At 38.0% G+C, this 144,179-nt stretch overlaps 6 protein-coding genes across 9 annotated transcripts in view; 2 read left to right on the forward strand and 4 right to left on the reverse strand.

Moving 5' to 3' along the window:
• Nucleotides 1-1,675: 1,675 nt before the first annotated feature.
• Nucleotides 1,676-14,398, reverse strand: LOC135717268 (phospholipase A1-like). The gene is made up of 7 exons (XM_065239264.1): nucleotides 13,928-14,398; nucleotides 13,209-13,381; nucleotides 2,669-2,792; nucleotides 2,355-2,600; nucleotides 2,112-2,294; nucleotides 1,851-2,049; nucleotides 1,676-1,790 (listed from the first exon to the last, which is right to left on the reverse strand). Exons 1-7 carry the CDS (start codon nucleotides 13,986-13,988, stop codon nucleotides 1,700-1,702), a joined length of 1,077 nt encoding a protein of 358 aa, XP_065095336.1. The 5' UTR covers nucleotides 13,989-14,398; the 3' UTR covers nucleotides 1,676-1,699.
• Nucleotides 14,399-24,432: 10,034 nt separating this feature from the next.
• On the reverse strand, nucleotides 24,433-49,874 carry LOC135717274 (phospholipase A1-like). Its single transcript, XM_065239275.1, has 8 exons — nucleotides 49,780-49,874; nucleotides 49,423-49,534; nucleotides 32,888-33,033; nucleotides 25,462-25,577; nucleotides 25,227-25,353; nucleotides 24,812-25,003; nucleotides 24,554-24,749; nucleotides 24,433-24,490 (listed from the first exon to the last, which is right to left on the reverse strand). The coding sequence occupies exons 1-8, from the start codon at nucleotides 49,823-49,825 to the stop codon at nucleotides 24,433-24,435; spliced, it is 993 nt and encodes a 330-aa protein (XP_065095347.1). The 5' UTR covers nucleotides 49,826-49,874.
• A 10,698-nt stretch (nucleotides 49,875-60,572) lies between these two features.
• LOC135717273 (endothelial lipase) lies at nucleotides 60,573-98,594 on the reverse strand. 3 transcript variants are annotated; one of them, XM_065239271.1, is made up of 7 exons: nucleotides 98,388-98,594; nucleotides 62,127-62,193; nucleotides 61,807-62,056; nucleotides 61,590-61,747; nucleotides 61,305-61,522; nucleotides 60,817-60,982; nucleotides 60,573-60,725 (listed from the first exon to the last, which is right to left on the reverse strand). In XM_065239271.1, the coding sequence occupies exons 1-7, from the start codon at nucleotides 98,440-98,442 to the stop codon at nucleotides 60,647-60,649; spliced, it is 993 nt and encodes a 330-aa protein (XP_065095343.1). In that variant the 5' UTR covers nucleotides 98,443-98,594; the 3' UTR covers nucleotides 60,573-60,646. The 3 variants fall into 3 exon arrangements, with proteins under 3 accessions (XP_065095343.1, XP_065095345.1, XP_065095346.1); XM_065239273.1 differs by lacking the exon at nucleotides 98,388-98,594 and adding an exon at nucleotides 80,421-80,615; XM_065239274.1 differs by lacking the exon at nucleotides 98,388-98,594 and adding an exon at nucleotides 69,084-69,120.
• Nucleotides 98,595-121,665: 23,071 nt separating this feature from the next.
• Nucleotides 121,666-125,072, reverse strand: Pp2A-29B (Protein phosphatase PP2A regulatory subunit A). 2 transcript variants are annotated; one of them, XM_065239263.1, is made up of 6 exons: nucleotides 124,919-125,072; nucleotides 124,595-124,699; nucleotides 123,613-124,260; nucleotides 122,783-123,548; nucleotides 122,444-122,713; nucleotides 121,666-122,361 (listed from the first exon to the last, which is right to left on the reverse strand). In XM_065239263.1, the coding sequence occupies exons 2-6, from the start codon at nucleotides 124,685-124,687 to the stop codon at nucleotides 122,354-122,356; spliced, it is 1,785 nt and encodes a 594-aa protein (XP_065095335.1). In that variant the 5' UTR covers nucleotides 124,688-124,699; nucleotides 124,919-125,072; the 3' UTR covers nucleotides 121,666-122,353. The 2 variants fall into 2 exon arrangements, with proteins under 2 accessions (XP_065095335.1, XP_065095334.1); XM_065239262.1 differs by having other exon boundaries at nucleotides 124,595-124,704.
• A 6,612-nt stretch (nucleotides 125,073-131,684) lies between these two features.
• LOC135717250 (uncharacterized) lies at nucleotides 131,685-132,828 on the forward strand. Its single transcript, XM_065239243.1, has 2 exons — nucleotides 131,685-131,780; nucleotides 131,842-132,828. Exons 1-2 carry the CDS (start codon nucleotides 131,773-131,775, stop codon nucleotides 132,722-132,724), a joined length of 891 nt encoding a protein of 296 aa, XP_065095315.1. The 5' UTR covers nucleotides 131,685-131,772; the 3' UTR covers nucleotides 132,725-132,828.
• Nucleotides 132,829-143,118: 10,290 nt separating this feature from the next.
• The window catches only part of LOC135717251 (uncharacterized), a 1,143-nt gene continuing 82 nt past the window's right edge, over nucleotides 143,119-144,179 (forward strand). The window contains exons 1-2 of the mRNA XM_065239244.1: nucleotides 143,119-143,578; nucleotides 143,797-144,179. The exon at nucleotides 143,797-144,179 is cut by the window's right edge and continues 82 nt beyond it. Of these exons, the coding sequence (XP_065095316.1) occupies nucleotides 143,176-143,578; nucleotides 143,797-144,179 (786 nt within the window). The 5' untranslated portion in view covers nucleotides 143,119-143,175. The remainder of the gene's footprint in view (nucleotides 143,579-143,796) is intronic.

A 144,179-nucleotide genomic window follows, 5' to 3' on the forward strand; every position in this document is an offset into this window, starting at 1 on the left:
TTTTATATGTCATACACAAACTATTGCAAGTCTGGTTTCTAATGCCATTCGAATAGAGTTAAGGGCTTGTTTGTAGCTTTCATCGAAATAATTTGAAAAATTGTTCAACAAGAACTGTCTCACAGTTGGATACTTTCCCCTACTTATGGGAACACGAAAGTTACTGTCAAAACAAGTTTTGTTGTATACCTTTGTGATAGCTTTCAAAAACTCATCGGAATGTTTTTAAAATACTTTAGTTACATTTTCTGACGCTAAGGTGTACTTGTTGGTTTAAAATCGTGTCGCCGATAAAACGGAAGAGTAGACCATATTGTTGATCAGTGCTGAAATTTGTCATTTTCATTGACAGACTTTCACGCAATATTGATAAAATTGTTTTGTCATTGACAGACTTTATCCTCCGTCAAAATCTCATTCGCTTTTCGTCAATGACAAAAAATCACCTGGTAACGAAAATTGTGTGTAATTTCGTACATTATGTGTCACATTATTGTTATCCAAGCAGTTCAGGACGTAGATGCTTGTTCACTTTAACGACTCCATGTATTTGTGTTGCTCAAGCCATTTAACTTTGTTACAAATTTAGTTAATACAACAAATCTACACATGCTCGTCACTAATAGCATTGTCATTGACAATTATTGTCATGGTTTACCTTGACGATGACTGTTAGCTCAAATGAGTGACCAAAGCAGAAATGTCAATGTTACCGTGTATTGTTAAGATTTTGCAGCACTCTTCATATCTAGATATTAAAGGGACTATCCAGATATGGAGAGATAGAGATATAGAACAAGAAAAGCCTACAAGACCGTTTGAAGGGATCGAGATAAACATCGACGTATAGAAAATAGTGATCACATATCGCGATTTAGAACATCGAGATATAAAACATCGGCGTTCATCTTTAAGTGAAATTTCATCAAGTTTTCACAGTTTTTAGTCGGACCGCAACCTTCTTCTTCTTCTTATTCTTCTTATTTTTCTTCTTCTTCTTCTTTTAGTCTTTCAACGCTCTTTTTGCGAACATTTTTTCGGTTCTCAACTTAACGAGCACTAAAGTATTTCCACAGCTATTAATAGCAGCTATGGAAACGTAATATTAAACGATGAAATGCTACATAAACTTTGGAAAAAATGCTCCTTTACTGCGTAGCTACTCAGAATTACTTTTCTTCCCCGTTTTTTTTAGTCAGAGAAGTGGAGCCATGGGAAAGCGTTCAGAATGATCTTCTTAAAGTAGCATACAAGCACCATTTTATCGTTTTTAATTGAGAGCTTAGCCTAACTTTTCTTTAAAACTTCATAAATTGTGCAATCATCAACTAAAATTTGGATGTTTTTCAGTTTAAACAATCGTAATAAACGTTCTATGACGTAGAGTTGAAATATGTGCCTTACAAAAAAAAACAAAATGCACCAAAATCGATATTCGTATCTAAAATTTAATAGTATGAGATTAAGTATATAATTAGACATTTTACGAATTTATTTTCTCTTTATTAGTAATTGAAAGTTAATACAATAAATAACTTTAGCACCATTATTTATTAAGTCAATACAAACATTGTTTATCATTTCTCGTATAGGATTTAAAAATCTATTTGTGGCTACTTAGCAGCCGTTTATAATATTAATACTTCGACTACAAACTAACCGGTTGAGTCACTGGGCCAAGTGAACTGAGCAAGTGCGTTTAGATGCAGCACCGCTTATCTCCTGGCATTGTGGAATCCGATGGACAGAACGGAGGACTAGAATCTTTGATGCAGTACGATCCAACAGCACTGAAATGATTGACAAACATCAACGCACGTTTTGAAGCGATAATGCTACAAGCATCATACCTGGGAGGCGTTTTCTGTCCCATCGGAATGGCATAACCTATCGCGTATCCGAAGCGACTTCTTGCTTGTCTTCCCGATGACGGCAGTAACACATTGGTGGGACACCTTCGGTGGCACGGTTCCGCCATTGGTTCCATACCATCATAAACGGATTGTGCCAGATAGCAGACTGCCCAAATGTGACTGCACAAGTTGATGTCTGAAACGGAGTATAGAGTTAATGCAACGAGAATTTGTTATCAATAATTACAAACGGTTAACTTGAGCTGTTGCCACAATAGGGCTGCCGACGACCACCGTTGATGCAGAAATCAATATGTCCAACTCTTCCTCCTTCTCCATAGTGACCTGCATTGGTGTGAATCACCTGAACTGACTTGGCATCCCCGCTGTCTAATCTGTTCATGTTTCCTGGTTTGACAAGTGGTCTTGCAGGGTCCAGGGCTAGAATGGAACAATGAAATAGGAAATACTATCGACAATAGTTGAAGGTACTCTAATTACCTATAATACGTTCCAGCCGGAAGTTTAGATGGTTTGCCATCAGCCCGCAGATGTGTGCACCTAGCGAATGTCCCACGCAGGTCGTCTTCTCAGCTGGAAGTCCCAACGATCGAAGCTTCATAAAAGTCTGAGCCAGGCAAGAAGCAATCGGTCGAATGTTGTACACCGCAGCAACGTAGCAAGGAGGCTGACCCAGTGCTCCCCAATCGACCAGAAACACATTGTACCCTCCGTGGTTGATGTAAGCTGGAACGAAAGGAAAACGTCACCTCAGATTAATACCGGCGTCAACCTCGTTAGTTTGGCTGTAGTACCATCCCGCAAAACCGCAATCGGTAGGGTGTCGTCTCCACCGGCGTAACCATGAACTAGAATGATGTTCTCCTTCGACGGCTCCCATTCGGTATCGTTCAGCCAATCCGGGTGATTCATTTTAAACTATGAATTGAGATAGTGTCATTATACCTATTCGAGTCTAGATTAATTTATTCAGTTTCATATATTTGGAGCTATGAAGACATCTATTTGATCTCATTACAATTAATTTACTAGCTTGATATCAAACGTTCATAGTAACGAACTGGGGATTAGAGTAGTGGCAATGAGCCCGGTTAGTGGGGCAAACGCGTGCTTGAAAACATGCAAATTGCACGCATGGGGTGCCAATCGCAATGATATGGCTAAAAATACACAAGTTGTAATATAAATAGCATACAATGATTGGTTTGACGTGATAGGGTTGGTCATATTTCACCCAGTGAGTGATGATGATGTGTGTGGTTAAGTATATCTTGAGATACTTCTTCAATGACATAATGTATAGCTTGTCGTCAATGAACTACATATGTTTCATTGACATTCATAAGCCCGGTTTTGCACATCTCAACCTTGCCCGGAGACTATCAAACCGCAGTTAAAATTCCACACCATCAAGTGGCGCCAACTATTGTGCAAGGAAGGCACACACTATCGACCGTTGGTCGGATCCCTCACAGTGGGCCCTACAAATTTGCAGCCACGAGACGGTCTGGCGGCTTACGCTGCGCTGTATTTGAGCGAGACATGCTATGGTGAGGACGGCAATTATCGGTGGAGAAGGCGAAGCCTCGATCGATCGTGGATCAAACCCGCTTACCGGCTTATGAAAAATTATTACTTTTAGTTGGTTGGTGTGGATGTGAAGACACGAAAAAAAACTTGTTCTTAGAAAACGGTGGTAGAATCGCTCCGTTGACATTGGAGCGGCTGGTCCTGTTGTGCTGCTTAGAAGTTGTTCGTTTAGGTACCGACTGTTGTTTGAAAGGGTTTAGGTGCAGTGCTTCATAGCGTTGTTGTCACTTAGTAACAAGGTGATGAAAGCTCAAGGATCAAGGCCAATCGCAATTATCGGTCAATGATCAATACTGGTTTGGAGATAATAATACTATTACTCTAGGGTGGTACCCGTGAGCTCAAATTTTACGTTGAAGAAATGTACTGCTTTTATTAGATGATGGAGTCCATGGATTTTATCGAAAACAAAAATACGGAGAGTTTCACAAGAATGTTTATAGGTTACAAAAACAGCTAAAAATATCGGAAAAACACTAAAGCATTCTGAATTGTGTAGCTTCTGCTTCATTTGCATGTGTAAATAATTTGGTGCTCGTCTGAAGCTATTAAAACTATTACACGCTTTTATTGGTATAGTTACGTACTGATGATATATTTCTAATAAGGTTTATGTATTATGGAGCAAAGATAAACCGATATTAATTTTTATCATTACTTTTGTACGTTTTTATGAGGGTAAGCGTGACAGTTATAGCACTAGTACTCCAGTTTTCTGCCCAAGGACCTAAGTAACTCAAATTTAAACCAAATGTCCATGGTTTTATTTGTGTGTTTATTGAAATATGTATCTGCTAAACTTGCATTGAAATAAATGTGGTAATGATTAAAAGTAAAAGTTGGAAATTAAAGATAAACACTGAGAATGTATTGTCATGTTCGGTAATTTTTGACCGAAATCTTAACAGCTGAACGTTTGATAAAACTTGTTTGCTTAAAAATAATTTAAAAACAAATTCAGTCATGTTCAAATGATCAAATCTTGTAATTGCAGTGGAGATTTCGTTTTAAAGTTGCTTAAAAACAATTACATTGAGTTTACCAAATTTTACCGTGGTGACGGCATCTTCTTTTCACGGCAAAACATCGAAACAAAATCACTTTCTTTTTAATATTTTAAAGCTTATGTTTACTTTAAAGTTCATCCAAAGTGTTATATTTTCAGAATTTTTTTCAATCTTTTACTAACATTTTTAAGCTTTATTTTGACAAACAAGTTTTATTATTTTTTATTGTCGGGCAAGCAGCCGATTTGATCGGTCGCATTTGTATATTAGTAACAGGACACACACACACATTTAACTGAATTATTGTTTTATCTCGAGTTGTTGGTGCAATGGTACTTGATATAAAAAAAAATATTTGCTACCCATTATGACCTCCATTGTTCATGATCCATATTTCGGTTGGTGTGATGAGCCAGGTTTTTTTCAAAGTGTTTTTATGTTACTTCATACGCGAAGTTAACGATTTTCAGAGTTGGTTGGAAATGCTAACATGAAGCTTTAATGTGATGATTTATTAGCTAGAGAATGATCTTTAGAAGAGGGTAGGTGGATAGTTCCGTTAGAGTACGGCAGTATAAAAATTGAATAGAAGTTGAAAATGAGCGAAGGGCCATTAATGCGACAGTTTTTAAAGATAGACGCACATTTTTGCCTAACCCGTACGATGTACGCGGAGACTTGAAGTATGTCTCCAAGTCTACAGGCAAAAATGTGCGTCTATCTTTAAAAACTGTCGCATTAATGGCCCTTCGCTCATTTTCAACTTCTATTCAATTTTTATACTGCCGTACTCTAACGGAACTATCCACCTACCCTCTTCTAAAGATCATTCTCTAGCTAATAAATCATCACATTAAAGCTTCATGTTAGCATTTCCAACCTACCCAGGTTTTTTGTTCGATCGAACGTAACGTTTCTTTTTTTCATGGAGTTTTTTTTTCTACAATCGGCTGATGATCTGGTCAAACCCAGGTCCAGGATACCATTTCTAGTTCTTCAGCGGGTTCACTAAGATATAAGAAGTCCTGAGCTGCATCTCATTATATCTAGTTTTAGGTCGCTGGTTTTTGCCGCTGACAAGCTGTTCCGAAGCCATGCAGAACCTCCATCGACACCTCATCATTCGTCCCATCATTCGTCGCATCATTCGTCCCATCATTCGTTCCATCATTGGTCCCATCATTCGTCCCATCATTCGTCCCATCATTCGTCCCATCATTCGTCGCATCATTCGTCCCATCATTCGTCCCATCATTCGTCCCATCATTCGTCCCATCATTCGTCTCATCATTCGTCCCATCATTCGTCCCATCATTCATCCCATCATTCGTCCCATCATTCATCCCATCATTCGTCCCATCCAGGGCTCTACATTTTCGAAGCTCTAAAATGAACTCGTGTTTTGTTTCTCTCATACATACGTGTTCGACGCTTCCTTTCTATAACGCCTAGCTAGACTATCAGCAAGAAACGAAAATAAAAAAGCAGGACGCTTAGAAGGAAAGGCTGGCTGTGGAACTTCTCGTCGTTGCTTTGCTCATCGCTTTCAATGTAACTAATGTCGATTTTCTAGTTAAACGAACCTCATTATGGCTTTCAATCCCCTTTCACGAACACTCTATCACCGCTCTTTCAATTTGTTTAAAATGCGTTATGTCCCGTTTTTGATCATTTTTTTTAGATAAATATATGGATGGAAGATAAATTAAAAATATTACGTGTAATCTTCACGTAGTTTCTCGTGAGAAATGCTTTAAATGTGTTATTTCATTTTCCGTCATATATCTCATGAAACCTCTGTTGATGTGTTTCATGAAAGAGAAAACTATCAAAGTCGAGCGCTCTTTCGCTCATCCGTTTCACCCAAGCTTGACAGGAAGACCAATGGAGCGACGGGAGAAAGAGAGACAAGCGATTGAACATTTGTTTGTGCACGCCGACTGAGGTTCTAGAATGCTGCGAAGCTGTTCGACTTTAACAAAAAAAAGAAAGCCAGCAGTCTCTTCGTCGCATCGATTTGGTCGATTGAAGCTGATATTGTGACGCCCTGGTCCCATCATTTGTCCCATCATTCGTCCCATCATTCGTCCCATCATTCGTCCCATCATTCGTCCCATCATTCGTCCCATCATTCGTCCCATCATTCGTCCCATCATTCGTTCCATCATTCGTCCCATCATTCGTCCTCATTCGCACATCATTCGTCCCATCATTCGTCCCATCATTCGTCCCATCATTCGTCCCATCATTCGTCCCATCATTCCTCCCATCATTCCTCCCATCATTCCTCCCATCAATCATCCCATCATTCGTCCCATAATTCGTCCCATCATTCGTCCCATCATTCGTCCCATCAACTACATCCGAAGATCTTTATCTCAAATCGAGGGAAGACGTTCCATGCAAGTTCTACCCAGAGCCAGACTAGATCATGTTGGTCTTCGTCAAGCGGACTGTCTTCAATTTGGACTTCTATATCAACACATGTTGGCTAAACTTGGTGAGTTCGTTCCTTTTTGTATTTTTTTATCTTTTCAAACCGGTAACGGTGGTAGATTACCTTTTCGTGGTGCGTTACTGGTGTGCGATCTACCACCGAACTCTTGTCATGACAACTGCAAACTAAGGTTCAGTAGTCAAAGGAACACATTTTAGTCCTTGTTACTTTTTATGCTTTATTAATAGTGATAAGACTGGGGTAGTAACCATCCCCGTTATGAATTTTTATATGGTATATTCCAAATCAAAAATATTGTTTATGTTCATAGAGTATTTATAATCTTTTCCTCTTGGTTCTTCTACTTTTCCTTTCCTTTTCCTTTTCCTTTCCTTTTCCTTTCCTTTTCCTTTCCTTTTCCTTTCCTTTTCCTTTCCTTTTCCTTTCCTTTTCCTTTCCTTTTCCTTTCCTTTTCCTTTCCTTTTCCTTTCCTTTCCTTTCCTTTTCCTTTCCTTTTCCTTTCCTTTTCCTTTCCTTTTCCTTTCCTTTTCCTTTCCTTTTCCTTTCCTTTTCCTTTCCTTTTCCTTTCCTTTTCCTTTCCTTTTCCTTTCCTTTTCCTTTCCTTTTCCTTTCCTTTTCCTTTCCTTTTCCTTTCCTTTTCCTTTCCTTTTCCTTTCCTTTTCCTTTCCTTTTCCTTTCCTTTTCCTTTCCTTTTCCTTTCCTTTTCCTTTCCTTTTCCTTTCCGTTTCCTTTCCTTTTCCTTTCCTTTTCCTTTCCTTTTCCTTTCCTTTTCCTTTCCTTTTCCTTTCCTTTTCCTTTCCTTTTCCATTCCTTTTCCTTTCCTTTTCCTTTCCTTTTCCTTTCCTTTTCCTTTCCTTTTACTTTCCTTTTCCTTTCCTTTTCCTTTCCTTTTCCTTTCCTTTTCCTTTCCTTTTCATTTCCTTTTCCTTTCCTTTTCCTATCCTTTTCCTTTCCTTCTCCTTAAGGAAATAAGAAAAAATGCACAAATTTATTGTGCGGCTATTGGGATCGGCTAAAGGAAACATTTGTAGAAAGAGCTTTGTTGAGCTAAATATTTTTTTAGCATTAAATGGAGTAGATGGATTAAAAGTTCATTTTTGAGTGTACGAGTTTTGGTCCCACCATTATCGTGTTTGAACATGTTTGACAGAGTTTATTGACCGGCTATTTTGAGAATTTTGAATTGATAGTTTTTATGTTATATATTTCTGGATAAAAGTAATGCAAAGGTGGTGCAGTTCGAATTCATTGGAAATCTATCATAGATTAATTTGGTGAGCTCGGTCCAATAAAAAATTATTCTAATATATCCATTAACATTGTTATTTATTTCCTTCTGCTACTTGGCGGGATATCACCGATCGCACGTGATCTATTGTTCGGTTGGTGGAGTTGGGTAGTAAGAATTTAATTAATTTTGAAGCGTAATTCAGTTTTTGGGGTGAAACATTATGCGCTCATTGCATTTAGTTAATTGTCCTCAAAAAAAAAAATCTGCGCGGTTGGTGCTTTTTAAAAGCGTATAACCTCAAACTCAGTTGCCAAAATATAACAAATAACTACGTTATTACATCAAACTGATTGGGGTGAGTATATGTGATGCAGGTATCACCGTTGAATGGAAAAAAAAACTTGGCCAATTTCTTTTGTTCGGTAAGTTATTTGCTACCACTGTACCGAACGTACGAGCAACTTTGGTTCTTACGGTCATCTAGGAAAGAGGGTACTAAAGACCGAGAACATCTCTGCATCTCTACGCCTGTTACTGAGGGAAAATTGTTTGTCAGTAAAGGCGGAGAATGATTAGGTCTTGATCTAGAATCAATTGTGCTTGATCGATGGTTTAAATCACCCTGAATCCTACTATATACAATTTATTCGAACTTTAAATTCATTAAAATTAGAGAAAATTTGCCCAAGATTTGCAAATATCACACCTCTTCCAAGGATCCTGAAAAGATTTCAAATTTTGTGAGCATGGAGTGATAAAATTAAAAACATGCAAATTGCAATTTTCTAAATCTTGAATCTAGAATCTTGAACTTGATCAAAGCTAAATATTATATTTTTTTCTCTGTATTTTTTTACGTAGGACTACGTCTGTGATTTTTATATGGGGGGTACACTTTGTGGAAACCAAAAATGGAACATGTAACGAAGTTATGAACGGTTTTCAAACGTTAATTACTCTGCTGCCCCTGGACCAATTTTAATTATTTTATCACCAATCGATAAGAAATATTTCTACGCATCAATAACAATGCTTCTGACCGTTTATTTTCAACAATAAACTATTGAAATATGGTTTATGTCAAGCATTGCCCAAAACCGGCGAAATAACTAACAAATCCACCAATTACGTACATGCATATGCTGTTTCAGATAATCGTTTCTAGACGAAACATGTCGATGTAGGATTTCTGCTTCCCCAACAGAGTCATCAGAGAGTCGTTAGTAGACGAAACAAGACGAAGTGGCATTCACCTCCGATCTTCGGGCGTGTGCGAATAGGGACACTCATCACCATATTCAGCACCACATGCCCCCAACGACCACACAAAATGTTCTCCAGAGTTGTAATCTTGTAACCAAACTTGGAAATAGGGTTGAAAGTGATTTTGTTCGATTCTCTTCATCAACTTTCTGTTTCGTTAATAACTCGACGGCAAACACATTCATTGATACGTTTGTTGTTCTGGAGGATAGAAGAGCATGGCAGAAATAGTGCGAAATAGGTTAGTGAAGCCATGATCATCAAAAGAGGAAATCGATGAAGAGAATTGACTTTTATCCCTTTGTTTCTAAAACCATTAATTCAGTCGTAGTAATTGCAATGAAAACTTGCATCGCACTGCTCTTGGTTCTTGGGTTACACTTGTTGGTCGCAACTCTGCTGTACGACGTTTTCGAAAGACCACCAAAAAACATGAAATTACACTTTTTCTAGGGATGCCTAAGACTCCAATTATTCGATTAACGATTATTCGTAAAGATTTTTCCAGCTATTCGATTAAATATTTATCGAATTTTCAATTATTCGAGCGCGTAGCCCCTGTCCAGCAGCAGACGGGCCGAGACTCTTGCGAGTGCCCAATCATTGAACCGAAGAATATGGGATTGTCCGGTCCGAATTTGCTGATCTAGCTGCCTACACGTCATCATCATCTTCCAAAGGCTTTAAGCCTTTTCAGGGCAATCATAGTCATACTAAAGAGTATAAGCAGAGAGAACCCCGGTCAAATTCCTATTCCTACACATAACACAAGTTCCTGCTGCAGTTAACAAATAACATTTATTTTATAAGACCACGTAGTCCTACGTCACCATTGCGTACAACCCCATAGGGATGTCTCTTGCAGTTTTTTCTTGAATTGTTTTCCGTGCGGAGGCAGCTCCCACACCTGGACCCTACCTATCAGCCCATCAACTCATGAACCGGGAACCAACGGCTTTACTTTCCTTCCGAATGAAGGTGTGATCAGAAATGTTATGCACCAGAACATCCCGGCGACGCTCACTGGGATTGAACCCAGGCCTGCTGGGTGAGAGATTATCACGCTTACCACTACACCACCGGCGCCGCTCTTTTTTTCTGTAGATACTACGAAAATTATAAAATGTCTCAGACCCTTGTTTTTGTGTTTCGTCTCTTCAAAAATAATCATTAAAAATATTGTTAAGAATTGTCGTCAGGAATTTCTTTTAATTTTAAAATATTACAAAAATTTGCAAAATGAGTCAAACCCGAAAACATTGCTTTTTTATCTCTCAAACCAGTATTTTTTTATATTTTTACGTGTCTGACTCGGAGCATGATTCAGAATATTTTTCAGATTGTAATTGAACAAGAATTAAAAGTAAATGGTGTCATTTTTATCATTGCCATTTCTTAAATTATTGTTTTATAGTTAGTAATTTATCGACAAAGTTTCATTTTCAACATTGAATACATACTTTGACTATATGTTTAGTATTACTTATGCGTGAAGTCAACGATTTACATAGTTGAAGATGCTAATTTCAAATAACAGACTGTAGTGGTAATTTTTATACGATAGATGGAGTAGATGAAAGCATAGAGTTGATAGTTCCGTTAGAGTACGGCAGTGTGCAATTTTCACATTGCCGTACTCTAACGGAAATATCAACTCTATGCTTTCATCTACTCCATCTATCGTATAAAAATTACCACTACAGTCTGTTATTTGAAATTAGCATCTTCAACTATTGAATACATAGTTTGTTGAATTTTGAAAATCATTTTATTCCAATTAAGTGCATATTTTAGGTATCGATTTAGATAAAAGAATACAGCTTCATCCGTAGATTGGTCAGCTCCCGAGCTGAATCAGTTATAGATATGATTTTAATTCATATTTTATGTGCTTAAACGTTGTCATCTGTATCATAAATTTAATTCAAAAGTTTTTGTTCATTAAATAGTGCTTTATATTCGAAAATAGGTACATACATTGACTTTACGTGAATCTGGCGCAAAGTTATGAGTCAAGCTCCCATTTAATTTGTTTTTAAATAATTCAATAAATAAATTAATATTATTAAATTACTGAACCACCCTAGTAAATAATCACGTAACGAACCGAATGCCAAGTGATGGTTAAATTCTATGTACACATAGTGTATACAATGTTTCTGAGCGTAAACATAGCTTAACACAAAAATATTTGTACGATTTTTGCTTCATCAAAGTATTTATTACAAGTAATTTCGAAATTAAAAATAAATGAACCACCCTATGGAAGTATTTCAAACCGTAGTGCCGGATGCACATAACATACCTGTTAAGTTGGTTCAAAATATCGATTTTACACCACCAAGCTCCATCGATTCCAAATCGGGTCCTGATCATTCTCTTAAAATTTGAGCTCATTTTAATGCCCTTTGAAGTTTATATGGGAATTAATATGGTAAAAGTGATCTTTTTGTTCTCACTGTTCTAGCCCTTCTTCATAATGATTTACGAGTATGCTTGCTATACTTTTTACGAGAAATTTTATCAGCTACAACTTTGCTATTATACTTCAATTAGTTATTAATTGATTTCGAAGCCGATAACATTCTGATATGATTAATCAACTGATTTATGGGCAGCACTGCATCTTCCACTTGCTTCTTCTCGCCAAGTACACCAATGTTGCCTGCTGAGTAGTTGATGGAGCATGCCAGAAGAACATCATCTTCGTAATCAATTAGTAACTAATTATCCTGATGTTCAATTGAAATGTGATCTTGAGCAAAGTTGTAACTGGAAAAATTTAACATTTGTACAGATAGCAAACTATTCTGTATGTCATAACGGAGATGGGCTAGATTGATGCGAACAAAAAGTTCAACTTTTCGCATAGTAATTCCAATATAAACTACAAAAGCCTATTGCAGTATGAGTTCGCATCCAAATGAACTAAAATTTAAGGGAAAACTATCAGGACTAGATATGAAATCGATTGAGCTTGATGGAACAAAACTGATTTTTTGAACCACCCTAGTATCTGTGTTACTCTTGTGGAAATATAATATTTAATTTTCTGAAGTGTTTTTAGATGCATTCAGTGAAAACTAATGATGTTTGAGTTTATTTTGAACTTTCAAATATTAAATGGACCACCCTAATGAAAAAATAAGGGAACCACCTTAGTAATGTATCACGCATTAGATGCTAGCGATGGGTTTAAATGATACACAAGTAGATTTGAAATAGTTGTGCATAGTTTTAGAAGCCAATTCATCAATGTTCCTTTTCCAGCCTACGACTAACGAAACAAAGTCCCTAAAAGTTGATTTTTAACAAATCAAAATTTTCGTGAAAATACCAGATCTCGACGTTTCATGCATTTTAAAGTCATTTCACCAGTGATGGAAAAGTTCTCGAAAACTCACTATGATTCGCGAACTTTTCCCTTGGTGAACTTCGTGAAATATCGCGAACTTTTCCAACACTGCATTTCACATCAAAAAAAATTTTCGAATTCCAAAATTTCATGTGATCTTTCGGTTTTCAAAAATCTTAAACTTGGACGATTTTACGCCATCCCAAAATCATGTCTAATTGAGCCCAAATTTTGCACAGGGTTATTTTTCGAGGCAATACACATTTTGTATATGGTCAGTTTTTGGAAATTCAAGATAACCATTTTCATTGACATCCTAGCCTATATATAAAAAATATATCACGCTTGTTCCTTTAGAGCATTTCAGGATATATTTATAAAGTGTCCGAAATATGTATCAGAACGGAAGGTAAGAATCGATCAAACTCACCAGAAACTTATCCTTCACGATACCGGACGTGTACAGGATGGTCTTGATGGCCGGATCCGGACAGCGGTCTTCGCCATTTCCCCGTTTCCATATGCAGTCCTCCTTGGTGGTGTTGTAGGATCCCGGGTCCCCGAGGTAGAGCGCTTGGGTCAGCAGCAGCTGGGCCTGCGCATCTATAAAATGATCTTGCGGTTTGTAAAGTACACTAGATCGGATCACATGCGTTTAAATGTACAATCGTGTTCCCACTGACTGTAGGGCAAGAGAGACAGAAATAAAGAAAAACGGCAAAGAGAGAATGTGCCTCAAATTGATGAAAATAGAGCTGGTGAATAGAGACAATAAGTGGGAAAATGGAAATTTTAGGGTGGTCAAAAGTATATGCATGTGCGTTGTTGTAAGCAATGTGTTATCGAAGGAATAGGAATAAACAAGAATCGCAAAAGAGAAGCAGTTGGTTAGTAGCCGGTTGAAAATGGAAATGTCAGTGGAATTATGTTGTACTGGAGTCCGTTTTCGTTTATTGGTCAAGCCGATTCGATTCGATGGCTTCGATGGAAGGTCGACTGAGCAAGACGGTTCTATGAGCATGTCGTCGGTTGCATGGAATGACGGATGACGATGTTGACTCGAAGCTCGATGAGTGGTGGGCCACGTCTTGATGAACAGCTGAGTTTGGACAATCTCTCTTCAAAAGATTTCACAAATTTTACACTTACAAATCACGAAACTGCCACACATGAACACTGAAGTCAGAACGATTTTCATCATTATCAACATTTTGCCACACAGGTTTCCGATTTCTTTTCGCTTAAAGCACTTGAACTTGAGTCTAATTAGTTGTCAGCGCGGTAGGGAAATCCTTACGCTTTGAGTACCCCTCAAGTAGGTTTGAAAATTACACTTTTATGTTTCAATTGCCACTCTTTATTGCACTGCCAATGCTCACTCCGAATGAATTAATCTATGCGCGGGAAATTATTACGATCTTTTTCCACTTGACTTTGAATTCGCAACAGCTCTTGAAAACGCACCGATTCGGAATGAACAGCCTTCGCAGGTTTTCCAGTTACTGCACTTTGCTGGTCTGATGGGCCAGATTGGACTGACTCACAGCACTATACCTTGCGTACTTCGCACACAGCATTCGCCAATATACTATTCCACCTGAACCGAGGGCTCTCCTGCTATAACCGACTGGTTGTGATTCGTTGGTTAGTTGACTGGGTATGGTCAGCAGCTATACGTCCGCTTTCGAGCACCGATCGATCGGTGGGCCGGCAGGTGGCTGTTTGTGCATGCTGCACATGCGGATGGGAATGAATAATTTTTAGGTTCATTCATAATGTCATGACACTTTAATGAATGTGCGCGCCCGGTTTATGAGAGTGTTCAAGAATGGAAAAAGAAGCACACCATCACCCTTGGGGCACCGGAGACGGCGATGGACATGCGGAAAACCGTTATGCAAAAGTGGGTCATCGATTGTTTCGACGGTGATGATTTGCGGCTTGTGTTCTAAATGTCAAAACACAAAGGAGGCCTTCGTGTAAAAGTTCATCCCTGGTGTGCGGTGGTTGAACTTTGTAGACATGAGGGAAGTACAATGAAGATTTTATTTTATTTTTTATGTTAATTTGTGATTTTTGTGCTTCAAATCCTAAAATTACAAACTGAAGGAATATTTCCATTGGATAACTCAGAATTTTTCAATTGGCTTTAATTTTCACTTGAGTATTGAAATGTGATTTAAGAACAGTAAATGATGGCTTCAGCAATACGTTAACATATTATCGCTAGGAGGATAAATAATGTCCTAGAGTGTTTAAATTTTGGTCAAACGATGCAATGAAAAATGATGCAAAAAATTAACGTTCGTGGACTTAAGTGGATTCTAGGATAAGGTGTTAGGAAAGCCAACATTTACCATACATAATCAGGTTGGAGCTAAACATGTTATACTACTTCAATAGTGAGCAATAAGTAATGGTAGAAAATGTCTCTATTTTTTTTTTATAATTTGTGATATCAAATGAACAGAATTGAAATTGAAAGACCTATAATCTTTAAAATAAATTTGAACTCTCGAAAAATTTGCTGGATTTTCGTTAAATGTCCGCAATATCATAATCGTTTTAAGTCCCTGAACATTTATGATTTGTTCTTGTCCGAGATCTTGCAAAAATATCTCCCACAATACCCACAATTCATTTTAAGTTCTTTTTTTTTTCTTGTGTTGGGGACATAATACCACCGCGACCATAACTTTGATCTATTGTGGTGTATCCTCTTTTGATTTTGCCGTAACGCAATGGCAAGATGCTATTTATATGAGCAACCACCACTACTGTTGTTGGCAATTATCTCAAACAGGTAATGCATTCCTTATGAAATGCATAACTTGATTGGGAGAAGCAGCCCAAATTTCCCAGGGTTCCATAAGCCCCTTATCTAGATATATACGTCGTTTGTGAAATAGTGCAACGCAGTCACACAGCAAATGTTTAGAGCTCTCACTCTCTAGTTTACAAAAACGGCATCTGTCTTCATCAACTTTTCCGATAAGTTTAAGGTGATATTTACTAGGACAGTGTCCTGTAATCAAACCAGTATATGTACTCAAATCGTGTTTCGATAAGGTCAGCAGTTTTTGTGTGTGCAAAGCGTTGGGCTCTATGAAACGTTTTGATTGCCGGGCATTTAAGGTATTATTCCAGGTGCACTGTACCTTTATTCTTTCCCAGTTATTGAACTCCATTTTAAGAGCACAAAAAGATAATCCTAAAAATGGTTCAGGTCCAATAAATTGCATTGATGATCCCACTTTAGCCAATTGATCAGCTTTTTCGTTCCCTTCGATTCCGCAATGACCAGGAACCCAGTATAGGTTAACCTTATTACAGTAGGACAAATGCTGCAATAGCTTAGTGCATTTCCAAACCAGTTTTGAAGTGCAAGTTTTGGACTTTAGAGCATTCAACACTTCTTGGCTATCTGAACAAATACATATGTTTGCATTTTTATAATTTCTTTTTAAGCAAATCGTGGCACATTCTAGGATGGCATATATTTCAGCTTGAAATACTGTTGGCCATTTTCCCATCGGCAAATTTTCCGCGAACTATAATAACAATGTCGTCAGCAACTTCAAATCCTTGATGCTTTAACTTTAAAAGAAGATCATCAACTACCAGAGACCACAGAAGTGGAGAAAGAAGTCCTCCTTGAGGACAGCCTTTTACAGCTGTTACTTTTACTAGTGCATCTAAAAGATTAGTTGATATTTCTCTTTTGGATAGCATCTCCACAATCCATTTAATTATGTTTTCATTAAAGCCACGATTTCTCATGGCGTTTATCATTGACGAAAAAGACGCATTGTCAAATGCACCTTCAATATCCAGAAACGCTGCTAATAGAATTTCCTTTGCTGTGAAGGTTTTTTCTATTTTAGTAACTAGCATATGAAGAGCTGTTATGGTGGATTTGCCTGACTGATAGGCAAATTGGGCTCTACATAGTGGGTTACCATGAAGAACATCTGATTTGACATATTCATCTATAAGTTTTTCTATTAACTTCAAAAATATTCATGAAAGACTTATTGGTCTAAATGATTTCGGTGAAGTTTTGTCTTTTTTGTTTGCCTTAGGTATGAACACCACCCGGACTTGCCTCCATATTTTTGGTATGTACCCTAGAAGAAAGCTCGATTTGAAGAGCTTGATTAAAATAGGAATTATTAAAGTTTTGCACTTTTGGATATGTGCTGGAAAAATTCCATCTACACCTGGGGATTTGAATGGGCTGAAAGAGTCTATTGCCCATTTAATTCTAGAGTCTGTAAATAGAATGTTTGCTAGATTGACAGCCTCCTTGTTGAACACTACTAGTTCACAAGAGTTATTCATTCTAGTAGTACCATTTTGTTCTTCACATCTTAGAGATGTATCTTGTATGCAGTCAGTAGTAGGACTAGACCCTGGAAAATGAGAATGCATCATCATTTCCAAAGTTTCTGTTGCATTTATAGTAAAAGAGCCATCAGCTTTTTTAAGAGCTCCCAGGCCGTTAGAATGGTCCTTTGAGAGAATTTTATGAAGCCTTGCAGCTTCAGGAGTGCTTTCTATGTTTTCACACATGTGCCTCCAGTCTTTTCGCTTGGATCTTTTTATTTCTCTGTTATACTCACTTAGAGCCTCTTTATACTGAGACCAGTTTGCTGTGCATTTGGCAGAATTGAATAGTTTCCTAACCCTTTTCCTTAGTTTTTCTAATCTATCATTCCACCATGGCACATTTCTGTTAGTCGTGCGCACCTTTGCAGGGCAACTAATATTATAAGCCTGATTTATATTGCTTATTAGGCAATAAGCAGCTTTTTCTAGCTTAGAAATTGAATCAAAATCCTGTAAAATAGGCTCATTTTGACTCTGAAGACTGAAGCTGTATAGCTCCCAATTTGTTTTACGAGGATCTCTGTAAGTTTCCTTTAATACATCATTGACCGTGAATTCAAACATAATTTGCATATGATCAGATAAAGAAATTTCATCCGATACATGCCAATTTACTATACGATCTGAGATTGTTGGACTGCAAAGTGTTAGATCCAACACCTCTTCCCTTATTGAATTAATGAATGTTGGCGAATTACCCTTATTACATATATCAATATTTCGCTGAGAAATGAAATCAAAAAGTGACTCACCCCTTTTGTTGATCCCCGAACTACTCCATATCGTATGATGGGCGTTGGCATCACATCCGATGATAAAGGCTTTATTTTGCCTTCTGCAGTATGAGACAAAGGCTGCAACATCAAGAGGAGGTACATCATCAACGTCGCCAGGAAAATAAGCGGATGCAATGAAAATCTCCGTTTTTCCTTTCGTAGTTGGCACCTCTAACAAAATTCCAGCAATATCTCTGTTGATAAGTTCTGTAATAGGTGTAATTTTAGCATTACTGTTCACCAGAATTGCAGCTCTTGGTACAAGCTGAGTATTGGCATAGATTAACTTACACGATTGTGTAGGCATTCCTAAAATCCTACTGTGATATGTCCAAGGCTCTTGAAGAAGCGCTACGTCCAGTTTGCCTTTGATGAATGTCTTACATAGAATTGCGGAAGCTGCCTTTGCATGATGAAGGTTTTCTTGTATAAATTTGATACTTGTTCCGGTCATTTCTATTTCTGTGAGCTACTATTTTTACCATGTTAAGTTACACAACCTTAAAAAAATAATTCAAACCACATAATACTGATGTGATTCTAAGGATCGGAATCTTACAAACAGAGATCTTGAGAATTTTTCCAAGGTATGAGGCGAATTGCCGAAATCTTTTAAATTTACATGGGCCAAAATATTTTTATAGCTCAGTAAGTTTTTTTTTTCAAACCAAGGATCTTGAAAATTTCCCAACACTGATAAAAATTCAAAGATTATTTTTATGTGTCCCACACATAAATTTTTGGCAATGTGATAAACAAATGATATTTATGTGTCGGACACATAGTTCTTATGTGTACGCATAAAATTCATGTGTAACCACACATACTATTCATTTGACTCATAAACCTCATGTGTACTTCTGAGTGGATTCTGATTATGTGTGGTCACATGAAAATCATGTGGAATTTTACATGAAAATTCGCCAATAAAAATTTGTTGTTGAATTTTATGAATGTAGGTTTCTGTTAGGGATTTCGATTTTTTTTTATCTAAATCTTGGTCACGAATATTTTAATTAACATGTGTGATGATTTTGAACGGTGACATAAATACCTGTTCAAATTTATTTTAACATTGTATGCATTGATAATCAATTTTAAAGAGCGTCCAGATTTTTGGACTATGTGTCTGGATTCCAATGTATTACGGTAATACATATCTGAAGACAACCAGCAACTTATTCGTATTCCTTGATAAAAGTTAAAATGCCTTAAGAACGCAGTACAATTTGTGTGATTCTAATACTTTAACATTCCGAAGCTAAAAACAGTGTAAGCGTTCGTTTCAGTGTGCACCTTTTTCAACAGCACAAAAGTACACGGAGAAAAAAATTTGAGTTATCTTTACTTCATATTGAGTTCAGCCTCTCACTTGCACTCTTTATTGTAGTCAAAAAAGGAACGAGAGATTCGACCCAACGATATTGTTCAGCCCAATAAGTTACTTCTCAAATTAACGTGAATTAAACTTAATTTTGGGTAGAATATACTTAAGAGTTGGTATTTTTTTTTGCTGGAAACTACTATAGGGAAAAGTACTTAATGTTGGGTAGTTTTTCATCTCCGTTTAAGGGATTAGCCAAATAAGCCTATAGTACCGAACACAGCTGTAGAAACTCACTCAAATTTTAGTTCCGATTATGACGTTTACTCATATTCGAGTAATCTGATAAATTTCCACTAAAACATAGATCAAAACACACGGGAAAACTTTCCGAGATATTTGGTTTATGTTTCCAAGGGAAGTCGAAGAAAAACTTCCATGGCATGTTGCAAGTAGCTTCTGCGAAAATTTGAAAGAAATATCCGGTGGAAATAGGAAGCAAACTGGAATGGGAATTAAAAGCGATAACAGCTGCAAGGAACTTCCGCGGCAAGTTGGAATAAAGTTCCGGGAAACGACGGAATATACCTGGAAGAAATTTTAAAAACATCCAAGCGGAAGTCAGAAGTTTTTTTTTAAGGAAGTGATTAAATTTCCGGGGGATGCTGATTGAAACTTCCTAGGTATGTCAGAAAATCCGACGGAGGTCTGAAAAAACTTTTGGGAATAGTCGGAAATCCAAGAAAAGTTCCGGAAGAACTCGAAAGGCAGTTCCAGGGGAAGTCAGAAAAACCGTCCAAGGGAAGTGATAAGAAACTTCCGGGAGAATTCGGTTACAACTTCCTGGAAATCAGAAGCAAGATATTCCTAGAGAGATACTTCCTGTACTAATTGGACATTTGAAACCTTCATGATTTTTCATTTGGATGGATCTGGGCACTCTGGTCTCAAGCGATTTTATGTTGCAAGCAAGGAATCAAAAATATCTCCAAATGACAAAATGACAAGCGATCAACGAACCGAATGATAACGCTAAGTCAGATGTGGAAAGCAATAATGATAATCTTTTTCCTTCTTTTTCATCACAAGCAGCCCGTGCGAATCAACTCACTCGGGGTGGTAGGAGGAAACGAGCAAATTGTTGGCAAGCTGCTTCACGAAGTAAAGCCAAAGATGATACACGTGTGTTAATGGGATTTTTTTTGTTATGTCTTTTCTCGCTTCAAATCAGGCTATGTCCTCATCCGTGTATATTGCAACAAAGCAGGCAAGCAATGTATCATTATCGTTCTACCACTCCGATCTAGTTATGTTGCAGAGCGAGATTGTCATGGTAGTCGTAGCAACCGATTTTGTCTGTATCGTTGATTGCTTTATGTGTTTGGATTCGCTGGTTGCAAGTCAATGGAAAACTGCTTGAAACTAAATCTTCGTCAGTTGAATTCTGTTAAAATCTCTGAGTCATGAGGCCATCAAGTTTGTTTACATTCCTGTTTCTCCAGAGTATGTTTTGTTAGAATTAAAACGCTATTTTTTATGGTTTGCAAATTGGTGTTGGTGTCTGCTGTTGAGCTTTCAATTAATAATAGCTTTGTTCAATACGAGCTCAAAACAGATCGTAATAACCTACGAGTTCGTTTTGGCATTCATTCAGCTGTTCCGAGCTACTCCGAGTTGCTTATACAGTCAATCCATAGTAAAACGATATAGTGGTTCTCAGAAATTCAGAAAAAATAGGATGTCCATTTCCATGTTAGGGAGGTCAAAAAAATAATTTTTTTTTTCAAAAATTACGTTTTTCAAAAATTTATAACTTTTGAACCATTGCACAGTGGTTCCCCTTAGAACAAAAGTTGGCCAAAACCTCAAAATTGCTGTAAATAGACAAAAAAAAACAGTTGAAATAGATGTTTTTTAGCTGTACGAAGAAAACTTGACAATCAAGACGTCACAAAAAGGAGTATAGTAGAACAAAAACCAATGCATTGGGCCAATTTCAATGATCAAAATATCAAATAAAAGTTATTAAAAATGCTTTTTTTAATAATTAGGGCAGAGAACTACTTCGGCCTAATAGCCCATTTTGGGCCTATGGAGCAGAAAACTTCAAATAAATCCATGAATTCGGAGCTTACAAGTAAATTATCCGTTTGGTACGATACTTTAGTTAATAAGCTACGGAACAAAGTCAATGAAAATGCGTGATATGAAGACTTGCACCCATTATTCCCAAAAACAAAAGAAGCACTCCGACCGAATCAATTTTTATCTTCATCTGATAGGCCGAAGTGAATTCATTGGCGTTTCAATTGCTTTTCAATGCGTTAGGCCGAGTTTAGAATCCGTAGGCCGAGTTTGGCGTCAAGAAGCAGTGTTAGACTTTTAACAATATCTCAACGATTGGTTTTTCTTTATCAAATTTTACGGACATACGGAAAGGTAAATAAATTTGGAAGCCATCAGTAATAATAACATTCCGTTTGTTGCTATACTGCGCTAGATTAAGAAAGACTAAGTGCGGGTTGTGCTTAATAGGCCGAAAATGGGGTAGTTAACCCTACAATGATTTTAAAAATTGTGTTTTTTTATTGAAAACCATTGCTACCGAAGCGTACAAAGCCAAGACAAAGAAGAATCCCTTTTACGAAAATCATGTTTGGTCCAAAGTTGGTGCTTCATCAAACGCAAACAAATGTTCAACGTTTGTTTAAGTTTCTTGAAAGCTCAGCTTTGGTCCCCATGTAGCGTATTTTTCTACATGGCTGGTCACCCTAAAATACTACGTCATTTATGCATCTTCCATTTTTGGTTTTTATCAATTATTTTAAAATATTTCGGGATGAAGATAACTTTCCAAGTAACCACGAAGTCAGCTAATAGCCCAATAAGGACCCTTTTTGCAATATAGGGCTTCCAAGTTTTAGTCAGCCTTATATCAGCTATATATTGCAAAAAGGGCTGTTTTCGGGCATGTTGGTTACTTGGGCTTTTAGAAATTTATTGCTCAGAACCATAACCATTAGTGGGAATGACACTGATGAAGACTGTACATTGTAAAGAAATACGTATCGGTCATAGATACAAAATACTAAGTGCAATTAACTGCAAAATTATCATTTTTTTAATTCGCCATCAACTCAATTCATAACTTACACAGTAACTTTTATTTGTTGAATTTGGCACACAGTATAAATATAAATAGTTAATCCATATCCGATTACACCAATGCTGCACGCATCTCGATCAAATATTTAAGGCTGTTGAAGCATGCCAAATGAATATTTCATCAGATGAATTATTTGTCCTCTATCTCTCATTTAGGAGAAATCAATCGGTGCGTTTGATCCGGATGTTATTCCACGTGACATCAATCAAGATTATGCTAAATACAAAGCAAATCGTACGGCGAAACATCCTTTTCACTTTAAGATCACGAACAACGAAACGCATATACTTACGAGATGTTTTTAACAACCAGCAGGAGAAAAGAGGCAAAAATCCGCTACCATTCACTACGGAGCGCCAAACGGTGTCGTCGTGCGTCCGAGTGTGGTCATGATTTGAATATCAACTAGCCTCGGTTCGATTCTGGGCAAACCCGTCTGGCACCTAGTTGAATGTGAAACGAGCACACCGAGAGAAAATCGCTTCTTTTTAATTTACACGATAAACATTAATAAGTAATATTTCAAGCAATGCTGGTGAAGGGCTGAGTCATTTACAACGTTGCTTACAACGTTGTTTCACTCGCACGTGGATTAGGGCTTGTTCGATCGATCGATCGATCGAACGGATGGATGGCCGGTTGATCGATGAAGACCGACGTGCTAGATAATGTGACGGTTGACCGTTAGTTTAGTTTGCAATTTTGTATTTGTGTGAAATCAATATCCAAGACGATCAACAGAAGGATGATGAGCTGAAAATAGTTTGAAAATCATTAAATTTATCATCCGTGAGCAGAGTAAACTTTTGAGACCGCAAGCAGGTGTGATCAAGCAACAAAATCAACGGATTTGAACAATATCGTTGGTAGTGCGAGAAGTAGTTGCAACAATGGGCCACCGGAATGGTTGGTTAACGGAGGTGGTGCGTAGAAATATTTGTCGGTTTGTTTCAATTATTTTATTATGGCACTGCAACCGCTATGTTGTGTCGTGATTCAATGTCAATATGCGCACACGTATGGCCGAAGTTGCTGCATAATCATGCGTCGTAGGGGTCTATTAAAGCAGTACTGATTCCATTTTTACGGCTTGGGAAGCGACGCATGCATCGGCAAAGTTGAATCATATGAAACATCAGATTTTTTTTCCAGTACAAGAAGAATTTCAATTGATTGCGTTTGTTAAGAGCCCATTGTTGCATTTCTATGTAGTTTTCGTGGGAGTGGGAGTTATTTTCTAGCCATATCATCCAGTGCAGATTTCATGAGTGATAGTCATCAGCTAAACAAGTTTGCAGTTGGTTGTAAAATATTTGTTCAGAGAACAATTTACCAACTTGCTTATATAGTTTTCCTTGTTGGGAAGGGAAGTAAAGCTGTTGGTCCCCGGTTCATGAGTTGATGGATCAATATGTAACTACTTTTACACGAGACGTAATCCATATTGGACGTAATTCATGGAACGTAAACAAACATTTCATGTAAAATTAAGTGATCTCAAACCGAAACATCAGCTAGTCGGCAAAGAGAACGTTTGATTGAATTGATTTTCACGTTTCTTCCAACTGATTCTTATGTCAAAAGGCCCACTTACATGTGTCGGTCTCAGTGTGTGTGTAACACCACATACTATTAATTTGACTCATAAATTTCATGTGTGCTTCTGGAGGGATTCTGTTTTTGTGTGGTCACAAGAAAATCATGTGGAATTTCTCATGGAAATTCGTCAATAAAAATGTGTGGAACTTTATTAGTGTATGAATGTTATAAAATTTTACGTCGTGTCGGAAAATTCATGTTAATATACAATTGACTGTGTGATTTTCAGTTTTGTGCATAATTTCAACTGTTTAAGTTTATTTCTATCAGTTTCAATAATAAATTAGACGCAACGAAAGATTTTCTTGGAAACTTGTTTTTTTTTTATTCTTTAAAATACCTATAGCCTATTTATATCACATTTATACATTTGTATTTACAGAATGATAACACAATGCTTTCAGTTGAAAGGACAATTCATCGCTTGCTCCATGTGAACACAGAATCCTCCAGTGGCCCTGAAATCAACGTGCAATTCGAATGACAAAAACTCAACTCAACACAATGCGATCGCTACTCACTCGTCTGGCGTGTCCTGTCCTATGTGGTAATATTTCATCCTACCCCGTATTCGACTGGAGTATCGTAAAGGTGCAAACGGTATCCGATTGTTGCGCACACAAGCCGTCGGGCAATCGAAAGCCATCGTTCGTGAACCGGAAAATACTGCATTGGCTAGGTAGCATACACTTAGGAAGTGGCTGCATCGGGCACGCTCTATTCGAACATTGAAGAATTTTTGAATGATCATTCCTCGTTATCGATCACATCATACTTACTAATGGAATTGCCCGTACAGTACGGCTGGGTCTGGCCACCGTTGATGCAAAAATCTATCGTTCCGGTAAACGAGCTCTGCCCGAGGAAGCCCGCATTGGTGTGAATAATCTGCACCACCTTGGCATCGTCTTTGGTCAGGCGGAACCGATTCGATGCGTGCTTCTCTATCAGCGGCCGTGCTGGATCTAAACCTGGTGATTGTGAGCATAATTCGCGAAAACAAAGTCAACGGTTAAACAAACTATGCTGTGTCTCTGCTTATGTGCAATTAAGTTACTTATTGTCACAACGGAAATACAAAACGGTACAATCACGATCCACGAGCTGTCAATCAAACATAATTCCTTCACAAGGAAACTCGTCGTAGTTCGATGTAACCCCGCAAAGCGCAAACCCACCGTCGTCTCTACCTACCTATTATTTTGTACTGGCGTTTGGTTAAATGATGGGACATCATGCCGCAGATGTGGGCACCGAGTGAATGACCCACGCACGTGATCTGCTTGCTGAGGCTCCCAGTGAAGGTAATAAAAGAATACAGCTGTGAAAATGCATCTTTTTAGCAAACAATTGATATCAATTGAACCATGTGTTAACAATACTGCCACCCGTGTTAGGAGATATGGAAATTCATAAAAAGCATAATTACCTGGGCCGTACATTGCGAGACTAGCTTCGTGTTGGAGAGTGACGACAGGTAGCACGGGTACTGCGAGATCCGCTCCCAATCCACGGCGAACACGTTGTACTTGCGAGAGAGGTAAGCTTATGGGGTGAATTTTGTTGTGCGAGAGCGAAACGAAATGAATGAGCATTTGTTAGGTTTTTTGGGTGAATTTAGTCGAAGGTGTAGGAGAGCTTTCGAGAGCTTTTAAGGCTGTATGTTTGTAGGCCCTTCTGGGGCTGGTACGTTGTTTATAACTCGATAAAGTTGGACACCATGCAACTATGCACCATCATGGTTAGTTGTCTTTATTAAAGAGGCGTTCTGCAGTCCGCATTTGATTTGCTCACGGACTAACAATCCATCATCCGAGAAAAATTCTAGTAAACTTTCCCGGCTTAATGCCAAGAAGGAAAAGATTCCCCCTATTGTGATAACCACTTCCGATTTCCATGCTCTTCGCATGGAACTTTTGAATCGTGAAAGTTAACCCAACTAACAATTTTAGCTGCAGATAAGCTTATACAGCCAAAATTTGCCTTCTGCAGCTAATTTTTGCTTGTATAAGCTGATCGGCAGCTAAAATTGTTTGTTGGGAAGTTTTCACTACAAATTGGACGTCGGGGTGAATGTCGTGTATTGGCTGAAACCTTGGACGGCTTTAAATGTCTTCTCAAGTATCTTACTGAGAAGAAGCACAATTTTTTTACTTACGACACCAAAACTGAACGTGTGTTCAAGGTTGTCATGAAAGGACTGCCCAGTGGTGAATCCCTGGATCAGATCAAAGATGACCTGGCAAAATTACTTGGAGTTGTGCCACTCCAAGTAATCAAAATGAAAATGAAATCCCGTCCTGGCGATTCGCGCAACGGGATTTCTAATGATTTTTATTTAGTTCACTTCAAGTCTAGTGAACTAAACAACCTTAAGGCCTTAGAAAAAGCTAGCGACTAAAATATATACGTACCCTAATTAACAAAGCACAAGCAATAAAAAATCTCAAATTGGCCACTAAATACTACAGGGGTGCACCAATAAACAAAAAACAAGTTGCAATAGAAATGAAGAAAAAGGCAATAAACAAATAAAAAGCTTCTTTTAATAATTTGAATGTGAGCGGTAAAAATGGCAAAAAGGGCAATAGTAAATACAATACGCTCAATTAAATAAGGATGAATCTCCACTAAATTAGGAAATTTGAGCACTAAATAACTCACTTTCGTCACCTGCAGTTGAAGATATTTTCCCATAAAAGTGGCAAAATGAGCAATGTCATATTGAATAACCGCAATAAATAAATCTAAAATGTCCCACACAAAGCGCACAGTTATCACTGTTTTAATCCAATTATGCTGTAAAATCGTGATTATTTCCCCAAGAAAAAAATGAAAATATCTTTTAAAAACTGAAAAAGTGCCAGGAACCAGGAGATAAATGTATGCTTGAACATGAGGATGAGCCATCGTAAAATATGAATCGTTCTTAAAGAAAAGAAAATAATTCATGCAGGAAAGTAAAAATGAGCAATTAAAAACGAACACTGCGCAATATAAAATCAAACAAAATTCCAATGATATTCAGGAAATATTCCTTTAAATTGAAAGTTTATGAGCCAATAACCCATATCAATTTCCATATGGTATTTTCAAGACAGCGATAAGTAGTGATACTGTGTCTTGGCTAACAACGTCGATGTCGATAAAGAAGATTAACGAATGTGGGTCTCATTGAAAAAGGTACCATTAAACAAAATCAAAAGAGCACTAAAAACAGCTGTTTGAGCAATATATACGTCCCAAAAGAGCACTAGAAAATGCCATTTGAGCAATATAAAGGTAAAAAAAAAGACACAAAAAGCACAATGAATGTCCAAGGGAAAATTTCAAAAACGCTCAACAAAAAATAAGAAATGAGCAAGAAACGTATAAAATTAGCACTCTGAAAAATAAATTGAGCATTTTATAGGCCATGAAGGCCACTAAGAACGAAAACAATATCTTTTGAAAACCTGCAAATCTTCATCGAACCATAGACAAACAGACATAACACTCGCATCTTGTACATCGAACACGCATTTAACGGTCAATTTAAATATGTGTTAGTTGATAACACCTCCGCCGGTGGCGCCCATAGTTAATTTCCTTGCGTTTGACGTTTAAACATGTACAAGATGTACAAGATGCGAGTGTTATGTCTGTTTGTCTATGGTTCGATGAAGATTTGCAGGTTTTCAAAAGATATTGTTTTCGTTCTTAGTGACCTTCATGGCCTATAAAATGCTCAATTTATTTTTCAGAGTGCTAATTTTATACGTTTCTTGCTCATTTCTTATTTTTTGTTGAGCGTTTTTGAAATTTTCCCTGGGACATTCATTGTGCTTTTTGTGTTTTTTTTACCTTTATATTGCTCAAATGGCATTTTCTAGTGCTCTTTTGTGACGTATATATTGCTCAAACAGATGTTTTTAGTGCTCTTTTGATTTTGTTTAATGGTACCTTTTTCAATGAGACCCACATTCGTTAATCTTCTTTATCAGCAACGACTTTGTTAGCCAAGACACAGTATCACTACTTATCGCTGTCTTGAAAATACCATATGGAAATTGATATGGGTTATTGGCTCATAAACTTTCAATTTAAAGGAATATTTCCTGAATATCATTGGAATTTTGTTTGATTTTATATTGCGCAGTGTTCGTTTTTAATTGCTCATTTTTACTTTCCTGCATGAATTATTTTCTTTTCTTTAAGAACGATTCATATTTTACGATGGCTCATCCTCATGTTCAAGCATACATTTATCTCCTGGTTCCTGGCACTTTTTCAGTTTTTAAAAGATATTTTCATTTTTTTCTTGGGGAAATAATCACGATTTTACAGCATAATTGGATTAAAACAGTGATAACTGTGCGCTTTGTGTGGGACATTTTAGATTTATTTATTGCGGTTATTCAATATGACATTGCTCATTTTGCCACTTTTATGGGAAAATATCTTCAACTGCAGGTGACGAAAGTGAGTTATTTAGTGCTCAAATTTCCTAATTTAGTGGAGATTCATCCTTATTTAATTGAGCGTATTGTGTTTACTATTGCCCTTTTTGCCATTTTTACCGCTCACATTCAAATTATTAAAAGAAGCTTTTTATTTGTTTATTGCCTTTTTCTTCATTTCTATTCCAACTTGTTTTTTGTTTATTGGTGCACCCCTGTAGTATTAAGTGGCCAATTTGAGATTTTTCATTGCTCATTTCGCTTTTTTTATTGATGATTAATTGTGCTGCCAAAAGCTAGCCTTATGCTCCATGTCCTAGTGAAGTGGGAATACTTCAGGAAGACTGGAGGAAATTTCCAAAACCTCTCCCAGTGCCGTAAGTGCCAGGGATGGGGTCACGGCACTAAAAATTGCTACATGGCTGCTAAATGCATGAATTGTGGTGATTCCTCTCACGCAAAGGACGACTGTCATGTGAAGGAAGATCCTAAGAAATTTAAATGTTCAAATTGTGGTGAAAATCACAAATCCAATTTTTGGGAATGCAAGATTCGCAAAACGATCCTTCAATCTCGTTCTAAGCTATAGGTAGGAAACGCTCCACGTTTCCGACCAGGTACAAATTCTTCTGCTGTTAACAACGGTCAGCGAGGAACAAATTCTACATTCGTACCCGTAGGTACAAATATCACCCCTGCTTCAAATTTTTCATCTATACCTATTCCCTCGCTGCTAACAATGTTCAGTGAGTTAATGTAGCTACCTATGCTGCTATTGCACCGGGTAGAAATCAAAATACTAACCAACGTTCTAATGGAAATTTTGACTTAGGAAGCATTACTGCCCCTAATATGGAATTTTTACAGAAATCATTATTTGATATGATTTCCGATATGCTTAAATCTAACTCCATATTTGATGCTATTCAAACTGGAGTAAAATTTGCAAACAATATTGTCATGACTTTAAAATTCAGTAATGGATTTTAAAGCATTAAATATTTTAAATTGGAATGCAGGATCTCTTAAAAATAATGAAGACGAGCTATTTAACTTTTTGAGAGTTCATAACGTGCATATTGCCGTTATAACTGAAACGTTCCTGAAACCTGACCATAAGGTTAAGAAGGACGCAAATTATTTCATTTATAAAAATGATCGTTTTTGAAACTTTGGGTGTTTCTGTTGAAACAAAATTTGGACAACTTACGTTTATAGCTGCCTATTTGCCATTCCAATGCGTAGGCCAGCAAAAGAATTTTCTCAAGGGTGACCTTCAGAAACTTACCCGTCATAGGTCTAAATTCTTTATTATTGGTGATTTTAATGCAAAACACCGCTCATGGAATAATGCTCAAAGCAATTCCAATGGTAATATTCTGTTTGATGATTGTTATGCAGGTTATTACACTATTCAATATCCAAACAGCCCAACATGCTTTTCTTCTGCAAGAAATCCCTCCACTATTGATTTGGTCTTAACTGATTCATGTCAACTTTGTAGCCAATTGGTTACCCATACTGACTTCGGTTCTGATCACCTTCCATAACTTTTAAAATATCCCAAGAAATAATTTTTAATCCCAACAGCTCGACTTTCAATTACCATAGAGCTGATTGGGAGCAGCATCGAACATTTATGGAATATAACTTCGATCCAAACATTCCTTTGCAAGCCAAAGATGAAATTAATTATGCTCTTGAATTTCTGACTACTTCTATAGTTGAAGCAAGAGCTGCCTCAGTACCAAAATGCGAGGTTAAATTAGATACAATTATAATAGACGACGATCTTCAGCTCTTGATCCGTCTTAAAAATGTCCGTAGGAGACAATATCAAAGAACACGCGATCCTGCCATGAAAGTTACCTGACGGAATATGCAAAAACAAATTAAAAAGCGATTCTCTGCAATGAGGAACAAAACTTTTGAAAATAATGTCTCTAAGTTAGACCCGAGTTCCAAACCCTTTTGGAAACTCACAAAAATTTTGAAAAAACCTCATAAACCTATTCCAGCGCAGCGAAGGTGGTAAAATTTTGATCACAAATTTGGAAAAAGCTCAGAAACTTGCTAAGCAATTCGAGAGTTCCCATAATTTCAGTTTGGGTCTTACTAGTCCTATTGAGAATCAGGTTGCTCGGGATTATCAGAATATTTTTTATCGGGAAAATATTTTTGATGATTCCTGGGGGACTGATTTGGACGAAGTAAGGTCTATAACTAAAAAGTTTCAAAATATGAAAGCTCCAGGTGATGATGGAATTTTCTATATCCTCATCAAAAAACTCCCAGAGAGTATCTTGTCTTTCTTGGTAAAATTATTTAACAGATGTTTCCATTTGGCATACTTTCCTGATAAATGGAAAAATGCAAAAGTTGTTCCAATTTTGAAGCCGGATAACAATCCAGCTGAAGCTTCTAGCTACCGTCCAATAAGTTTGCTTTCTTCAATAATAAACTTTTTGAAAAGATAATTTCAAATAGAATGATGCTTCACGAACTCAATTTTTGCAGATGAGCAGTTTGGATTTCGCCATGGGCATTCAACTACTCATCAACTCTTAAGAGTTACCAATTTAATTCGTTCAAACAAATCTGAAGGCCACTCAACTGGAGTTGCTCTTTTAGACATAGAAAAAGCATTCGACAGTGTTTGGCTTAAAGTTTTGATTGCTAAATTGAAAAAGTTTAATTTTCCACTCTATATTATGAAATTGGTTTAAAAATTATTTAACTGACAGAACTCTGCAGGTAAATTATCAAAATTCCAAATCTAATCGACTACCTGTTAGAGCAGGAGTTCCTCAGGATAGCATTCTTGGACCTATATTGTATAATATTTTCACTTCGGACCTCCCTAATTTGCCTCAGGGTTGCCACAAATCTTTGTTCGCTGATGACACAGGCATTTCTGCTAAAGGATGAAGTCTTCGTGTTATTTGCAGCAGACTGCAGAAAAGTTTAGATATTTTCTCTTCTTATTTACAAAAATGGAAGATTTCTCCCAACGCTTCCAAAACTCAACTTATAATATTTCCACATAAGCCTAGAGCTTCGTTGTTGAAACCTAGTAGTAGTCACATAGTCACTATGAACGGAGTTCCAATTTCCTGGTCAAACCAAGTGAAATATCTTGGATTAATACTTGACCAAAAATTAACTTTTAAAGATCACATTGAGGGCATTCAAGCCAAATGTAACAAATATATAAAATGTTTGTATCCTCTTATAAACAGGGAATCCAAACTTTGCCTGACGAATAAACTTTTAATATTTAAACAAGTTTTTAGACCGGCCATGCTTTACGCTGTGCCACTACAAGGAAAAAAGCACTTCAAAGAATTCAGAACTAAGTTCTGAAGATGATTTTGAAGTTGCCTCCCTGGTACAGTACTACCGAAGTACATAGAATTTCGAATGTTGAGACTTTAGAACAAATGTCCAACAAAATAATTAGTAATTTCAGGCAAAAAAGGTAGCAATCCTCAATTGCAACGATTAATTCCCTTTATACTTAGATAAGATTTAGCTTTAGTTTTTAGTTTTAAGATTTCAATTGTTATACTGACATACAAGTTTAAAAAACCTTTTTAAAATACTGAATTGCAAAGACAGGAACAATTTAAAAACACTTAGATATATATCATAACAATCAAGGCTGGTAAGTTACTGTAGTAACTGGAGCACCGAGGTTAAAATGAAATGTAATTTATTTTGAATTTTAAACAAATAAAGAGCTAAAAAAAATCAAATGCTCCTTGAACAGTGAACGCTGCTAGTGACATTTCTTTTGATTCAAAAGATTTGCAAGTGTTACTTGGGATACTAATGCAAAAATGGTACAGGCAGGCACAAATACAGTTACAGTTCTTAATTCAGAGTACTATCTGAATTGAGAACTGTGGAAATGCTCAAATAACACCAACTTAATGATTAAATGACGTAGCATTTTAAAGGGAGGAGGCCATGTTATGTGTCTGCTCCCTTAGTGCATATATCCACTTCATGAGCCCTATTTTTACAAAAAAAATATAATAACGGTAACCCATTTATTTAATTGTTACTCTTTAAGTGGGTAAAGTTAGGCAAAACTATAAACGACATCTTTAGGTTTACATCTTTTAATTAAAATGCCCATAATTACCTACAAACCTGCTTGGTCAGGAGCATTAAGCTATTGAAAATGAGCTATAGACAAGTGGAAAGCAGCAATATTTTTCACCAGTAAATCACACCGGTATTTTTGTATTACAAATAAATCAATAATCGGGATAATGCCCCCAATGTTGGGCTCATACATAAATTTAGAAGGAAATGTTGCCAAACCTATGGTTTCCCAAGTTCACATCATAACCGCATGCAAGCTAGAATGCTATCAGACTTTATAACCCCACACCTGTGTGTATGACTTACCGTCCTTCAGAAACATGATATGCCGGCTGGTTTGCGTTCCGTTGAAACCGTGAATGATTATGACCGTCTCTCGGTGTGGTCTGAATCCGGCTTTGAAAAACGTCTTTGGTCGGTTCATGTCCACAACCCGGCCTCGCTTCACGGTGCTGCAAAGGAAAACAGATAAACAAAACCACTTGTCACTCACTTTGGTTGTTTTTCCATTGGGCATTCGGCAAGCAACGACAGCGCGCGCGTTTGCGAGAAATCGTTCGATCCAATTATGATGTGATACACATTGAGCAATGACAATGAAACAGCTAAATGGGATGGAAGAACCATTATAACACACCCACAACAGCCGTTACAACGACTAAACATAATGATTACCAGCAAAGTAAGCCCGGAGAGAAATGTTTTCACAGCTCGTTCCCGAGATAATGGATCTTATTCAATGCGATTAATATGGTATGTCGATGATTTCATATTACATGGCGTCCTTCCGCGACATTCTATCACTCACAAAGGCTTCATGTAACCATGACTTTTGATTTCATACGACAAGCGGTGACAATCGCACAAGATTTATTGGATTATTGTTTTACTTGTTTTTCTACAACCTTGCATGAAATGAAAATTTTTCCCATCGCCGTCGCCGTCGTCGTCGACCCGGTGAATCGAATCGAAAACAAAACTTTTCCTGTTTGTTTTTCCATCGTCAGCTTAGGTTCGCGGATTAGTTCAAAGGTGTATTACTAGCTAAAGACAAAACGGGACCCATACGGTCGGTTGAACATCTTTTATTCATTTCTTGCTTCTGGTGACTGTTTGGCCACATTGACGAGCAAGAGTTTCGCTGGGGATTGAAAGTGAAACCCTCGGTCGCGGTATTCCCGACCAAATCTCACATGTCACCTAGGCACTGCAACGGTGGCAAAAGGGTAAGTTTGTGCAAATTCGTTATAACGATACACGCGTGTTGCATCGATGCAGAGCGCAGCCGGTGATGGCATCGTACTCGGAAGACACGATCTTGCCATCCCGTCGTCCGCGTCTCGTGTTGTCGTCGGCGGAATGTTTTAATGAACATATTCGTTAAACAGTAAGCAATTCGAGGAGCGAGAAGACAGCATTTTCACAGTAGCTTCTTGGGACGTTGAACTGTTTGGAACGATACTGAAGAAATTTTCTCTGAGATACTTATTTCAAGCTGAACATTGTATTAGGTCCTAAGTAACGATTCTCTTCATCGACTTTCCCGTTCGTTAATAACTTGAGCACATAGCCGTTTTTTTGTTGTGTGTTGTCGTATCAGATGCTAGATAAACGCTTCTTTTACCGATCTGTGTGCTAAAAATACCTGGGAATGTCTTTATATGGTCGTGGGGATGCAAAGTGAAAGTCGACGAAGAGAATCTGTCAATGTTACTTAGGACCTAATGCAATGTTCAGATTGATTTGTCTTCATCCTGTTTTTTCATGATTATGTCATCACGTTTTGTGTGTTTTGAGAGACCCTCTGTTTTTTTTTATTTTAAACGAGATTCGAACTATATCAATTGATTTTAATGTAGATGAAGCATGGAAGTAATCAATCAAAATTACAAAACCTTCAGCTCAGGACTAGTTTGGGACTTTTTTTATTTTTAAATATTTTTTTTCTATAAAAATTGCAATTAGATAAAATCTACGAAATGTTGTTAATGATGTAGTCATAGAAAATGGTCTGATTTTTATAACAAAAAATGCGATGAATCAATACAAACTCTATAAGTAATATAATCTTCCATTTCTCGGTTGAATGTACAAAGTTTTATTGAAATCTGGTGCTGAGAACTTCACAGACGTTTTGAGATTAAATTCATCAAATTGGAATTGATCGAATTTTAGTAAATTTATGATAACGCCAATATTTTTAGCCCACATTTCTTGAAATCATACGAATTTTTTTTTGTTCGAACAACCACTCGGGGTTACGCCTACCGGTCGCATGTGTAGTGTCTCGGTTTATTACCTTTTGTTGTCGCCGCAGTATGAAAAATTCAAAATGGTTGAAATGAAGGTTACAATTGAATTTGACTTTCCCAATAGAAGTGCGGAGCCCACATACCAAGGGAATAAGTACTTAAAATGATACTCAAGTACTCATTCCCTTGAAGCTTCACGCTAAGGGGGTTAGATTTCAATAATCTTCAGTGGGAATGACACATTAGGGTGCGGTTTATTTTCAAAAGTTCATGAAACCTAAAAATCGTTCCGAATTTCTTGGAAAGAGATGTCCTTGAGTGTTACCGTCTGGGTAACACGCGTTTGCAGTGCTATAAAGAACGAGACAGCAATCCACTATTATACTGCTGTTCGGTACGCTCAAGCCTGAGAACCATGAAAGTTTGTAATCAGTAATGATTGAACTAATGTTTGCTTAGAATTAATGAACATAAACTCCAGTATGAACGGTCGAATTAAATACAGAAACACGCCAACTGTTATACACCTACACTTAGCATACATAAAACAACACCCACCACCCGGATCATGGAGGAGAAAGGAAATTTGGAATGGGACTAATGGATCAAGAAGGAAAGGACATTTTGGGAAAAGGGAAATATATGGTCTGCTACCGGTCCGAAGAATAGAACTAGTGCATTTCCACGCCAACCTTTGAGTTAATAAGTTCACCAAGTTGAAGAACAAAGTTTATAACTTCACATAGTGAATAAATAGTGAACAGTCGAATACGTATCCTTTGAAACCGTAGAAACAGGTAGCAAACTATAAAACGGACTCCGGTAGCATAACCTTAAATAGACCCTTTTCCTACTGCCCACGTGCCCGCAGGACCCATTGAGTTTTACCTCACAGCCGTGTGTAAATCAGCCCGAGATCGCACCGGGCCAGATAGTGCTCGATCGACCGACTACACGTGTCAACGAGTCGAAGTTCAGCCTTGGTAGGGAACCAAGTACCGCGAGGAGTTCGCAGCGACAGGACCCCGTGCCATCCTACACTGATACCACTGTCCGTGGCAACCGTGCCATTCATCGCATTCATAGCCGCCCCGTTCGATTTCCCGCAGCAGAGATCCCCGTGCCGGTCGGCCCTTACACACATACGCATACACCCAGAAATTGTAAGTAAGGTTGTTGTAAGGTTTTGGTAAATAAAACTCAACTTGTGAAAGAGTAGGTGACCGTGTTTGAACTTGCTGATCAGTGTCCCATATTTGTCCGGAGTCGACCTTGAGAGCTCCGTCTCTCAAACTCGAGCTAGTCACCGCAAAAGAGGCTGGTGGATAGCCTACCCCGTCTGGTCCCCGTGGCTTTAGACCAGGGACCTGGGGCATTGTAGTAATAGAAAGAGAGAGCCCTCAGAGAATAAAATGAGCATGAAGCAAAACTATGTAGATTTAGATGTGGTGTAAACGTCTTGATGGTGGATTTATGGCTTTTACTAAAATCATTGTGACCTCAACCTCTACTAAAATCATTGTAGGTGTATCATTTTTCAACCAACTTTAGATCTGTTTGCACTATTCTCTTTATAGCTAAAAAAATGTTTATAGAATAAAATATCTGTCTAATTCTGCACCGAGTATGATTTTAACGTGATTTAACCCACAAATAACAATTAAACTGCCCTTACTTGTCATTTTTTGACTAAATTCATATCTTGTAGTACCAATTTAAAGAAATTATGTGTAAATTGTATTGACATAAAGTATTTTGTAAATGGAATATTAATAAAAAATGTTCAAGGGAGTAACAAATTTGGATTATTGAAATCGTTATAAAGACAATAAAGTGTACTAAAAACATTTAGAACAAAACATACCTTTAATATAAAATCAAGAGCCACATGTGAAAAGGGCATACAAGCTTTTTTAAACAAGCTTTTTTAGGCCCTTTTCTCACCAATCGAGGGTCGCCACGCAAACCAACAACATTATCGGGAAGGTAAATAGAAGAAGTATTTAGTACACATAATTATTAGGGTGGGTCATCATGATTATTTTTTCAGAACAATGTTTTTTGGGTCTCATTTGGAGTCCCAAACAACTGTGAAAATTTTTAAGACGATTGATTGTAAAACGGCATTTTTTTTCCTCTGTTCGAGACCTAACACTCTGCGACCAGTAAATTGATCTATTGTAGTATATCCCGTGTCCTTAGTTTAGTGCATGTCGTATTACTCCATCACTATTGAGAAATGATGAAGTATTATTCGATTTTTTTACAGTTGCCACTCTTGCATTTATCGCAAGGATCCGAATCTAATTGAAAGGTTCCGCTATTTATAACCTTCGGAGTGTTGAACCACCCTCCAAAGGCGCGCCCCTTTGTCAGTCAAAATTAGATTCCTAAGCAACAAAATTAAGGAATGACACCGATAATGACCATGCATCAGAACCCTAGTCTTAACCACTTCAAACTAGGGAACAACGAATAGAAGATTAGGAATCACATAGATGAAGACAACTAACTCATTTTTTTCCTTGTTTCAAGATCATCCTCGGTAGACAAAGCCGAGTCTTGTCACTATAAACAAGGCATAAAAAGTAACAAGGACTAAGATGTGTTCCTTGGATTACTGAAAAATCCTGTTCGTCTAGTTTGAAGTAGCAAGGACTAGGAATCGGTGGTAGATCTTACATCCCATAACGTACCACGAAAAGGTGATCTACCCACGCTACGGGGCAACACCGGCAAACAGCTTTCCGCATTGCATTTGAAATTTACAGTTGTGTTCGATAAAATAGCACCGCATGCTGATTGTCATACAAAATGGTCAACTTTGACATGATGTAACTTTGTTAACTTATGATTAATTGAGCTGAAACGTTCGCCAAAGAACTACAAATATGTTCAATATTACGATTACAAAATATTAAATTTTTGGAAACACCTGCCCGAAAGTGAGACACCAGGTAAAATTGATCAAAATAATTCAAAAACGATTCAATGCGGATAGCCTGTTGTGTGGAAAATTGGGGTGTGTTATCATGGGCGATGAAACATACGTCAAATTTGACTACAATACGCTTCCGGAAGACCAATACTACACAGTCCGTGATCGTCAAGAAGTTGACGATGCCAATAAGTCAATTTTTCCGAAAAATGTGGTAAGAAGTCCATGGTTTGACAAGCGATATGTGCGTGTGGCAAGTTGTCAAAGCCATTTGTGGCGAAGGAAACGATGAACACTGAAATTTTCGTTCGGGAGTGTTTGAATTGGCGACTGCGGCCCATGATCCGTCGACATGATGGCCCAGTACTGCTTTGGTCCGATTTGCCGGCAATGCACTATTCGAAAGACACGGTACCTTGATACAAAGCAAACAATGCTGCGAAAAGAGATGAATCCTCCGAATTGCGCGCTCAAATAAAACTTTTAGGGGCCCTTTCAAAGGGATATCTACTGAAACACAGAAGAATTTGAAAAAGACTGGACGAAAGTGGCCAAAATTATTGCCAAGGAATCTGTGCTGAAGCTCATGGGCAGCGTCAGATCAAAAGTTCGCTCCTTTGCATACGATTAAAGGAACTGCGGATTATTTTAAATATAAATAAATAAAAAAATATAAATTTGAGTTCATTAACATAACGATATTTTATTACAATAATAAACTGTTCTTATACTTTCTGGGACACTCTATAAAAAAAAATACAAATACACAAACCATATTGAGCTTTTGCTTGCAATAGTCCCAGTCTAAAAATGCATCTTAATAAACCAAAGGTTCTGTCTGAGATCCACGATGAAAGCAAATCGTAAATAATAAACCAAAAATTAAATACATCTTACAACAACAGAATGCTTAGAAAGCATCGCGACTATAAACGCTAGCTGGTGCGAGATCAACGGACTCTAGCGAAATCTACTTCATAGCCATACCATGCCCTTGATGATCATGATATTTGGTTAAAGCACCGCGTTCAAGTAGCTCACAGTAATATTCCTGACCCAAAAATTACCTAATCGGTCTTTTGGCATAGCACCTTTCTTCTTATTCCAATTAACTGTTTGACGTAATCATAACGCCCCAACAAAATTGGCGCATGCACAAAAAATTGTTTGTTTACAGCTATCCGCATATTCCAAAATCAAAATTTGCAGACGGTTTAAGATCACTTATCCGCTCTAACATTAATCAATCACCGCTCATAATTATTTTGTTTTCGCAATTTTGCGTATCATTGATTTCCTCACTTCTCTTTTACTGCAACTACGAACATACGGTGTGGCAAAATTGTTTCTCTTCCGCTGGGTAAAGGGATACTTCACAGAGTATCAAAAATCAAAAGCATCATTCCGTTCTCTTCTATCAACACTAGGGGTCGACCGGGCAAGATGGCCACCCAGATGTGGACATCATTGTTATACGTAATAAAATGCAATTAATTCATTTAAAAAAAAAAAAAAATTTTTTTTAAAATTAATTAAAAACTCCGAGGCAAAATGAGCGTTTCTGCGGGTTTTAATATTTCTTAGTTTGAAGGAAAAAACAATAATGAGCATTATTTGAATGTTGTAACAATCGAAACATAAAAATGTTGATTAATTATTGCAAATTCATAAGAGAGTATTTCTTTCGGTTGGCATATTTCCATCAATTTCTTAGTAGTTATTGTATATTTTTAAATCATTTTTGGAACGTTGCATCTTGAGATCATTTGATTTTTATGCAAACCCTTCTCATCTTACCCCGGATGGCGATCTTGCCCCGTCCACCTCTAATTATGTAACCGATGATCAACGTCCCATATTATCCACCTTTACCCGCCTCTATATTCATCGATTTCATTCCATTTAATTTACCTCTCCGATTCTACTTTGCAACGATTTTCGCGGTGAATTTCCAGCACTACGCCAAGCAACCAGTTGAATAGACATGATGAATAGCGAGCCAGTTGCGAAAAAGAGACGAACCTGCGTTCAATGCACGATGCAGCCAACGCATCGTGGTGCAGTGCAACGCGGAGCAGGAAAATTCACTTTCAACCAACTCGACATTGATCTTGAAATTGAAATTGGTTCGGTAGTAACTGCACCGCCGTCGTGTGATGATGATGATGGCGGTGGAGGGGGTGGTGGTTGTTGTTGTTTTCCAACGTGTCGTATCGTTGCACTTAATCGGCTGGTCGTGTGAGCTTCACTTCAATGACATTGGAGGTATACCTACCTACATTGTAGGTCCTACAATCATTTCCATATAAAGTCTATCAAATGTGGCGCAAGTCTGGAGGACGGAGGTGAATTACGCCACATAATGGGTGGTGTTTAGAAAGCATCTAGATAGTTTCCCACTTTTGTCACACCATACTCTGTTAACTGGAGCTTGAATGGATTCTGTCGTGGTTGCCATTGAGCGGAAAGTGCGGGGGCCATGATGGAAAACACACGATAGCACGCTGCCAAGGAAAGTGACGACCGTAGGTGAGAGTGGGCTCCAGGGAATAACGGGTTTCGGATGTGTATTTCTGGTTTTATAAGAAAGACATTATGCACCGTGGAAATCTGGTTGTACGGAGGGTGTAGGATAAAAAACGAGTTGGTTTGTTGGAGTAAAAAGAAAAGTTGATTAGATAGAAAAATGCAGCATTCACAGTTTGGTTTCAGTTTGCGGCATATTGTGGGTCATTGGGCTACGCTAAATGTTTGGTGGAATTGCAGGTGGTTTGGATGCAAAAAAAAAACTTGCATTGCTGGTGGCAGTGAAAAGAAATTTCAAGGAATGGGGCGACTTGTTGGTTCAGTCACATTTGATGGACAATTTTTATTGGAATTGAAAAGCTGATACCGGCTTTGCTGCTTTTCAAAGCTGCCCGGAAATAAAATGGGGGCCTTAAGTGATGATGTACAAGACAAAAAGTACATGAAGAGGGTAAGAAGGACAGGAGGAGAAGGGGTAAGACGTACAGTTGGTTGTTTGGCGGTTACACTATTGGGTTATTGATTTTATTTATTCGCAGCCACTTTTAATTTCATTCAAGTTTTCCAGTTCTTCAGTGAAAATACCCCTACGTTTTATATTTATTCGGTAAGTTGCAATGGAATCTTCGGTCGAGTATTATTACAATTCGCTGAAGAAGTCTGCACATTGTAGACAAAATACACGTATCTGTCAAGTTGCTAAGCAACAGTTGTTTTGTTCTTTTAATTCTATTAATTAATTCTTTTCATCATGCAAGACCAAACCTACACGGAGAAAAAATACTACCCAAAATTTGAGTTCTTTTTACTTAATATTGACTGCAGCCTTTCACTTGCACTCGTTATTGTTGTCAAAAAAGGAACGAGAGATTCGACCCAACGATATAGTTCAACCCAATAAGTTACTTTTGAGTAAATTGCATATTCTCAAATTTACGTGAATTAAACTTAATTTTGTGTAGAATATACTTAAGAGTAGGTAATTTTTTTGCTGGTGTTAAATGGAAACTACTATATGCGATTTACTCAAATTTGGGTTATTGGGCTGAACCCCGGAAATGAGGGAAAAGTACTTAATTTTGGGTGGTTTTTCATCTCCGTGTATAATAACAATCTTCTGCCAAAAAGGAGGGTTGCTGAAGCCGCCACCATTGATCTGCAGTTTTCATACTATATTGACGACGTGACGACACGTATGCGTTATGCCGCACAAGGCAGTATTGTCCGTAGCTAAGAATAGACTACTTTTCTAAAGACCTCTGTTATTGATTATTTATCAACTGAAACAAAAAAATATTTATTATGTTGATAAACATAACCTTCCACTGAGAATATATTAAGAATTAAAAAAAAAAATCTTTAAGGTGATTCCCTGTAGCGTCCTTTTTTGTGTTATACTTCACAATTTCACATGTAAAAATAATAAGGTTTCTGTGAATGTACTTAGCTGATACTACTACTTGTTGTTTGCTGCGGAGAATCAAGCAATGTCTGAAATTTTCAGATTTATAAACCTCGTAGATCTTGAGTTGTGTGGTCTTGAAATTAAGAGGTGTGATGGAAAAATGGACTCTATAAGGAAACAACTTAAATAATGTGATTTCCTATCCCTACAGAAAATCGTGGATATCTCAGCGAGATTCAAACATAGAATCTTCCCAGACAACCAGAAGTTGTATAACAATGTGCAGACAGTATAGTAAATTGCTACAGTTTAAGTCAAAATCGCATTATGTTTAAGTTAAATCGTATAGAATGCAAATTTACGGCCTATATGCGATGATTCATTTTTCCGTCGTACTGTATCACAAATCAAATCGGATTACATCGTAAGACTTTTCAAAGTGAATTTGTTGTTAAAGATTAAATCGTGTATGTTAAATCTACTCGTTTAAAATTAAATTAAAATTTGCCCGTATATGGCCTCCACTTTTGTACGTATAAGCCATTACTTTGCATTATATACGATTACTATGTTTGTATACAGGTTTGTATATCACAGAAACAACTTTGAATATATGTGCATTCTGGTTGTCTGGGTTACTGCCCATAACCGCAAGTCAGTTGCATCTGTTAAAAACTGGAAATGAGAAAACGCGGTTCTAAAATTTTACAAGTTTTCTCATTTTACACTTATTTCAGAGGGATAATTTTGAAAATAAACGTGCATTGTGATAGAATGAATAGCTCTATTAGTAAAAAATATTTGATACAATATCGTGAAATTTTTATTTCATGACCAAAACCTGAGTGGGACTGACTTGCGATTACATTTAAGATCAATGAGAAAAATAACCGCAAGTCAGTCACAATGGCCTTAATTACGAGTGTCATTTCACGGTGAAATCGAAGTGAAGTGACCATTTGTCACTCACTGTGAAGGGATTGCCGTGTAAATCAAATAAGAATCACTTCACCGTGAGTGATAAGGTGCCACTTCACCGTGAAGTGACATCGCTAGTAAGGGCCCATGTCATTACGATGCTGCATTAGTTTAGCACAGTATTGAACTGTAGAAGGATACCACAGTCCCATAGAATTTTATTTAATATTTTTGGAATTGTTCCGCTGGGTCCGGAGCTACGGACGGAATATATTCTGGCGAGTCTTGAGACCAGAAATTATAAAAGAAACGTGCGATAAATCAATTGATATCATATTCACATCAATTCGAAAAAATACCAATAAGAGCCATGATGAGTAGCCAGCACCATGACGACCACACCCGGAAGTGGTAAACCCCTTATAAATCAAAATTCATCATGCAACACATCAAATCACATGTGAATTCAAGGCCGTAACCAGTGTTGGGAAAATATCAAAAAAATCAAATCTCAACTAAGAACAAGATCACTCTTGATTTTCGTAGACAAAAATAAACATGCATACAACTGCGGTTGATATTGCAAGCTTTGATATCACAGCTCGGAATATCAAGCTAACATATCTCACCAGCTGCAAATCTCACCAAACTGTGGAGAGATTGAGTTTCACGATTTTTGCTCTAAACCCGAACACAACCGAATCATCCATAACGGCTGGGAGCATTCACTTCGTGTCTGCCATCGGTGAAGAGAAAAACGTGATAGCATTATTATACTTTCTCTTTCTAAGAAAGCGAGGTGCGATGGAATCTTGTTTGCGTCGATGCAACTCTCAACTTCAACTTTACACGTTCTGAATAGTCTCGCAATTTCAAAGGAGCTTGTAAAATCAATATCAAGCATGATATTTTGCTCCAATATCACGCGTGATATTGAGAGTGTATGAGAGAGGAACAATTTCAATTTGCTAATGATCATGCCATCACTGGCCGTAACCAGTGATATTGTATTGAGGATCGTAAGAACTATATTGGCCACATCCGGAAATGTTCCGGTAACCCTACACATTACGAAAAATTCATGTAAATTTCCGTGCGCTGAGACCGACACATGCAAGCGGCCCAAATGACATAAGAATCAGTTGAAAGAAACGAGAAAATCAATTCAAGCAAGCGTACTTTTCATCGAGTTGCGTATGCTTCGGTTTAGGAACACTTAATTTTACATGACATGTTTGTTTACGTTCCATAATTTACGTCAAATATGGATAAAGTCTCGTGTAAAAATACACACTTAGAGGGGAAGTGGACAGAATCTGTCTTGAGTCAAATCTCATAATACGATATGTTGTCTAACATTCTTAATTCTATAGAAGCAAGCCTAAGAAAATAGTTGTGACGTTGTTTTATAGTTTATTTAATGAAATCATTTTTTTTTTTCCATAATTGGACTGACTGACGGTAGCTTTTCGCTGCACGGTTCGAAAAATTCATGTAAATTTCTGCGAGATATTAACACGCACATAATATTAACGCTAGATTTGGCATAAATTTACGCGATATTTCGTATAAATTTAAGCGCAATATTGCACAAAATAGCAATATTGCATGCAAGCTTGTGAACGGTTTCGCTGTTTATGCCAAGTATAGCTCAAAATTAATCGAAGGAAGATATTACGCGATTGAGAAATCCAACTTAAACTCCTGCGCGGTGGCAGGAATAAGCACTAACCGACGGTGATAAGTCTGTGACAGCCCTTGACAATTTCATTGATTGTTTGCAAAATTGTTTAATTTCAATGTAATTTCATGCAAATTTCTTGTCAGCATGGATGAACCTTGTACAAAATGCATAACATTATTTTGTAATGCATTGTTCCTAAATAAAAAGCTACTTCAAGACAGTTAAATTACAGAAAACATGTTAAGGTTTGAAATCATCTGCCGATTATACAGCAGACAAAGTTGGCCGACTAAATCCATCGACGAAAAACTATTAAATAGGCCGATTGCTCGGTGTAGCACCAGACGAAAAACGATTCAATCTGCTGAAATTAATTTTTAAGTGGCAATAGATTTAGTCGGTGGACGAATCGGGTGATCTGGATGATGTTTGTTTATTTGGAAGATATTTTCGAAACAAAGCACGATAAAATTCAGAATTATATACCATTATTACGAGTACTACTTTTTTGCTCGGATCATGTTTTGACTCCCACAGAAACTCACTAGAATAAATACAAAATAATAGTTTTTTGGTTGAAATTTCAAAAATGTATTCAGTTTGACACAGCTGGCTGGCATGCCGCCATGTTATTGAAACCAACATATGAAACGTCACAATTCCAGTGTGAACTGCAAAAATGGCGTGACTGAATTGTCTTATTTATATCAAATGAAATTATTTTCCCTTTTATGCCATATAAATGGTTGACTTCGTGGAAGAAAATCAGAAAATAATATTTTATGAGTCCTAAGTTTATTTTTCACAAAATGTAAGCAAAAATATTAAGAATATCCATAATATCAGTCACGCCTTTTTTGAAATTCTGGCTTGAATCTTCTATTTGTTTACAAATTATGAGCTGTCAGTGGGGCCCGCAATTCGCGGGTCCGCAGCGATGTTAGCTCTTTTCAAGGCAAGGCAAACAAGATAGGGATGCCAGCTAGCTGGTTTGACACATTATTTCGGACTTATCACCGCTGCGATTGCAGCGCCACAGTGGCCGATTGAAACTTGGATTTGTCAATAGTTAAAATTCAGAATGGTTTTCTGTGTGTGTTACAATTTGACTTGGTATTGTTTTTCATTTTTCTACAAACCACCTTTTTCTGGAAGCTTATTTTAGAATCTTCTTAAGAAGTTTCTTTATATTTAAGCTTCTTTTTGTATTAGGAGCGTCTAATTCTTTTAGAATCGTTTTCTTTAGAATGTTCTTTTAGATGCTTATTCTCGCTTGTCTGTCACTCAAGGTTTTATCTGCTTTGATCGATTATTTTCATTGTTTTTCTCTTTTGATTACCAGAGCTTGTAAAGCTGATACTGATACTGATTTCTAATCAATGTTCGAAAAGTTCGAATCAGTAGACGCAGTAGCTTAAATCCCCCAGCAAAAAATGGATCTCATGCTTCTGATTCTTCCTGCTAGATACTGTCTAGCGCCCAAAACGTCAAACACAACAGGGATTTTTTTTTTCAGCTTAGTTTTTAGCGAAAGAGAAAGTGGATCAAGGGTACCAATCTTGACTTCGAGTCTTCGGTTGCTTCGTGTTCGTCCACATTCCAAAAGAGCAACGAGGTAAGTTGAACGCATAGAATCTTTTGAAATGTTCACCTAGAAGTGACTGCAATTTCTGGGTTTCGTTTTAACTCGTTATCTCTGCAAGGTTCTCCTCGAGCCTTCGAAGCCTCGTTACGTCCGGTTGAACCACTTCTTCCTCAAGCACCTTTGCATCTTCCATCGATTCCTTGTCGTTTTTGCTGTCCAACGATACATCTCCAGCCACCTATCTAGTGTACGTACTTCTACTGTTCATGTTCGTAGTCCTATCGTTGCTTTTCTTCGTCCTGGAGTAGGAATGTTATCAGCAATGCAATAAGGTTTTTGGAAGACACTTGTCACAGCCTTCAACCAGAGGTTGTACACGAAACGAAAATCAATTATTTTATTCATGTGTTTCACTTATACATTTTTGCCAAAACATTAGCCTTATACATTCCATAAGACAAACCAAACTATAAGAATGCATAAAAGGTATGTGTGACCGCTTATACATTTCATTTGACACATGATCTTCATTAACTTTTTTCAAGCCGTCTGCTTATTAGTTGACATATACATTTTATGAATAATGAGCAATAGAAATTTGCCAAAAGGTATAAGGAGATTTCTATCCGTGTACAGACACACTTAACACTATACAACGAACAACACTCTGTCAATCATCGGGACCATCTATGGCAGATTATGGACGAATACGGATTTCCGAATAAATTGACGCGCTTGGTCAAGGCAACAATAGATCGAGTGATGCGTTGTCCTGGTTTCGAGGACACTCTCGAGTAATGTTTTTTGGTCATTCGTGACGCTACGGCAATGTGATGGGCTTTCTTGTCTGCTCAAAAATCGCTTCGGAAGGTTAAATCCAAACAGCGAAATCTTTCCACCTTCTTGGCTTCACCGATGACATCTACATCATGATACGGAACATTGAAACGATGGCGGAAACGTTCATCAGACTGAAATCTAAATCCAATCGGATTGGACTCGTCGAAAACAAACAATACATGATAGGAAGAGGTTCAAAAGAAGATAGTGTTAGCCTCCCACCACGATTTTGAAGTGACGGCGATGAAATCGAGGTGGTTGACGAGCTCGTATTTGGCCTCACTGGTGACCGGCAATAATGGCACCAGCAGTAAAATTCAAAGACGTATTATGACAGGGAATTGTGCCTACATTGGACTCGTAAGGACGTTCCAGTTGAATAAAGTTCGCAGCAACACGAAGTAGACTATCTACAAAACGATGATTAAATTGGCAACGGGGCATGGAGTATGCTCATGAAGGACCACGCCTTGGTTTTTTTTAACGAAATGCGTTGCGTACCATCTATGGTGGAATGCAGATGTAAGATGGAAGAGGCGAATTAACCGCGAATTGCGCCAGATGCTGGGTGAACCACCCATCGTCCACACTGCAAAAATTGGATGACTACGGCGGGTTGAAGACGTCGTAAGAATGTCAGATCGACCAGGAGGAAGGTGATCAGCGGAATCTTCTCAGACATGCTATAAAATGTCAAAAATATGTTTTTTATAACAAAACCAAGCATTACTTGCCCATTTCAGAACCTACTTTGAAGCAGTAGAGATTCAAAGAATGTTTTATGTAGGAAAAATCATTTTTAAGGGATTTTCCATAAAAATATCCCATTTCATACAGTATCTCATATATAATTCATGTTTCTGCATGTTTCTGCAAGAAATTTTGAATGTTTTGAAGAAAATACACTTGTTAACTTCTATTGCTATTGGTTTTGTCGTGGGATGTGGTGGAAAATGGTAGTAAATCGTAATTATGTGGCTAAAAATTATAATTTTGGAGCCAAATCATTAATAACTCACCTATTTAGCGATCTAGTGTGCTATGATATTCATCAAACTTATGTGTATTAATGTTTTGAATAATTTTGTAAAACATTTCAAACCAGTAGAAGTTTAAAGATATTAATTATTAAGTAGAAACTTTCATTAGGAGGTTTTCCACCAAAAACGTTCCATATTTCAATGAGATGAATAAATAGCCATCTAGTGTCTTCAGCAAACTTTCTTGTTTTGATACTACAATATAAGCTAATATTAAAAAGGATAATAATAGTAATAGTAATCTTCATTCAATTTTCATCATCTGCTTAATTCTAACTTTTACTTTAGTTTCCAAGAGAAAGACAATTCACAACACACTTAGAAATGATTACCGACTGCGGTAATTTTTACCGAACTTTCAACAGCTGAATTGTTCGGTAAAATTCAAGCATTTTAATTAATTAGTTTTAGAGCTTCAAAACAAAGAAAACATCACCGCTAGGTTCATCAATTATCAATGGGCTAACTCGATTATTTAAACAAGGCTGACAGCGTTTTGAAATCAAAACTAAGTGAAACAGCTGTTGAAAGTTCGGTAAAAAATTGCCGAAGTCGGTGCACAAGTGGGTAGAATATGTTTCACTGTCAGAATATCATTACACCATTGACAATTTGGTGCTGTTGTCTTTTCAAAAAGATGCTTGTGTGTGAAGATTGTATGACCTATTCGTAATCTAGTTAACACAACACTTTCCTTTCTTGAACCACATTTGGGGGATAATGCAATAATTAAGTAAGCACTTTTTGGAATCGTCAACCACCCCCTCTCCTCATTGTAAGTCGTAATATTATTTATCAAAACCCCTTCTCCCCTCTTTGTATGATCTTACATCGAATATTTGAATGGTCTGTATATGACTTGTTCATGCTTACGTAACATGTTTCTGAGACCCCCTTCTTCCCAGTAAAGAAACCACCTACTCCCTTCCTACGTGCTTATTTAATTGTGGACTGGCCCCTAGCTCTGAAAAGAACTACACAAAATCTTCACTTCTTTGAACTTAATTATTCAAATTGACACAGAAGATATTTGAAAAGACATGTGACTGAACAACACATTACTATCAAGAAAAATAGGTTAACGATGACCATTTTTTTGTTAATAAACTTTGTCAAGTTTATTTTATTTAGATATTAATCATTCAATGCTCGTTTATATTCTTTAAATAATATCAATGTAATCAGAATACTAGAAATAGAAACTGCTTCGGCTGCTAAATACGGCACAAATGGTTGGCGCATTGGAAAATCGAAGTTCAACGTTTGCGTGCAAAGATAACTTACTAACAGATCGTGCACCATATTAAATCTACGGTTGGTACCAAATTTGCGGTACTTACTCTCGCACATCCATTCGCGTCTTAGTCAATACAACAAACAATGCGAAACACACCATGTGGGTATTTATCATTAATCGATCTAGTGCGAAGTTTCTTTTCATTGCGTTTTTGTTCCGTTATTCCTCGCATGACCGTTTTTCGGCAGAGCGAAATTTCCTCTGCTCGGGTTTCTCTAGGCGAGCTACTTAATACCGCTTCAGGAGTTCACTCAGTGTTAATTACATCCATAGTTTATGCCTAGATGACCTGCTGGTCTAACCCATGAGTTCGATGTCGTGAAAAGATCAAAGCTTTTGCAATACAAGATACTTACGGTGTGTAGAGGAAAAATCGAATATCCTCGTGTGGACAGTCATAATCTTTCTTCCACATGCATTTGAAGAAGTTCAGGTCGAAAACACCGCCGGAAAACAAGCACCTCGTCTCTGAAACAATCGAAACACTCACTCATTCGTTGGGTACATTTTCGCTTTCGATAGTCATTTTCTACTCTATAAATTTTCATATTTTTGCATATGTTATATTATTCACTCATTGGCCTCTCAAGACCACACTTCCCGATGCGGGAAAACACTTTCCATTTCACCAAGTAGACTTGATTAAATTAAAGCCTGCACAAGTTGCTTGCCCTGTTTTACATCGTTTATTAGCTCAATATTACTTGTATTACCTGCCAGCAGTGATAGAATTAGCAAAAGTCGTACCAACGAACTCATTTCGTTTTATGATAATTGAAGCGTTTTCTAATCACTACAGCGAATCGAATCCCGGTTCCAATAATTGACCCCTGGGGTAACGTAACTTGGTCTACAACTATGATTTACTGGATCTCCCTTTCTGTAGGGTAGACACACTACGATTGAGATTCCTCCACAAGGCACCTGCAATTTCCACCGAAAGCTCGAAGAAAGTACGACCTCATCGTTACGAAAGCGCGAATAGAACTGAAAACATTGTGCCGAACGGGTACCCATAGATGGTGGAGCCGGCAAAAGAGGGCCTCATCACGCCACTGGATGCCGTTTGCAGCCTTCCATAAACCGCCCGGGAGAGGTGAATTTTCTAGTTGGCGATTTTTCTTTCACTATGCTTTTACTCTTGGAGAGCTCTTTTCCCGGCTCAGTTCTGCGCGATAGGTATCTGTTCGTGCAAGTGAGCATTTATCTTGGTTGCAAAAAAGAGAAAAATGACGAAACCTGTCCAACTGCATTTCTGGCGGATTTTTCCGATGTGCGTCGCGGAAAGTGCGATAATTTTCACAGTTAATACGATCAATGATATGCCTTGCAAGCTCTTTCTGCATCAGAAGCGCTTATTCAATCGTGTTAAATAATTTGTCCACAAAAGCAAACTGTGCACAATTAATAAGATGTCTTTACAAGATTTGCGTTTATTTAACGTTGCCGTTGGGTTTTCCCCAATTCGTAACAGAAATATAAAGTGAAGCAAAGAAAAGGGAGGCAGGAAATAGAGAAAAAAAAAAATAGAACAAATTGGTGCTAAAATACAAAAAAGGTAGAAATTTAGCTTTCTTATGCTGTTGTAACATATGACCGTAAACATTGCTTTTTTCCCGCCAAATCCGCTTGCGAGTGCCGCATCGCGTGAAACGTTTGAAACTATCGCCGTTTGCTTTTGTTCTTCTCCGCACTGAGCATTATTTCCTGCTTTGGACGACGATCGGAGCGCGTAATATTTTCTCAGAGCTTTTCCTCGTTTTCCGCGCAGATATGCTTGCATCTCGGATCTAAAACGTAAACAGTACCCACAATAAAGTCGTGCAAAAAGTGGCATATTTTATCCAGCCCTTTTGAGGTGGTTACTTATTTTCATATCAGACACACACACACAGCATAGGGGGAAGTGGAATCGTTCCCTGAGCTAGTTGCTTTGCTTCGGTACGAAAGTCTTGAATGACGAGAGACCCCATAGAGATGCGATGCAATAAAGTGCAACGCAGAGGGATTTGATGTAGGTAGAGGTTTCGGTAGCTGCGGCGCGCACATGCTTAGGAAGTAGAAATAATGTTCCGGAAAATTGCGTCAAGATTGATGCTAGAGGTTGATTTGATGAGGATTAGAATCTGCGGTTGTTGTTGTTGTTCGACATGATGTATCGTGTGAAATGGAGCCATTTCTGATGGTTTATGTGATGTTGATGATCATGATGGATAATTGCGTTAGCTAAGGGGTTGCTGATTTAAAAAAAGTATGTTTTTTCGGTTAATCAATCATCTGCACTGTATGCTTTACTGTATGTAATGGATACAAATTCAGGAAGAATACGATTTTTTGTTTTGGTTTCATAACATTTACCTGGTCTAGCATGAGCATGAGCATGATTGACCGCCCACGGTTGCTACTCTGTTATTGCCAGACCAGCTGTAATTACATAGAGAACCAGTAGACGATGCTTGGGACTAGCAATCATCCTCAATGTGTAAAAACTGGTGATCTCAAACTAGGCAATACCAGCGCCGGCCGCGCCCGAACACAGGTCAAGAAAGGAAGGGGTAGGAATGTGTTGACGTGACACTCGCTTTGATGGAAGCCGAGAACACCTCTGCACTTCCACGAGGAATCACTGGGATATTGGGTAATAGGCTTGGGTTTGCAGCAGAGTTCGTTTTGGTAAACTATAAGCTGAATTGATGTCCTAACAATCATATAACGCGAAGGAGCTTGGGATTGAACCCACGGTCTTCTGCTCAGTAAGCAAAAACGTTTGCCACTAGGCAGACGAGCTCCTTTTTAATCATCGAGTTGCTGTTATTACCATGTAGTCATGTTAACAAATAAAACGATTGACGAATTTTGAATGTGGATGGGCTTGAGATTAGACTCATGATGTTCTGCTCAGTAAGCAAAACCGGTTGTGCTAAGGTCACCGAGCCCCTCATATCACAATATAGCGTTACTCAAGTTTTTATGACTATTCAGACCCGGCACCGACGACAACGAAAAGTTTTACGAAATACACGATAAACAAGCGATCGAACCATACATTTTTAATATGAAAGGATCTGGGACCGCGTTTTTCTGCTCAGTAAGTAAGCCACTGCAACCGATGATCTTTGAAATCCTTAAATTAAAAGCTACGAAAGAGGGCTTCATTAAGATCCACTTTCACGCGACGCATGGTTCAGGCAATCATAACAAGCTATGACCGACGTGACGATTGTTTAAGACCTGGTTAAAAGCTATTCAAATGAAATTACGTTCTCGAATTTCACTTGGCATGCAATGAACAACAGAAATACGCGATAATTCATATTTTCAGCGGTTGGTGGTTAATTTTAAATATACTAACGGTACTGCCTACGACTACGACGGCGATTACGACAGCGACTACGACGGCGCCTACGACAACGACAACAGCGAATTTATAACTTACCATTTGTCTAGGATAAACACCTTTGCCCGGGACCTCAACTGGTTCTTCATGTCCGCTATCTGTCACTGTTCTAAAATATCTAATAGCAATTACCTTCCAATACCAATACTTCCTGTATTGCCATGGTCATCTAAGAGGAGGGTCGCATCCAGTCCTTTCCCCAGGAACCGTTGACGGCCACCAGCTACTGCCCGCCCAGTCTTGGGCGTATCCAGCGAAGCATCCTTCAGATTACTTACAATCTCCGACACTCAATGCAAATCGCAGGCACACTTACGCTAGCTACAAACAAAAAACACACCCGTGCAAAGAAACGGGTCAAATAAACGTCACTCTCGCGAAAGCATACCCGTCGTCGTCGAACGGCAAAAAGAAAGGAATCGGTGGGCAATTTCGTGATACGGATTTCCAAAATCAACCGGGAATGCACGAATTTCACCGCACCCAACTGCGCAACACGTTCAGAAGCACTTTTGGTACACTTTCGTTCGAAAACACTTAATTTTTTTCAAAAATAGTTGCGAGTGAACCAACATCATCACCGCGTAAATAAACTAAAATTACATTTACCTGGTTTATTATATTAAAGACTGGAACGCGCAAAAATTGTTCGACAAAAAAAATCGTTTCTTTGCGTCAAAATTCATATAACAAAAATCTTCTTATTTTTCATTTGGTAGTTCAATTCATATATTTAAAGCAAAAAATGTTCGTTAATTCTTTTGGTTTGGAAAATCCGAACTGCCGTGCCTTCCACTTAACCCCTCCCATTAAATTTTGCACAGTGGTCTCATCGACATTATTCGCCGCCGAACGCCAGTTAGATTTAAACTGCTGCTCGTTTTCCATGGATTTATTAGTTTTTTTTTTAGATTCCGTTTGACTAAGGCCCAATACCGTTCGATAGGGTGGAGTTCTGGGCTGTTTTGAGGGTTGTGGTTTTTGGGTACCACAACCACGTTGTTCGCATCGTACCACTCGATTGCCTTTTTCCAATGAACGTAGATTTCTTGATTTATGGTTCCCGTAGTAGTGAAAATGCCGCTTTCAGACCACACGTGCGTATGGCCTGACCACACTTGCATATTGCCTGCCAGACGAGATATTTTTTCGTGAACTTCGATAGTTTGATGGTTTTGAAAATTTCAGCCACCTTCCCTTTTCCTGATGCGGTATAAAACTCCTGTCCCGGAAGCTGCTTGAAATCCGCCTTCACATAAGTTTCGTCGTCCATGATGACACAGTCGAACTTTGTGAGCAGATTCGTATATAGCTTTCGGGACCGTTGCTTTACCGATGTGTTTTGTTTGTAATCTTGGTTCACCACCTTCACCTTCTTAAACGTCGACAACCCGGCTCGTTTCTTGGCCCGCTGTACAGTAGTATAAACCTGTGAAAACTAGTATTTATTTCAGTTACCGTGGGGACGTAATTTGTGATTAGCCCCGGTCCCTTTCAAATTGTATCATTATTTATGTACGTTCCATATATTTGAAATGACGTTTCACATTCATCTAGTGATGGCCGATTTTCATTCGAATAATTGATTAATCGATTAACGAACCGAAAAGTAAAATATTTGTAATAGGTTATATCGTGCCGATATACGCATTAACATCTCCAGATGATCATCACCGATCGTTTCAAACATGTGCTGCACTCTCATTGGTTGGAAAATGGCAGCACAGCGAACAAAAAAATAATCGATTAGTTGTTAATCGAGTAATTAAAAAATGGGACATCTCTAATTTTGGTGTGTTTGTTTTTATAAAAATGAGCGCAAAATTTCATCTCTACCGAGGGGGCAGCAAAACCACAAAATTACCTTGAATACGGGGGGTATTCATTGGATGAAAGGGACCGTGAAAGAGGACTCTAAAATAGAAAGTTTTTCTTCCGACAGTTTCATCTTAGTATTCATCTTTGGTAGTATGGGAGACATTGAGCTTGCCAGTGACGTCCTGGATGGAGAGGTTAGGATTCCGCTTATATTTCACCGCCACCTTCTTCGTCGTCGCTGCCACGTCCGGATTACGATTGCTGCCGCTTCCAGGCTTCCTGGCGGTCGACAGATGCTCCCTGAACACTTTTAGAACGATTGTCACGGTCGATTTGGCCACATCCAGCAATTTTTCCAACTTGGCGTGTGAGAACGTCGGATTATCTACCTGCGCGAGCAAAATTTTGACACGCTGGCGCTGCTCCTCTTGCTAGGACGTCATTTTGAAAACTGGAGAGCAAACGGTGAAAACTCATCATAGCAACTGTTTGTTGGGATACCTTCAAATTTCGTTTTGTCCTTGGGTAGACTTGAGGAGTGCTGCTCACACCGGATCTATATCGGTGGTAATCTTCGACGTCTCGGGTGATTTGGGCCACTATCTCCGTCTAAAGTCTTTTCGGAAACACAAATTATCATATAATACACTTCTTTATTTAAACTACACTTTATCCACAGAAACTACAAGACATGTATTTACCTGAACAATATTTCACATTAATTAAATTACGTGCTGAGGTTCACCCTCCAGCTTCCGAACGCGAGCAGTGGCAGTATTGAACTAACTTTAAGTTTGATCATCATATCATCTCCTCCCTTTGTATATGGTCATCGGTTACGACGAAGACACTCCGCAGTGAGTGATCGAGTGACCGATCCAATATTCGCCGTGTCCGACAGATTCGCTCAGCTGGTTGCGCACATGTAGGGTATGTGTATAGTTCGTCAACATCCTCATCCACCCTGAAGTGACTCGGGAACTTCTGAAATTAAAGAAAGAAACCCCATCAACGCACTAGACATCCTTACGAGACCATTCTACGCATCCTGCTCAACATATTGAGTTGGTAAACAACAGATTTTGTTGCCTGCTCGCTTCATTGTTCCATTGGTCGTCTTTAGTGTAACCAACCTAGTCACACCATCAGCTCCTGGGTGAACCTAGATAATTCGCCCCATTTTCCATTTCATTGGTGGTTGTAAACTGTCAACGATGACACATAACCCAAGTAACAATGCAAGTTTTATCACGGTTTTAAAGCATGCTACAAGTCTAAATCATAGTCTACAGAACCCTCATAAATAAAACCCAAATTGCTACTTGGGAAGCTCCCTTCCACTATCTTCACTGGAGATTTCCAATTGTTAGTTCGGCTTTGTAACTGCGACAAATATTCTGTTATCCAACGATTCCAAAAATCTTGCAGCTGACGTTGTACTAGCTGCCAACGATCTAGTCTATTCAAGTTCGTCGAAGTAAGATCGGGATCCGGTAACGTTCGATCCGCCAGGTCTACTGGATCATCGGATATGGGTGTCAGTGGCCGAGAACTTAGGCATCCTTCGACCTGGGGCAGCAACGTGCGGAAATCTTCTGTAGAAACAGGAATTTCTCATAGTTGAAGATGCTAATTTCAAATAACAGACTAAAGTGGTAATTTTTATACGATAGATGAGGAGATGAAAGTATAGAATTGATAGTTCCGTTTAGAGTACGGCAGTGTGAAAATTGCATATAGAAGTAGAAAGCGAGCTAGACAACTTTTAGGAAGGTACAAATCAGTTTTTATCATCTCTCTTTACCAAACTCCCCTTTGGAGAGGGATGGTGAATGGTGTCCCCCCCCCCCCGCCACCACTGGCTAAAAGAGATGTGTTTGAAAAAGTTCTACCGATTTTTACCGCACTCCAGTTGTTATCTGAAGGAAGGCATCCAGTCGTAGGTTTTGAAATTGCAGCTATTGTTACCTCTACCACGGTATGTGTGGAATTTCTCCAAGGACAAGAACCAACTAATATTTCGCCGACTGCACAGCAGCCTCCCACAAACCGCCAAAGTGAGGCGCTCCTGGTGGGATAAAATGGTATTGTACACCTTCTCGACAGCATTGGTTAGTAACGGTTTCACGATGTTCATGATCTCGCAGCAAATTGAATAATTCCGCTAATTTATTTTTAGCTCATACTCTGCCCTAGACTGAAAGTCTCTTTAATAAAGAAAACTATGCTGAACTAACCTTTTAGCTCCTACAAAATTAGTGCCGTTATCCGAGTATATGTCGGTGCATCTACCACGCCGGGCAAAGAATCGCCGTAATGCTTGCAAGAAACATTCAGTAGAAAGATCGGAAACGTGCTCTAGATGGACAGCCTTGGTTGCTATGCAAACAAAGACCGCTACATACGACTTGATCGCCGCTCGACATCTACCGGCCTTGGTGTATACCGGGCCGAAATAGTTGATTCCAGTTTTAGAAAAAGGCCTTGCAACAGTTACTCTTGCGGAAGGAAGTTCACCCATTTGCTGTTCAATGCGAGTTGGTTTTGCTCGAAAACAACGTAAACAACGATGCACTATTTTTCTGGCTACATTTCTGCCACCGAGTGGCCAAAACCGTTGTCTTACTGCAGGAATCAGAAGTTGAGGTCCTTCATGAAGCAATTTCAGATGATAATGACGCAAAATCAGCGCAGTTAGATGATATTTCGCAGGAAGAACCATGGGGTGTTTCGCTGAGTGAGATTCATCTGCATGGGTCAACCTTGCACCAACATGGAGAATTCCGTCGTCCATGATCCGTGGATGGAACCACCGCAACGGTGAGTTTCGAGCTACCGAGTAGCCAGCCTTCAACGCCGTAATCTCCACGGAAAAGTGTTCCAGTTGGACTTGTCGTACGAGCAGTTCCTCCACTTGTTGCACTTCTAGAAACGTCAGAAAACCTCTATTCCATGTTCCGCTCTTATGTAGAGTCGCAATCAGTCGTAGCCAGTAAGCTGTAGATCGTAGAAGCTTGTTATAATCCGAAAACTTGAGAACATAATCCGAAACAAAAGAAGTCTTCTCTGCCGTACTTGGATCAGCTGTCTTCCGCATTTCTAGGGGATATTGTTCTACGATTGGGTCCGATATCCATTGTTCCTTTGGGTTTTTTCAACCAGCTTGGCCCACTCTACCATAATTCGTTGTTCAGTATTTCGTTTGGAAGAATGCCACTAGAGATTAAATCTGCAGGATTAGTCTTCCCCGACACGTGACCCCAGTTACAGCCTTCCGTCAAAGTTTGGATTTTGGAAACCCTATTTCGCACGAAAGTAGTTCATGTGGCTGGAGGTGATTTGAGTCCGTCCAGAAGTGTACTTCAGCTTCCGTGTTCGTGGCACCTAATACGTTCTCCCAAAGCTGTGCTACTAAGAGTGCGCCGCACAACTCCAAGCGTGGCAAGGACTGTACCTTTAGAGGAGCGAGCTTCGACTTTGATGTTAGTAGATGAACGGTAACAGTGCCATCCCTTTCTTCGCTTCGCACGTAGACTGTTCAGTATCATTTTTACCGAATCAACTGTACTGTATTTTCTGAATTAACCATAAACATTGTTATTTTTATTGACTAATTAACTGTTTTTTTTTTTTTATTTCACCAAACTGAAAAATTCATTCCATATTAACCATATATTTTTGTAGAGGCATTTTCATCTTGCATTCGTACAAAAAAATATTAAAAAAAAAAATTGTAAGGAACCCGGACGAGATTATCGACTCAGTAGTAAACCGTGCAGCAATTCACTTTTTGTGGTTGAAGAGGACATTGAATCACTTAACGCCTAACGTCTGAAAGAAATTGCCCCAAAAATGAAAACTTATTATATTTTCGGCGTAAACTTTATTGCTGTTTGCTTTTGTAATTCGTCACATTTTTTTACGGAATCGCAGCCATTTTACTGTTTCAGTGAGCAAATTTTATCTACAGTATTCGGTAAGTTTATGTCAATTACGGAAATTCTGCAGTTCTAATTGCGGAAAATTGGTAAAATAATATTTATTACAAAGCATTCGGTAAAAAATATATTTTACCGAACAAATCCAGCAAAAAAAGTACCGAACAAGTTATAATAAATTTGGTGTGTATACACTTAGAAATTATCGCCGACTTCGGTAGTTTTTACCTAAATCTGATCAGCTGAAATGTTCTGTAAAATTTATGCAATTTAATTCAATTACTTTTCAGTTCCTTTGAAACTAAATCTACACTATAATTACAAGATTTGATCGTTTAAACAAGGTTGAAGGTCAAAGTTTAACCGAACGTTCAGCTGTTCTGATTTTGGTAAAATTTAGCGAACACGAAAACAAAATCTTAGCGTATACACTCTAATACAGGCCGGAGTCGGTAATTTCCAAACTACGGTAATCAGTGAAGAAAAAAAAATATGAAATTTGTTCTTAAAGTTAGACTTTTTTCAGTTAACCCCATTTAATGATAAACAATAAAATTTTACCATTTTGTTGATTTCTTACGTGCAACGTTCATGAGAAATTTTACCTACTTTTTCAGCTGTTCATTTCAGTGAATTCAGTGTGTAAAATATTTTACCCAACTGATGATAAAATAGAAAAATGTGTTTACATGTGAATTTTCTTAAGAATCGCAGGAAAAATACTGATTTTTTGTGCAATATTTTTAGAATGGTCTAAACGCGTCAACATTCTTCTTTTATTTTCGTGGCGGTAAGCTTGGCGTTAAAATTGTATTGATTAACACTCCAATTGTGAACGAAATGATTGGCTTATGTTTGCACGCATCGCGAGTAGACGAGAATATCAAATCAATATCAAGTTTAAGATACAAATTGGTTAACAAAACATCATAAATTACTATTAATTTGATTGATATAAGAGTTACAATATCAAAAAATCAATGGAACCATAACTGAGTAATAACAAAGTCTGTTGTTGCCATATCCGGAAAATAGCAAAAATCGTAGCAAATTAATATCACATTTTGCTATTATATGCTAATATGTACAGTAGAGTGATAATGTTTGAACCAAAAAATAAATAAGGTGAATACGGAGGTTATTTGAAAAGGCTCAACTGTCTACAAAGCCGAAAGTCTATACAATCTATTTAACAAATAATGCAAACACTATTTATAAACAGTATCGTGAAGTGTTCTTCTGATACCGTGTTCTTTCTCCTGTGTTCGCAACTTATGTAATTCTTCCGACCGTTGTTCCCTTATCGGTGCCAGCTACTTGGCCTCCTCTTCATACCTTTTCCGCTCTCTCTCCATCTAGTCTACACACTAAAATTTTTTCGCCGAGATTCCAACAGCCGAGTAGTTCTGCAATTTATATTGCTGAGACTCAGTAAAACAATTGCCGAGACTCAGCTAACAAATAACATTTTGCTGAAATATCAGCTAGCAAACAGATATTTTGCAGAGATATCAGCAAAAGTAAATGCCGAGGTAATCGGCTGTAGGAGATTTTACCGAGCTAGATTAAGTGTGTACAATACCAAAATTAAGACTTACGTCTACAATACCAAAATCGGTTCTTATATACTATAGATTCTATTGTTATTTCATCGTTGTGGACGATACGATTTATTGTAAATAATATTGTTACAATTCGCTTCATTGTTACTCTATGATATTTTTTTACGTGTTACTTTCTCTTCATTGGTATCCGTGACCTCTGGCTGTTCGAACCCTGTATAAACTGCAAAACAAATCTGAACAAAAGCTGAAGGAAACATGCGTAAGCTTTATGCGCCTGGCGCACCTGCAATCCGCAATATGCTGACGGCTGCTTTCCAATGCAGAAGTATTGACAGCGGCTCAGCTGTAGCTAGGGTAAACAACAGCTTCGACAGGCAGTGCTTGTTTTCGGAAACAAAAATGGAATCGATAATATCACTGGATTGTATCACCAACACGCTTCGCTGAATGTATTCAAATGATTCCTTAATATTTCAGCTTCAATCTGATTAGATCACGTTTCAATCTAAAGTTCACGTGACAGAACGGCAGGAAATCCACTAATCTCCAATTATTAGTGTTCTGATTCGAATTATTTAGTTCAAAGCGATGCTTTTAAAACTGTAAATGTTTATTCCCTACAATAGTAACTAAAACATACTTTTCCAGACTTGCTAGGACCCCAAGAGACAATTTGAGCAGCAGTACAACATATACAGGCAAAAATTGCCTTATGGAGTTTACAACTTTTTTCATTCTATTTAAAACGTAATTTAAAAGCTTTCTTTCTTAAACAGTACACGGTAACATCAATCCAAATTATGTAATTACAAACATTTTGTACTAGTCTAGAAGTGGTATTGCTAAACGACGCACGGCTGTGCTATTCGTATTTGGCCCCAACTACACCTTTGGAATACGGTGGATTGCCGTTCGTTTGTAGGTAGTAATCGCCTTTGGCACTAAATGAGAGAGAGAGAGAGAGAGAGAGAGAGAGAGATAGAGGGTAAGAACATTTCTTCCATCGATCTAACAGCTACTGAAAATACTTACTCTGAACTGCAGTCGATACCCATGTGCACTACCTGTGCCGTTCGATCTACCTTACCCTCTTTGAAGTCACTCCAGGACTTACACCGCACCGAGTGGAAACAGCGAGCGGATCCCTCAGCTACACTTTCCGCCCAGAACCACCACGACCGCCGGTGACTGCAGAGATCTGAGGAATAATTTCGTCGGTAATTAAGTTTAAATGGAATCAACGCTAGAGATCATAGAGCAATGCAATGCAGAGTTAAATTTGACTATTGGCTATGGTTACAAACATGCAAAGCTACAGGCATGGGCTTCAGAGGAATCCATCTTGAATGGCACGACTGGATTGGGATGGACTAAGAGGTTAGAGGGTCCCACATGTATAATTGTTAGGAGGTAAATGATAAAACGAAAAACAAAACGAAAAAAAGCACATTTTAGGCTATTATTGCAATTAGTGAAAACCAACCGGTGGTTTACCTCTCGTCGTCACAATCACAACTTACCATTGTCCGTAAGTGGCTTGTAGTTTCTTTTAGGGCAACCAGGCTGTAAAGTTTTACCATTGTTGGGCCAAAAATCGGCCGTACCCGTACTAACTGGGGCTCCATAAAGCCACGCGTCCGTATGGATGACGTCCACGAATTCTGCATCTTTTTCGCTCAAGTGCGTCACAAACACGCCCGGATAAAACGGTGGGAAGGCAGGATCTAGAGCTGAAATTCTGTCGGACGATGATAAACAACGGGTGGATTAGTAAACATTGCATAAAGACTGAGCTAAGTAAGTACCTCTTAAGCTTAAGCTTCTTATCAGACAGTGATATCACAGTTCGGCCAGCGTAACCGGCCAGTTGCCCTCCAAGCGAATGGCCCACGAGATGCAGCTTATCAACGTCTAATCCCGAGTTGATCATCGCAAGTATCACTGAAGCCAGTTTGTGTCCAAGCTGTGTGAGCAAATAGGGTTAATTTCCAGCGATGGAAAATTGCACAGCATATGTTATACCTTTTTGCAATTTGGCACCGCTTCGAGCAGGTAATTCCCTTCGGCTAGCTGCGTCCAATCCAGAATGATCAAGTTGTGATCAGTCCGTTTTTGGTATGCATCCACGATCACGTGTACGCTTTCGACTTCCGGTGATTCGATATACCCGTGGAAGTACATTACCGTTTTCTTGCTGCGATCGAACTTGGCATGCCGCACAATTTTCTCCGCCTGGTCAAGTTCATATACTTCATGGTCCTCGAATTTGGAACTGAAAGAGGAAAAGTAAATACGATCAACAATGCATAAATCCTCTGTTTGTTTGCACAATATCGCCTTACCCGTAGAAAAACATAAACTTTGCCGTCTCCAGTTGTGCTTTGATTGGCTTCATACCGACCCACAGTCCTATGAGGGGGAAAGAGGAAAAAAACAGAAATCGGTAAACATGGAGACATCTATTAGGCAGGAGTAGCGGCCAGAATGAATGGCAGCGATGGGGCAAACAATATCAAAGCGAGCCACTGCGGCTGCGAGAGCAATCAATTGAGCAAATTCCAACCGATTGATTGCCTTGAAGCACATTCTTGCCAAACAGATTGCCGCACATCTTGAACGAGTAGGTACCTATGTATAGAGGAGTGTTCGCTGGGTTTTGTTGTTGTTGAACGTTCAGAGGGAGAATAATTGATTATAATTCTAGCGGTTTGAATTTGATTAGAATCTTCAGGTGTTTGAATGAGTGTTGAGATTGATTTTTTTTTCATCGAACGGCTATTCGGATACTGTTCTGCTCTGCAATTTTTATGAGGCGATATTTCATACTATTTTGTTACTAATAACAGTCTGAAGTTATCGCTGGTATATTAATTCATGGTAAGTTTTGTTCAGATAATACGTTGGCCATACAGTTTCCCAACGTATTTTTTTATGATTGACTCATTAATCTTGCCGCGCCAGAACCTTATTGAAATCACTAATATCAGAAGATCATACACCTTTTATTACTAGATATCTAGCCAAATAAATTTAAATTTAATTTTCCAGGTAGCCGCTAACGTTAAAGGTTTGAGTAAAGACGAATCGATCGATATTGGAAACACTAAATTTCCGGGCTTTTTTCCAAAATCGGACGAACACTTTACTTGTATTCCTTTGTATTAGGGACGACGGGGTAAGACGGTCACCCTAAGCTTGAAATAAAATTTAACCAAAACTGTATAAAATTTCCGCGATAAATTTAGTGAATATTGATCTTTAGAGTAAAGGGTGTATTCGTGGAAAATGGCACACGCATAAACAGCTGTATTTTTTAAAATCTTTATTAGAGTGACTTTCAGCCAGTGGTTGGTTCGTCACTATAAACAGCTGTAATTTTTTAACTATTATACCAAATTACTTGAAATTTGCAGCGAAGAATGTTTAATCCATAACGTATATATGTGATATATATGAGGGTCTGAGCGGTGGTGTACCTCAAGTAGTGATCATGAGAACAAAATGCTGTCTAATACAGTTCCAAATTAGAAATCATCGGTTATGAAAGACAATCCTTTCGTAATTGGGTTCTTTAATTTTGAAAAATTTAACGGTTTTTATACATCATCTTAAAGAGCTTCGTTTTCTGAGCACAGCGATATTTTTTTTTCAAACCCATAGACTTTCATCTCGATTTTTAAATCAAAATTTAAAGCAAAATAATAACTTCACTGTTTGACTCTCAACTAACAAATTGACAGCTCGCCCCCATACAAAGCCCCTGCGAGGGACGCTAAGATGGTGATTTTTACTAATGTAATTGCACTTATTTAAAACCATTCCCGTGTACCAAAAGTGATGAAAATTTGGATTTTGGACCCAATAAATGGATTTCGGCTGGTAGCGATAAATACTGCCAATAATAGTGATTTTAGTGACCACGTTGAAGAAATAAGTGACCAAATAGTGGCTTATAGTTGTAAAAAAAGGGGCCTAAGGATAAAAAATTTGTCGAAAAACCGGGAATTCTCAGAGAATTTTATTTTTCTTGAAAATACCTGGAAGACTCAGGGAGTCTTATCATTATTCATGATATTTAATAATTTTCTTACTAAGGTCTGTACTCGAAAAAAATGCACCAGACAAAAGTGTTCGCCAAAAATTTATTTCAAATCGGATTTTCTTGAAACTTTCAGGGAATGAACTAATACATATGGATTATGTTTCGGCATAATTACTTTATTCAATTTCCTTTCCATAGTTGAAAGCCCGCACCTTTCCCTTAAGATCCCTCATTACATTTTGTGCCGACCTTTTTGGTCACTTTCATCCATTTTTTTTTTCAACTCCAGCTCGTTCTTAAACACCTTGGACGATTTTCGAACTTTGGCCTTCATTATGGCCCAAAATCTTTCCACCGGACGAATCTCTGGTGAATTTGGGGGTTGGCGGTTTTTGGTACAAAAACAACGTTATTGTCTCTGTACCAATCCAACGTCGATCGCGCGTAATGGCATGATGCCAGGTCCGGCCAAAATAATGTCTCGCCTCCGTAGGATCGCAGGAAGGGCAACAGACGCTTCTGGAGGCACTCTGTGCGGTAAATTTCGTTGTTGATGGCACCTATTGTGATGTACGGTTTACATTTTGGCATTGGCATATGGCCTGCCAGAGCAAGTATTTTTTGGCGAATTTGTCCACTTTCTTCTTCCTTATGTCTTCCGGAACATCAAACCGTGATTTGGAAACGTAGAACTCCAGCCCCGGTATCTGCTTTGCGTCTGCCTTGATGAAGGTTTCGTCATCCATAACCACACACATTGGTTTCGTTAACCACTCTCGATACAGCTTCCTTGCGCGGGATATGGCCGCCGTGTTTTGTTGATCACGCCGGTTCGGTGCCTTCCGGACCCTTAATACACGAAACCCAGCTCGTTTCATGGTTTGCTGAACGAACCAGGCGGACGTCGGTCTCTGTTCCGCAATCTAGTGCCAATCACCGACGGACATCGATTGCCATCCATTGACGGCAATCGAATGTGCAGGAAGGCAGCTTCCACACCTGCGTAGGATATCGCACCCATTCAACACACATGGGCCGGTACCAACGGCTTTACTTCCCTTCCGAAGGAAGACGTGACCAGAGATTTTTATGCCTCAGAAAAATCCCACCGACCTCGGCTGGGGATTAAACCCAGACCCATTGGGGTGTTAGAAAGCAGTCACGCTTACCACTACACCACCGGCGCCGGCCAAGGGTGATTCCCAGTTGTCTTCCGATCCATCTCATGGTCGCAGTCGGATTTTCTATGACGGCGCGCAAAATTCTCCGGCAATTTTCTTCTTGTTTCGATGACATCTCAATAGCCACTGAACCGATTGTTATGAAAATTTGCACATGTAAACAATTCACTCCAAACTAGTTATACCCAGATTTTCATCAATTTTTACCCACGCATAAAAATGGTGCATTTTTTTCGAGTACAAGCCTTAAGAATGCATTTTAAAATAATAAAAAAAAAAAAACATTTAATATTCCTAGTTATTTTCATTCACACATTGAACTTTATAGATCTAGAATGGATTAATCTTCAGTAACAAATACATTTTTATAATTCAAGGCTTCAAATGTTTTTTTTTTTTTTGGTTCTAAAATATGCATATTTCTCACAAATTTGATAAATTCTTAACTGAAAAGTTATAATACTTCAAGAAATTTTCAAGAATCTGGAGTCAAATTCCTTGCACGGTTTTAAGGCTCATGGAATTTTATTATAATTTCTAAGGACCTCATTCTACGGGAGTTCTGGGGAAAAAAATCAATGAGAAACACATTAACTGCAATCTACTTTCATGGTAGTTCTGATGAATTTTAGATTTCATGTGAAGCCTAAGCCTAAGATAGTAAACTCCAAGCAAATTTTTAGGAGAAATCTCCGTTGAATATGGAATGGACTTCAGAACTACGTGAAAGTTCCCAAAATATTCCTGAAGTTAATTAAATTACCTTAAATTTCTTTTGTAATTTGAGAAACTAGCCTGATGCTTGCAATACTTCTCATCATTTTTTTTTAACTTCTATAAACTTTTTCGGACTTCCTAACGTTTTCACAATTTTTTCTAACGATCATGAATCTTCTCTTAAGTGTTAAAAATTCTTGAAGTTTTTTTTTTTTTAATTAGAGCTTTATTAGCGAGATATCTTCTCTTAAGTGTTTGCAGTTCTCATGAAGCTTGTTGTACTACCATGAATTTAAATGAACTTTTCTAAAAATGTTTAAGCTTGCGTGGACTTCTGGATTTGTGTAAAAACCTCAATAATTTTCTTAACATCTCTAAAGTTCTCTGAAATTCTGTGAACTTCTTGAAATTTCCCGCTAATTTAGTGAAAGTAATAGAACTGAACTCCCCTGAAGTTCCCTTTGTTTATGGAGCTTTACTAAACTTATTTAAGATGATCCCGAAATGTCCATAAAAGTTCCTGAAGTTCTCGGATCTACCCTTAAGTACCATAGACTTTAATGAAGTTCTCGAAATGTTTCTGAAGATCTCTGTACTTCTGTGAAGTTTTCGAAGATATTCTGAAATTTTAGGAACTTCTGTAAGCTTCCGCAGCTGGATGCCCGCAGACCATTACTTCATCTTCTCGGATAGTCTCAGTTCGATTGAGGCTATTCGGTCGATGAAACCAAGTAGGCACTCATCTTATTTCCTTTCAAAGGTAAGGGGCAGATGAGTGTGCTGGTCGAAAGATCATATATGATTACCTTTGTATGGGTCCCTTCACATTGCTCAATCCCAGGCAATGAGAAGGCGGACTCTCTAGCAAATTCATACTTCTTAAATACCTAGTCTAGAGTTTCCTGATGTTTTTAAAACTGCCCAAAATATTTCTCAATTTCCGCAAAATTCTGTAGACTGCCCTGAATACATTAGAATTTTTTTAAAAGATCTCAGCTTTTACTGGAATTGATTTAATTGCCTTTAAGTTCTACAATTTTTTTTAAAGTTTATAAACGCTCACGGAATTTCTAAGAAGCTCTCTGGAATTTCTTGAGAATATCGGTGCTTGCTAAAAGTTCTCGCTTTTTTATTAATGGAACCTTGTTGATGTTCTCTAATCAACTTAGCTAAATTTCCGATTTTTTTTTAGATCTTGAAATTTCCATGATATAACACCATTGAAATACTCTTAATTTTTCTGGATGTTCTTATAATTTTTATTGCGTTCCAGAAATTTTCTTTGAGCAATCCGAAGTTTCCACAAAATTCCGGTTTCTGAAATTTCCTTGAAATTTTTAGAACTACCCTTTAATTATCTGATCTGTCTTGATGTTATCGGAGCTTCCCTATAACTCTCAACTCTAATAAAGATCTGGGTTCTGCTTTAAAATAAATGGAATTCTCGTAAACACCTTTAAACATCCCTGGAATTCCCTGGATTTCTGTGAAGTTCCTGAAATATTTATGAAGTTTTCATAAATTTTCCGAGGGGTCTCTGTACTGAATCATTCGGAACATTTTAAGGGTTCTCGATTTTATTTTAGCACATCATGGAACTATCGTGAATTTGTCTAAACTCACGCTTAAAGATTTTTAAACCATCTCAATAGTCTGGGCTAAAGTTTCGAGGACTTCCCCTTAGGATCTCTGGAATTTCCCAAAGATGTCAAGATCTAGCTTTTCTGAGATCAATAGAACTTCATTAAAGGTTCCACATTTTTGTTAGTACGAAACGTCAAGACATTAAAAATGCTGTTATCTTAGACTTACTAAAATGAAGTAAATGTTCAACTTCAACATTTAATGGATTTGATAGTAAAGCTGTTTCTTTAAAACTGATTGTCATGTCTTAAGAATGTTTGCGTCAAAGCATTCTTATTATAAACCTGGAAATTATCCGCCAAAGTTATGGAAAAACTTGGAAACCTCAGATAACTTTATTTAGCCAAATGAGTGGATACCCTGTAGATAGATAAGAACGACTAAACGAAAAAAAAAAAACTCTATACAAGGTCGTCAACTTCGAATTGTTCAAAAAATAGAACAAAATGTAGGGCTATTCAGAATAATGATCAATCTTGAAATAAATTCACGTTTAAAAAAGTTTAAAATAGTGACTTATTACAAGAAAAAGTGACTTTAGTGACTTGGCCTTAAAAAAAGAGACTTTTTAGTGACTGGCTTGAAAAAAGTGACCAAGTCACTAAAAAGTGACGATTAGTACAGATTACGAATATGCAATCACCTCAGTACCCTTTAAGAATCCAATTGCTGCTATCGAATCTTGGAACCAAAACATTTCTGTGCAAAATAGTATAATTTAAAATATTGTTCGCACGAAAAGTGCATTGACGCTCCCCTTGTGTGTGGATCTTGATCGACCGTTAGCACCAATCTACTCATTCGTCGATCATGACACCCGGTGGAAAAGAGCATTGTCAATCTCACTCTATCCGGCATACCTTGCAAACATGGAGGAACTCTCTATAAAAGGCCGAATTAGTAAAAAATAAAATTAAATTAAGATTATTCAACCATTCAAGTGCGAGCTACCATTCAACAAGTTCCGGAAAAATGTCTTAAAAGAAGACAATGCCTTCCTCAAAATTGACCTTTGGTCGTTGGAGAGTAGATATATAATTTTAACACTGCCGTACTCTGACGGAACTATCAACTCTATACTTTTATCTCCTTATCTATCGTATAAAATGACCACTTTAAGTCTGATATTTGACGTTAAGCATATGCAATTATTTAAATCGTTGTCTGTCCACAAAATCTTTAGTATTACTTTCTAAATTCAGACTATCTTTTTTGCTATAATATAGTGCGTCATTCATTTGGGGTTCCTGTTTGGTCTATAATCAAAATAAATTAAAATAATCGAAATGACTGATAGTTAGGTAACGGTAAAGACGCAAACACATCCTTCAGCCACCATCAACGATGTTATGTTCAAATCCAATTAATTATCCGTAATTAAGCATGAAATAGGTAAAAATGGATTGCAATTCAAAACAGAAATGCAGAACTTTCTCTCCACCTACTGAAGCGTTCGTTCACATTTTTTGAGTCACACTCATGCAAAATATATACCAGCAATCCACCAGCAAGCTCCGGTATGCAAATTCAAGGCCTTCAACCGGTTTTGTTTTTGATTATCAAGTTCAAGCCCAAAGTCGCGTCCCCGTTCTCCTGCTATGGAATCTGTTAATACCTCCATCTAGCGCGCGCCTAAGCCAACCTGATCCACGTGGATTCAATGAATTGTTAACGAACACCGCGTGTTTCGAAATGACCTTGCGGCTCAAACTTACTGGGAGCTTTTAATCGTTTCATGATGGTTGGATTGCAACTTGCAGTCTCGATTAACACTTGACACCAATCTACTCGTACTCGTGACTTGCGGTTGACCAATTCACCCGGCACTTCCTCTCGCGGTACACTTAGGTATCCGACTGATCGCGTAGTCGGCGCACGGTGGCTGCAGTTCAATGGTTACGAACACTAATCGCAGAAGCGAAGGGAAAGGTTTTTGTTGTGTGAGCCGGGAGATGATTTTACAACGAGCACCGTTATCGCGGAGGCGCCCGCTGTGAGAGGACCGCCGTTGACAGTGCCGTACGGAAGATTGTGCTCAACTGCTCGCATAGATAGTAACCATAAGACGCGCCTAACCACCTATTCAGCGTATCATTCCAACTATATATTATATGGTGACACCATTTCTGATATCGTTCGTATATGGTACCGGTTTATTAGGGTGGGCATATATCTAGCGCAGTACAAAATGTAAATGCATCTTTTTCCATCGGGAAACACGTGCAATTACTGTTTTATTACCCTATTCAGGTTTATTACCCTGCCTGTATTTTTTTTTTTGTTATTAGGGTAGTATATTGACGCGTACACTTTTTTGAAGCTTCTCTAAAAATCTCTTGTAAACGGACAGGGTCAGAAATCTGTGGGAGCCTATGCGCTTTTAATATTAATTTATAATTATATAAAACAAAGCTGGGCATTCTATTTACTTTCCGAAGCATATATAGTTTAAACACAGGCAAGTTGCAACTTATTTTGAAAATAGGAAAATTATTTCAATCCACTATGTAAGGTGCTATTTCACTAAACAGCATCACAATACCATATTATGTAAACAATCATGCATAGCGATATTTTCTATTTATAGATAAGATACGGCAGTGTACATTGTACATGGTATGTGTCAGTTGTAGAGATAGGCCTATGCCGGCGTTAACCCAAATGTGCTGAGTGCGTCTAATGACTTTTGGTAATGCACTTGATATGTTCTAATCGGAAACTACGACCGGTAACATTGACCTAGGACGATCTTATCAATAATATATTTTCGTTTTTTTTTCCACCAGGCTCGAGTATAGTCGCTCTATTCATAGTCTGGCGGATAGAATCTCGGGAACCAATTGAGCTGTCAAATAGCGGAACCAATCGAGCAAATTACGACCAACAACAGAAAAGAGCACATCAGCTATTGCGAACAAATCTTCGGAAGCCGTTTTCTCGTGATTCAAGGCTCGCCTACTCAAACTAACACTATCTTTGGGTTGGGGAAAGATTCCCCTATCCGATGATGCCTGTAATTTGCGTTCGATTGTCGAGGAAAGAATAATCAACGTTTTGTTTATAAAAGTTGATAGGACCTTTTCAATTGTTGGTCTGTCTACAATATATTGAATTGGTTCCGCCTTTCGAAATTCTATCCGCCAGACCATGAATATAGCGACTATAGTCTCGAGCCCATCATCTACCGCAAAGAGGTGACCAATGAACGTCATTTGGGAATTTGAACCCACACCCACTGGGATGAGAGGCAGTCACGCATACTATTAAACTAAAGGCACCCTCAGCACAATTTTTTGCTCTGCTAAGGGAGCATGCATTAAGTACGTTACGCGCAATTTAGAAAAAAATAATCAAACCCCTTTCAACAACATTTTCATTATAACTAATGTATTGCTTGTCACATCTTTGTGAACCTCACCCCTTAGAACGTAACATGCTTGATGGATGCTCTCTAGTGACTCACATCGATACAAAATCCAATCCAATGTAGAACACTTGAATATTTTAGATTAACGGTTAGTCATGATGACTCATGAGTGACTTAATAATAAGACTAAAAAAAAAATCGTTTTGAGTATCGTTGAGATTGCTGAGTGAATCAGGTTGGATCATTTTGCAATTATGTTTCTATGACATAGGTTTATAAAGAAAGAGAGAAGGATAAGTAATTTCCATTTAATTCCACTAAAGACGGTATCAGGATTCAAGGATTCATTGACGGGTGCCTAGGGGGCCAGACTCGATCTAGAACCTTCCAGAATTTTACACACTACGAAATTTGATACCCAAATTTCTGTCCAATTGATTTTCTGATCGTCAAATTAATACTATTAAGGAAACTGCTTATATTTTTTCCAGATCTTTTTTTTTTTGTTAATTCGTTTATTTGTACAGGCTCAGTCGAATAAACTTTACAGAGCCGATGTATTCTTTTTCTTCTACAATAAGAATCTTAAAACTAGAGTTAAGGGGGTTTAACCGATTACTCGCGGTCGTCTCGAGGTTAGGGAGTTTTACAATTTAAGGATGGGGAAAGGTTGAGAGGATTACGAATTTCATTTGTTTTAATATGGTAACTATTTCTAAAATACTTACTTAAATCTAAAGAACTGATGATTTCAACATGAGATGAACATGAATGCTACAGAAGGAATGTATACACACACACACCCTTCATCGCAAACACATTCATCCTGCCAAACATACCAAATTAATTAAGTAAAACAAACTATCTACAACCTACGGTTAATGAATTTCAAAAATTCATATATGAGTTTCATGTATTCAAAATCGCGCCCAGCCAAGATATCTCGAACCGGAACATTGGGTTGCCTACCATAAAAATGTGATCTGACTCCACGATACTCCGCACAAGACCAAAGGATGTGATTAGCGTCCTGGTAACCTTGTCCACATTCACAGAGATTGCTGTTTCCCAACCCCACACGGAACAAGTGAGCGTTTAGATTATAGTGATTGGACATGAGACGAGATATCACGCGAATGAAGTCTCGATCCAAGTCCAACCCTTTGAACCATGCAAACTTCGACACCTTAGAGCTAATTGAATGTAGCCATCGTCCCAAGCTCCCTTCACTTCATTGATGTTGCCAGCTAACGAGCGACTGCTGACGATAAATAGAGAAACATTCACTTTAGGCGATTTGTCGATACCACCTCGCAAGTGAATCTTTTCCAGATCTTGATATAAGATAATTTTACCAACATTTCTAAATTATTACCCGAACTGGACACATCACCGAATGCATTCTAATAAAAAAAAATTGAGTGAGAAAAAGGTGATTATTTTCCATTTAATTCCACTTCGCATTTTCAAAACCTCTCATTGACGAAAGTGTCATGGATGCACACTTTCATCAATGAGAGGTTTTAAAAAAAATACGAGTTTTGGTTTGTTGGTTGCCTTCATTACGGAGACTTTCAGCCAAAGGCCATGATCACTCTTTGGCTTTCAAGGTGCATATACCAGTTACGGTATCTACAACTGTTGGCGAAATTAAGTATAGAGCTCTAGGATCAGTCTCACAAATGAACTTCTTTTACTGTTGTTCTGGATCATCCGGAAAACTGTCCCGGGGTCACAGATTCATTCGAGTTCATTCTGATAAATCAGTCTTCACAAAATCTCATGCAAAGAGCAGCTTGAATTCTCATTTTTTCGAATCATGATCGATCCCATATATCGTTTTTCTCCATCCATGATTTCAAACTCCTTGTGATAGATGGAATCATTGATTCAATATGTGTGTTCAACAATTCTTCACAGCATTTGTTTTGACCATATCATTTGTTAGTGGAATTGGTGGAATTTGAGTTTAGTAATGATTTATTTATCAGAAATTAGCTAGCCAGTTGATATCCATTTGAATTGGCCTAGACGCCTAGAAACCTAAATCCAGGTTAAGACAGAATCCAATAGACGAAGACATTCAAAAATGTACCCTGTGGTAAAATGCCCGTTTTTTCACAGTTTGTATTTAAACTAGCATTTCTGCACAAACAATCGATGAATTGGGAATGGAAATACTATGAAAACCCACAACGTGCATTTTACTACGGAGTGCGTTTTGGCTTGTTTTACCCTACTAGGAATTTTAAAGCGTTTGAAAATTGTAATTATTTCCCGTAGTTTTCCCAGTATAGTTTTCCCAGTATATGAACTTAAAGGATGAGGAAACCACTGTTTTTTTTTACGTTCAATGCTTCGAGAAATTCATAAGAGTATACTCTAATTATAATCATCACGCTTCTCTCCACTGTAATCATTGCTCATTAAATAAAAACGCCTGTCCTGAAGCTTACAATGACGCTTTATTCAATGCTGTTCTTTCCTTCCTTACCATTCTTCTTCTTCTTCTTCGCATTTCAAGCTTAAGTTGAAAGTTAATGCTTTTCCGTTGATACTGAATCCACACCCGTTCAAACCACACCCAAATTCGAAATGCATCAATACCATCAAGCATTGCAAATTAGAAAAATGGGAAGTATTGAAATTTTGAAAATATTCGTAGACTCGTTTGTAGACACAATATTATTGTATAATTATAATAATTCTACTACTAAAATTACAACTTCAATTCCAAGATTCCAAGTTCAAGGTAGTCCTACTAATGCTCAGCGAAGTCCTGATGAAGTTCTACGGAATTTCAGAGAAGTTCTGTTGAAGTTCAGGGAAGTTCTGCCGATGTGCAGGGAGGTTTTTCCGAACTATAGGGAATTCCTACCAATGTTCAGGGAAGGCCTGCCGAACTTCGGGAAAGTCCTGCCAAAGTGATTTATTAGATTTTTCGACTGGTACGTATGGAAATTTATTTTGTATGGCTTTCTAAGTCTAGGGTAATCCAACCTGGGAAATGCAAAACTGTTTGGATTACCCTAGATTGAGAAAGCCATATAAAAGAAATCTCCTGTCGAAGTTCAGAGAAGCTCTGCTGAAGTTCAGGGAAGTTCTGCCGAAGTTCAGGGAAGTTCTGCCGAAGTTCAGGGAAGTTCTGCCGAAATTCATGGAATTATCTAATTATCTTTAAAAATACCAAGTTATGTATATCAGAATACTCTCATCAAAAAGGCTGAAATTTTCACAGAATATCATGAAATACTTGTGAAACAACTTGTGAAAATGGAGGATAATATTTTTCCTTGATTTGTTTTCCGTCGATCCGTTTCCGTTCTGCGAACCAATGCTTTCGACGCCAGGGAGGCAGCTCCCACATCTGGACCCTACCTATTGGCCCATCAGCACAGTTCTTTAATTTTGCACGGTAGAGTTTTTTTTTTCGATTGAGAGTTGCGTTATTTTGTAAAAAATCGATGAATTAATTCTAATTCTGAACCGATCTGAACCGATCCACTTTCACCTTAGTGCTAATCGCATTTTAGCTTATTGCGTGCTCTCAACTTAGTGATCTAGATGCACTTCCACAGTTATTAATTGAGAGCTATCGATGCCTAGTATAATTTTTGCATTAGTATAATTTGTGGTAGGGGAGAACAGTACATAACGCACCCCCGGGGTAAGACGCACTTTTTCATTTTATTTTGAGTTTTTCTTGGAATTTTTAATCCAATTCAAGGATTTATCATGCAGGATTTTGAGTTCAGATGCTATGCTAGAAGTGCTGCATGATAAGACAACAAAAAAGTTACGTAAAAGCCATGAAAAACACAAATGAAAGTCAGCTGGTGCGTTCTGCCCAGGGGGTGCGTTTTATACCATTCTCCCCTAAATACAATCATACTCTATGCCCAGGGAAGTCAAGAAATTTTCCATCCCGAAAAATTCCTAGACCGGACCGGGAATCGAACCCAGCCACCTCCAGCATGGTCTTGCTTTGTAGCTGCGCCTTTGCCGACTGAGCTAAGGGAGGCCCTTACCCCGCCCATACTTTTAGTAAAATTGCATTCTCCGGAAATACCAAAGCATATTCTGTGCTTTTTAAGGTTTAGAACAATTCTACTTTATAAATGCGCCAAGATTGTTTGAATATCACCACTTCTCTTGAGCAGTTCTGGGTGAAGATTACGACATCACACAACATAATAAGCATCGGCGTTATGTACCTTCCTCCTGACCGTAAATCTAATTTGAGATACGTTGAAAACCATATCAGTTCTATTGGTGCTGAATTGTCCCAATTACATCACAACGATCTAGCCCTGCTATTTGGCGACTACAACTAGTCTGGGTTTGTTTGGAATATTACTGCGAAAGATCATCCAGCCATTGACATTATTCGATCATGCATGCCTGCTTTGCTATATACTCTTTTGGATGGTTTAACAATTCTGTACTAAACAGAAACTCTCGGATGCGAACGAAGCCGCCGCGTTAGAGTGCAGTGTCGCTAAGGCATCCGAGCCTCTGATACATCTAGACGCCAATCATCCAGCCTTGGAAGCATTCATCAATCGATAAGCACCTTTTCTCTATGAAGACACCGTTGATGTACAAAGCTTGGACCTTCGTAGAACTGACTTTGTTGCATTGAATCACTCACTGGCCCTTGTAGATTCGCAGTGGCTTGCATTGTGTTCGTCCGTTGATGAAGCCGTTAACTACTTCGATGAAGTTGTGAGCCAATTAATAATGGATTGTGTGCCTATGAGAAGATCTGCTCCAGAACCTGCATGGTCTAATGCTCGATTACGACACTTGAAGCGTGTGAAATCTAAGGCTCTTCGCAAATACAGTCAGTCCCGTAATCCATTCGCGAAGCAATTATTTTCGGTAGCAAGTAATGACTATCCAATATATACAATTCTATACAAGAAGTACTCAAGACGTATGCAGACCAATCTCCGCTGTAATCCTAAGCTATTCTGGACGTTTGTGAAGACAAAAAGGAAAGAGGATGGGCTACCGGTTGAGAGTAATCTAAGCGATTATAAACACTTTTTTAGAAAAATGTAATCTCCTGCCACAGCATTTCAAGAATGTTTTCAACGACTCAACGGCATCGTTAAGCCATGTTGCTGAAGGGATCACAGATACTCCCAGAGACGCGTTCAGCTTTGATATTTTCACGGTCTCATTGGACCTCGTCGACTTTGCCATCCAGAAGCTAAACATTTCGTTGGGCCTGACGGCATTCCATCGTGTATACTCAAAAGATGCTCAATAGAGCTTTCCTCTCCGCTTTCAAAGCTGTTCAATATTTCAATACAACTAGGTGTATTTCCTTCTCGTTGGAAGTCCTCGTTAATGATTCCGATTTCAAGGAAAGGAGACAAGCGAAATGTGGAGAATTACCGAGGAATTACTTCACTTTGCGCCTGCTCGAATGTATTCGAGATAATAATCAACGATGCTTAATATGCCATCTGTAGAAACTACATTTCTCCTGACCAACATGGTTTCCACTCAAAAAGTTTGTTCTCAACAAACCTCGCTCCTTTCATTTCCTTATGCCTACGGAATATTCACACATATTGCTTATATACGGATCTCAAGGCTGCTTTTGACCGGATTGATTCTCTGAGTTCCGTTCACTCAAACTCGTAAAAACGTAGGTTGCTCATAGACTGAGTAAAATTTCCTCGATTTTCCAGGAATAACTTTTCGAAAGTCTCACTCAGTCTGTTAGTATTTGTTTTTCGGAATTATGAAATCATTAGATAATGTAATGATATGTTTTACTTGTAAGTTACAAGAACAACCAGAGATGGCAACAGTACATTTTTTGCAAAATCATCGTCCAGGCTAAAACAAAACAGCCAGCACACAGGCGGTCGTGTATTTCTCCATTACAAGCAAACGGCGGAGATAGAGAATATGAAAAATGTCCATTAGTTTTTCAAAATGTTTATTGAAATTACACTTGAGCTGCAAGCTTGCGAGTGACAGTCTATTATCATCTCTCTTATTAACGCATAATTTTAACATCTATTCATCCTTATTTTATAATTCCGTGCAATAAACATCAAATAAATGCTATAATTATCCCGAATTCAGCAAAATTCTACATGCAGGGCTGGTAGTGGGTATGTGATGTAATAGTAGTGACAAGTGTAAGTTTTATAATTTTTATAAATTAACACTCATTTATAAATAAAAAAAATTAAATTGCAGAAAATGAGTGAATTTAAATTTTTCTAGAATGCAATCATTTAATGACTAAAATAAATCGAAATATATATCTATAGTCTATCACCAATTTGAAGATTATCGGAAAGTCCGATAAAATTTTCGTGAAAATCAATTGATTTCCATGTGAATCACTCAAATGTAATCTCTCCCCCAAAATACGTAATATTCACCTGAAAAATATAACTTGCCTATTCAGGTGAATTTTACGTAACTTTTTATAGCAGTGTAGGCTTGGATAACTTTATGATAGGTCTATGACAATTTCAAGAAAAAAAAATAAATAAAATATTAGAGTTTTGAAAACAGTAAACGTTTCCATACGTTCGCAACTCTTCTTGTCAGACTTTACTCTGAGTTTTTAAAGTCAAATTATTTACTCTCAACATTGGTCGTAAAAAAGTGACTTTAGTGACTAAATCATAATAAATCACTTTGACAGGACTTTCCCGAAGTTCGGCAGGCCTTCCCTGAACATTGGTAGGACTTCCCTATATTTAGGAAAAACCTCCCTGCACATCGGCAGAGCTTCCCTGAACTTCAACAGAACTTCTATGAAATTCCCGCAGAACTTCCCTGAACTTCGGCAAGGCTTCCCTGAACTTCATAAGGACTTCGCTGAAGTGCGGCAGGCCTTCCCTGAGCTAACGCAAGACTTCCCTGAGCATTAGTAGGTCTACCTTGAACTTGGAATCTTGGAATTGAAGTTGTCATTTCAGTAGTAGAATTATTATTATTATACAATAATATTGTGTCTACGAACGAGTCTACGAATATGTTCAAAATTTCAATACTTTCCATTTTTCTTATTTGCAATGCTTGTTGGTATTGGTGCATTTCGAATTTGGGTGTGGATTCAGTATCAACAAAAAAGCAACAGTTTAGAAATGTCATGACATTTTTTCCGCTTGCCAGTTTGTGTTTGTTTGTCTTCACTGTGGTCATTGCGCAAAGTATCAAATGTTAAGGAAACAACTTCAAACTCAAGGACTCGTGCCATCACTGCTTGTAAGTAACAAGAAGAGGATGTAAAGTATGTGTTTGATTCATAAAACCTGTCAATTTCGCTTTCAGAGCGTCACAACCAGCGATTTTATGATTCGTGAGCGTTCACTCAGCGTTAGCACTCACGAATCGTAAAATCGCTGATTGTGACGCACTGAAAGCAATATTAACCGATTTTATGTGTCGAACGCATACGTCACGACCGCTTCTTGTAACTTTCAAGTATTAATTATCTAATGATTTAGTAATCCTGAAAAACTATTTTTTCGCAAGTAAGTTGAAGTAACCCTGCTCCTAGGCTGAGTAAAATTTTTAATCGATTTTTCTCATATTCGAGCAGATTTTGAGGAAAAGCGATTCTATGAGGGATCTTCATTTTAGCGATTTTGAGTGAAAACCCATTCTATTTTGAGTCAATTTCATCGGCCGTGTATGTTGCAGATATGGTGAAAATAATTCCCATACAAACTTCAAATTGTTTGTGTAAATGAGATCAAATTTAGCAAGGATGATGATGATCTGGACACGATTTGGATGGTTTAGAGATTCTTGCTGTCCAAATCCTGAAAAAATAATAGCATGTGCACAGTTCGAAAAAAATAGTGTAAATTGAAGCGTCACATATCATATAAGTATACATTATAAATCGTGTAAAGTTCTGAGACATTTCATGAAATGTTGCAAATATATACAAAAGCATATCTTTGTAAACAACATTGCTTACAAGTTGCATGGAAATACATGTTTACGTTAATGCATGTTTACATCACAATACAAATTCAGAATATTTTGCTGTGTGGTTCAATAACAAAAAAACAACAAGCCTGTTGTTGTTATGGTCAGTTTGACAGCTATTCAAGAAAGATTGAAATGTAAGAAAAAGTCTTAATAGGGTATGCTGATAGTTGAATATGTACCAGATAACATCACTAATCTCATCACAACAACACAGGCTTGTTGTTAATTGTCATGTCAACCTCATATTGTATTTGATTCAACGTTTGGATGACTGGGACCAATGTTAATGTAATTCACAAAAATCTTCATATAAACTTTCATTTGCACGACCTCTAAGCTTTCATTAATCATTACCATTTTTTGATCAGACTTATATTTTGGAGGTATGAAAGAAATCTAGCACCTCTATTGTTACATCAACCCTATACTAAAATCGATAATTCTCGAGCAACATGTGAAAAGGGCCTGTAAGCCAAACGTAAACTTTGAACGTGCAACTTTTTGTATGAGGTGTAGGGATTTCGATCTTGTACAGATTTCCTTCTCACACGATAGGATTCATTAAATCATGATGTTCTGAACAGTATTGGATCATGTAAGCCATAGTACACAGCACGGGGCTTGAGATACAAAAAAATCCTCGTTCGAAGAGCTGAAGAAGCATTTATCAATACTCTATTAACAGTGAACGGTCCGTAACGGCCCATTATACCCTAATTCATAACGATGCAACAACAGCGTTAGACACTTAACTTGCTCGTCAATCATTAACCTATCACTTGATCCACCAGGACTAATTAAACAAAATAAACTACAAACTGATACGATTTTATAATGAACTGAATGCATTACTGGTCAAACAAAGAGGCAGCAACGACTTGATCACGCTTTCGTCGTTCTAACACTTGATTTCAATGGTCCTCGTTGGAAATCGTTGAATCAATAGACACTGACTGCCTCGTTGGCTACTAAAGGAGAAAACAAACATTTGCATATTCTATAATTTCCCCTTCTACACGACCCGATGAGATCGGCAATAAACGACATTTACGGATATCATGCTTTTCGCCAACACCGTTAGGACAACTGAAGCTCCTTGAGGTGATGTTTTCTCCCCCCATCTACGATGTCTTTTATTTTTCTCGAACAGGTTGACTTTGACTGAGCAACCAGCTATGGTCATGATGACCAGTTGCAATTTATTGGTTGTACATTTTGCAGTCCGTGATAGAAGGATAGGCATCAAACGATGATCAAACAGGAAGAAAAGCTGTAATCGATTTTATTAGATTTTGCAGTGTCAATCGTCGTTGGAAACTAGACGGGCATATGCTGCCGTCGTCAATGACAGTTTGTCGGGGGTGGGGGTGAATAAAAATTTACTACTGAAATTGAAAGTGAATGATTGATTGGAAACGGGAATCAACCTTGCACTTCTTTTCATTTCCCAACAATTAGTATGGAAATGAACTTTCAACCCATTGAAAAACTAGAGGGAAAATCTTGTATCTAATAATCTGAAAAGCAAGTAAATACTAATTTTCATGTTTTGTTCAATTGAGTTGGCGGTTTTTTTCCACCACTCAGGAAATTTACATCGCCAGCTTTTCCATCAACTCACTATAAACTCACGCAACCACAATTACCTGATCCATAAATTCTTTCATCTCATATAATTAACATTTGACTGGAAACGATAGCTTACGTGGATTCTTCACTTTTTTCATCCTGGTTGACATGTGCACTTCCCACAAATGGTTCTGCTTCTTCCGTCACTTATTGTTCAATTTAATCATGAATCACTGTACAATTGATCACTATCATTACCGCTGATGGTAAGATGTTTATCTGCTTCTGATCTGCTGAAATCCCACTCACTGCCTTAAGGTCGGCAACGGTCAAGCAGCACAGCACCAATCTAGGAACCGAATGGGTCAACGTTTGAATTAGAACTACCGCACTCACTACGATGGCTAGAAGCTAGTTGGTCGTCAACTTTTCACGACACATGGAAGTGCACCCTTTCCGCCGACCTATTCGCCTTGAGGCTGATGGAAGTCAGTAGGCGATCGGAGTATTTTCGCATCGTTTATCCTCGACGAATCAGTCTCAATAGGTTCGTGCCTTCAACGAACCGGAATGGAACCAAAATTTTGCAATATCAAAATGTTCTATCTAGCGCAGGAGGTAATTAGTCCGTCTAGCACTGCGGTACGCCAACCGGTTCCAATAAAACTCCTTCCAACTTCGGACAAAGTGGTCAAATTCGAAGCCAGTGATGCATTCATTCGTCCACTAACGGTTCTAAGCAGCTGACAGAATTCTTGTTTTTTTTATGCTATACCTATCCATAATAGGGTAGTTATATGTGCAAGCAAACGGTAGTCAACTGAACGTCCTTGTCAGATTAGAAATGATGTAGAATGCAGTCAGCATGTTGCACAATCTGCGTGGATTTGCGCGGCAAATTGAAACGTTATTCGATCCGAGCAGCGTGTGTCTGCAGTTCGGAAATTTGATTTTCATCGCAGTAAAAACGGAACCGGTGTATGTGATTGCTGTTGGTTGTGAAGCATGTGGAATAGTGTAGCTGGTTAGTGATTAGAAAATCTGTGAACACCGATCAGTGCTGAATTATTAATTCAATAGAGCAGCGTTTCTCAGTCTATGGGTCGCGACCCACCAGTGGGTCGAGAGCTTCCCTCAGATGGGCAGCAGAAATTCAGACATCTTTATGTTTTTAAAATTTCGTGCAAAATAGGGGAAATGCATGTAATGTCGGCCTAAATGCTCATACATGAATTCAGCTATCGACTAAATTTTCAATAGCGACAAATATCCATTAGTACCGCCCGAATGACGCGTTCATCTAAATAACATTGATAAATGGCAGATTTTTAGCGATGGGTCCAATCTTAGATCCACAGGCCAACATTTGAGCCATTTCTCCTATAAGTTGAAAATTATGACAATTCACATTAACCTGCAAGTACAACCTAATAGCTTTTATTTTTTGGCTTTTTTCAGGCATTTAAAAGAAAGTTTGGAACCTCTAGGCCAATGGTGCCCAGCTAAATTCATATGGCTGGCTAAATTGCTAGTTTATACATAAAGTGTGATCTACACTCAGTGTCGTAGTGAGGGTGTGGCAAAAACAGCCAAGCGTGACAAGCTAAAGGGTTGAATTCAAAGCGTTTCTATTGAGCGAGTTTCCACAAAATTCATAACATAATAAATATTTGGATCTTAAAACAATACTTTAGAGTTGGTTGGAAATGCTAACATGTAGCTTTAGTGTGATAATTTATTAGCTAGAGAAAAGATCTTTAGAAGAGGGTAGGTGGATAGTTCCGTTAGAGTGCGGCAGTATGAAAATTGAATAGAAGTTGAAAATGAGCGAAGGGCCATTAATGCGACAGTTTTTAAAGTTAGACGCACATCTTTTGCCTAACCCGTACGATGTACGCGGAGACTTGAAGTATGTGTCCAAGTCTACAGACAAAAAATGTGCGTCCTCCTTTTGCTCATAGAGTGACTGCGGCTGTGGAATAGTTCTAGCGATGTTTTCATCACTACCTAAAGCCCCACGTTGCGAGAGCATTTCCAGTCGATGGTGTGTTATAATGCAATTCTTCTTTACCCAACTATTATTTTCATACTGCCGTACTCTAACGGAACTATCCACCTACCCTCTTCTAAAGATCTTTTCTCTAGCAAATAAATTATCACACTAATGCTTCATGTTAGCATTTCCAACCAACTCTGAAAATCGCTATGAAATAACATAAAAAACACTTTGAATGTAACAATACTTTAGTTGAAAACTTCAACATATTTTCTGAGCTTTAATAATTTGAAGTTCGAGATCTTGAATGATTTCCAAAGTCTCATTAAGTCTTAAGAAGTTTTCTTAAGTCAGTAACAAGGTCGAATTTAGGAAAAGAAAAGATTTTAGTAAAACACCATTAGCTTGAAAAAAAAAGATAAAATCTGAACATAAAAAAAAAACTTGGGTTCTGTATTGAACTTACATGATAAAAATATAATTCAAATATTGTTCCGAACAGAACTACTATGAAATTCTGGAAAGTATTTTTGGGGCATTCCATGGAAACTAGACATTAATTCTGGAAGGAAATTCAAAAGATTTGTGAGGAAAGCTTCAGGTAAATTATTTGTATAATTTGTTTATAGTTAGTTATAAGTAGAACTACATGGTAATTCTGACTTGTAGGGATTGTAAGGAAATATCCAGGAAAGTCCCAAAGAATCTCGGAGAAGAACTCAAAGGAACTCAGAGGATGATTCCCAAAATTACATTCGACAAGAGTCTCAAAGCAATGCTGACAAAAACTTTTAAGAAATTCTGACATCAATTTCAAATCTCATCAAATTTTGATAAGAATTCGCATGAAATCTGAATCTGAAGTTGACTCGATTCCAATGGAACCCTAGGGAGAATTTAATATTCTCGGTAGCATGAAGGTGAGGTTATTTAGCTACAATTTTGAGTTGAATTCCATGGAAGTTCAAACTCACAACATCTGAGTATAGTGTCGTGGGAGAAGAATAAAACAGGATTAAAAAAAAAATATATTGGAATTTTGGGAAAATTCCAGCGGAATTTTGGTATGACAATATTCCATGGAAAATTTTAAAGAAATTCTGAAAATTTTAAAGAGAATTCTAAAAATGATTCAGATAATGCAAAGAAAATATTTGTGATGAAAATTCCAAAGAAATCATGACAAAAAATCTAAGGGCATCCTGAAAAGAGTTTCAAAAGAATTTTGATAAAAAATCCAAGGGAATCTCAATCTGATAATAAAGGTTGAATGCGAAAAAATCCGGATACTTAATAAAGCTGCCATTAAGGCATTTTTTGAGTATTTTTTTTACAAATTCATTGAATCAAGCTAAGAGTGTATAGCATCACAGTAGGCATTGGATGTTGGATGTCAGGATAAGTTCATTTATTTACATCGTGGCTTCGCCGGAGCAAGCACGTCGCGATTCCCGGTCTATCCGCTCCTGGCAGTCAAATTCCTGGGCAGACATTTCAAATCAAAAAGAAATTCCCCAAAAAGTTCCTTGCAATCTGAAGTTGTGGACTGAAAAGTGAAACTTTCGTTACTTCTGGGACCAGGAAAGTTTCGTTACATCTGGGACTATGAACAAGCAAAATTACCAGGAGGAGTGCCGACGGAAGAGACTACTGCCTTTTCTGGAGCCGCATGAGATGGATTGCCTATTCTGGCCGGACTTGGCAAGCTGCCACTACTCCAATTCCACCAAACAGTGGTACAGCGAAAATAGCGTCACAGTGGTTCCCAAGGTGATGAATCCGGTCAATACTCCGGAACTAAGGTCAATTGAGAAAAACTGGTCAATTGTGAAGCACATACTGAAGAAAACGGGTAGAACTGCAAATGACCTGAAGGATTTCAAGCGGAAATGGAATTTGGTCCCAAACTCGAGCAATGCCTTAGAAGGGAGACTGAAACAATGGTCTTACAATAAGCATATAAATGACATGCAAATAATGGTCTTACAATAAGCATATGGAAAATAAAACGCATTTTTAAACACCAACCAGATTTTCGTGTCCGGATTTTTTCGTGTTCAAAGGTTAGTTGCAAAGGAGACATCTATTTCGAATGATAGTTTCTTGCCAATCACGAGGAAGATTCAAGTGACATCTGAATTTCTGGAAACATTGAAAAGAGGCTTCACGAAAATTTTAAAGAGGCTTTCAACCGAATTTAGACAGAATACATAAGGGATAGTGAGGTGTGTTCGTAGGGAGCAATTCCAGGCAAAATATCTAAGGGATTATCCATTCATTACGTCACGTGAAAACTGTCGAAAATGAATTCCCTTGTCACAGATTTTCACATTTTTCTCAACCCCCTCCACACTTTTACGTCACGCTATCGATGAACGATGTAAAAATGTAATTGACTCCTTGGATGTTGTACGGACTTCTCGGAAGTGCTTCAGACATCTCAGATATTCTACGGACTACACAGAAGTTCAATGGATTTCTCAGAAGCTCTAGGGGTTTTTTTTCGGAAGATCCGTGGACCTCTCGTCAGCTCTATGAACTTCTCGGGATTTAAACGAACTTCTCGAAAGTTATTAGTCTCGGATATTCTACGTACTTCTCGGAAGATCTACGGTCCTTTCAAATATTCTACTAACTTTTGGAAGTTCTACGAACTTCTCAAAAGTTCTACATACTTCTCGGAAGTTCTACGGTCTTCATGGAATTTCTATGGGCTTCTTGGAAGTTTTACGGACTTTTTGGAAGTTCGAAGGTCTGCTCGGATATTATACGAGCTTATCGCATATTATATGGAATTCTCGAAATCTCTATAGACTTGTCGGAAGTTCTATGGACGTCAAGGATAATATACGGCCATTTTGGAAATTTAACCGACTTCTCAGAAGTTTCACGGACTAAGGTAGATCTCCGGACTTCTCGGAAGATCTACGTACCTTTCGGAAATTCTGCAGTCTTTTCGGAAGCTCTACAGCCTTCATGGAATTTCTATGAACTTCTTGGAAGTGTTACGAACTTTTTGGAAGTTCTACGGTTTGCTCTTATCGGACTTCTCGGAAGCTCTATCCAGCTTTCCATGCTCGGTAATGGCGGGCTGTTTGTATGAATAAATGTATCCTTCACTGTGCTTTTTGATACTAACTGGAGGGCGTATGTTGTTCCATTTTCTTCTGCTCCTGCACGGAGATGAAAAACTACCCAAAATTAAGTACTTTTCCCTCAAACCCGGGGTTCAGCCCAATAACCCAAATTTGAGTAAATCGCATATAGTAGTTTCCATTTAATATCAGCAAAAAAATTACCTACTCAAAATTAAGTTTAATTCACGTAAATTTGAGAATATGCAATTTACTCAAAAGTATTTTATTGGGCTGAACTATATTGTTGAGTCGAATCTCTCGTTCCTTTTTTGACAACAATAAAGAGTGCAAGTGAGAGGCTGAACTCAATATTAAGTAAAAAGAACTCAAATTTTGGGGGGTATTTTTTCTCCGTATGGGAGAGTGAAAGGGAAGGGGTCGAAATTCGAACATCCAGATAGTGTCAAAAAGAGAGATACATTTATTCATACAAACAGGCCGCCATTACCGAGCATGGAAAGCTGGATACACATAAACAAATTCCGAATGTCAACTGTCGCGTAAAATATCCTCTCGTTAAATTTTGAGCTATAGTTCGCATAAACAACGAAATTGTTTACAAATTGCGCTTACATTTACATGAAATATCGTCTAAATTTACGCCAAATCTAACGTTAACAACGTGTACGCTATATATCGAAGAAATTTACATGAATTTTTCATACGGTGTACACTTTTCGGAATTTCTATGGACGTCTCAGATAAGGTGCGGCCATTTTGGAAATTCTACAGACTTCTCAGAAGTTTTATGGACTTAGGTACACATTAAGAAATAACTAATTTTACACGTGACGGAATCCGTCTTTGACATAAAAAATGAGACGTAAACAAACATGTCATGTAATATTAAGTGGTGCGAGACTGAAAAGTTCGTTGCTCGACGAAAAGTATGTTTGATTGAGTTATATTTCACGTCTGTTATGACTCAAATTTATGTCAAAATTTACGCTCGCATATGTCACTCTCAGAGCACCTAAATTTAAATGATTTTTCTAAGTGTGTAGTTCTCCGGACTTCTCGGAAGAACTACGGCTTTTTGAGAAGTTCGAAGGACTTCTCGGAGGTTCTAAGGGGCCTCCCTTAGCTCAGTCGGTAAAGGCTCTGCTACAAAGCAAGACCATGCTGGAGGTGGCTGGGTTCGATTCCCGGTCCGGTCTAGGAATTTTTCGTGTTGGAAAATTTCTCGACTTCCCTGGGCATAGACTGGACTGGACATGGACTTGCCACACAATTATACTAATGCGAAAATGGTACAGACATCGAAAGCTCTCAATTAATAACTGTGGAAGTGTCTCTAGAACACTAAATTGTGAGAGTAGGCAATAAGCTAATGTGCGATATGCAATAAACTTGAAATGCGAAGAAGAAGAAGAAGAAGAAGAAGGAGAAGGACTTCTCGGATATTCTACAGACTTTTCGGAAGTTCTACGGCCTTCTCGGATTTTCTTCGGATGAAGTCCAAGATGAAGTTTTAAAATAAAAGTTCATAGAACTTCTATTTCCGACATCTCAAACAAAAGCTGCCGATAGTTTCAGGAACAACTCGAAACATCTGACAAGTTTGACTAAACCTATTGTACAGAGAACTTCTGAAATTCTCATAGATCTTCCGGCAAGTACACGGATCCTCCAAAAAGTCCAACGAAAGTTCTGACTAATTCATGGATCTGTTTTGCGTCTTTTTTTACTAATTACTAGTTCACGAAACTCTAAATGATTGTAAGGTTTTTTCTAGAGTCAGTGTATAATGAGTCACGCCAAAAGTGAAGCCAAGTCTACATATTGAACTGTCAAACCGGCTTCCTATCGTGCAAAGTAAACAAACATTACGAAAGCTCCACGAAAGGTATTGCAATAAAATTTAAAATATAATCGAAGAAACTATCATAAACACGTAGTGAACTTTAAGTAGTCATAGCATACGTTTGGTAATGATCAGTAATGTGCATTTGTAATATTGGTTGTTAAAATAGTTCGACAAAATCACTGATATAATGATCTACTACAGCCACTAATTTGTTTTTTTTTTCGCTAGAAGCCATTTGAAGTATTTGGAGAAGTCTTCTGTTGTCAAGTGAAAGGAAAGGGTATTTTTCGAAAGTTTGACTGTTTTTCTCTTGCCGTGACTCTTATACACAGACTCTAGTTTTTTTTCAACTAGTTCAAGGAACTTGCCTCTTTGTTATTCCAAATTATTGAATATCAGGGATAACAACTTAGCAAATTTAACCCAAATGAGCTTTCTGTGCATTTTGAAAGTAGAATTGATTTTAAAATGATGCAATTTTTTGCAAATTTAACTGATTTCAATGAACTCATGCTATAAGATCTCACCAATTAAAACTAAAAAATATGGCGATGTGACATCAAGGTTAATCCAATGCCCCCTCCCCCGTTTGCCACATTTGCTCACGTTTTTCTTTGCGCTCTCCTCTCTAGACGCATGACGTAATTTACGGATGCTCCCACCAAAAAAATGATTTTTTGAAACGACCCGCCCCGACCTTTGTATGAAACTTTGCGTAATTGATTGTTATGGGCAATAATTTACATTTTTTTGCTAAAATTCGACCATTTTGAATATTGTAACATTTTCAAAATGGTGTCCCTGAAATTGACAAAAAAAATAGCACGGAAACCACATTTCTGATCGAAATGACGTCTGACACAAAGTTATCGAGCAAAATAATGACTGCCAAAGACAAATTAACAAAAAATGTGTTTTATTTATTTTAAGTAAAAATTCAGAATACAAATATTAAAAACCCAAAAATCTCAAAATGTGTTTGCCCGATTTTTGAAATTTTTTTTTCAAGAAAAAAGCTATTGAAAAAAGCAAACTTTTGAACCGTGCAAAATCATTTCGTTCAGAAGTGCCGTTTTCGTGCAACATACGTTTTGTAAAATTTCAATGCTGTCAGTTTGAAAATTTCATAAGATCCAAAAAAAGTCGAATTTTAGCAAAAATGATGCAAAGATTCATGCATATCAGTCATGCAGTTTAAGATATATTTGTCGGTAAATTAAGTTTGTTTTTGTTTTGCCAATATTATGATCTCACTTTTGTTTTAACACATTTAGATATGGCTTGGCTTGACAAACAGCTAACCAGCTTAGTCATACGGTGCTCAAACATTGCCATACCAAACATCAGTATGATCGGTTTGCTTATTGCTTGTGCAACCAAAAATATCAACAGTCAATAAACCAGACGTTTTAAACATTGGCGAAGCAAGTAAAAACAGGCATGAAGCCGCTAAGAACCTAGCCAGGTGCCTATTAATGCTCACGACCGTCGTCAAATCAACAGAGCAGAAAAATGCTGCACAGCAAAAATACCACTTTTGCAATACATTCAGAATTACTTGCCTATTCGCTGGCATTCAATCAAACTCGACGTCTTCAATGGGTCACAAACATGATTTGTGACCGTCAATATTCTAGCCTTCTGGCTGATATTGACTTACGGTGGTGGTAGCGGTTTCGAGGCGTGTTAAGCCAACTACATAGTTATAAAAAAAACCGCCTCAACTAAACTATGCGCACAATTACCATCGGGCTTGATGTATAGCACTATGGCTGCTCGTTGCAATTTTCTATATCGATCACGGGTCTCACATAATGTGGCGTGTGCCTGGTTGAATGGGGCAGTTTATTGCTTCGCTTGTTTTCCACGCTTACTGCGTCCAATGCTTTGATGGAAAGCACATGCGATTCAAAACTAAATCTTCACTTCTGACTATTAACTACGCCCACGTCAAGTTCAATTGAAAGTAAAGCAATTAGAATTCATTCTATATGTACACGTAATAAATACTCAAATAAGTCTGATAAATGATAATCGCGTCAATTTTCAAATAGACCAATCTACATTGATCGATTATCTTCAGCGACTCTCTCTTTCGTAAATAACTCGGCTACAACAACATTTCGTATTTGTAGTATAAGATGCTAGATAGTTGCTTCTTCCAGGGCTGTTACAAGATTTTTTACCCTTCTTACAAAGAAGGGTATCGGAACATGTCTGTGTGTGTGTGTGTACGTGTGTATGTGTGTATGTGTGTGTGTATGTAACGAAATGAATGCGCTCACGTTTCTCAGCAACCGCTCAACCGATTTGGACAAACTCGGCGCCAAATGATAGGTCTTGGGGTCCCATTGAACGCTATTGAACGGTTTTGGAATCGGTGAACCGGTTCCGGAGATATGGCCGGAATAAGATCCCGTGAATATGGGCCTTCACATTGGATTTAACGGAAAACGTATCAAAACCATCATGCGACACATCAAATTACTACAGAATTCAAAAATAAGATCAATGCAAGTCGTGTTAAGTGTTCCAGACCACATTGGACACACTTGGACATGTTTCGGGTACCCCGGGGAAGTTGCTTGAATATGAATTGAATTAAAACCCATTAAATCACATTAAAATACGATGATAAGGTGATTGGTAGCCTCACCAAATAGACTACACCCGGATATATTCTGGGTACCCCCAGGCAGTGGCGTAGCGTCACTGGATGACACGGGGGTGGGGGGCTTGGTCACTGATAATGACAATAAAATAAATAAACTTGAATAAGTAGGTAGATAAATTCGGGTTTTTTTAATTTGATCCGCGAAATCCGCGATTTCTCAAAAGAAATAAGCGTCTTCAAATACTAATCCGCGTCAAAAAAAACCTGTTTTCATTGCATAAAAATACCTTTTGTATACTACTACATGGCATTTCAAGCTTATTGCTTTTAGCATATTAGATTTTTGCCTGCTCTCACCTTAGTGTTCTTTGAAGGACCTTCACATTTTAATTGAGAGATTTCTATGCATGCATGCAAATTAATGCATTTTCATTTGAAATGCAAATTTTCTTGAAAGTTAACCTTTGCGTCTCTGACGTATTTTGCTGTCCTAAATGTTGTAGTTAAATTGGCTATAGTTTTCTCAATTTTTGACGGATTCAAACTAAACACGCTATGAGAAATTAACAGAGTTTGATAAGTAACACTTGTTGGTCACGCCGCACGACTTATTACTATGTATACCGGAAATTATAGCTTTTCCAAATTGTCCAGGACGTCAGTTGATTTGTTCTACTAGATCAACCAAGACTGCAATAATGCCTGTAGTATCAATCAGATTCAAAGTGTCTATGTGGATCATGCCTCATAGCCTAGTCAGTAAAGGCACGGTATTACCAAGCAGGAGGCGGCGGGTTCGATTCCCGGTCCGGTCGAGGGAATCTTTCGGGTTGGAAATTTTCTCGACTTCCCTGGGCATAGAGTATCATTGTGCTTGCCACACAATATACAAATTCATGCATTGGTATTTGCATCGAAAGCTCTAAATTAATAACTGTGGAAGTGCATTTATAGAACACTAAGTTGAGAGCACGCAATAAGCTAATATGCACTAAGCAAGTAGCTTGAAATGCGAATAAGAAGAAGAAGAATGTGGATCATGTATGATCTATTTCCCAGTAATCCAGGTGTTGTAGGTTCTTCAAATCGTCCTGGATATCAGATAATTTGATCTACTATATCAACCGAGATTGAGACAATGTTTTTAGTATCGAAATATTTCCAGACAGATGCACAGTATCTATGTGAATCATGCATGAACTATTTTCATGTATATCAGATGTTTTAAGTTCTCGAAATCGTTCTGGAGTACAGATGATTTATTCTACTGGATCAACCATGACTGGGATAAAGTCTGTAGTATCGAAATATGTCCAAACAGATTCATAGTGTCTATATGAATAATGTTTAATTATTTCCACGTATACCAGATAATCTAGGTTCTCCAAATCGTCCTGCAGTTCAGATGATTTGTTTTACTAGATCAACAAAGACTGGGATAATATCTGTAGTATCGAAATATCTCAATGGAAATCTTAGAACATTTTGCATACACGAAAATAGGTTGGCATGATCCACATCCACATAGACACTGTAAATTTGTTTGGACATTTTTCGATACTAAATATATTGAAGTAGTCTTGGTTGATCTAATTGAAAAATAATCTGATCTCCAGAATGATTTCAGAACCTATTACACCTTTTATACGTAGCAATAGGTCGGGCACGATCCACATAGTCACTTTGAATCTATTTGGACATATTTAAATCTGTATTATATTATTGCAGTCTTGGTTGATATAGTAGAACAACTGAACTCCAGGACAATTTGAAGAACCTAGAATATTCGGTATACATGGCAATTACTCGCATATGTACGATTCGTTTATGATTTGACAACAAAAAATGCTATGTTCATATTGGAAATAAAAAAAAAACATGAAAATTTCTCACATTGGACAGACCGCAGGGAATTTCCGTGTAAATCCGGTGTAACTTATGGAATTGAGATCATTTCTCGGTGTTTGGTTTGAACCGGTAAAACATTGAGAGCCAAATGAACAACAAAATAGCTGACAGAAAAATAATCCGGGACGGAAAGGTGACAATGAATTCCACAATTCTTGTGACAGCACATCAGTCCCTTCGCAATTTTCGCGACATCATTTAATGTTTCCGCGATTTTCGCGACTGAAAGTTCAAATCCGCGACAAATCGCGAAATCCGCGCCTGTTTTAACAGCCCTGTTCTTCCATTGACCTGTTTGTCGAAAATATCCGGAAATCTAAATAAACATCTCAAAAGGTTCTATTTGCATTGATAGATTCTCTTCATCAACTTTTTCTTTCGAAAATAACTCAGTAGAAAAACCTTTCCCTGATGGATTTGGCGTTTTGGACACTAGATAAGAACCTATTTTATCAAACTATGTGGTAAAAATAGCGCTCAATCTATTTGCATAGCAGTGGTTATCAAAGGAGTAAACCGATTAAGCGAATCGATCGAAGTAGATAGGACTTTTTGAAATGTTCATAGAGAAATATCTTAACACGACCGTTACGATCCAAATATAAAGTCGATCAAGAGAATCGATCAATGTATATAGGACCTATTGAAAAGCGACGCGAGAAGGGTGCTTTAGCAAGCCACACTACCATATCTCCACCGAAACCAACATTTAAATGACACCTGCCGCCGTCTGCCAGAAGCTAGGCAAATATATCGCAAAAACCACAACGAAAACGATGCGAAAATAGCACTTAGATCTCACCATCAGCCAATAAGCAGAATAATTATACACACGCAACGACTTCTCACGGTTTGTCCACGACTCCAAAGTTATACCACTTACAAGGGGCCAGAGCGCACGCAGTATGGATGGATGCCTATATGTACTAAGGCACAGATAGCTGCTCTCCGTTCAACACGAGAGGGTGAGCAATTCCACGTAATGCACACACCCCTTCCAATACAGAGATAGAGAGATCTGTTGACTAAACACAGCGTAGTGTTTTCACACGCTGCTCAACAAGTTTGAAGTTGTCAAGTCCACACGCACGCACGCACGCACGCTCCCAAGATTGATGTTTGCCACTCGACGAACGAACGAATTCCAAGAAACAGAACCGACCGGTACAACGTGTTCCGGATAACTAAACTGAGCGGACGCACTCACTCGACCGCCCACCGGTTGTTTGGTAGTAGTTCTCTGAAAAAAAATATCGTGCCATCAACGACCGCACAAAACTAATTCAGTCAAGACCATTCAGTTTTAGTGGTGATTGTGAGTTGCGGTTTATGAGTACCATACGTTCGCGAAATCCGCTGATAGATCGCTGGATACAGCGATGAATGAATTTTGTGGCTTCATTCGATTTTATGGAACATTTTTCACCAAACTGGTCAAAATAGCTCGATTTCACTTATTAAAAAGTGTGCACGTTTACGTAAAATAGTTTTGATTGTCTTCGGTGCACTTATTCCTTGTGAAGTAAGACATAAGTGCTCACTTTTTGCATTTTTGGAGCAGTCAAGTTTTAGACGCTACCAACAATACTGTATTTGAATATCAGTTAGCAAAAGTTTGATGCAAATGTTTGGACTTAAGCTCGGTCCTTAAACTGTGAGAAAAGCTTTAAAATTGATATGTTGCTGTTCGATATAATTCTTACTTCTCATGTGGCTAAAGTGTGGAAGTGTTAGTGAGCATATCGTAGTAAGGTTTCGCGTTTAGCTGATGAAGTATGTTGCAAGCGAAACATGAGTATATCTCTGATACACTAGCGATGGTTTTAATGTAGTATACAGGGCAAAACGAATATCGCGACCATAAAAAGGGTTGAATCTAATCGCGAATCAATGGCATCTGATATTGGTAAGTTTGTAACACTCACAGCAGTCTAGGTGATAAGTTCAGGCATAACATTTGATAACGGCACAAAAGCATTTGTAAACAAACTTTCTAAGACCCTTTACACGCGAACCAAAGTACGCCCACGCAAACCAACAACATCATCGGATAGGGGTAACTATCACCTTTCCGATAGTGGTATTGGTTTGCGTGGGCGTACTTTGGTTCGCATGTAAAGGGCCTTAGAAAGTTTGTTTACAAATGCTTTTGTGCCGTTATCAAATGTTATGCCTGAGTTTATTGTTCTCACATTACTATACCAGAATCGCGAGTGAATTGCGTTGCGAACTAACATTTGCGAAACCGAATGTGGGTATTATTTCTCGATGGTTCATAAAAAATGAGCATGAATGTGCTATATTGTATTGACGTCCGACGTGTAATGAAGCAATCATGACTCTAGTATTGGCGTTCAACGTGAATTTGATTATATTCAAAAAGTAATCGGAAGTATTATATAAATGTTTTGAATTTCGTCTTGCCTTGCCTTTGTTGCACATAGAACTGTGGACGCTCATAACGGGGCGAGATCGTTGGGATTTTCCAAAAACATTTGCCTGCATCTGACAATAGGCCGCCATTAAAATTTGGTCTCTCACGGCCATCTTGAAAAACGGCTCGATGATGCAGATTTAAAAATTTTGAGCGGTGAGGTGAGGAAAAGCAATATTTTTGAATGGTTAAGATACATAACAACCTACAAGTTCTATTGTAGTATTCTCATGTACCATACATTATATTGTGCAAAGGTTATAAGATCTATTGTATTTGTATTTATAATGACACCAGCGGAGAAATCCAACTCATATCCGTCAAAAATAGGGCTACCCTAAATTGAGCAAACAAAGTTGGACCTGACAAGATGACATTCCATTCGTCATCTTGTCAGTTCCAACTTTGCTTACTCAATTGGAGTACCCTACTTTTCACGGATACGAGTAGATTCAAATTTGGGTTGTTTAAAATAACGTGTGTAACACATCGATCCGTCCTTTTACCGAAATATTAACATTTTGCCTACGGGATTCTTCAGTGGAGTGAAAGGATAAAAAACGATCCGCTATGTTTCACGAAATTCGACATTTGCTTATGGGGTTTTCCTATAGGAGTGAACAGTTGCAGAATAGGTCTCACCAATACCAAAACAATGTTGTCAAATAAAGGCTGAATGCGTCAATGTCCCGAATTTTAGAGAAAGAGATAATATTAAGAAATTATTTTAAAAATCTTGAACTTGATACGGCGCAAGATTTTTTTTTAAAGTTCCGTGATCTGTACGAATATAAATCTTTAAAACAAATGTAATCTTAAGAAAAAAATTAATTTTCAAGATTCTGAGGCTTTGACATGTGTTTAGAGTCTTAGAATATACAATTTTTTGGAATTTGGGAAATCTATCTTAGATTAAGAAGAAAAAACACGATTACATTTTTTTTCCAACAAAATGAATCTGAGAAAAATACTCAAAATGTAGGATTTTGAAAATGTTTCTAGATCTCTGACTAAGAATTTTTTTCTTCGTGATTTCAAATTTGGAAAATTTTGTTCACTTGAAAAAATGTTCAGGGTTCTAATAACTTGAAGAACTTTTTATAGAATTTTGAAAACTCAAAATTCTGAGAAGAACTCGAAGAAAGATTCAACGGAGCTCTAACAAGAATCCCAAACTAATTCTAGGATTAACGAACTGATGAACTCCCTTGATTACAAGGGAGGTGTTAGGAGAACTTAAATGAGAGTTCCTAGTTGATTCTGAAGAGAATTGTATGCGGATTGTGAGGAGAATATTAAGGAGAATTTAAAAAAAAATATAAAATATAAAGGGTTTTCTGATAATAATTTCAAAGGAATGCCGAGAAAGATTCTCAAGAAAACTTTAAGCAAGATCTGAGAAAAATACCGAAAGAATTTTGTTCTGAGATAAACAAATAAAAATGCTGAAGAATTTGAATTACATTCTTAAGAAAATTTCAAGAAAATTCAGCACAGCACAGCACATGGAATTCCAAGGTACTCTGAGAAGAATTCCAAAGTATTTCTGTGAGGAGCGTTTTGCGAAAGGTCAAATAATTTCAAAAGTTTAAGATGATTAAGAGCTGAATAAACCATTTTTGAGCTGAAGAAACATATGTTTGCTTGATTAAGCTCAAGCTGGTGGGTAGCTTCCTTTTACATTTAGTATGGCTTCAAAAATGTTGATAAATAGAAAATAGTGTTTGAATGATAAGCAGCTTTTTAGCAGTGAACGAAAATGGTTAACAGTTAGAGGGAGACACCAAAACCACGCGTCCCGAGCCACCGAGTCACGCTACGCTATGCTCTGGTCGAATAAACTATCCTCGTGGAGGACCACCCGAACAGAGTCTGAGCGTTTTAAAGGATTTAGCGAGCATTTCCTGGCAAATTAAAAACAACAATGGACAGCCCTATGGGGTTGTACGCAATGGTGTCGTAGGACTACGTGGTCTTATATAATAAATGTTATTTGTTAACTGCAGCAGGAGCTAGTGATTTGTGTAGGAATAGGAATTTGAGCGGGGTTCTCTCTGTTTATACTCTTTAGTATGACGCGCTTGACATAGATGGTCCACAGCAACTCACGAAGAGCTACTGATTCCGATCAATAGCGGTGCAGCTTCTTCCTGTTTCTATGGATGCTCATGTGGGCTGCAGTTAGCTGCTTGCAGGCAGCCTTTCGTTGTGTACTGGAGAACACCAAGACTCACCACGCGGTGATTGAATAAACACCGTTTGGTAAGACCGGATGGAATTCAAATTTGAAATCTGTGTTAGGGAAATTGCTTTCCGCAGGCAATCGGTGATAATTTTAATTATCATAGAAACAGTTGCACATCCGTTAAATTTTCAATAGTGACATTTTGAAAAATGATAAAGTCTTAATTTTAACAGATTCGTTGAAACAAATCCTATCGATTGGCGTATTAAGAATTAAAATCCATCATCTCTGCATCAAGATCAGACCGCTTTCATGACGCAACCGACCTTGGTTTTTGAAACCGCACCTCCAATGTCGCCTCAAAGGTCATGGTATGTTAAATTTAAACATATCTAGATAGAGTTGGAATTAGGCGTAACAGCTTTTGTAAACAACGAATTCGCTCGATGATTTTTAGGAATTCAAGGCACGCCCACGCAAACCAACATTACCGTCGGGTAGAGAAAGTCTTACCCTACCTGATGGTGATGTTGATTTGCATGCGCGAGCCTTGACTTTCAAGACACGAAAAAAGTCATTGTTTACAAAAGATGTTACGCCTTAATTCCAGAACTGACATCCATGACAAATGTCCAAAAAAATACTCTTTTACAACTTTATAGTGGTCCTGAAAAGGACCGTTTTGTCGTGATGGTTGAGTAATGCTGAGCTATTAGGGTGTTAAACACAGATGAGGATGGTGACTCGGCTGGTGAGCTGTATGTTGTTTGGAATGAGGGTGACGCGCTTGACATAGATGGCCCACAGCAACTCACGAAGAGCTACTGATTCCAATCAATAGCGCTGCGGCTTCTTCCTCCTTCTATGGATGATCATGTGAGATGCAGCTCACTGCTTGCAGACTCTCTATGGTTTGATGAAAAATGTGCTCCAAAAAAAGTATTTAAATTTTAGTAATACCTCAAGAAAATCATCATTCCAATACAGAAGAAGTGGGTAACAAATCCTGTAACAAATTCAAGCATTTTTATCACTGTTCGATCCGCTCATAAATTTCATCCATTTTTACTGATTGTCATCTAAACTTTGAACAAACTTCACGTTTCACTACGTACGAAAAAATAATTAATATAAAGTTGTGCGCTTTTGAAGTGTTTGGCATTTGTTCCACGAATGATAAAAATAACAGTTTCTTCAGTAAATTTTAACAAATGTTCGGTAATGAAGTGATGACCATTCAGTAAAAGTAGCATGTTTACCTCAGGAGAGAATTTATGTTTACAGAACATATCTGTAATGAAAATAGCAAAACACAGTAAATGATTTTTTATTTTAGAAAATATTGGTTTTCAGTAAGGGGCGATCCATTTATCAAGTCACGCTAAATTGAGGAAAAATTAACAACCTTCCCCCTTTTCGTTGCGTTTTTCCTAAACCTATAACTAATGCGTGACATAATGTGTGCATCACCCCTAACTCACGTTACTGTTTTCGGTATAAACATAGAAAATAGCCGAACGTGTAGAAATATAATAGTTTTGCCGAGTATAGAAAAAGTACCGAACATCGAGAATGCGATTAAGTGTGTATGTTGTCGAAAAATGTCTTAAACTCGTTAGACACTGATCACTTTCGAACAGAAATTTTGCAAAATTTCAGAAATATATGGACAGTGCGTCAAAAAAAAAAAAACATATTATTTTGGCCGATACTGTAAATCTGTGAAAGCTTTCGTGTAAAAAAAGCAGTAAGGCTCAGAAAAACACCATGTTTTGCAATATAGCAGCCACAAATAATAATAATAAGTGATTCTATAAAACATAACTACTTCTTTTCGTTGATTCGCAATGCAATTATGTTGTTACTCAAAGCGCTGGCGGTGATAACACTATCACCCAGCCAGAACACATTCATCGGAACGAATTCAATACCATTAAACATTTCACTAGCATTATTTCAGAGTCTTCAATCTTCATGAATCACTGTAGTTTACATAATAGTTACGATCCACATAATACCAACCTAAGGCCAACACCAGCGTCGATGTAACGACGACAATTTTTCTAGTGATTCCCATAGTTCCGCTGTTATAGTTGTTTTTTACTCCGACTAGGCACTAAACAGCAAAGCTCTAATCACACACTCACTAAACTTCACCCAAATTACTTGCAGCGTAGCCACCACTCCGCGCGCGTTCCGAAGATCCTATGCGAAAGTCAACCAAACAACCGAAAATACCTCGCTCGGCGGCTAAATCTCGACTGAGCTCGCTGACCGGAGATCTCGCGATTCGCGATTTTTGTACACACAACCAACATCAGCCGAAGTCAACTCTGTTATCATTCTGACTCGATGACGTTATGAAAAAAAAAACGGTAGCAATAAAGCAAAATCATGCTTGTCCATTTCAGCTACGTTGCACGCCTTATAGGTGAAATTGACCTTTCATCGTTGTGGTTGAAAATGTTCATATGTGCACCTGTAAGTCTATTACCTGATGATTAGATGATTATTGGTTTACTAAACACCTAAACACCGCAAACAATCCCGTGCATTTCGCAAGTATGTTTGTTTTTATTTCATTTTTGATATATTGGCTAAAACACACAAATACTCCAAAACAGAGAATTCAATACATTTTCTATAAGCCAGCTACGAAATGTAATCCAACGACCGGCGCTGCAAACTATCTGCGGTGTACAATGGGGTCAAAGTAGCGAATCGCGATTCATGACGTCGTAGTTGGTGTGTAGCAGTCCGCCTCTTGGACACTCTCCCTCCGCTCGCGTCAAGAAATCAATTTCTCGACTTACAATGGAAAAGGGCCGATAAACTATTGCAAATAAAACACCGTCCCATCGCGAAGCGAAGCATACGCCTACGCAAATCAACAACATCCGAATAAGGAGAAATTCTTGGTATTCGCGTTGTACCTAAGCTGATTGGGCCTTTTCTTTTGTTGGTCGTGATTTCGCTACCATCAAAAAGGAAGAACGGGAAGAACCACACACTCCTCACATGAGAACAATGTCCAATTCAAAAAATGTGAGTTACTTCAAGTTGGTTTGCAAATTTGTACGGCAAGAGGGTGGTGGTGTGAAATTCGAACACTCAGAAGCTCAGAAGCGTGTAGTGTGTTTCTACGGCACGGAGATCAATGTTGGTGTAGATAAGCCCCATGGTATTGTGCTATCAAATAGGGGTAGACGGGGAAAGATGGCCACCATAAGGTTGGCATCATTTTCATATGTAATAATTACAATTAATACATTGAAACATTGGCTACCCTAGTTCTTTCATTTCTATTCTAGCAACTACGCATTGAAAGAATTCAATGTGCCGCTAATCGTAAGTCGTTTAACTTTTTGAAAAACTTTTTTTTTTCAATGGAAATGGTACCTAACCACCCATATTTCCATAACACTGGATAACCCAAGCAACAATTTTTGTTTTATTTAAGTTTTATAGCAGTTGATATAACCAAATTATAAAACCTTCACTGACGACCACATTGCTTTAACAATCTCCTGAGAACCGCAATACAGCCATGTCATGGCCAATTGGCCCAGTTTTAATGCAGTCATTAAAACTTGATATGTGAACTACTTTAGGAGCATAGGATTTATGTCAGTTTTATCACACTCTAGACGTGATTGTTAAAAATGAAAACATAAAACCTCCTCCAGGTCAGAAAGTTTTAACAGCCTTCTAATGACTACCATAAAACTATATTACAACCGCATAAATCGCTCCTGAAGAAGTTGATAAAACATGATACGCAAAACATTTTGACAACTTTGAAGGTTTTAAGTTGGGGTTTTTGGATGATAGTTAATATTGAGAAATATTTTATTGTGGTTTTATTCTTTCGATGTTTGATGTGAAATCACGATCCTTGTCAGTTGGTTATAATGGCTGATATTATTGTACATTGAAAATAAGACGACTTTATTATAATTTTAAACCAATCTGTATATGCTTCACAGCATGCCGTGCAATATTTATGGTGATTATTATACCAAATAGGAGCATAAATTTAGTGCGCCATATGAATACTAAAAGATAGGGATATTTTTAATTTGTCTGCATTAGCACCATGCATTAAAGAGTCATTCAAAGATTATCTATTTAGTACAAAACTGTTACTACTGTTGAGCAATAACCAGTCACATATTATTTAATTATACATAGATGTATGAAAGTGCTTTATTGCCTATCAATTAAAGCGTTATTATTCATACTGTGTGAAATTTGTTCATACGGCGACATTTTTTTTCGTTATAACTTGCTACTCCTTAAAAATACCTCAATATAACATATTCTCCTAGATTGGAATTCTATAGCATAACATAAACCTAATGGTTGTATCTTAGCATTTCGTAGTCCAAATTGAGAGCGTTAAGTTATATTTAAGCTATATAACTAGGTTGCTGGTTTTATTCGGTACAGCGAATCAAAACAAAACAAAAACCATGACCACCTGTCAAAAAGTCAACATTCCAAGCGATCCTCCTATTTTCGCTTGTAATCAAGATGTAAGAAATGCTTATTGGATCCACTAAAAGCTTTTTCAATACAAGGTTTAAAGCCGTGATGTCAATACTGGCCATCTCCAACCGGATTTAGTGAAACTGTCGGCGTTGCTTTAAGAAGGGTTCGTGGATCTTTCGGAAGTGTATCGGAAAGCCGCTTGTTCAATATTTTTAAGAGCTCCTTCACCGCACTGTGCCTTATGTAGGGATCGTATAACTGTAGTTCCTCCAGGAGTTTCATATTGTCGATCGTATCATCTTCATCGTGTTCAGAAGCACTGAAGGGGCTTTCATTTCATATATCTGAATAGATTTGCTTTTTATAATGTCAAAAAAATTCAGAGTATTTTTTGTTGTAGCAGTATATTTCTTATCTGTGAATCTTAGGCCTCTGATAAAGATGATAGTTGTAATGAAGCTTTAATGAAGGTCTAAGACTGCTTCAAGTTTTATATCGGTCATAAAAAGTGTACCATAAAACATAATTGTATGTTTTGTTTTGGTTTTATTCTTCAGTTATAAGTAGTGATGCAGAACCACCTTACAGCTACCGTTAAAACTATGAAGTCTGAGTTTTAATTTAGTAGTCATAAAACAGTTTTATAGACGACTTGACGGCCTGATTTTATGACAAGCACACAAAACCGTAATACAACCACAGGCTGGAAGAGATACTATGATAAAACAATGATAAAATAAGAATAAATCTTCCAAGCATTTAGATTGTTACTTGGGAAGCTCAACAACTTTGTTCTGGAAATGTTTGGAAATACAGTAAAACGGGTTGTACCATTACATAAGACGCAATTGTGCGACGGAAACTTAAAACGCGTTTTTTCGACTTGCCGATTTGTGCTATGGGACAGATTTAAATAAAATAAATAATAATATAAATTAATAAATAATAAATAAATGAAATATGAAAATCAATAAATAAAACATTAAAATAAAATATAAATAAATTATTATAATCTAAATATAAATAAATAATAAATTAAAATTAAAAACTAACTTTTTTACTCCGTTCTCAGCAGTGTCTGGGAGAATTATGAACACCCTTACTGAACAAGACGTTCACCTATAGCAAAAGTTATTTTTATATGATATTTTTAAATTTTTATTAATTTAGATTATCAAAACAAAATATCAGTACCATGTTGAAACATTTTTGAAAGTTGTAACAAACGAAACTTTAGAAGCGACCAGTAGCCAAGTTTCTTGATAAGGGAAATGGCTCTCATGTTGGCCTATGCATCTAAGATTGGGCCCATCGCTAAAAAAAATTGCTATTTATCAATTTTATCTAGATGAACACGTCATTTGGACGGTATTAATGGATATTTGTGGTCGCTATTGGAAATTTAGTCGCTTGCTAAATTTATGTATGGGCCCAAATTAGGGGCATTTAGGCCGACATCACATCCATTTCCCCTAGCTATTGAATATCTCTAAATAATTTGGAACGGTGCATCTTAGGATTACTGTTGAAAGGTACGTATTTGCAGAAAGATTATTTATGTAAACTTAAAGGGTGCTCATCTTGTCGCGGGTGGCGATCTTGCCCCGTCCACCCCTACGCTAAAGAGACTGGAATTCCATTCCGTTTCATTAGAATCCGCTTAAGGCAGTAAGATAAATATTATCGGCTGTAGGTAAACGACGCACATACCGTACGGTGTTTGAATAAATAAATCAATAACACTCGTGCATCGAATCGGGGCAGAGCGCTACTTCAGATTAAGCGACTATTTTCGTGATACCCGGATAGAAAGAAAAAAAAAAACATTTCTAGAACAGTTCAAACTTCACTTATACCTTACTAGCTATGTTAACTTTAACAAAATAGTATTGTTATGTTTATGGAATGTAATGAACATAAATTAAACACTACTTTTTACTGTTACAGTTTCCGGTTTGTTTCAGATTCATTTTGTTACGGTTGATCAACTATACGAGACTATACTGAACTGATACAAAAGATTACGAATAAAAATTGTAAATAACTTGTTGGTTTCGCTTATGGTTGCTTTGTTTTTACAATTGGCACAAACAAAATAAAATGCTTTTGTTTGGAACGGCGGTTTTGAGTTCATTGTGTTGATTTTTCTGTATTATTTTATTGTTAAAACCTTACTCCAAATGGAAAAGTGGTTTTATCGTCGAGAAGAATGAATAACTTAAGTAATATCAGCTTAAAGTATAATTTTTTTTTTAAAGCGCGTGTATTTTCTACAAAAATATTTAGGGCCTTTGACAATTCCAGCCATGATGGCTAACAGCGGTCCACAAGCGAAGGAGAATATAATTCTTCTGGCTGTTTACGTTAATTTCAAGATCAATAAAAACTTACCAAGAGCAAGGGAGAGAAATCTTGTGAATCACATTAAAATTAAAGACCAAACCATATCTGCTGTATTCCACATAAGCTAAACTACGGCAGTATTATAACGTCAATAAGTTCATTTCTCATTTCTACTCGTTCATAGTATATCTTAGCAATGGTTGGCTCTAAACCGTACTACCTTATTCGAACGTTAATAGAAATAGGTTTCACATATCCAACTTGAACCATTTATGATGTGATTCGGCTATATTTCCTTTGCAAAAAATGTATGGGAAAAAGTAAGATTTCGTATGGTGAATGTTCTTAACCATGGTTAGTTCTACTAAAACCTTAATCAAAGAGGTCAAAACTATGTCTAGGTATGAAAGATTACAGAAAGATAAATCATTTTCAATGTGGTCATTGCACTGTATGGTTGTGATTTATGCGGATGCATTTTCGAAAAATTCAAATGCAGTTTTTTTTTTGGACGCATAATTTCAGATTGCCAAAAGTTCGCGTCATTTTGTGTAAAATAGCAAAAAGAATAGAATGACGCGAGTTTTTTGTAATCTGAAATGATGCGTCGAAAAAAACTGCATTTGAATTTTTCGAAAATGCATCAAAGTAAATTTAACCTTAATATAAAAACTTTTGTCTGAGATCTTAAACAATTGGCTGTGTCCCAGAGTTCAAGACAATTTTCCAAATTGATTCAAGGGAGAATCCTATAAAATTTGTTAGCCGCGAATTTTTGTTGACTTTGCAATCTCATAAGTTTTTCGATGTCCGATGTGAAATTTCTAATATTTGTTTTTATTAAAAAAAAATCATGTTACTAAATTTTGAAAATGTCTCGTTTTCGCGTTTGCGTATTGCTATATAATATAACAATTTTTTGCATGAAAAATACAGTTCGAACAAAAACAAGAATATGGGTGATTATCCGAGCAAAGTCCAGCATCAAAATGACAGCAAATTGAAATCAAGTTTTGATATCAACATCAAACTGAAATCATAATTTGATTTCAGTTTGCGCATTTGACAAATTTTGCAGTTGCTCTTCAAAATTATGTTGTTGCGGGTTTGTTTTCATTGCCTTAGCATAACATCAAATTGAATACTTGTTTTGTTAAAAATGGATATCAAATTTAGTTTTCAGTTTGCTCTCACTCAATGTGAAGTCACAGGAAGATTGTTTTGTTCTCAATTTTGATATTTTAACCGTTAAAACGACCAAAACGACAGCAACATGAGTAATCATTATCAGCGAAATCACAACATCAAATTTTGATTTCAATTTGATCTCAGACTTTGCTCGGGTATAAAGTCAACTCTCCATTTCTCGATATTCCTCCGTATCTCGAATCAGCAGTCCCTTCAGATTTCGATACATCGATATTCTCTTTATTTCGATGGTCCCTAGAAAGTATTCGGGATCAAATGACTCTCCATATGTCAATGGAAAAATTTAGTTTTCTTGTTTTTTTTTATATGTTTGATGTCAGCGATCGAGTTTTGCTCTGGCTACGAATTAATTAAATACACCTTTTGAACCCTAAGTGCTTTTTGAATCGTAATAGTAGGCTAATAAAATAATGTTTTGAATTTCAACCTCTCCCTATTTCAGTGGTCCTTTCAATATCGAGAAATGGAAGTGTATTGTATTAATTTTACATCCGGCGTATTTTTCTCTGCCTGACATTTCACCCATTTCACTGTTACACTTTTAAGGCTATCAGACTATATTATTTGAACCTTATCTATAGATATTAGGATGGGTTAAGTTTGTATGGTGGATGGAACCCCCGCTCGCCACTGCCTTTTCGATCTGTATAGATGTCTATAACAACTGTGAACGAATTTGGTGATGATATTAATTTACAGGGAAACTTAAAGTTTGAATGGGAAAAGGAACAAAACTATTCATTTACCAATCAATTTTTTTTATATTTTTTTTATCTAGATAAAAATAATTAATCTTATCGTCCGTCCATAAAAGAAGTGATAAAAATCCCCATTTAGAAATTGAAGGAGTGGTAATAATTCGCTTTCGGTGCATATTCAGGTAAAAAAAAGTGAACGACACCCTAAATAAATTAGTCAGTGACTTTGTCGTTCACTTTTTTCTCGGAAATTATTGTTGAACAAGCTACAATTAAATAAAAATGATTTTTCCTAATACAGTTTTACCTGCTTTATTACCAGTCATCAGAGAGGCAAAAAATCAAATTTGAGAGAGAAAATTCTCTCTCACGAGCTCAATCTCTCAACATGCCATGTATTTTGATGTCACTCGATTTGTGATTTCCCTTTCACAGATTACAAAATAGAGTACCTGTCACTACAAAACATGTCTGGTATCTCTATGTATGCATTTAGATTAACATTTGAAGTCCCTCCTTTTTTTACATATTCTGCAGAAAATATACTTTCTGCCGCTCCCCATAGATAAAAATCGGCGGGATATTCTGTGAGGGGTGAGCTATTTTGTGTGCAGAATAGAATGTGTAAAAAAAAGAGGGACTTCGAATATTAATCTAAATGCATATACAGAGGTAACAGACATATTTTGCACTGCACTGTCCTCTGTGAACAATTAACGTAAAACAGATTAAGGGGGGAGTACACTTTGATTTTTCAAAAAAATGCATTTTTTTTTTGCTTAAAATGTTCCTTGGAATGTATACTTTAATTTAGAAAAGACTCCAAATCCGCCAGAATATTCCTTACCGCTATACGAAGCGATTTCCTAAAACATGTACCGGCGCGCTGAGAGAGCATTTTTATCTTTAAACGCGTTTATCTCGAAACGGGGTTTTTCAAACTGGTGTGAGAAATAACTCTAACCAGTTATCATCAAATTTGGATATCGCCTAGGTTTTCTTGTTCAGAATTAAATTCTGCTTAGAAATACGTATCCACATTTTCGATTTTGTCAAAAATTGATTTTTAATCCACGATTTTGTAAGCATTTTTAGGGTGAAAATGGACTTTTATTTTCTATGGCCACAACTTTTGAAAAAAAATAATTTAAAAAAAAATCGGAATACGCATTTCTAACCCAAATTTCATTACAATACAGGATTTTTGTTCGATTTATGCTCCAGTATCACATGGAAAGGAGTATTTTCCCACGCCGTTTTCCGACTTCCGCGCGAGGACGCTCGCGCGACCTGGTGCACCGGCCACGGGGAGACACCAATCGAGTTAAAAAAGAATACAAATTGTAGTTCGAAGGATGACTAATAAATGGGTTATAACATATTTGCCCTCCCTGAGTGTTTTATTGCTTAAAAAAATTAACGAAAATGCCTTACTTTTTGGAAGTTCAAAGTGTACTACCCCCTTAAGAGTAGTTTTCGATAGATGTCACCGCAAACAACAGCAGTGACATCTGATGGAACATGAATGCAGAAGCTTGACAAAATGATTAATTCGTCCAGAATAGATCAGACACGAACCAATTCATAACTTTTGCATGCGGGTTCATGGCTTAGCTAAATATTTCCCGCGAACATGGAGCCAGACTAGGCGCACGAAATAACCTTTAACTCCAACGCAGGCAACGACTGTTATTAAATTAATTCCATTAACTACTGCTTTAATTACATTAATTACACAATGTCAGGGCTGGTAGCGATCACTGCTGTCAGAAATAGTGATTTTAGTGACCATGTTGAATAAATAAGAGACCAAATAGTGACTGATAGTTGTAAAAATAGTGACTAAAAAGTGACCTGAGAGAAGGCGCATCAAATAAATGTTTGATGTTTTAGACTTATTCAATTATTATCTCATGCACACTTATGTACGATATGAACCTTTAAAGCGAAAGATTCAATAGAAATTTTATAACCAAACCCACGGTATTAGTCACGATGTCTACTAACTTCAAAAATCTGGAAAACCTGGAATCCTCAGGAAATTTTTGTTTCTTTAAAATACCTGGAAGTGTCAAAGAATTTATAAATGTTCATACTAAGGATATTTTAAAGAAAATAATGAATTTTAAAATATAACCATTTAATTTTTATCGTTATTTTCATTCACACTTTGAACTTTAAAGATTCACAGTGGATTAATCTTCAGTAAGAAATAAATTTAAAAAATAAATTTTTTTTTTTTGGTTTCTGGAGACCACTGTCCTTTTGTGCAGTTTGCGAAGTTTTTCTAAATTTATGGAAACTTTTTGCTCCCTCAATTTTCATGGAATTAGAACGAAATAATTAATATAGTTCTATGATTTTCACTGAAGTTCATAAAACTTCCCTTAAATTATTGACACTAATTTAAAACATCTTGGGGCCTCCCTTAGCTCAGTCGGTAAAGGTGCAGCTACAAAGCAAGACCATGCTGGAGGTGGCTGGGTTAAATTCCCGGTCCGGTCTAGGAATTTTTGGAAAATTTCTCGACTTCCCTGGGCATAGAAGTATGATTGGACTTGCCACACAATTATACTAATGCAAAAATGGTACAGGCATCGAAAGCTCTCAAATAATAACTGTGGAAGTGCATCTAGAACACTAAGTTGAGAGCACGCAATAAGCTAATATGCAATAAGCTTAAAAAGCGAAGAAGAAGTAAAAAACATCTTCAATAGTCTAGACTTTCCTGGTGCCTAGACGATTACTGAATTTCTTTAAAGTTCTCTAGACTGCCCTGAATCGATCAGTATTTTTAAGAACCAGCAATTTTACTGAAATTAATTAATTTGCCTTGAAGTTTCGAAAATGTTTCTTAAGTATTGTAACCATTATTAACACTTGCTTTTCCCTGAACTTATCTAAGTTTACCTGAAGTTCTTTAAATTTCTTTAATAATGCAGCAAATTTTCTGATATATGTTCACGATATATATGACGCTTCTGACGATTTTGGATCAATCATAGAATTTTTTTTAACTAGTTCGTTTATTTGGTAGGCTCAATCGCGTTACCTTTACGGAGCCGATAGTTCATTTTTCTTTGTTTGTAACAAAATTCACTTAAGCCGAATACTCGCGGCTTACTCGAGGTTAGAGAGGTACATTGTCGAAGGATAGGATCAGGGGAGGAGCTTGGGGGCAAGGTTTCGTTGTCTCATCAGAGTGTTGTCGCCAGTATGAATGGTATTGCGGTTCTAGTTTCGTCTGGAGTTCGACAGGCTATGGTGACCAGTGGGCGACGATGAGGCTCATCGAGACGGGTGGACAAGACAAACAAAAACTATTAAAGAGAAACAAAAGACAAAGGAATTAAATTCTTATACTAGACATTTGAAGAAACACATTAACCGGCTGCATATAGCAGATATCGCGAGTTCCCAACACGTCTCTGATAGGAACCTAGGGTTGTCTTCCTTGGGCCTCAAGGGTATTCAAAAGTCGCTCTCTGGCGGCGTCATTATCCGTACATTGCCAAACTGCGTGATCGATGTCATCTTAACCGTTTCCACACCGACAGATGTTACTGTCCACGAGGTTTATTCTATTGAGATGAGCATCTAGCGAGTAGTGGTTGGACATAAGTCTACTCATCACGCGAATGAAGTCACGACTTAAGTCCAAGCCTTTAAACCACGCTCTCGAAGAAACATTAGGAATAATTGAATGTAACCACCGTCCAAGATTTCCATTGTCCCAATCGGTTGCCAACTCGAAAGGGTACGCTGACGCACTAAACGGTAAAATACACTCATCTGCTCCCTTACCTTTGAAAGGAAATAAGATGAGTGCCTACTTGGTTTCATCGACCGAATAGCCTCAATCGAACTGAGACTATCCGAGAAGATGAAATTATGGTCGGCGGGCATGTTGGAAATCATCCCCAATGCGAAGTTGATTGCTGCCAGCTCAACAACATAAACGGAACAAGGTTCCTGAAGTTTGCGGAAGGCGCTAGAGTTTTCATTGAAGACACCGAAGCCAGTGGATCCATTGAGACGTGACCCATCTGTAAAATATCTTTTTACGCAATTGACATGTTGGTACTTTTCAGTAAAAATACGCGGGATAATAATAGGTCGAAGTTGATCGGGAATCCCATGAGTTGCTTGTTTTATGGTCAGATCATATTCAATTGAGGAACTGCGATTGGTGAAGTGAGCACGGTCTGGAGTGTAACAAGGAAGACACATCCCAGACAACCAGAATGCACGTATATTCAAAGTTGTTTTCGTGATATACAAACATATATACAAACAAACAATTCGTATAGAATGCAAATAAATGGCTTATACGTACAAAAGTGGACGCCATATACGTGCATATTTTAATTTAATTTTAAACGAGTTGATGTAACATCACATTGTATTTAATCTGTAATAACAAATTCATTTTGAAAAATCTTACGATGTAATCCGATTTAATTTGTGATTCAGTACGACGGAAAAATGAGTCATCGCATATACGTCGGAAATGTGCATTCTATACGATTTAACTTAAACATAATGCGAGGTTTGACATTATTATATGCGATTTTGACTTAAACTGTAGCAATTTACGATACTGTCTGTACATTGTTATACGACTTCTGGTTGTCTGGGATATCTGACGATATGTAGTGGTGGTAGATTCTCATGAATCGAGATTGTGTGTTCAGTCCAAGAATTTCTTCAAAATTTTCAATTATAAGTGTGTTCGTCACTCCGCATTTGATTAGTATTCTGAGAGAGAGCTCCCAGAAACGGTTCTGGAGGGGTGTTACTCCTGCCAGAACCTCGAGACTCATGTTATGCGTTGAGTGCATACAGCCAAGAGCAATACGCAGACAACGATATTGAATTCGTTCCAATTTTATTAGGTGACATTTTCTTGCCGAGAGAAAGCAGAAAGAGCCGTACTCTAGAACAGAGAGAATAGTTGTTTTATAAAGCGTTATGAGGTCTCCCGGATGAGAACCCCACCATGTGCCGCAAATTGAACGGAGAAAGTTGATCCTCTGTTGACATTTTTGCTTCAAATACGTAATATGGGTATTCCAAGTGCACTTTGAATCAAACCAGACCCCAAGGTACTTGAAAGACAATGATTGAGTAATGTTTCTGCCCAAAAGATTAAGATGCATTTGGGCTGGGTACCGCTTTCGAGTAAACACTACTAGTTAAGTTTTCTGCGGCGAGAATTCGATCCCTAGATTCCTAGCCCAAGAAGACAAGTTATCTAAGGAACTTTGCAATGGTCTTTGCAAGTCCACGGCTTGTGGACCTCTTACGGAAACCACACCGTCATCTGCAAGTTGTCTTAGCGTGCATTGTTCTGCCAAACAGTTGTCGATATCTTTGACATAAAAGTTATAAAGAAGAGGGCTGAGACATGAGCCTTGGGGTAGGCCCATGTAGCTAATTCTGGAAGTTGTCAGTTGTCCAAGAGAAAAGTTCATTTGCTTTTCTGACAACAAATTGTACAAGAAATTATTTAAAATTCCGGAAAGTCCACATCTGACAGAATTTCAATGGAAACTGAATCAAAAGCCCCCTTAACATCCAAGAATACTGAAGCCAATTGCTCCTTGTACGCAAAGGCCAGTTGAATATCTGTGGAAAGCAGCGCTAGACAATCGTTTGTTCCTTTGCTCTTACGGAACCCAAACTGTGTATTGGATAGCAAGTTATTTGTTTCGACCCACTGATCGAGTCTCCGAAGGATCATTTTCTCCAACAATTTCCTAATGCACGAAAGCATCGCCATCGTATGAGTTATGGTCAGACGCTGGTTTACCAGGTTTTTGAATGGCTATTACTTTGACCTGTATCCATTCAGGCGGTATAATGTTGTTTTCTAGTAAGGAATTGAATAAGTCTAGCAAGCGTCAATCATAGAATTCTTGGAATACCCTATAATTCCACGAAACTCTTGTAAGTCTCTGCAAATTTGCTTAAGTTAATGGGATTATTCTGAAGCTATCTGACCGTCCTCGAAGTACTCGAAAATTCGCTGAATATCATTTAACTTTCTAAAAATATCTAAATTGAAGATATTGCTGCTTGCTAAAAGTTCTCGCTTTTTTTATTAATTGAACTTCGTTGATATTATCTTATCAACTTAGCTAAATTCTCGCATTTTTTAAGTTCTTGAAATCTCCATGATATAACATTTTTAAAATATTCTCACCTTTTCCGGATGTTCATAAAATGTCCAGGAATTCTCTCGGAGGCTATGCTGATACTAACTCCATTAATTACAGTTGAAATTCCGCTATTAAAGTACATTGATTACATTTTCAATACTTTTACTTAGATTAATTGTGGATAGATAATTTTAATTACCGTCAGTACTACTTTGAAACGCATTGATTACTTTTAGTACTTTTGATTGCATTTTAACTTCAACGCACCGGTTGTTTGTATTGCGTACCCCTCGGAGCCAAATGTCAGAGTGTGCTTTGGTTAGACATTTTTCACGTCGGTTTGTTGGTACTTATATTGGGAAAACTATACAGAACAACTTTGTCGAAGACCACGAATCGGCTCGAGATTTTCTCCAAAACAGTCTTGCAATTCTATGCACAACACATTAGAAAATCCCTCTGGAAAACTCTATAAATTCAGTATACACTTATCTTCGAATTCTTAATAATTATCATGAGACTTTTTATAAATTTTAATTTTTTGAATTTAAGGCAGAATTCCTATTTTACCATATTTCAAGCTGAACATTGCATTAGGTCCTAAGTAACATTGACAGATTCTATTCGTCGACTTTCTCTTTGCATCCCTACGACCATGTCAAGACATTCGCAGGTATTTTCAGCACACAGATCGGTAAAAGAAGCTTTTATCTAGCATCTGATACGACAAGCACAACAAAAAACGGCTATGTGCTCAAGTTATTAACGAAAGAGAAAGTCGATGAAGAGAATCGATCAATGTTACTTCCCAAGTAACATTGCAGGTTTTATTGTGGTTTTGTAGCATTCTACAAATCTAAATCCTCATAAAACCAAAATTGTAACTTGGGTTAGGACCTTGGTTAGGACCTAATGCAATGTTCAGCTTGATTTAGCTGTTTATATGAGTCCTGTAAACATATGTGGCACCCGGGAAAACAGTGAATATAATTTATTAAATCCAGTGGCAACTATGCATCAGAACTAAAAATCTGGTACCTATGCTCTCAAAAATTCTTAAAAACTCTCTTGGATTTGGATTTGCCGCTTGGATTTTTTTTTCAGAATCCCTTTGAAAAATTCTCACAATGCCTTTGGAATTACTTATTGATATTCTCCTTGGAATATGTTTGGAACTCTCCAAAGGAATTTCCTTGCAATACTTCCTGTATTTCCTTTAAATCTATTCCCCCAATAAATCAATTTAATATTTTTGTTCGAAATTTCATTATGTCTTCCAAGTATTTCAACTTTTTACAAACTCAAGATGATGGCGTGCTTACCCGTATGATTGGATTATCTTTTCACCCGTCGTACCAAGGGCTCAGGTAGGCTGCAATTGACAGCAACTGGAAAAAAAGTACCACAGCAGTAGAATCGCACATCAACAACAGAACATCAGCGGCAGAAATCAAACGGAGCATCCACAGCAACAACTAATGAATTCCAGGAATTCCGAATTTCTTCAGGGCAAAAAACTGCACTTCGTTCTTTTACACTGACATACGACACTTTTTTGCAAGTTGAAAGAATAACAAACTATTTATTTATGAAGTATGTATGATGAAGAACAAGAACAAACTACACTGAAAAAACTACACACGTCTGATCTAACTGTTTGAACACTTGATATTTTATATGCACAATCACATTTATTTTAAGTGTATTTCACCATGGTTCAATGTGTTCTACACGTTAATTTCTTGTGTTTCAAACTTTGAAATGTTGACAATCTTTCTCTATCAATTCAAGTGTATTGCACATTCAATCGCACTACTGTTCAAAACAGATGGATTTGAAGTGTTTTGCATTTCAATGCGGTGTGAAATGCTTGTTCTGCAAGGTAAACATTGAAAACATGAGTTGTGACTTCATACTTGCCAACCAGCTTCATATATGAGAACAACCATGGACCAGTGAGATCGAACGAAGACAGCTGCAGCAGCACACCCCAATAGTTCAGGCAGCGTTGCCAGATATACCGATTTATCGGTATTTATACCGATTTCCGAACTATATACCGATATACAGATAAGGTTCCTCAGAATACCGATTTTTGTGATTTTATACTGATTTATACAGATTTTTTTTTAATATTCAAAATTATAATTGCCTGCGCCCGCGCTCGAATTTCGGAGAAAATTTTTGTGAAAGACTTGTATCTTTTTGAAAACTTCATATTTTTTTAGCCCTCAAAATTCTAAAAAAATCATCTCTAAAGATGCCTTATGCTTGATACTATTTCAACTAATGTTTGCATTTCCTCGCCGCTTTGGGGCTACCCATCAATCGAGAAATAGTCGATGGCTCTTTCCGGTAATTCCTAGGGAATAGAGAAATATTTTTTAAACATTATTAACTTCCGAAGTTTTTATTCATTTTTAAACTTCCTAAAGTTTCATCCAACTTTCCCTGGAATTTTCTTCCACCTTACATTGGAAGCTTCTTCAGCCTTCGCTTGTGATTCTTTCATCATCTCCAGTTTTTCAACTTTCCCGGAACTTCAAGGTTGCTATCAGATTTTTATTGCGGATCCACACTTGCTGCAGGAACATTTTAGAAGTTCTGAAACTTCAGAAAAGTTCAGACTTTTGTGTAAGTTTCGATAAGTTAAAGACAGTTTCATTAACTTCTGTTAAAATTCGATAGCCTGGAAATTTCAGAAAAGTCCAGTGAACTCCAGTGAAGTTAAGGAAACATCATAAATATTTTGGAAACTTCACAAGTCCAAAGAATTTCAGGGAAATTTAATGGTTTTCAGGAACTTTAGTGAAGCTCAGAGAACATCAGAACAGGTCAATTAATTTCAATGAGGCAATTTCCGAAAACTTTAGCAATATCCTGAGGGGCTCATGCAAATTTAAGGAAACATAAGGGAAGTTACATGAACATTAGAACGTTGTGAGAACTTTTTATGGGAAGTTCTATGCTTTTTTGATGGCAGTGTCGATAACTTTAAAATATAAAAAAAATAAATCGGAAAGATAAGAGAACTTCAATGCAGATGTTACAATAAATTCAAGAAAATTGTGAGAGCACTGAACAGCTTTCATAATCTTCAAGAATGTCCAGAGACCTATATATATTCCGGTAGTCTCATTATAATCAGGGAAATTTCGAGCGCTTTGAGGATGACCAGAGAACTTCAAAACAGCCCCTAATTTCAGGAAAATTACAAGAACTTTTAAAGAATTTGGAGGAATTATGGAATATTCCTAAGTGCATTTCAAGAATGTTCCGAAAACTTCAGGGAAATTACAGAGTCTTCAGGAATGTTTTATGAATTATGTCCTTGCTTTTTTCGACTGTTCCATAAGCGCTCTGGCTTCCCACTTCCGTCAGATGTTTCTTCCAATCTACCTTAGGAAGTTTCTTTCATCTTCTCCAGGAAGTTCAATTAAATCTCCCAGAAATTTCATTCGTCTTTTTCTGGAAGTTTGACCATAACCCATAGGTTTTTTGATCAACTCCTATTGGACGGTTTTTTCGAGCTTTCCATGGAAATGGCTACTTCTGGAAATTTACTTCCGATTTCCGAAACTTTTCTGGCTTTCTTTGGATGTGACATCCGATTTTTTATAGATAGTTTATTTAAATTTTCGCCACAAGTTTATCAGTTCGTGTCTTGGAAGTTTCCCGGATGTTTTTCCAACTGGTCTTAGAACTTTCCTTGAACTTCATCCGGATAAGCTTCTTTCGTCTATCTCTGTATGTTTTTTCAGCTTCGTTCAGAAGCTAATTCAAACATTTCCCGGAGCTTTCTTCCGGAATTTTTCGATCATACGGGTTTCTCAGTCTTCAAAGACGATGTAATCTGCCTGAAATTTCGGCCATCGGTTGTGGCCTTTTTCAAGGGAAAATATATTGTTCGTCGTTATTGTCAAAAGTTTAGTCGTTGTTGTGACTGATTTTCCATATGTTTGTTTCATTAAATGATATTTAATGGAAAGAACTATACTTGGTCACAATTTTAAGCAAATTTAAATCAATCAAATTTAAAAAAAAAGTTTGTTTTAAGACTGAGAAAGCCGTTAAACAAAGCAATTCCCCTCAATATTTTAAAATTTTCTCTTTCAAAAACGGCAAAAATATCAAATTAATTAAATAGTAAATACCGATAAATACCGATTTTTTAATACCATTGATACCGATAACCTTCAAAACAATCTGGCAACGCTGAGTTCAGGATCAATTCCCAAATCAGACCCATTAATTAAAAGGCATGTGTATGCTCTATCCTCTGGCAGTTTTGTTTATATATTTGTTGATTTAATATTGAGTCGGTAAAGTAGAAGTCGATAAAGTAGAATATTGTAGAGCATTGAACTATGATGTACAAAGCTATTGATATCATCATGTGAGGCAAGTACTCTAACAAGTGGATTTTCGACTTCGCGCGTAAGGTTTGTCCCGATTCGGTTCCGGTCCGATGCAACACTCGCGATCCGCCGCTGGAAAACGATGACATGGACTCCCCGTTTTCGATGGTAGAATTCTCAATTGCTCTTCTTTCATGCAATAACTCAGCTCCGGGAATTGATCGAATCAAGTTCAACCTGCTCAAGAACCTCCCAGAAGTCACAAAGAGGCGATTGTTGAACTTGTTCAATCGATTCCTTGAGCTCAACGTTGTTCCGGATGATTGGAGACAAGTGAGAGTTATCGCCATCCAGAAGCCCGGTAAACCCGCTTCGGATCATAATTCGTACCGTCCCATCGCGATGCTGTCGTGTATTCGGAAGCTGTTAGAAAAAATGATTCTTCTTCGTCTGGACAAGTGGGTCGAGGCGAATGGCTTACTCTCAGATACGCAATTTGGATTCCGTAGGGGCAAAGGGACGAACGACTGCATTGCGTTGCTTTCAACTGAAATCCAATTAGTCTATGCTGAAAAACAGCAGATGGGTTCAGTTTTCTTGGACATTAAAGGGGCGTTTGATTCTGTTTGCATCGACATCCTTTCGGACAAACTCCATGCGAGTGGGCTTTCTCCGATTATCAACAATTTCCTGTTTAATTTGTTGTGCGAGAAACGAATGAGCTTCTCTCATGGCAACACGGAAATTGCACGAATCAGCTACATGGGTCTTCCACAAGGCTCATGTTTAAGTCCCCTCCTGTACAACTTCTATGTCAAAGACATTGATGAATGTCTGGCCGAAAATTGCACGCTAAGGCAGCTTGCAGATGACGGCGTGGTTTCCATGGTTGGACCAACAGCACCGGACCTGCAAGGACCATTGCAAGATACCTTGGATAATTTGTCTACTTGGGCAATGAATCTGGGTATCGAATTCTCTCCGGAGAAAACAGAGATGGTTGTTTTTTCTAGGAAGCTTTATCCAGCACAGTTTCAGCTTCAACTTATGGGTAGAACAATCACTCACAGCATGTCGTTTAAGTATTTAGGTGTCTGGTTCGATTCCAAGTGCACTTGGGGAAAACACATAGCGTATCTGAGGCAGAGATGCCAACAGCGAATCAATTTCCTTCGTTCCATTACCGGCACTTCATGGGGAGCCCATCCGGAAGATCTGATAAGACTCTACAAGACCACCATTCTCTCGATTTTGGAGTACGGTAGCTTTTGCTTTCAATCGGCGGCGGGGACGCACATATTGAAGCTCCAAAGGATTCAATATCGTTGCATTCGAATCGCGCTAGGTTGTATGCAATCGACGCATACCATGAGTCTTGAAGTTCTTGCGGGCGTCCTCCCCTTAACAAATCGTTTTGCGGATTTATCGTTCCGGTTCCTCATCCGCTGTGAAGTCATGAACCCGCTGGTGATCGAAAACTTTGAGAAGCTGCTAGAGCGGAATCCTCAAACACGATTCATGAGCTTGTACTACGAGTACATGACTCTGGACATCGGCCCCTCCTCGTTCAACCCCAATCGCGCTGTCTCCCATCATTTCAGTGGTTCTTCCGTGAGATTCGATCTCACAATGAGGCAGGAGATTCAAGGAATTCCAGAGCCTCACCGTGCCCTGATTGTCCCAACTATTTTTGCGAACAAATACCGCCACGTCCCCACCGAGAAGAGATTTTTCACAGATGGGTCGGTGATAAATGCGTCCACTGGTTTTGGAGTATTCCACGATCTTCATAGCGCCTCATACAAGCTTCAAAAGCCGTGTTCGGTATACGTTGCTGAACTAGCAGCTATATCGTACACGTTAGAGCGTATTGCCTCACTTCCACCTGACCATTATTTCATTTTTACGGATAGCCTAAGCTCCCTGGAGGCTATGCGTTCAATGAGGCCGATGAAGCACTCGGCGTATTTCCTCCAGGAAATACGATCGTCATTGAGTGCTTTATCAAACAGCTCACATGTCATCACCTTGGTATGGGTCCCTTCTCATTGCTCTATCCCGGGCAATGAGAAAGCGGACTCGCTGGCCAAGGTGGGCGCTATGGAAGGCGATATTTACGAGCGACAAATCGCCTACCACGAATTTTTCACGATTTCTCGTCAGCAAGTCCTCGCCAACTGGCAACAAAAGTGGAATGATGGTGATCTGGGAAGATGGCTACATTCTATTGTCCCACAGGTGTCGATCAAACCCTGGTTCAAAGGGTTGGATATGAGTCGTGATTTTATTCGTGTAATGTCCAGGCTCATGTCCAATCACTGTTCGTTAAACGCCCACCTCTTCCGTATTACGCTTGCCGACAGCAACTTGTGCACCTGTGGAAACGGTTATCACGACATCGAGCATGTTGTTTGGTCCTGCTCCTTGCATCATGAGGCGAGATCCGTTCTGTGTGATTCCCTTAGGGTCCGAGGAAAACAACCCTTTAAGCCAATTAGAGACGTCTTGGCTTGCCGTGATATCGACTTTATGAAGCTTATTTACGACTTTCTTAAAGCTGTTGATTTATGTGTTTAGTGTTTTGTGTTTTAGTCATCCTTTACGTTTAAGTTTTAAATTAGTTCAAAATGCTTTCCCTTGTCCTCCCTCCAAATGATAAATAAATGTAATCCCTAATCTCGAGTAAACCGCGAGTAATCGGCCCCCGTTCTACTAACATTAGTTGTAAGAAAATGATATTCAAACACAATTATGTAAAAATATTCGGCTCCGCAAAGCTAACGCATTTGAGCCTTGACAAATAAATGGATTATAAAAAAAAAAAAAAAAATCATGTGAGGCACATAGAATCCAAGTGCGTCACAATTCGAACCAATAGTTTTGAGGCATGGTTCAAAGCATAAGATTCACACATGAAATGGATGTGTTTCACAATAAGCGCAAATTTAAGTGTGAGGCACATGATGATGACGTGTGAAATTTCGATGTCCGTCGGTGATTGGCACTAGATTGCGAAACAGAGACCGACGTTAAATAAAGGAAAGAAGAAGAAAAGAATTGACCACTTTGTCAAGCAGTTTTGTCGTGACTTTCTACCAGCGATTTCACAAAACTGGACCAAATAATTTATATTTTTTTATTAAACGCACAAATGTTGGCTACTTCTCTCGAGGTTCTAGAAGAAAAAATCTCAAAATAATGTTTTATTTCAAAGTTCGAGTGGTAGTAAACGTCATTTTAAGTGCTCGAATAAAGTGGTTAATTTTTCGATAAGGTTTAACAGAATGGTGCATTCTGGGGAATGTTATAGAATCGAATTCGCTATAACTAAATCATCTGACAGAGAAATATTCTATGAGCTAGTGCAGTCAGATTCCGTGGGTGTGTGGTCATTCAAGAGAAATCGACGTTCAAAGTCATTGTTTGCGTTTCGAGTTATACCATTCTGACATGTTTCCCCTGAATGGATAAGTTATCAGGTTTTTTGACAGTTAGCCCATGCATAAAACCCGGAAACTTATATTGTTGGTTGCAACTAAAACTGGACTGCTCCAAAAGTGCACGTTTACGTCATATCGTTTTGTTGTCTTCGGAGCACTTATTTCTTGCTCCATAAGGAATATATAAGTGCACCGAATACAACAACACAATTTCAGGGCTGTTACAAGATTTTCTAAATTTGAAAAAAATCCGCGATTTCTCAAAGAAATCCGCGACTTCAAATAGTAATCCGCGACAAAAAAAAAAACTGTTTTCATTGTCTAAAAATAGCATTTGTATACTACTACATGGCATTTCAAGCTAATTGCTTATAGCATATTAGATTTTTGCCTTAGTGTTCTTTGAAGTACTTTAATATTTTAATTGAGAGCTTTCTATGCCTGTACCATCCTATGCCCAAGGAAGTAGAGAAATTTTCCAACCCGAAAAATTAATAGACCGGACGGGAATAGAACTCAGTTGCCTCCAGCATGGACTTGCTTTGTACCTGCGCCTTTACCGACTGAGCTAAAGGAGTATCGTTTGTAACCTTTGAATTAAAAAAAAAGAATAACATTGTATCATCTTTAGTTATTTATGTATAGTATAAATTCTGAGTAATAGTGAAAATAATAAAACACCCTTACATTATGAGATTCTATTTAATAATACCGGCCTAGATTTGATGAAATATTATTAAAAAAAATTTTTGAATGCATTGAAATGCAAATTTTCTTGAAAATTAACCAGAGATGAATTTTGTGTCCTAAATATGTCCACCAGATTCATAGTGTCTATATGGGTAATGTTTAATAATTAAACATTAATTATTTCCACGTATACTAGATGATCTAGGTTCTCCAAATCGTCCTGCAGTTCAGATGATTTGTTTTACTAGATCAACAAAGACTAGGATAATATCTGTAGTATCGAATATCTATTTGGAAATCCTAAAACATTTGGCATGATCCACATAGACACTGCCAAATTTGTTTGGGCATATTTCGATACTACAGATATTGAATTAGTCTTGGGTGATCTAGTAGAAAATTAACCTGATCTACAGAATGATTTCAGAACCTATAACATCTTGTATACGTAGGTCGTATAGGTCGGGTACAATCCACATAGACACTTTGAATCTGTTTGGACATATTTCGATACTACAGACATTATTTCAGTCTTGGTTGATATAGTAGAACAAATCAACTGAGCTCCAGGACGATTTGGAGAACCTAGAATATCCGGTATACATGGCAATTACTCGCTAATATACGATTCGTTTCTGATTTGACAACGAAAAATGCTATGTTAATATTAGAAAAAAAGGAAAATGTCTCACATTGGACAGACCTCAGAGAATTTCCGTGTAAATACGGTGTGACTTATGGAATTGAGATCATTTTTCGATTATTCACAGGGTGTTTGGTTTGAACCGGTAAAAATGGAGAGTCAAATGAACAACAAAATTGATGACAGCAAAATAATCCGGGACGGAAAGGTTACAATGCATTCCACATTTTTTTGTGACAGCACATCAGTTCCTTCGCAATTTTTGCGACATCATTTAGTGTTTCCGCGATTGAAAGTTCAAATTCCCGACAAATCCGCGAAATTCGCGCCTCTTGTAACAGCCCTGGATTTGACACACTTTTTAAAAAGTGAAAACGCGCTTATTTGTCCAGTTTGGTGGGAAATGCGGAATACGTTGTGCGCCAGCCTTAATACAGGGTGATATGTAGTGGCTTACACGCTATTTCAAAACTACCCAAATTTGGGTACAATTCAGCCAGATCGGTCAAATGAACAACATTGACGTGAATCTGATCGACGTTGTTCATTTGTCAACTAGTCACTCCCAACACAGTTTACCCATTTTTGGGTAGGTTCAGTTTTGATAACACCTCTGATCACGCCTTCCTTTGGAAGGGAAGTACACACTTAATCTAGCTCGGTAAAATCTCCAACAGCCGATTACCTCGGCATTTACTTTTGCTGATATCTCTGCAAAATATGTTTGTTAGCTGATATCTCAGCTAAATATTATTTGTTAGCTGAGTCTCGGCAATTGTTTTACTGAATCTCAGCAAAATAAATTGCAGAATTACTCGGCTGTTGGAATTTCGGCGAAAATTTTTAAGTGTGTAAGCCCGTTGGTCCTCGGTTCATGAGTTGATGGGTCGATAGGTAGGGTCCAGGTTTGGCAGCTGCCTCTCTGGCGTCGGTAGCATTGATGCTCAGCACGGAAAACACAAAATCGACGGAAAACAAATCAAGGAAAAAAAGACTACTTTTTCGAAACAAATAAGTTTAAAAAAAATTAATTTTTCTAGGGCACCCTAATTAAAAGTAGAGAAATGGCTTCAAAATGGTCAAATAAAGTGCTATATATACCTAAGTAAAATAGCTTGAAATTATGTTTCTAACGGCTTGTTGTTACTTTAACCCGACCAAACAACTCCAGTAAAATCGATATTTCATTAAAAAAAATCATTAAACGATGATCTCAGGTTATCGTCTTTAATTTGAGCGACATTCGAATCAAAAACGAACACATACCTTGATTCCTCTGTTGGACTTTATTGTTTGTTAAATTATCTTTCTTACATGATAAGTGTGTTCACCGTTAAATTGTAAACTTAAACTAAGTTAATGTAGCTGGATATACTTTCGGTCGTGTCATATTATTTTCCTTTTTGTTTTGTTTTTCATTAGCAGATTACCATTATCAATGTGTGTGAATTGGGTTTTTAACTTTCGTCTCGAAAAAGGAGAAATGAAAAAAAGATGTAACCTTGTAGTAACTTAATGATGATTCCAAAAAATGCGTCCGTTTCTCTCTTATTCTTGTTCGGGTTGCGTCGGCCGGCTTTCCGTCCAACCCTCCGGTTAATAATGCTAAATGGCTGCCTAGCAGAAGAAGCCCTATCTCAAACAACCCTTTTTCCTGCGATTTTGACTTTGAATTTGTTGAGTATAAAATAACCGGTCCAAGTAGTGTCAATCGAACAGTTAAGTTTTTTTTTCCTTTGAGAGTTTTGTATTTGTCGTTTCCTAATCAGAATTTCCAGCTTTCTCTGTGTTAAGCTGTCGTTTACTTTAGCTTTTGCTGAAGGATCTAAAGAAGGAAATAAACAAGATTGACGCGTGCTTTCTAATCGGATAAGTAGTTGTATGTCGCTAGATAGTATTGAATTTATTTCCTTCTAACTTACTTAACAATGCATACAAAATTTCCTGGATACAATTTAGGCGGCTGTTGATGGACAAAGGGGGAAAGAGAAAAGTTTATGTGAGTTACTAAGATCCAAAGTGACAACAAATAATTTAGCACTTACCAGCAATTCCAACCATTGCCTCTGAGGCGAAATACTTGACATCGACATCCGTGTCCGTGTTCAGCTTTTCTAGGATTGGCTTGACGTGTTCGTCAATTGCGGCCTGGTCCAGGAATGGGGATAGCTTCTGCAGCGTTTTGGCGACGTTGAAGCGCACATTCGCAACCGGATCCGTCGACAGGACCTTGATCGTAGGCAGGAACAGCCGCTTGATGATATCGGCTCCGACGACGTCGACCAGGGCGTTGATGCAGAACAGACACGTCATTCCTGCGGAGCGGAATATTAGAGATATTGAAGGTAGGAGAAAGAGCGAGAGATTATGTAAATGCCACTTACTGTGCAAGTAGTTGCTGTTCTTATACATGACCAAAATTTGATTGATGATGTTGGTTTCAGCCCACTGCGTTCCAAAGGTCTGTACAATCTTCTTCATGTTTAGGGTGGCCGCCTCGCGGATGGCGTACACGTGGTCATTCAACCAGGTGAAGCAGAGATCACGCAGTTTCTGATTGAAATATTCCTGTCCAAGTTGGCCGGCCAACAGAGGCATGTATTCGATGATCGCCAACCGGACGCGCCATTTGGTATCCTCAGCCAACTCAACGATGGCCGGCAGCAGAGATTGGGACAGCTGTTGAATTCCAATGACGTCGTTGATGCAATCCAGGGTGGAAATGATGTTCAAACGAACTTCTGGCCATTCGTCCTTAAGCTGGATTAGGAATAGCTGCAGCAAATGCTCAATGGTGTTATTACGACCCAGAATAGGACTGAGACCCATGATAACCGAGGCGAGTGCCGATTTGACGTGCTGATTCGGATCGGCCACCAGTTCCTTGACGTAGGGCAGAATCGAAGTCATGATGATCTGTTCTTGGCTGCTCTTTTCCAGATTGGAACAGAACTCGGTCACCTTGGTTGCGGCCGAGGCACGAACTTCAGCTTCGGTGTCCTTCAGCAGATACTGGAAAGCCGGTACTAGATCAGTTTTGGTGATTTCCGGACCAACTGCCTTCTGCAGGTCGGTGAACTTCTCGGCAACCATGTAACGTACACGCCACGAGGAATCATTGACACATTGACGCAGAGTGGGCATGACGCTCTGCAATATGAATTTAAATAGTGAATCATTAAAATACCTTTCCAGAAACTGTAACTCGACTTACATGTTCCACGTCATCCTGCTGCAGCAACTGGGCAATACTGACGCAAGCATCAACGGCCAACAATCGAACCGAATCCTGATCATCCTGTGCCATCTGTACGAACATCGGAATCAAATCCGACTTGAGATATTCAACTTCCACAACCTTGGCAAATTCACCAAGCTTGCCGGCGGCAGCACGCCGCACCATCGGAGTTTCATCCTGACACAGCTGTCGGAAGTTGTTCCTCAGCTCTGCCTTAACCGCGGCCGAAACCCTTGGATAGCAAACGGAGAACAATCCGCAGGCCGAAGTGCGGGATGTGAACCAATCACCGGACACCAAACGCTGCAGCGTTGGGACGACATGCACTTCCAAATCCTGAGCACTGTGCTGGGCTGCCACGATCCGCAGCGATTCGACGGCTTTGTCGCGTACGACCGTCTCTTCGACGGTGGCCAACGATTCTAGCGGCGGAATCAGATACATTGCAAAGTCAGGCCCTCCGACCAGGGCGGTAAAGTTGCCCAATTGTTCGGCAAGCGCCAGCAGCACTTCATCCTCATCGTAGATGGTTTCCGTCAGGAACGGGATCAGTTCAGTGCGGGTTCGTTCCTCACCCAGAGCCAGGGCAATGGTCGAAAGCTTCTTGATCGAGTTGAGGCGGAGCTGGGGAGGAGAAAAAAGACGATATTTATATACTTCGCTTTTATATGGGGCAAATTTACAGCAATTTTGATCAACATATAAACAGATAAAGGATTGCGTGCTACGAGGCAATTAACTTCAAATCAATCAAGAGCTATTGTGAGCAAGAAAGTGCTATCGACAGACGCGGCCTCTTCCTACGCAGCAGTTTCGAAAATATAAATAATAGCATCCCGAATGCGGTTTGCGAGAACAGTCTCGGAAGTACCTTGACCTGTGCTGTCGTGACCTTTCGTGCATGGCACTCGGAACTTCCTTCCCAATTTTCACTCCCATCAAATTCCTAACCACTCACCTGAATATCCTCGTTCTTGAGCTCATCGATTAGCACCGCGATCGGGTAAAGTGAATCATCCGCCGCTTTATCACCGCTAGTACTGGCAGCCATGTTTTGTATGTGCTGTTCTGCAAAATATATAATACGAAAAGCAATGAGAAAAAGGTTCTCGCCTTCGCCAGCCACCAGCCACAAAGATTTGGCTTCTTCTTCTTCGTTTTCCTCAATCACCCACCCCAAGAAAAGAAACCGTAATCAGCCAGGATACGGCACCAGACTTTTCCCTTTTTCAGCGTAGAAAACGCGCCCCACGCTCCGAAATAACCACCAATCGATGCTCACCTGCTGGGGTCAAGTTTTCGCACTATTTCCGGATCGATTTCACTGCTTTTCCGACGGAATTTCACACGGTGATAAAACTTTTTTTCTCTCTTCCCGAATCGCGCAACCAAAAGTGTGTGTGGTGCAGCACACCGAAACGAGATGAATGAAAATGTCACTTCGCGACGTTCGTATCGTTCGTGTTGAGCTATCGACAACTGCGAACATACGCACACTGATGCAAACATTAATTTTGAAGCATTTTTGTGGCGTTTGGTTGGCAACGCGATTGGCTGTCAAACATCTTTCAGCCTCTTTGAACCAGGGCTACTCGAACCGTGTTTTTGGTGATTTTCATGAAATAAATAAATATTTATACGTGAAGTATGGACAACCGGTGAACACTCGTGTTTATTTCAGTTACCGTGGGGACGTAATTTGTGATTAGTCCCGGTCCCTTTCAAGTTGTATCATTATTTATGTACGGTCCATATATTTTAAATGACGTTTCACATTAATCTAGAGATGGCCGATTTTCATTCGAATAATTGATTAATCGATTAACGAACCGAAAAGTAAAATATTTGTAATCGGTTATATCATGCCGATATAAGCATTAACATCTCCAGAGGATCATCACCGATCGTTTCAAACATGTGCTGCACTCTCATTGGTGGAAAAATAGCAGCACAGCGAACAAAAAAAAACGATTAGTTGTTAATCGAGTAATTAAAAAATGGGACATCTCTGATTTTGGTGTGTTTGTTTTGATAAAAAAGAGCGCGAAATTTCATCTCTACCGAGGGGGCAGCAAAACCACAAAATTACCTTGTATACGGGGGGTATTCATTGGATGAAAGGGACCGTGAAAGAGGACACTAAAATAGAAAGTTTTTCTTCTCACAGTTTCATCTTAGTATTCATCTTTGGTATGGATGTGGGTACCCTAATAAAAAAAAACCATAAACGAACGATAACCCAAATGATAGAATTATTCCACAAATTGTTTGGATTATACCCAGAACACGTCGTTAAGAGAAATAACCATACAAAATGGTTAGTGGAATAGTCAAAAACGCAATAAAAAATGTGGAAAAAGTGCAAGACATAATTAATCATTTTGTTCGACCATTTTCCACAGAGATGGCGCTGTTCCGCTGGTAGGAAGTGGTAAAAATCCCCATATAGAAATTGAGAGAAGTGGGAATAATTCGCTTTCGGTGCATATTCAGGTCAAAAAAAGTGAACGACAACCTAAAGAAATTAATCAGGGACTTTGTCGTTCAGTTTTTTCCCGGAAATTATTGTTAAGCAAGCTACAATTAAATAAAAATGATTTTTCCCCATACAATTTTACCTGCTTTACTACCAGTCCCCAGAGAGCCAAAAAAATTCAAATTTGAGAGAGAAATTCTCTCTCACGAGCTCAATCTCTCAACATGCCATGTATTTTGTTGACACTCGATTTGTGATTTCCCTTTCACAGATTACAAAATAGAGTACCTGACACTACAAAACATGTGTGGTACCTCTATATATGTATTTGCTTTAACATTTGAAGTCCCTCCTTTTTTACATATTCTGCGCAAAAGATACTTTATGCCCCGCCCCATACATAAAATTGGGCGGGAAATTCTGTGAGGGGTGAGCTATTTTGTGTGCAGAATGTGTAAAAAAGGAGGGACTTCGAATAATAATCTAAATGCATATATAGAGGTACCAGACATATTTTGCACTGCAGTGTCCTCTGTGAACAACTATAGGAAAACAGATTGTGTCTAGTTTCCGATAGATGTCACCGTAAACAACAGCTGTGACATCTGATGGAACATGAATGCAGAAGCTTGACAAAATGATCAATTGCACAGGGATTTTTTTGCACAGTCCAGAAAACAAGGGACAAGACAACTTAGATACACAGAAAAAAAAAGTTGTTGAATATTACATCCAAACTGCTGCAACCAGGTCGATCCATCGGTTGTGTAATATAACCAGAGATAGCTCTAAGACTAGAAGGTCCCGAAGAAACGAGCTCAACTTTTTGGCTCAGATCTGGTACTATCTTCGATCCCAAGCTAAGTGGTGCACCCCTCAAAACATAGGAAAATCCACGAACCCCACATTTTATCTGTCAAACTATCATAGCGAATCAAAACAAACATAGCGTAGTACTGGAATTTAAACTAGAATGGGGTACGTTAATCGATTTGCTTGGGACCAAACCAGCAAACAGCCAGGTGGGGCTGGAAGCGAATGGATATTCTGGTTTACCGGTCTGTGGATATGTTCTGAATTTCAGCGCATTCGTTGGTTGAGCACGTCGGCTTGGACGACTTGAAAGTTTAGGGATGATTTTTATTTTATTTTCAGTTGTCGTCGAACGCTCTTTTTACGTCATTTCACTAGTGTTTGAAATGCTTAATATGCATTGTGATGAGCATTGTGATAAGTGCTTCAATTGGGAAATGGTGCATTTTTTGGTACGAGACATCGTTAATAATTAAAAAAAAAAAACACTTTGATACGTTTCTGTTACGGATAAACAGGGATCCCGAATAGAAATTGTAATGTAGGAAACATCAGCAGACATCTTCAATACATTAAATTTTAACGTATATTGCTGTACCCTTAATGTATTCAGACTTCAGTGTGACGTCCAAGTACATAAAAATACATTAGCCTCAAACGTTACATCAGAATCAAACGTCTTGACGATGTAAAATTTGACATCAGAATACATCCAACGACAACAGAACCTAACGTTACATTAGAATCAAACTTCATCACGATGTAATTTGTTGCACGCATAAAACATCAGAATACATCCAATGACAACAGAACCAAACGTTACATTAGAATCAAACTTCATCACGATGTAAATTGTTGCACGCATAAAACATTAGAATACATCCTATGACACAACAATAAAAAGTGGCTTGCAGTGCAGTGATGCCTCCTATGCATAGTTTTGTGACATTATCAATTGCAAATAAAATTGAACTCTTTAGAAGAGTGGAAACGCTAATAAAAGTGCACTTAGACGTTGTATCGTCTTGACGCCTTCTGCGCACTTATTCTTCATTCACCAAGGAATAAGTGCGATGAAGACACAACAACAATTTAACGAAAAACCGCACTTTTATTAGTGTTTCCGCATTCATAATCTCATAAATGTGCCCAATGCGCGATCCTCGACGCAATCATATAAAATAGCACATTGCGATTACAAGCTTACCACCATTAACTCTTGCACGACTGACATAGCCTCAAATCACTGAAAGAAGTTTTGGTATGCCCTGTGGGCAATGTTTATTTGTATGTAAAACAATGCCCTGGTGACGTTACAGCAACAATCAATACGAAACTAACGATTTTAAATTGGCTCACCACTTTAGTAGCCTATTGGTCCCAAGCAAACGATTAACGTACCCTATTCTAGTTGAAATTCTATTACTACACTATGTTTGTTTTGATTCGCTATGAAAGTTTGACAGATAACATCAGGGGTGTGTGGATTCATGCAGAACATGCAGGGGTGAGTGAAATAGCTTGGGACTGCTTGGGACCGTTGTTCTGGTACTGAGTGAGCCAAAAATAATAATGATTTTCTTCGGGACCCAGTGGTCTTAGAGTTACCTCTATGGATTAACCCTGCTATCCGAGCGTGGTTATTTCTGACAGACAAGAAGTTAAATTTTGCCGACCGTGGCTCGAAAACCGGTCGATCGATAGCACGGGGATTTTCGAACATAAGAAATAACTTTTGAAATGTCACTTTTAACTACGAGTTAAATTTAACCCGGCAAATGGTTCACAGCCTTAGATACACAGAAAAAAAAGTTGTTGAATATTACATCCAAACTGCTGCAACCAGGTCGATCCATCGGTTGTGTAATATAACCATAGAGATAGCTCTAAGACTAGAAGGTCCCGAAGAAACGAGCTCAACTTTTTGGCTCAGATCTGGTACTATCTTCGATCCCAAGCTAAGTGGTGCACCCCTCAAAACATAGGAAAATCCACGAACCCCACATTTTATCTGTCAAACTATCATAGCGAATCAAAACAAACATAGCGTAGTACTGGAATTTATACTAGAATGGGGTACGTTAATCGATTTGCTTGGGACCAAACCAGCAAACGGCCAGGTGGGGCTGGAAGCGAATGGATATTCTGGTTTACCGGTCTGTGGATATGTTCTGAATTTCAGCGCATTCCTTGGTTGAGCACGTCGGCTTGGACGACTTGAAAGTTTAGGGATGATTTTTATTTTATTTTCAGTTGTCGTCAAACGCTCTTTTTACGTCATTTCACTAGTGTTTGAAACGCTTAATATGCATTGTGATGAGCATTGTGATAAGTGCTTCAATTAGGAAATGGTGCATTTTTTGGTACGAGACATCGTTAATAATTTAAAAAAAAAACACACACACTTTGATATGTTTCTGTTACGGATAAACAGGGATCGGCTGCTACTCAATTTTCTGCGAGTAAAATACGTGCAATTGGGAGACAACACTTTCATTTCCAAAGAGACATGAACGAGCATTTTAAATCGTGCAGCACATTTCATTCTTCTTGTGCTGGAGAGCTGCAGCAACAATCAATACGAAACTAACGATTTTAAATTGGCGCACTATTGGTCCCAAGCAAACCATTAACGTACCCCATTATAATCGAACTTCTAGTACTACATAGAAATACTCAGAGGAAGAGATGGGCGGAGAGAATGTTTTGAGCCAAATGAACTGTCAAAATCTGAGCCAATCGAACATTCCCATTAGAATTTTCCGAGGATTTCTTATTCTTACTAGAATAAATTTGAGAGCATTGCAATCGAACAGAAATTCAATCACCTTTATGTTTTGTGTGCTTCTCAAATTCAACTAGTTTTTGGAACCAAAAACAATATTCTAACTCTATTGATTAATTGATCCTCGTTGGTTAATGAATGGCACCAAGAAATGTGCAAAATATTGCGATGCAATCAATTACTATTTTGCACGTAAATCGAATCAAAAATAAAATTCTCTTTCTCTTTCTCTTTAGCCTCTCTGAGTAGCACCAACAATCAATACGAAACCGACGATTTTAAATTGGCTCACCACTTTAGTAGCCTATTGGTCCCAAGCAAACGATTAACGTACCCTATTCTAGTTGAAATTCTATTACTACACTATGTTTGTTTTGATTCGCTATGAAAGTTTGACAGATAACATCAGGGGTGTGTGGATTCATGCAGAACATGCAGGGGTGAGTGAAATAGCTTGGGACTGCTTGGGACCGTTGTTCTGGTACTGAGTGAGCCAAAAATAATAATGATTTTCTTCGGGACCCAGTGGTCTTAGAGTTACCTCTATGGTAGCACTGTACGACGTCTAGGAACGGTAGGAACCTACTGGTGTATTTTTAAGCTGAACCAACCACAACCACGACAATGAATGAGTGTCGTCTTAGATGAGGTTGCTTTTATGCGCCTTTAGCCTTCCTTGTTACACAATCGACGAAATCTCAGCGTCAAAATCCGTTGTATTGCTTTTTTTTCGACATTATTTGCTATGGCAAATTAAGGAAATTCATACCAAATATATGTGTGTTTCTCATTATACTATTTAATCCTCACGGATAGAAATCTCCTTAAGCCTTTTGGCAAATTTCTATTGCTGATTATTCATAAAATGTATAAGTCAACTAATAAGCAGACGCCTTGCAAAAAGTCAATGTAGATCATGTGTCAAATGAAATGTATAAGCGGTCACACATACCTTTTATGCATTATTATAGGACCTATGTGGTTTGTCTTGTGGAATGTATAAGGCTGATGTTTTGGCAAAAATGTATTAGTGAAACACATGAATAAACTAATTGATTTTCGTTTCGTGTACAGGGTAACAACCCGCATAAACGCGAACCATAAATTGACCTTACCTAAAATGGTTAAAAATTGTTTATAATCCCTGCTAAACTTTAACTGAAATGGTTATGGAACTTTACATGAACGTTTAATGATAAAGTTTCAACCTTATGTATTATGGTTTTGTGGAACTAGACCTTACAAATAATGGGTTGTTAAGAACCATTACCATTCCAAATTCTAGTTTTCTCCATACATTTTCAGAAAGAGAACTATATAAGAACGTTTTTACTTATGATTTGAGAACATTAATGGTAATGGTTATGGTAGTCAGTAAGGTCCATTAATGGTTTTGTATTATCGCTCAACTTTACGTGGAATATATCGTGAATTGGTAATCAGTAAATTACAGGCAACCAATTCGCGATATATTCCACATAAAGTTGATCGATGGTACAAAACCATTCGTGGACCTTACTGACTACCATAACCATTACCATTAAAGTTCTCAAACCATAAGTTAAAAGGTTCTAATATAGTTCTCTTTCCGAAAATGTATGGAGAAAACAAGAATTTGGAACGGTAATGGTTCTTAACAACCCATTATTTGTAAGGTCCACTTCCAAAAAACCATAATACATAAGGTTGAAACTTTATCATTAAACGTTCATGTAAAGTTCCATAACCATTTCAGTTAAAGTTTAGCAGGGATTATAAACAATTTATAACCATTTTAGGTAAGGTCAATTTATGGTTCGCGTTTATGCGGGAAGATCTGGATTAACGAGTTGGAGTGTCGGACATTTAAACACAAAATACTATGAATATGCCCCTCGTTGAACCGGTAATGTTGTAAAACCGGTTCAAGAAACCCTGATAAATATTTGTTTTCTGATTGATGTTGATCATCAGAATTAAACGTCAAAAGATCCAAACAAAAGTAGCGTGCAAATGTTTTCTCCTTAAAAATATAATTTTTATTTTTTTCCATAAACAGTGTGCATTTATTAGTATTTAAAATATGGATGGGTGAGTGCTGCGTTGTTTATAACTTTCGTCAATAAATAACTTTAATCAATTTTCGCAACAGAATCAGCTTCGATTCCTTGACCTACCTGTCGGACGATTCTTTCGTGATCGAGTGCAATGACGATTTTGGCGGAATTTGCGAGGACATAGTACGATTAGCTAGTGCATCGCATTTCGTTGACCATTTGAATCCTCTGGACATCGTACCAGGAAACGACAGTCCTCCCAGCAATACTTACTACTCATCCGTAAGATGCTTCGACAAGGAGATGCCATCGCTATTTTCCGATATGGAGTACCTGACGGAGGTATCTCCCGAGACGGAAATGGCAATCGTACCGACGCGGAATGTTCCCCTAGCAGTGAATCCTAGTGAATTTTCCTGGACGCGAAAGGAAACGAAACCCGAAGAAAAGACTGACGCAACTACGAGGCTTATGGAACAACCCACTGCCACCGAGGAGGCCAATGCAACGGAAACGTCGCCTGCTAATAATCGATATCTCAGTTCCACCAACTATAGGAAAATACTTCAAAATTACATTCAAAAAGGCAAACGAAAGTTAGAGGCAAGTTCCTATTCCAAAATGAAGGCTACCGTGGTGAGCGTGAAGGCTGGTACCACCTCTACCTCTCTGATCGAAACCGTTACGTGCGCTTCTTATGGTAATCTCCAAAGCTCCACTGCCACCGGCAGTAGGTCAGTTCGGGAACCGGACGTTCGATTACTACCGGAACCTGCCCCTCTACCCAACTACCGCTGCCTGGACTGTAATTCTTGCTTTCTGTCGGTGGAACGACTCAAGAAACACACCTGCATCATCACGGAACAGTATCAGTGTCAGCTCTGTCGACGGGAGTTCCGGAAGCGGAAAACCCTGGAGCAGCACATCAAATCCCATGACAAGGTGTTCTCTACCGATGAAGATCTGCGAAAGTGGTGAATTGGTTTCAGTTTTAGATAGTTTGTACTTTATGTCTCCGAATAATGCTAAAATATGTTAACATGAGGCTGATAAATATAGCTGATTTTAGTTGTTGCGTTGTATTTTTCTGTTTTAACTATTATGTTTAAGTAAATGTCTATTGTTAATTGAGTGATCAAAATTATATCTGGGACTGTCCAAAAAGTACGTTGACAATTTTTGTTAAATTATGGGCAACCGAGAGACATTCATAGATAAACGGAAACGGATATACAAGGCTTTTCAAGTCATAACCAGGATCAGTGTCAAGGGAGCAATGGAATGCATATTAGATTAAAGGAGTTTAACATAGTTTCTCTACGCTCTAGTCAAATATGTAACCTAGGTTAAGTATTTTTGGAATAGAGGAGGGCCTATTATTGAATTGTCTATATTTTTTTCACGCCAGTTTTTGAGAATTCGATCTAACCCAACAAACATTCAAAGGCAATTCAGAGCAAAAATATGTATCTTTAGCTAAAAATGACTTATCAAGCATTTCTTCCATCATATTTGGCTTTAATACGTCCCTACTGGCACTTAACACCGGCCCTTAACTTAGTGTTCTTTGACCACTTCCACAGTTGTTAATTGAGAGCTTTTTCTAAGCCATTCTTGCATTAGTATTATTGTGTGGCGAATCTTGCCGCCTCCAGCATGGTCTTGGTTTATAGCTGCGCCTTTATCGGCTGAGCTAAGGGAGCTCTTAATTAGTTCAAATTGTTTGTTAAGAAATCCTGGGTATCAAAAAACGCTATGTTTGAAAATGGTTGATGTCGTAGAGAGAGAAAATACCAGATCACAAGGGTTCTGGCTAGTCATTGAAAATCATTTGCATTCATTTCGTGCATTAATTTGCCTTTAACTTTTTTCATCTACAGAATTCCGTAAAATTATTTATGAAACTTTTGTAGGTTTTGATATTAGCAACAACTCTTGTGAATAACTCAAATATGACATTGTAACTCTTATGCGTGATGAACCATAGTTACCAGAACCTACCACTGTTTTTCAGTGAATGTAAATTACATTCACTGAAAAACAATAACGAATTCTGCCCGCTCTAGTTCGCCATGCATAAGAGATACAGATTTGAGTTGTTGCCAAAAGTTGTAGTTAATATCAAAATCTACAAAAGCTTCATACATCAAGTTACTGAATTCCGTTGATGAAAAAAAGTTAGAGGCAAATGAATGTAAATTAATGTAAATGCTTTTCCATGCCTGGTTCTGGCACTTTAGAAAATTTCAAACTTCATTCCAATGTTTTAAACAAGAAGTTAAGTTAGCAACATCGAAAAAAAAATCGAAGTTTGGCCTCTAACATGTTTGTTTACACGGCGAATGAGAACGACCCAAATTTGAGTTTAGTTCACTCATAATCGCCAAAAGTGCAGGAACTCAGCGATGAGTTAATTTGCCTCATGTTTTCCCAGGTTTTTCCAGGATTTTCCAGGGAAAAAATCCTGAATTTGAGAAAAGTAAAGATTGCATTCACTCAGTCTATTGGTACTACTAGGAGACTGAATAAAATTTTCGTCAATTTCCTCATTTTCCGGCAGATTTTTTAGGTTTTCCACAGGAAACCATGAGACAAATTTTACTCATCGTTGAGTTCCTGCACTTTTGGCGATTATGAGTGAACTAAACTCAAATTTGAGTCGTTCTCATTCGCCGTGCAACAAGAAACGGTTTGCTGCTCAAGTTATTAACGAAAGAGAAAGTTGACGAAAAGAATCAATCAATGTTACTTACACGGCGAATGAGAACGACTCAAATTTGAGTTTAGTTCACTCATAATCGCCAAAAGTGCAGGAACTCAGCGATGAGTAAAATTTGTCTCATGGTTTCCTGTGGAAAACCTAAAAAATCTGCCGGAAAATGAGGAAATTGACGAAAATTTTATTCAGTCTCCTAGTAGTACCAATAGACTGAGTGAATGCAATCTTTACTTTTCTCAAATTCAGGATTTTTTCCCTGGAAAATCCTGGAAAAGCCTGGGAAAACATGAGGCAAATTAACTCATCGCTGAGTTCCTGCACTTTTGGCGATTATGAGTGAACTAAACTCAAATTTGGGTCGTTCTCATTCGCCGTGTAGGATCTAAGGGGTGATGCATCTATTATGTCACGCTCTAAGGGAGGAAGGGGGTTGGTCTAAGATTTTGTGACAAGCAATGCATTAGGTATAGGAAAAACGTGACGATAGGGGGAGGGGGTAAATTTTTCCTCGATTTAGCGTGACATATTTAATGCAGGGGTACTAATGCAATGCTCAGTTTGAATTATCCTTAAAATTTCCAAGTAATTCTTCTCAGAATTTCCTAAGTATTCTTCCAAAATGTACTTGGAATGCATCCAGCAATTCTGTGAAGTCCTAGTGAAAATCTCAAAGGAATTGTCTTCACCATACTTAAGAAAATCTCTTACAATTCACCTCTAAATTTACGTGGGTTGCTACCAGGAGTGCTTGGAATAATCCTAATAATAATAATTCTCTAAAAGAGATGAACTAGGCTACGGCTAAAAATCTCATAACTAAAGTAATTAAACAAAATATGGAACAATCCAGCTGCTCATTGAATTTTTATCAAATTTTACTCAGGATTCTTGTCATTTTGTATATTCTACTTTGCTCACAATTGCGTGAAACGCACAAATGATGACTACTTTTCTCGTGGTTCTCAAAATAATGTTTTATTTCAAAGTTCGAGTGGTAGTAAACGTCATTTTAACTGTTCGAATGAAGTGGTTAATTAAATTTGTTTGTTTACAATTCTCCATATGAGATTAGCCTCAGAATTACCTCGGAATTATGCTCATAATAGTTGCTATTCGAACATTTTCCTTTTCCCAAATTTATGTGGAATTCTCCTCAAAATCCCATTGATATGATTTTTTGATATATTCTTTAGCATTCCATTGAAAATATCCTTATAAAATTCCCTAAAATTCCCACAAAACTATCCTCAGAATTGAAATTCCCTCAATAAGCCTGTCAGAACGAGTTAATTGCACCATAGAGGTAACTCTAAGACCACTGGGTCCCGAAGAAAATCATTATTATTTTTGGCTCACTCAGTACCAGAACAACGGTCCCAAGCAGTCCCAAGCTATTTCACTCACCCCTGCATGTTCTGCATGAATCCACAGACCCCTGATGTTATCTGTCAAACTTTCATAGCGAATCAAAACAAACATAGTATAGTAATAGAATTTCAACTAGAATAGGGTACGTTAATCGTTTGCTTGGGACCAATAGGCTACTAAAGTGGTGAGCCAATTTAAACTCGTTAGTTTCGTATTGATTGTTGATTGCACTGTCGTCATAGAGAACAGACGTTGAGGCACCGACGAACTGACGTGACAGCTCATAGAAGTCACATTTATACCACCGACAAACCGACATGAAACTAAAACTTAACTCTTGATCGAGAATCAATAACGGCGGATTCAAATGTGCAGCGATCCCATCTGTCAAAACCATAGAAATTTGTTTTCTAGATAAAAATAATTTGCCCGGAATAGATTAGACACGAACCAACTCATACATTTAGTATGTGTGTTCGTGGCTTGGATACACATTTTTCGCGAACACGGCGGCAGATGTCAGTTTTGTGCTTTGAACAGAAATTTGATGATACTTTGTATGATCATTCATGTCGGTTTGTCGATGTTTATACCCCGTTCACATAACAACCTATATCACGTAATATAGGCTGTCTTGCAATGAGCACTCATACATAGGATTTCCAGTAAAAATTAGATGTATGAGTGCTCAGTGCAAGACAGCGTATATCACGTGATATACGCTGTAATGTGAACGGTGTATTAAATTCTTGCCCAAGACCACAGAGAACAGACGTTGCGGCTCGAACTAAATTTCTGTAAAAACTTGTGTAAAGATTCCTATTCGACTTAAGCGCCACCAACGCCGACTTCCCTACTTAAAAACCCTCTTTGACAACATGATGGCGCTGGCGTTGCACAATGTAACGGCGAATGCTCCCTCTTACCTTGACACAAGTTTATGGTGGAAGTTGGACGTCTGTTCTCTGTGCTGTCGTTGTGCGAGCCAGATGCATGTTGTTTGACGCAAATCTTCTTAAGAAGTTCTGGACCGAAGCTGCGTCAACTGTTATCTATTTGATAAACCGGTCGTTTACAAAAGGACACAAGATGGCTCCTGAAGAAGTATGGGCTGGTAGAAAGAGCCGACGCAAAAACGGAAGAAGTGGGATGCGAAAGCTTCTTTTTTCTTACCGTGTAGATTATATCGACAGTGAGCATGCATAAGGGCGTAAACGCAATGATCGATTCTCTTCGTTGATTTTCTCTTTTGTTAAAACTCTGCCTTGAACAAGCTCTAGAAAATTATTTCGCTTAGCTATAGCACAGAGAACAGACGTTGAGGCTCGAATTAAACTTCTGTAAAAACTTGTGTAAAGATTCCTATTCCACTTAACCGCCACTAACGGCGCCTTCCCCACTTATGTCGTTTTGCGGTGTAGCACTGGTGTAGTGTAAGCAGGATTAAGCGCGAGTCTTTGAAAGCTCAACATCTTGTTTGTAAACAAAGGTGCATCCTATATCTATACCCTAAAATATTTCGGTGTACGGCAGTGCAGCACCGGTGTAGCTACACCGTAAAAACGAAAACGACATTAAAAACCCCTCGAAAAACCCTCTTTGACAACGCTGGCGTTGCACAACTTACACTAGACACTAAGTGCTGGTAGCGCCAAGTGGCAATTTTCAACAGATAATTTATCGATACTTGCGCCAAATTGGGCGAAAGTGCAACATATATAGAGGAAATCAGGAGATGCTAGCCCGATGTGCGATAAAAGAGGTGAGGAGAAAGGAAACTAGTGGACTCTTTCGTTCTCGCGTCTTCTTATGCAGCAACAGACGTGACGTCACGTCTGCTGTTGCATAAGAACACCGTCAGAATGAAAGAGTCCACTAGTTTCCTTGCTCCTCACCTCTTATACCGCACATCGATGCTAGCCTACGTAACGGCGACGTTTCCACTTAACTTTACACAAGTTTCTGAACGAAGTTGGACGTCTGTTCTCTGTGGCTGCAGCAATGCAAAGAGAAAATCGATGAAGAGAATCGATCATCGCGTATACGCCCTTATGCATGCTCACTGTCGATATGTTACACAGAAATTCAAAACAACCCAAAATTAAGTTCTTTTCACTCATCTCCCATGTTCCGTACCATAAGCCAAATTTGGGTAAACCGGCTCAAAGTAGTTTGCATTTAAGGACGGCAAAAAAAATTACCTATCGCTAAGTTATTTTCAATTTTTTCTACCCAAAATTAAGTTCAATTAACTCAAATTTGGGTATATCGCATATTACTCAATTTTGGCTTCTCGTACGGAACTAGACGGTTGAGTCGAATCTTTCGTTCTATTTTTGACAACAATAGCGAGAGGAAATGAAACGGGCAGAGGTCAAATAACTCAAATTTGAGTTTAAAAAACCCAAGCGGTGGGTAGTTTTGTTTTTCTGTGTAGGATTTCAATGAATTGGCGTTGACGGCGACTCTGTACACGGTAAGAAAAAAGTACCCAAAATTGAGTTCCTTTCACTCATCACGTGGCTTCCGTGGGGCTAGGTAAAATTAAGTTAAAGAAGAAAACTCAATTTTGAGTAATCCTGGCGTTGACCAAGTTGATAATAAAACGGAGCAGACTGGAACCGAACCATGGACGTTGAGATTACGGGGCCCATGTGTTGACCACTCGTCTATCAACGCTTGTGAAAATGCAATGGTTAAAGGCGCATAAAAGCAACCTCAATGAAAATAAACTTATATTTGAGTTCATTTATTATTACTCAATAGTTGAGTAAATTTTAACCAACGCCGCTTTTCTGATTCACTCAACGGCGGACCTCAAATGATAGAACCCAACGTTGAGTTTTTTTTAACTTAATTTTGAGTATTTGTTCTTACCGTGTAGCTCTTTACTCCAATGGTAAAATCCATAAGCAAACGTCAGACTGTGCGTGAAACATGCCGGACTTCGTACTATCTATTCACTCCACTAAAAATTCGTATAAGAAACTGCCAATCTTTGCTAGAAGAGACGATTTTTCGGCGGTGCCGTCAACGCCAATTAGCGTTGCACCAACCTGAGCCCATTAAACCGGATACTGAAACTTCCCAAGTTGAACCTATTGCTGAAATGGTCGAAGAAGCATTTATGACAAACGATGAAGACATTGAAGATCCTGTTGATGAAGTGACACCCTATGTGCTCCCCCCGTACAAAGTTTCATATCCACCCGCGTCATATATGTGGAAAGAAGTGATGAAGGACGAGTACCGTTGCTTGGTGGACAACGGTACATAGGAGCTGGTCGAGCTGCCACCCATCAGGGAAGCCATTGGATGCAAGTGGCTGTTTAAGACAAAGCAAGATGATCAAGGCAATGTCGAGCGTTACAAAGCCGGGCCTGTAGCGCATTAATTTACCAATATTTCTGTAAAAACTTGTGTAAAGATTCCTATTCAACTTAAGCGCTACTAACGGCGACTTCCCCACTTAAAAACTCTCTTTGACAACCTGAAGGCGCTGGCGTTGCACAAATTACACTAGACACTAAGTGCTGGTAGCGCCAAGCGGCAATTTTCAACAGAAAATGTATCGATACTAGCGCCAAATTGGTCTTTCTTTCCTTTATTTAACGTCGGTCTCTGTTTCGCAATCTAGTGCCAATCACCGACGGACATCGATTGCCATCCATTGACGCCAATCGAATGTGCAGGAAGGCAGCTTCCACACCTGCGTAGGATATGGCACCCATTCAATACACATGGGCCGGGACCAACGGCTTTACTTCCCTTCTGAAGGAAGACGTGACCAGAGATGTTTATGCCTCAGAAAAATCCCACCGACCTCGACTGGGATTGAACCCAGACCCATTGGGGTGAGAAGGCAGTCACGCTTACCACTACACCACCGGCGCCGGCTCGCCAAATTGGTCGAAAGTGGAAAATTTATAAAAGAAATCAGGAGATGCTAGCGCCACGTAACGGCGATGTTCCCACTTATTTTACACAAGTTCTGACCGAAGTTGGACGTCTGTTCTCTGTAAATATATTGAATTGGTTTCGCTTTTTGATAGATCGAAATTCTATCCGCCAGACTATAAATATAGCGACTATATTCCAGCCTACCTGGGAGCTGTTCATTAACTACGTAGACAGGTTTTTGGGATTCTTGACACCCCCCCCTCCATCCCCCTGCGTAGACAATACATTTTTTTAAATTTGTATGGGCCGTGGATAATTGCCAACCCCCTGTGATTATTCACCGTGGTCTCGATTCGAGAGACTCTCGAAGCCCATCTTCGTTTTTCATTACACGAACCACATTCGTGTATTCGAAGCTTTCCGAAGCTCATGCTCAACCACTCTCGGTGCGTATGTTATGTGTGTCGACTCCCAGTGTTTTAATTGCGTAGATGTATGGCAAAATATATGGACTAAAATTGTATCGATTTGGTAAATTTGGTGAAATTTTTAATTCAAGATAGGGCCAATTACACTGAACGAATTTGACATATTCCTGTTATGTGGAAGTCTAATAAATTTGCGCTATAAGATAATCCATTGAAAATGATATGATTGAAAATGTGTCAGGTAAATTCTATATGAATATCTGATACATTTACAATGCTGATAATTTGGTAACTTTTATATGATCGTCATATGATAAATGAAAATCGGTCAAATTATAATAATTAACTGAAATGGATTTGAAACCCATAAGCATAAGCTTTACTTTTCACCACAATATAATATATGTGTCATAAATCAATCGAAGTAAAGTTTATGTGAAAATCACATGAAACTTACTGCTTCTTTTGACACATATATTTAATCGATTTCTAAAAATAAATCGAAAAATAAACATCAGGCAGTGGGAGCTTTAACAGTTGTGTCTTTTTTTTATTGTAGCTGATTTGGGATTCGATCCAGAACTGTTGAGGTGTGATGCTTTCGGTGTCTGTGCTCGATTCCATTGGGCCACGGCTGACTTTAAGATTGAGCTCGTTCAATTAGCATGAAGTAAGAACAGCTCTCCCGACATGGAATGTAGTGCAACTTTATGCTCGTTTTGCTAGAGTGAAGACAAATAGCACTGACAAATTTATGTTCCGTTTCGGTGGTGTGGTTTGTTCAAATCTTTCTTAATGCACCTGTGTGCAATAAATCAACGACTAAATTATATGATTTGATAGAACTGGCTCATGAAGTTCGAATACTACTTAGGGCTGGAATCTGAATTAGCCGTGTAGAAGGCTTACAATTAGAATCATAGCAAAGTAAATATTACAGTAGAATCATTTTTTTTTTCAATCTCAATACATTCTTTTCTGGAACCAATTATCATATGAAACAATACCAAACAATGATTATTCAATACAGTATCATTGTTGTTAGTAGTATTTAGTTCAGCTAATCATTTTAATGAGTGTACGTTAACATCGTTGAAAATTGTTTCAATAATTTATAAAGAACAATCATGTAAGATGTATTTTATTGGGAGCGATATTCATCCCAGAAAAAAAAAGCAAAAACAAATGCTTGCTGTTGGATTTCTTAAAAGGCATTTCTATATGACTATTTAATGATTGGGATAGATCTGTTTACAATCTTTAAACGTCAAAAATCAAAGCAAGCTATTACAATGAGATATACATGTTTTCCTATACTGCAAAGTTAAATGACAGTCCAATAGTTTCTACATGTCTATTTACACGCGACATATCAACAAACGTCAAAAATCAGTAAAAGCAACTCCAATAGAATATACATGATTATCTTATAAGATATATATTTTAGTGAGCAATATTCATCATGAAAACAGGTATATTTTACTGAATTTTCTCATAGTGCAAACTTATATGATTTTCCATTAGTTTCTAGATGCCTGTTCCCACCCATGACATATCAACAGTTTTTCACCATGAAATATATCAGACAATATTCATATACATCTTACCTATCGCTAACCACGTTCGAAGCAAAGTATTATCAAGTACTAAGTATGTGAAATTACGATAGAAATCATTCCATATCGCAGTCATAGTTTTTAAGTGATAATCCATTGGAATCTATCAATCATCACATAGAATGAATAAATCTCCTGACATTGCTATGTTATAAGATGGATCCAATAAACGGTACATGTCGATTTGTTTCAGTGTACTTCCTATTCAGTACACGTTTGATTTTGACAACAAGCTCGATAATTTATTATTTCATTGATTTTGGACCACCATTAAAATTGTAATCACAAGGAGCAAAAATACGTTATTTTTGAAATCCGTGGCCCGTGCTGAAAACGAACGGTTTGTGTTTTTTTTTTGCCAAAATCGAGCGGTTACTGTACTATGTATAACGTACAGAACGAGACTAAAATCGATTGTCACTAGTTGGACTTTTCAGATTCCAATTGAACCGAAAATATCAAGGGACACTTGCAAGTCTACGGTCCATAATATGTTTTATTATCTTTTTTCTTGTCTAAACGACTGCCTAAGCAGAGGAGGGCACTCTAAAATATCTATTGAAGTATGTTCTACGACTTCTACGAAATACAACTGATTCCACGCCCTGCGCCAAAACGTGATTCAATTGAATTCAAACCTCTAGATCTAGAACATCATTTGGCCTGAGTTTCGATCCCAATCATCTGGTTATTCATATTTTAATTCCTCGAGTAGAGTTCCAACTAACATATATATAACATCATAGAATCGCGTAATTAATATGTGACGTCATAGCGATTTGATTCAATGCACCACTTTGTGTGCTCGATCAGATCATCCCAGCCATCCAGCAGACTGCGTGATATGTATCTTTCACACGTCAATCATTTCGCTTCTATGACTATCCATTAGCCAGGTGGGAAACCCATGAGTAAGCCCCAATCACGGTACATAACTATCAAAGATAGGTTATTTTTGTTTTTGAAAACAGTAGAACTTGTTTTGGCGCATCGCAACGCCTACGGCGAGAACAAGACAGACAGCCATAAATTTGCAATTAGGTATCCATTTCCCATGTCTTCAAAGGTATTCTGTTCGAACGTCTTTGTTTTCGTTCAATTCCTGGAAATGCCGTGGGCCTTCAGCATCATGATCATCTTCTCGCGGACAAAGCAGAATACCACAATCAAGGTCGCTAAAAACTACTTCGCAAGCTCCTATCTTTATGACACTGGACTGTCGTCTCTGTAACGATGACCCTCTTCTCTTACCGGTGTAGGTTAATAACACGAGAGTCGAAATATTTAATAAAAGTAAATCAGCTTCGCCACACTCTTTCAGTTCTGCTTTGGGTGCTGATCGTGTGCTTTCCTACTGCATCGAGCCAGTATATGTAGTTGTTGTTCTAAGAGAGAAAGATGGCGCAATTCGGTATCTATTTGGTGCTGCTAGCAATCTCGCTGTATTCGGCGGGAACTCATGCAGGATTTATGGACTGGTTCCGCAGTAAGGACAATAAAGGACACAGTGTTTGCAAGGTGGATTTTGAAGTGTTGGACCCGCAAGGACTTAGATTGTGGACTGCGCACAAACAGGAGATGAAGACGTTTGGTGTGGAAGTGTACATCAATCCGAGTGGCAGAAGTAACGAACCACCGGTGTGTAGTCTTTGTCAGTATACGACCTCAGTTGTTCATGGTAAATTCTTCATACAAGATGATAACGTGATCGTGAAAAAGGGTGATGTTTTGGAATATATTGCTATTACTGATAATGGAAAGACGACTCAGAGGCATAAGCCGAGGAAGATTGTGGTTAATGGTGAGTTAAGTTATTGTATTTTGCATTTCTAACTGGGCTTCTCAATAGTTCAGAATCGCTAATAAAAATGCGCTTCAAGTATCATGTGAATCAAGTACTAGTGCGCCAAAGACACCAAATCAATTAAATTGTAAAAGTACTCTTTTATTCGCGTTTTAGCACTTTTGAACATAAACATTGAAAGCTATCATTCTATGCAAAACATTGTCAAATTCTAGACTACATCATCAAACCAAAAGGACGTTGTGCCTGCCCAGCTCCCGTCGAACCTTCAACCGTCCACGAATTGAACTCCACCGCCGAGATTGAACTACTAGAACGGGTCATCACCAACCTTTCGAATCGCTGTGCCGAGGGACTTGTTTCGAACTTCCTCTTCCTGCAAGTTGATAACGCGGTGGGACCGGATAACCTCCTAGAGCGAGTGAAAACATACTTCTCGGCAAATCCGACGCTCGAACCCTACGTTGGTTCAATTACATCCGCCGAAGACTATTCGGATGGGATTGCCTTTCAGGTGAAATCGATTGTCGACAAACTGAAGATACTGGAGCTGACGCATACCGGTAACGATATCCTCGACTACGACCAGACCAACGTA

This window comes from Ochlerotatus camptorhynchus, unplaced genomic scaffold (assembly GCF_037179485.1).
Source record: "Ochlerotatus camptorhynchus isolate MF236.1 unplaced genomic scaffold, CSIRO-AGI_Acam_v1.1 ptg000054l, whole genome shotgun sequence".
NCBI lineage: Eukaryota > Metazoa > Arthropoda > Insecta > Diptera > Culicidae > Ochlerotatus > Ochlerotatus camptorhynchus.

Bases quoted from the DNA above. Each gene is read 5' to 3' on its own strand.
- LOC135717273 (XM_065239271.1), bottom strand. From the start codon at position 98,442: ATGGGAATCACTAGAAAAATTGTCGTCGTTACATCGACGCTGGTGTTG. The intron at 62,194-98,387 runs GTTGGTATTATG...TCCCCCTCATAG, and splicing joins GACGCTGGTGTTGGCCTTAG to GACTGTGGGTCGGTATGAAG. The intron at 60,983-61,304 runs GTAAGTTGTGAT...ATTATTCCTCAG, and splicing joins CAAGCCACTTACGGACAATG to ATCTCTGCAGTCACCGGCGG.
- Pp2A-29B (XM_065239263.1), bottom strand. From the start codon at position 124,687: ATGGCTGCCAGTACTAGCGGTGATAAAGCGGCGGATGATTCACTTTAC. The intron at 123,549-123,612 runs GTAAGTCGAGTT...TTCATATTGCAG, and splicing joins AGCAGGATGACGTGGAACAT to AGCGTCATGCCCACTCTGCG. The intron at 122,714-122,782 runs GTAAGTGGCATT...TCCGCTCCGCAG, and splicing joins GAACAGCAACTACTTGCACA to GAATGACGTGTCTGTTCTGC.
- LOC135717268 (XM_065239264.1), bottom strand. From the start codon at position 13,988: ATGTTGATAATGATGAAAATCGTTCTGACTTCAGTGTTCATGTGTGGC. The intron at 13,382-13,927 runs GTAAGTGTAAAA...ATCATTTTATAG, and splicing joins GTGTGGCAGTTTCGTGATTT to ATGCGCAGGCCCAGCTGCTG. The intron at 2,050-2,111 runs GTTAACCGTTTG...ACTCCGTTTCAG, and splicing joins CTATTGTGGCAACAGCTCAA to ACATCAACTTGTGCAGTCAC.
- LOC135717274 (XM_065239275.1), bottom strand. From the start codon at position 49,825: ATGAGTTCGTTGGTACGACTTTTGCTAATTCTATCACTGCTGGCAG. The intron at 25,354-25,461 runs GTAATTATGCTT...GCATTTTCACAG, and splicing joins TCTCGCAATGTACGGCCCAG to CTGTATTCTTTTATTACCTT. The intron at 24,750-24,811 runs GTAAGTATGATG...ATGTTCGAATAG, and splicing joins CTGTACGGGCAATTCCATTA to AGCGTGCCCGATGCAGCCAC.